Here is a 120159-nt window from a genome sequence, read left to right as displayed (position 1 = left end):
TCATTAACCCTCCATTGTTGTTAGCTATAGAACAGAGCAGTGGCTGGCTTTGAGTCTGTACCTGTGTAACACGAGCCGCCTCAGTGAAAAAACACCGGTGCTGTAGGGATGATGTGATACTTTGTCGCTGTAACTAGATTTTCAAGTTTTGAAATATGGCTATAGTGGAAAGGTTGATAACACAGTGCTATATGTTATTGTTCTCTTGTTTCACTTTTCAGAAAGACCGGTTATAGAGACTTTCACGCTTGGTTAGCTGCAGGTGGAGTTCAAAAGGTTTCTGAAGTGCTAAAAAAAAAACAACACTTAAAATTCATGTGAATGCAGATGATACCGGTCAGGAAAACAAATACATGTTACATTTACAAGGTGGGCGGTTAGGATGACATCTACCTGGTGTTTTGACAGAGTGCCTGTAATAAGGGGACCGGTGCAGGGGAACGATCGTTCACCTGTCATGGGGGTTCCTGTGAATTTGTGGGTTAGCTTCTCCTGCAGACTGAGAGACCTCTGAACACGCTATATGAGGAGCCTGGGCAAGACCTGCGATTCCATACGTGTCCCGTTTATTATTAACAGAACACACACACACACACGCTTACCATACTGACTCCATCATTAAGTGCTTTCAAGTGTGTGTTGCCAAACGTCAACCCAGGTATTCATTGTCAGCATTTGCTGACGTTTTTTTTTTTTCCGTTTTTTTATTTTTTATTTTTTTCCTTCTTCTTCTCTTGTTCCCCCTCCCCTCCTTCTCTGTGTGTGTTTGAGTGAGAGAGAGGGCCGGTAAAGAAGGCGTGGAAGTGATATGAGAATAAGGGAGGGTTCAGTAGGTCAATATTTGTTTAGGAAATAGACCTTTATGTACACTTCAGTAACTGTAACATCTGTGAGTGCAGTGTGCTTGTTGTACGTCTGTACCTCAACGGTATAGTAAGATACCATGACTATCACTTCTGTAATCTTTAACTGGAGGTTTAAAAGCTGTATACTCCTTAAAGCCATAGGCAATGAAAGTTTTCAGAATTTGGTGGATATTGTAACAACATGCTGTGCCAAAGCAAGAACCATGTGTGTATGAAATTGTCTGTTACATTCTGAATGTTACATACTTAGCTTGAATTTTCTGAGACTTTGGCGCAAGGCCATTTCTGTTCTTGTACATGCTTGTTTTCTTTCTCTTTAGATGCATGGACAGCAGTTAAATGTGGCACAAATGAGTACAATACTTATCTGTGGTAGTATTTAAAGGAATTTCCTGGTGGAAATTAAGTTAAACGGTCGATTGAACAGCTGATCATCTCTTTGACAATTTGTTGTGAACTGCAACGGATAGTTACTGTAACCTTCCTTCTTCCTATGTCTGCAGAACTTGGTGGCTCCGTGAGGGGGAGGGATGTTTGACACACTGTATGAGTGGTTCTGGTGGGACAGAATCTGGCTGCCCGAGGATCTGTCGTGGGCTGACCTGGAAGACAAGGATGGTCGAGTCTATGCCAAAGCCTCACATCTTTACGTCACTGTCCCGTACGCCTTCGCCTTTTTACTCGTCAGATACCTGTTTGAGAGGTACCGTTCACACTCACATGTGCACCTACTCTCCCATATGATTTGAACTGTGACAGTTTAAATGCTATGTTGCAGACCTGTGCCTGAGCAGACACTGCTGAGAGTGCACTGACTCTATATTGTCATAACTAGCAGCTGTCCACTACACAAAGCATAATACTGTATCTTTACTCTACTGTACTCTGTGGGTTGGAGGAAAACGTAAATGGAATTGCAAAGTAACTCAAAGATGGTCTAGAAAGTGGTCATTCGGCAAGAGGCCAGAAGATATTCATGGACAGACGCACACACACTAAGACATAACCAACGCATTACTTGGTTCTTGTGATATGATTTGTTCCGACTTCGATTTTGAGTCTTCACCGATGCCTGATTAGACCTGTGTGACTATTTTGGACACTGTTTCCAGAAAACACAGTCACACCTCAACCCCAGATAAATAATGACATCAGGACTGAAGTGATGGTCCCTGTGCAGTCTGAGACAAACCCGAAGGGATCTGCCACAGTATCTAAGATACCGTTAATTTTAACACACGCTAGTCTAATTTCAAAACTCTGCATCTTGTTCTTATTGAACCTTCACCTGAAAGTAAATTTGGATCATTTTTCTTTGGCAAAATCCAAAACAGCAGCAATAAGCTCTCTCTGTAGCCATGACAATGAAGTCACTGAATATTCTCCATGTTCCAACTGTACTCTGACTTCTTTTAGAATAAACCTTAATAAGCTGTCAGTTTCTGGTAGATGTGTTCATCTTGATCTCATTTTGACCTTGTGTCTAATTCTTCATAACAGACCCAGATAGTCTTAAACATTTCTGATCAGTCTCAAACTGCTATTTCTTTAAAGTGTCATACGGACAAATTCTAACAGAGGAGAGTCTATGGTGAGGCTCTCAGATTTAATCAAGGTTTGGCAGGTCATAGCGTAAACACTGCACCTTTATTTTCTAACTGATATTCTTTTAGCAGTTGGTGTGGTTAACACACGATGCCTTATAAACTGTGATTTTTATTTCATCTTTTGGGAAAATCATTCTGTGTTTAAACTGGGAACATATAGTGTATTCAGGGGACAGGGTTGCTCACATATCTAGCTCAGCAAAAGACAAGAGACCCAAGGACATAGCTATTATCCAGGGGAAAAAAGTCCTTTCCATAACACCTTGTATTGTCTCATGTAAGACAGAAAAACTAGAGACTTTCTCAAAATAATTGTTTCATCAAAAGTCCCTGTCAGATAACGTATAGAGCAGCAGTGTACAGCTTTAGAGTAGTTGTGCCACTGGTGAAATGTTAGGGCTTATATTCCAACTCTTTCATTTTAGAATTCGTGGGAGGCTATAGAAATGAGCAGATCTTCCTGAAATCTTGTATATTTGAATACTTTATCACAAACTGGGCTGCTGCTGCTATCTCCCTCAAAACTGCAAAACCAAAAAGACAAGACCATGTCGTTTTCCATCAATCAGCAGCTTTGAGTTCTTTCTGTGTGTTCGTTTGTTTTTCTCCTCATGTTGATGATGCCTTGGTTGCTGATCTGTGCATGCAGGGAAAAAAAATAGGAAAGCACCAGATTTGCATGAAAGAAATTATTTATTAATTTATTTATTGCGTGGGCGTGGGTGTGAGCGGGTCAGCCATCTTCTTGTCCTAATGATTCCTTATTTCAGCTTGCAAGCAGATTGCTTTAGATTGACACCATTGATCACCACAATAAATCCATGGTTGACTGGGACGGGGAAAAAAATCTAGATTTCTAAAACTTGAGAGCATTAGCAAGATGGTAATTTGCGGTGTAAATAATTTGGAAGGAATTATTTGTGCTAAATCCTTTTACAACATCCAAAACATTGTATAATACTACTACTATATATCACATGGATATGGACAGTAGTAATAATAAGCATAAATAATGAACACATATTTCAGATGTATTGTACTGTATTTGTATTTGTGCTCTCTGAAGTGACATCTTGTCAGTCATGTGGTGCGAGTATCCTCTGTTGCCATTGTTATCGTTGGAATTGAACCCTGTATGTTTACTGTTTTCCAGGTGGATAGCAACACCCCTTGCAGCATCAGCTGGAATCAAGCAGCAAGTCCATCTGAAAGCACAGGAAGTCCCCATCCTGGAGCTTTACTACACTACGCGGTGTAGAAATCCTGCTCAGGTATGCAAAGTGACACTCAGATCAGTCCTGTCGATAATGTTACAGCTTAAATGTCGACATGAGTGGTGATCTTGCACACGGTCATGTTTCCACAGCTGACCACAAATAATGATTTGAACGAGAACGCGTCAGTTCTCAGCCAATCTACGTTAAACACCGTCAGTTTGCAAACCTAACAGAGCCCGTCTCCACTGCATGGTCTGCACAGAGACGACTCCTGCTGCTTTCATGTTTAGAAATCTTCCCAGTAAGACGTCCAAAAACCTGTTTAACGTGCTTTGCACAAGGTCACTGCTGCTCTGTTCTTAGAAAGCAATGCTAATGACTATGAACAAATAATGACAACAGAACTTGGGAAATCAATATCCAGTCAAACTGAGTGAGGAAACAGGCCATCGTAACACACGGCATCAGATTTGTTCCCCAGCTTTTACTTCCAAAAGTCTTTTGGCTTGCATGTTGTTTTGCTACGCTTGGGGAACTTAACATTGTGGAATACTGATAAATGATAGCACTAACACTGGATTTTTATATATTTTTTTTATCGTATCTCATTAATTGGCCCTGAATGATTTTGATTTATATGTTTTTGATATCACTAAAACACACTTCCAAATAGGACTCAAAATGATCCATCACTGCTATTCACTCAAAATTATTATTAACTTTGTGAGAACATTGTGCATATCTCACTTCCAGATATGGACACAGGCAAGCCGTTAGCTTGTATGACTGTTAACAAATCATTGTTTGTTTTATATCCTGGATCTTATTTTCATCGTTTTTCCCCATCATTATGATAACATTATATGCTACACTGTATCATTAGCTTTATTGCTTGCAGCTGTGAACCTGACGTCTTTGCAGCACACAGTTTTATCACACAGACGGAAACCAAATGAGCCGTAAGATAGGTTCAACTGTAGGACCCACGTGCGGTTCGCTGGAAACAAATGTGATATTAATGTCACTACACATATTTTCTGCTGTAGAGCTCCAAGTATTCAAACTTCAAACCTGAGTTTAATCAGTTGTCCAGTGCTGTGGACGCTTTGGGTTTAACTTCTCACTAAGTGGATTCAGCTGTCGTTGTTATGTTAGGTTGTAAAACTGACTGGTTTCATTGGTTTACATTTGTTTTGTGTTTCATGCTTTTTATGTTTTCAAGGTTTCTTCCAGTTAAAGGGGGTATCTTTCCCTGTCACCAGGCACCAGAGCTTGTTCTCATTATTTCAGGTTTTATAAGAGTTCTGTAAAACACCTCGAGACAATTGTTATTGCAACCAAAACCTATTCATCATTGTTACTCCGCTGTCATAAATGTTGCAGTAATGTTTCTTAGAAGTCCATCGTAACAAAACGCCCTAAAATAACACCCACAATGGATTACTGCATCGTGTTTTTCTCTGGTCTGCCCGTGACCAGCAGCCAGAACACAGCCACCACAGTTCTGACATCCGTTGAAGAAAAAAGTTTGATCATACACTGATCAGCCATAACATTATGACAGGTGACAGAAGTAAATAACATTGACTATCTTGTGACAATACAATGTTCTGCTGGTGTTGACCTGGCCTCCGAATTCACTAGATCCCAAACTGATCAACTATCTGTGGGTTATCTGTGTTATGAGTGATCGGTGTATGACCTGATGACTTTGGATGTTTTTCATAATTCTCCTTTCATGGATCATTGGGTTCTCTTCCTTCCTATGCATCCCCAGTCTGTTGCTAAGTGCAATCCATTATACTTTCTCGATGTTGCTTATTTAATGATTTCTGTGTGCGTGTGTGTTCAGTCTGACATTGACGGGCTGTCTAAGAAGAGCAGTTTGTCAGTGAGACAAGTTGAACGATGGTTCAGAAGAAGACGCAGACAGGACCGTCCTGGTGTCCTGAAGAAATTCAGAGAAGCTAGGTATTATTCTGAGTGTGTTTGCATATGTTGATGGAATACCTCCAATAGCCAAGGTCTTGTATATGTATACAGGATATATATACATGTCTCCTCTCTGTTTCCTACAGTTGGAGGTTTGTCTTCTACCTGTTTGCTTTCATCGGAGGAATACTAGCACTGTATGATGTGAGTAGCTCATGTAAATGGAGCCTAAGCTCATTCCAACTAGAAATGTATTCTTGTATTGTGAGAAGCAGCTGAAGGCAGCTGTGGACATTTTAGAACCACTAAACCCACAAGTGGCTACAGCTGCATATCTTTAGAAAAGCTTTAATCTTCAGTACTGTTCTACTACATTTTAAATATGTGTACTAACCTAAAAATATTCTCTCTGTTGTTTTTTCAGAAAGAATGGCTTTATGACACACGGGAAGTATGGACAGATTTTCCAAAGCAGGTTTGATTGCATAATTTCTTCTAACAACCCATAATTATCCTATTAATGTCCGGAAATCGTTTCAGTACCACTGAGGATTTCTTAATGAGTTTATTAAACTGGATGATTCATTTGGGGCTACCACATGGAGCCTGTATTCATTTAATATAATGTAATATAATATAATAATCCTTCAGCGGATATACGTTTTTATGCAAAGACACCTGTTAGGAGAACATATTTTATGATACTACTTGTTGCGAACATTTTCATTACAAGACATCATGGAGTTGTCAATCAGCGAGGACGATACCGGCTGAGAAAATGTCAAGAACAAGTATAAAAAAAGCTGTCAATTATTCTGAACATTTCCAGATTGGTTTCAGTAGGTCAGTGCTCCAGTTTGATATGTAGCTTGCGATACTGGAATCACACCCTCCAAACAAGAGTACAAAGGCAGGATGTCTGAAGTAGGGGGACACAGTTTTCCAGATACATTTTGGGCGTTTGCATGTACAGTGCCTCTGAGTGGTTACATATGCTTTTGATGGATTTGACAAATGCAGAAAGAAAAACTGACATACAAAGGGTTTGGAGTAGGTCTGCAAACCATTACTAATATAAACCCAAAAGCTTTGATAGTCTTGTGCGGCATGTGTTCAAATCAGTATTTCCCTGGCAAGACCCTGTGAATAATGTGACAGTGTAAATATCAACATGGTGCACCAGTCGTGTTTTTGGGCCTGAAAAAAAAACCTTTTAAAAACATACACAAAGAAAGTGCACAATATGATATAATGCACATCAATCATAATGATTTGAATGAAAACGTACCAGTTCTCTGCCGATCAATGTCACACACTGTCAGTTTGTTACCAATGACAGGTGTATTTGTATAAAGCCAAACAGGTGGAGATGCAAGTAAAAGATGAAGGGATAGAGGCAACACAGACATCCTGTCCTCTGAACGTCATCTTACAGTACGTTTCTTATAATGACGGCACTTCTAAATCAGCTGTCAGTGAATGATACGATATATTTCTGTCTTTCTCGTGAATGAAGGCCAATCTCTGTGGATCTTTTTAATCACACCCACAGCAAACAAAATAATTGAGACAGAAAAGTGTTTCTGATGTCTAAAACTGCAAAATAATACACTTGAGTTGGTTTTGTTTCTTGTCTTTCTATAAACTCAATCAAATTCAAGCACAAGCAAGGTCCAGTCACTATAAAATGTCCTGTAAAAGGGAGGATTGATCTAACAAAAGACTTCTCATAGAATGAAGAACACAATGTACCTGTCGGAATGACTAAATGAGTCTTGAGAAGCAATATCAATTTGGTATTAGGGAACATCTGCATGATTTATCTCAATAAATGACATCTAACAGGCCTTCTTTTCAACAAAACCTGATCTGAGTACACATTATGTAATCCCATAGCTTTACTATCAGCCTGTGCTTGCCTTTAAAAAGATGCACCTCTGTAGGACATAGAGTGAGCAGATTTTTCCTATTCCAGCTAATGTGCTTAGGACAAAGATCACAGCCTTAGGGGACAAATATTTTGTCTGTACGAACTGAGACTGACTGTAGCTTCATGTTACCTATTTTCCAACCTCTTCTTGACTCACTTGCTTTTTCTGTGTCTCTTTCTGGCTGCAGTCCATGCTGGAGTCTCAGTATTGGTATTATATCTTGGAGATGAGCTTCTATGGGTGCCTTCTCTTCAGTGTTGCGTTTGATGTCAAGAGAAAGGTGAGTAGTGCCGCAGGCTAAGAATAAGTAGTGGAGATTGTTTGCGTTGTAAGTATTTTAAACTTAAATGCAAATGCAAAAGTTTGTGTAATAACTTAACATTTAACTACTACACTATTCTTTAGTGACATGGGCTGCTCCCACCAAGATATTGACACTTTAAACTTTGATTTATGGTAATCAAGATTATTCAGGGCATTCATTGACCTGATTTGGCAAAGCAATAATATCTGAGAGTCACAACTGCCAACATGGTCACAGGAGAATCCATATTGCCAAGCATCAAGCTATGCACTTGGCTCAGAGCAATCAGCTTTCTTTGTATAACTAATGGAAACTACATGTGTGTTTTTGGTTACTCTGGTCTTCTTTGTGAGGAAGAAGAGATCTAAACTTAGATGATTTTTGACAAGGCTAGTGAATCCAACGTGGAGTGTTCTCCAGGTCTACTGATTGATGTGATTCTATTTTTTTCCCTCCTCAGGATTTTAAGGAGCAAATCATCCACCACTTGGCCACACTAGTCCTCCTGTCATTTTCCTGGTGTGTTAACTATATTCGTATAGGGACACTGGTCATGCTTGTCCATGATGCCTCTGATGTTTTACTGGAGGTCAGTAACAGTCACATGATATCACCTGATGGCACAACACAACACAACACCTGTGAGCGTGCGAGAGGGAGTGGGAGGGAGATGGCCACTGTGAGGGGAACCTGAGAGAAATTCTTGAGAACGACAGCAATATATTTTCCTGGTTTCGACGCTTGTCTAGATTTTAAGGCTTTGTCAGTTGAGATGTTGCCTAGCAATGCAAACAATAGAAATGCTAAGGCTCAGTAGCAACGGTTTATGTTGATTTTTAAAACAGGTCAACTAGATAAATGAGGAGGGACAAGATGACATACAAGCCCCAGTGTGTTATACTGGTATGCAACAAGACATAAGTTTGAATTTTCCGCAGGCATACATAGACTGTGGCCAATTATTCTATTATTTTATATTCTGTTATTTTTTATTAACTACATGGTACACTGCTTTTAGTACTATTTTATGTCAGTGTTTGAATTCTTGGATTACTCTGTTATCCCAGTAGTCAACATAACCTAATGCCCTCTGCTGGCACTGAATGCTGGCACTGGGCTGTAATAGTGGTGTCCAGTGTGAATGAAATTCCAATGATTACCTAGCTGTTTTAGATTATAGCATGATTCCATTCGGGCTTCACACTTAACGGTGAGTCGGGTATGCTAAATCATATACTCTGTGATGTGACTGTGGTTGATTAACAATGAAACTCCTTTTTCTTTTAGTCTGCCAAATTATTCAACTATGCCAAATGGGAGAAAACCTGCCAAACCCTTTTTGTTTTGTTTGCCATAGTGTTCATGGTAACACGACTGATCATCTTTCCATTTTGGTAAGCCGATAATGTGTGTGTGCGTGTGTGTGAGCGTATGTACGTGTCCGTGTCTGCCACTGTATTTATGTGTAAGCACAAGTATGACAAATGAGAGCTCTAAGGTCCGTTTCATCTTCTTTCCATTTGGAGATTTAAATCTTAGTTTATTTATTCTTAATATATTATTTATCACACGTGAAGCAGGGGTATTATAAAACTCAGCGCAGCACTTCTCAGATTCATTTCTTTATTATGCAGGTAAACATTTCAACATAATCTTCAACATTTCTAAATAGTTAGTCACGTATATGTTTTATTGGGGACAGCTACAAGGCCACCACAGAACAGAATAACGATATATTTGCATACACATTAGGTTGTACACCATTTGCACTTGCTGTTGCTGGAATGACTAATTACACTGGCAGTAATACTATGTGTTCAGCTATTTTTGTTCTTTGGTGGCAATACATAAATGTTGGTCAGTTTATTATGTCTGCATACCCAAAACAAATTCAGTGTACTCCCTGGCAGTGGCAAATATCATTGTATGACCAAGTGAGCACCAGTCTCTGTATATTTGCTGCTTACTTCAGCCGTGCCGCGGTTGGGCGGGCCTTATCAGAAACAATGGAAGCTAGTCCTCTTGCAAGTACTTAAGGAGTAGATTCCTGTAATGTCCTGGTTGCCAAGTCACGCTAACTCTTTATTACATAATAAAACACAATGCAGTTCAATAATACCTTCCAGTAATATTACATAATACAGATGACTGCAGTTTAATTAACACCTTCCTCTAACCTTCACTGGGGACAAGGAAATGATCCAATTAAGTATATATGAGAAGTGATGGATATCTTGACAATGTTTTAGCCAAAGAAAATATGTTAAAACCAAGACCATATTATTATTTTTCTTTGTTATCTTATATCTAGAAACTCTTTTTGGGTCAGTACATAACCCATGCTTAGTACATGTTCTAAAAGTGTTTGCTTGGTGCCAGTGAAGCATCCCAGAATAATCAAATCAAACAGGTTCTGAATATTAGAGATGTTTACTTGTTTCTGTTTTATCTGTGTTTCAGGCTGATCCACTGTACCTGGGTTTACCCTGTTCTCTACTACCCAGCCTTCTTTGGCTACTACTTCTTCAACTTGATGCTCGTGGTCCTTCTCTGTCTTCACATATTCTGGGCCTACCTCATTCTCCGCATGGTCCGAAAATTTATTTTTGGCACCGTAAGTCTGCTCAATAACAATTATCATTTATTAATGTATGTGGTTTGGTAATGCCAGTTAGGCTATGTGGCAAATCCTAAACACAGTCCTCATGCCTCACAATCTACAGTTGTATCAGTCTCTCCCTAACTGCCTGTTTACACAATGCAGAAAGCTTGGAGCATCTAGGAACCTTCTCTGCATTGTAAATCATATCAAAAACCATTGTCATTTTAGTATTTCCACAATAAAATTCTGTTTGTCTTAACAAAGATGGTGCCACACAGGCTACAACCAACAACTCCACTTCGGCCACGCTTTTTGCTGTATATTTGTTTCTTGTGTTCATTCACCTTACCACTTAGTGGAACTATTGCTTCTAAAGCTTTACTGCCTGGTACTGAAACTGCAGAGAGAGATTCCTCAAAACATAAGAAGGAATACTGGGGAAGGTGTGCAAATGTTCAGTCCTTGGACGACAAGCTGGACAACAACATCAGGGCCTGGGTCCGCTTCCACAGAGACATAAGGGTGGCAACGTTTTCTATTTCACGGAGACATGGTTCTTGCCAGAGGTACCAGACAATGCCATCCTACTCTCTGAACCATTCTCGATTTCCTAATCAGATAGAACAGATGAAGCAGCAGATGGTGGCGTCTGTTTCATGGCCAGCATGAAATGGTGCAACCCCACACATGTCTCCATTATGTCATGCTCCCGTTCAGCAAATCTGAGCAGCCGTGATTGGCCACATTCAGACCTTGCATCAACATCTGTCCTGGGGAATCCGATTGCAAGTGGCCAGTAGAGGGGTTCTGGATGATTTTCTGCTGGGATTGAAGTTATAAGTGTGCATAGCCCAGACACTTAAGTAAAATGTTGATAAACTGGCAGGACCAGACTTGGCCAAACTCAATATAACCAAAGATAAGTAACTCTTGGGACACAGCCTAACTCAATTTTGCTTTTTCTCAGACATGTTGTTCCAATCATAGAACAGGGATTGTCCAACTGTAGGAAAAACAACGGAGAGCTGTGATAAGCTTTCCACCAAGGTGCTAACCACCTAAACAAAACTGAATGATAGCAATGTCATGGAGGTGTGGCCAACTACATAGCCTATAGTTTGTATTAAAAACCAAAAAAAAAAAAAAATAAATGGCATAGAAATGTGCATGTTTTTGATTATTCAATAGGAGTGTAATTATGATGAAGGCCTTACAGTCCCTCTGTGATCACGCAAGACGGGAACCATGGGAATAACCTGCAGCAACGACGAACAACATGGATTAACACTGGTCTGCCGTGTCTCTCTGAAAGAAGAGAAGGGAGCAAGTGTGGACATACGTCATTGTTTTTGTGATTGTGTAATTACTCAAACTGCCAAAGGGACAGAGATAAGTTCTGCTGTGTAGCAACAACACAAATATAGTAACATGCAATCACACGGATATATAGATTGCTGCTGAGAACAATAAATACTGTTAGTGATAGTACAGCAGTGCGACTTTAAAGAGGGAAAGTACTAAACTTAAGTGTTGTTCAACCAAGGAACTGCAGCTTATTGTTCTCTAGTGCAGCTCAGGTTCCAAATCTGCTTTCAGGTAGTCGTTTTGTTCTCTTTGCCTCCGCCTGCGGGCTCCGCCAGCTGCTTTTTGCATTTGCTTGCAAAACCCCCGGTTCCCCGTCACGTCTGCTTTTGTTATTTACATTCACAGAACATCTTTTTTTTTTTTCTTGTGCCACAGCTAACCAGAGATGAGAGAAGTGACCACGAAGAAGAAGACGAGGAAGAGAGCAGCCTGACAGAGGACGAAGGTGAACAGCAGCATCGACACAAGCCTGCCAATGGACTGGCAGTTGACGAGAAGGATGAGAAGAATGGCTGCTTTGGATCCTTGTCTCCACCTGAGAACATCTGCTGGTCAAAGACTGTGTACTGAGTCATGCTCAGTGTAATCAGCGGCGCACAAGATGGGAGATTCAGAACAATGCTAAATACATTTCATCTATTATTTATTCTTCAGTCACACACTGAAACACAAACTAACCCAAACAAACCTTGCTGTTCTCACATCCCTTGAAAGGGCTCCCATGTGCAGGGAGAAGGACTTGGAGATGTTCTTGGCTCTTCGTCTGTTTTTATGCACAGTGTTGTCCATGGCAGCGCTTCACTCAACGGCCCTGCTGCTCAAAAGAGTCCAAACAAGCAATCAAAGCAATCGTGACTGTGCACTGGGGTGGATCTATGCATTGGGCGGGAGTTGTGTGTGCAAGACTAGGTTTGTGTTTTAAAAGACACCATCCAACTGTGGCCAACCATGACAAATCATACAGTTTAGGGAAGAAATGTTCCTTGCGAAATGTAAGAATAATTAGAACACTTTCATATTCCCATTTACAATATCTTCAGCTGGTGTACAGATAAGAATTTAATGAAACAAAACTAGAGCCTGACACAGGTCATTTCTGCAAGAGTGGGCCAAAATATTAAGTTAAAAATGCAGGACGTGTCTCTGATGATTTATTTTTTTCTTATTTTTTCTATTTTAACCTTCAGACCTAATTTATTACAAAATCCAAGTGACTTCCGATGATTCTGGAACAATCAGAGCTCCTCTGGAATTTTGGGGTTGGGTTTACCCTAATTAGTCAGCACAGTAATCTGTAATCACTGTCATCTGAGTAGTACCTTAACAACATGGTTGAGTGTGGATGGAAACACATAGCATCTACAGTGTTGTTGTTTTTTTGTGCAGGTTTCTAAATCAGTTTCTGAAAAAGTAATCAGCTTTTAGAGCATCCATCAACGTTTTGGAAGCTGTGACTCCTTTGGAAGTATGGTGGCAGAGAAGCTGCAGCAGCACCTCCAGTTTTCTTTATGTAACTACATAGGAGGCGTTAGAACTGAGCTGTACACTTCTGTTTTGGCAATGCTTGTGTAGGAGTTTCCTCAGAGACAGATGAGACAGATTCTGTGTAGACATAGGACACACAGGTGCTGCGTTATTATATTTCCATGACATTAATCTAATTTGATTTGTCTGCATTTATTAATGGTAACAGTGAGACAATGAAGTGTGATTTCATTATGCTGAGTTGCTCCTCCAGTGCCTGTAGGAGAGGAGAGGACAGGGCAGAGGTGTGAGCACTGTAAGCATTTTAGCCAGCAGAGATTTCCAGTAAAATGCAAAACAATTATCAAAAGCCTTGGGGCATTTGAATATGGACACATTTTATGGATATTGACAAAACCAAGTAATGGTGGACTACCCAAACCACAACATCTCCATAATCACGTTGGTTACATCAAAACGTTGCCATAATACGGTCACATTACAAAGCAGATATGTTCAACATTAATTCTTAATGGTTCTCGATTGTAAATTTCAGTTTCAGACAAATTACAAAAAGCGTCTGAGACCAAAAACTGTTTTATGTGTTGTTCAAGAGGGCATAGGCAAACAGGTTACACCTTTTTGTCATCTAACAGAGGACTTGTTGGAGATAACCGCCACAGATCTACATATGTGTCGGAGGTCTAATAGCAAAAATCGTAAATTGACATTGCTGTAGAATCCCTAGAGGAAAAGATCTTTCCAAGTACAAAACTTAAGCTTCTCTTGCCTGATACTATGAATGAAGTGCCAAATCATTACTTGAAGTATTTGTTCACCAGAACGTGAGCATGGAAAATAAATGATTATTGAGGTGGGTGGTATGCGTCATAAAGTGATTGATGGTCAGTCTCTGGGAAGTATGGGTAAACATTTGAGCAGCGTTTAAAAGACGGTTATGGATGAGTGAGTGTAGAGCAATATGAAGTTAATGTGTTATGGGAAATTAATCTTTTATGTTTTTTAACCTTTAATAGGTCCCGGATGTTGCATTATGTGTCACAGTTTTGACATGCAGCAAATGGTCTTGAACACTGAATTGTTTGTGTTATGTTGTTGCAGCAGCAATAAAATGCTGAGAACATTCCTGCTGGATTAAGCCTTCGTTGATGGTCCATCTCACGGCGACGTGGAAAGAAATAAAAATATAAAATACATCAGATAATATGCTTATTACGAGCGTGTAATTACCCTTTTTAAAAACAGTCAACTATTTTACTATAACGTCACGCGAATACAGCATGTACTCATTGATGCACACTCACTTTTTTTTTTGCTTGTAATTCCACGGTTACCCACAAGATGGTGCTCTCCAACCTGTTCCTCCTCTAGTGACAACTCTCAGGACGCTCACAGCATATGGAGGAGAAAAATGGAGGGAATTTCTAGCTGGAATAAATGCAGATGCCCTCTTTATGTATGTGGCTATATATACATGTTGTCACTTTAACATGGATAATGGTTAATTATTTATGTATGTGTAGTGAAATAACTGCAAAAGTGAGGTCAAACCTGCAATAGATTCGACGGCAAAGCAGAGAAAAGACCCTCTCATTATCAGCTCATATATTATAACTGTTCTGGGCATTTAATTATAATGATTATAAAAATTAAGGTAAATTGTGCATGTAATAAGTGAATTTAATGAGCTATAAAAATGGATGTCTGACAACTGTAGATCGAAACTAAATATTGCTGAGGGCTGCAATTCAATGAAGTTGGCAGACACCGGGAAGACACATCATGTTTCAAATTTAATCTGCATGCCATTATTTTCACAGACCAACTATAATCATTGTATATTCCTTTCTTCCTTCTTTCCATGAAGACGGATTTGCACACTACTGACGACGCCTTAACCAAATTCATGTGGTTGCCACCTGGGATACTCTTCACTTAACAGGTCAGGCTTGTTAGAAGTTAAGTGCTGCAATTTCTTGCCTTCCTAATGCTTTGAGACCAACGGTTGCATTGTGAAGAGGTAGTCTTTGTGTGTTGCAAAGGGACAGTCTGACACTAAGACATGATCAGTCAGTACAAAAAAAACTTACGAAGGTTGAAACGACAAACTACAGTATAAATTTATCCCAAAACGTTAAAGAAAAGCCAACTGGACTTGTAGAGTTTCTTGAAGAAGTTTCTCCACTCGTTCAAGTAGCTTCTTCAGTTCTAAAGGACTGGTCTCGTCTTCAGGAAACTCTACAAGTCCAGTTGGCTTTCTTTAATGTTTTTGGATATACTATGACCTGGATGACTGAGAACCTTCACATACAGTACAAATTAACCTTACCAGTACTGATATATTACTACTGTTTTGTTGTAAATTATTTAAAACAAGCAGTCTCTCCTCAACTCTCAGGTCTTAGGTGACTAATATTTCTACGTGGCTCTACTCTTCAAATGATATACTCTTTGTCTCACACTCACCTGTGGGGGCATTAGAGTAAACTACAAATGTCATCAACTTATCAGTCTCATGGATTAACAAGAAGTAAAGTTACTCAGAGCTGGTGGAATTTGCATGTGTGCCTGATCCTACACAGGGAGACCCTGTCTGCTGGAAGAGACCAGCTGCTGGCTGAGACCAGGGTTCATCTGGTATGGGTCAACTGGTATGGGACTTTGAAACTGGGCACCATGCAATCCAAATAAGGCAGATTTCCTCAAGTATGTTGAAGTGGTCTGAAACAGAGTTCACAGGCTGAGCATATATATCCAGTGTAAGCTGAGCCGCCTGACAGTATGGTGATTATAAAGCTCAAAGCAGATCAGCGCCCTGCTCTATCAGCTTGGAAAATCACTTCCCCCTGCCTCCATAAAGGGCCATCTGTGGTCAGTTCAGCAGAAATTCCCCATGAGCTCTGTGCTCTGCTCTGACAGGGACAATCACATCAAAATACAGATTTTCCAGAGGAAAAACATGCAACACTGACCACATGGACATGCCCAGTGTGACTGCTGCATTATCAGTTGAAGCTGTCGGCCAGACTGTCACATCAGTACGGAGCAGATGTTGACCTTTTCTGACATATCAAATCGGGCAGTGATTGTTATCTATCTGATATGATGGACTCCCTGGCAGTTCCCTGGAAAATAGCTTTTTGTGCATTTGAGTTTTATTGTTGTTGCTGCAGTAATTTTGAGGGAGCAATGTTAGAGTATCCCACAGAATCTCAACCTCAAAGTATGGTCAGTCCGCCAGCCTTCAACAACTGCTCAATTTTACTTGTATGAACGTAGAAAAATATACAAAAATTATGGACACACAACTGTGCACACTGTTTACAGCAGCAAACATATATTTTTTTTTTCAGTGCGTATGTAACATACGTGCATGAGAATACCGTTATGAATGAAAATCAGGAAAAAAAAGGGTGCTGAAGATAGTGAATATGCTGAATTTCAATTTCCAAATATGTAGCTTAACACATACAATATGTTAACATAAAACAATCTCAGTGCTCACACATTTAAGATGATTTGAATAGTGGTGATTCATTTTACTATTTCATCCATCAGAAAAGGAGAGTATGCTCTCGTAGTAGAGATGAAGAAAGTCTTATTCTCACAGTGCATGGTATACAGTATATATGTATACTATATAAAAAAAACTGCATTTCAGTATTGTTTATTACTAACACACTATTTAAAATGAAAGTTTAGAAATTTCTTATGTGCACACGGCTAGAAAGAACATATAGAAATAAAATATAGAATAATATAACTTAATTGGAGGAAGTGGACAGCTCATGCAAAACACAGTAACACTTCAGAAGTGCCCCTAATTTTGTATTAGAAGGCAATATAAGTGTAAAGATATAAGTATACACACGTCTCAAACCATACATGTATATTTGCACAATTAAAAATACACGTCATTTCGCACATCTATCAATCTTTCTACAGATCTATTTCCACAAGAGTTTGTGTTTGCATAAGGTGGAAATGGTTTAGATAAAAGTACAGTATATAAAGATAGAATTTTAATATTTACAGTAGGAACAATACAACTTCCTGAGCTAATGGCTGATAAGAGGTGTTGGACAGCCTCAAAATGTCCAATGTGTCCTATGTAAGTGCATAGCAAGCAAGCAACATAGCAACAGGCTAACACAGACTAACGCTGCATAATATCCTATTTCATTATTACATGCAGAATATCATCATCATTACACTCATGAATAGATGACAGCAGCATACCTTTATCTCTTGCCTGTTTCCCCCCTCTTCTTTTCTCTTTCTTCTAAACTGGGCACCTGATGATTTTGACCTCTTCCTCTTCATGGGGTTAATTTGGCAGTGAAGAATCTGCCCTTATATCTGCAGCAGGTGGTCAAAAGTGCATGGACAGCAAACATTCCATTCCACTGTTTGTGTGTCTCTCTATGATGGAAAGATAAAGTGTTTACCTGTTCAAAAAAGCCACAGCACACGTTTTCTCTCACACACTATCTCCTGGAAGGTATTGCACTTGGCGGTTTCACATGAAAATAGAGAGTGATGATTGGGTCAGGAGAAACTATAGCAAAAAGAGAAATATAGATTCTGGCTTTGTTCTCACTTTTACACACCTGCACAAAATGGATGTAAATATGGAATAGAAGTGGACAGACAGAAGTCTGTGTGGTAGGCTGAGGCTATTCAACAGTCAAAGCATTTCTCAAAAAAAGCACAGTGGAAGATTAACAGGCTTCCCATTTCTTATATCAGTCTTTTCATCAGATTTTGGGAAGTGGCTGCTCTCATTCAGACAAACAGCACAAGACTCAGCACAGATGTTCTTGCTGGCTTGAATTTGGCACTCCAGTTGATCCCAAAGGTGTTTGGTGGGTCTGAGGTCAGAGCACTGTCAAGTCAAGTTCTTCCATTCAATCATTCTCCACAAGGCAGTGCCTTGTTGAAATTTGAAACGGCTCTATTGTTTTAAATATCACGACATTCTCGACAATCAAAATCGTCCTTCATTGGAGCTAAGTAGCCATGACCAGGACAGGCAGACACAGATCCTGTTTAGACTTGTATGTTGCCTGGGCCATTTGATATGCAGTGTATATCAAACAAATATACGTATAAATACTCGTTCACAGAATCACAGAACATTTGCTGCCACCACTCTATTTTGCATCAAGGCTTCGTAAGTTCTGGGAAAATGGTTTGGTTCACAGATGTACTATGCTTACACGGGCACAGACCTCAAAAACAAACACAGCAAATACATCAACATGTCGAGATATGAAGCTAACTCTCAGCTTGACTGGAGAAGTCCAGTTTCCAGTCCCGTATCCACCGTAAAGAATGACATTTGAATGACAGTGTGAACTTTCAAGTCAGCTTGGGCGGTGAGTCATCAAAATGCTAAACCCACATCCACTAAACCAGACAAACCACATCAGCTGATGAAGCTTGTCGTACAGTCGGTAACAGTGTTAGGTAGGTCTTCTTCTGCAAGAGTCTGCAGAAGGTAGTCTCAAAGACCGTAACTCTCTGTGGAACAAAATTGACTAAAGACTCAGTTTAATTTAATACCTTGTATTTATTCATTCGTGTTTATTGTCTGTTCCACGACATGCTAATAAAAGCATATAGACGTGTGAAATACAGTTTCTCCTGGCCCCACAGTGGAACGTACACACTGACAAGACACGCACAACAACTACTATAAGTGCAACTACTGCTGCTCTACTCTATCTACTACACTACAGATATAAAAAAGAAAAAAAATGAGATCTGAACAGAAGATATACACAATCTACAAGTAGAACTCTTATTACACAGTGAATGTACGCTGCTATTGATAGATACAACTATACAGGTTAGCTATAAGAACAAAAGCTGTCTATGCAATGAATGAATGAATGAATGAATGAATGCTGCTACTGATAGATGCAACAGTACAGGCTAACTGTAGGTGCACACACACACACACCACACATGCACACAGGCTTAAAAAGCTAATTATCTGCACTCCTTTTCTCTCCATTTGAAACCACGTGTAGGGTTTCAACCCCGACAGCGACAGACAGCTGGCCCGACCAATGAGAGGTCAACGCTTTGTCGGTATTTGTGGGGTCAGGGTTTAATGTGACCAATCCGACAGCCCCAGGGGCCGGCCCGGGCTGCGTAGGCGTGTCCTGGGCTACAAAGTCGCTCCAGCCTAAGTTAACTGCAACTTCTCCTACTTTAGGTAAAGTTGCGCTGGGCCGATCAGTCCGCAGCAAAGAGCTTCATTTTTTCCCCTTAAACTCCAGTCACCCACCTCTTCTACTTCTTCTGACGAGCTTTGCTTTATCATGCGTAACAGCCATGTTACCCATCTGCTCCTCTCTCTTCTTTGCATCGGACTGACTGGTAAGTAGGCTGCTGGAGCTCTCTATGAGCGCCGTGTTGTGCACGTCTGTTTCTCTTAGATATAGGTCAGCTAAAGAAATCTGGAGTGTGCTAATAATGAATAGTTGGAGGAAGTCGGCTGTGATTCCCACTGACAGCGATTGCAATAAGTGATTACTACTGCCTGGCGCTGTGGGTCTAATAGTCGCTGTCTGTAGAGTTTTGCAAACCACAAGTTGAGCTGTGAAGTTGAACGTGGCTGTAAAGAGTCATGGAGCTCTGGAGCAGACGGCCAGCTCACAGTCAGGATAGGAGTTTTATTTTTGCCCAGCGTGGTCGCTGTTTGATGGAAACTGTCTCTACCCACAGCCCAGTCTGAGCTGGAGACAGATGAAGTGGTTCCCAGGCTGCTGTCCGGCCAAGAGGCACACCTGTCCTCCGACCAGACTGTCCGCACGCCGCGGCGCCGCGGTCAGCGCTCCCTGGACGCCCCGACGGATGCGCCTTCTGACCCTGGGAACATCATTCTGTCACTGCCCGCATTCGGCAGCAACCTGTATTTAAATCTAACCCGGGACAGCACGTTTCTCTCGAGGGACTTTGTAGTGGAGGAGAGGCACGGGGACCAGAGCGCAGCGGTCAGCCGCCTGCCCATGAAGCAGCTCTGCTTTTACTCCGGCTCCATCATCAACCACACGGACTCTCTGGCATCGCTGAGCACCTGTGGCGGTCTGGTAAATCCATCTTCATTTTTGGACTTGTTGATAGGTATCATGTCATTCAGTTCAAGCAGCTGAACTCCAGAACATTCAATTTCATATACTTGGGTTACAGCAGCTGCAGCCACCCTGCTGGAGTGCCTCTGAGCAGGATTCCCTCTCAGTAGTAATCGTTAACCTCTAAAACCACAGTGACCTAACATGGCTATTTAAATCAAAGTGGTTTAATTCACTAATGTTTTTGGTTTGAAGGCATGGAGCGCCATAAAACATTCATTTTAACAATCTTAAGGTTTAAGAGGAAAAGACTGAAAATGCATTTTAACTTTTATCTATGAGTCTCAGTGAATCAAAAGGAGCTATTTCCACAGTGAGATGAGTTCATCTTGTAAACTAACTGTGGGTTACGAATTTCATCTTCTATTTCCAAGGTAAAGAAGAATCTTTCATAGCTTCACGCAGTTCAAGTATTTGTTTGCTTGTGAGAGAGGAATAAGATGATTGCCCCATTCCACTCCAACCTCGACTTACTTAGAACACTTAGAAATAAAAGGTGGGCCCTGGATATTAAGAGATCAGAATGAACTTAATGACTGTAAACGTTGGCCAAGATTCATCTTAAACATAAAGCTTCATGTGCTGAGATCCAGACTTTTACCACCTGTAGCATACGCTGACATCTGAACTGACTGACGGGGGTTTGAAGAAAATATGAATTTCCAAACTGTGAGCAGTGAAGTTCCACATTAGCGGAGGCATTTTGATAATGCTCTTATGTAAAAGTGAGCGTGCAGGTAGGGGTTCTGGCTCGGCCTCTGACTCTTCTGCAGAAACTGGCGCGAAGCCAGCTCTCAAAGTAGGCTGCTCCTTTATTTCCTCTATATATCCTCAGTGACAGTTTAAGCATTCAGCTGACCTACAATGAATGAGCGGATCATTGTCCAGCTGTGTACGGACACTGTTAGACACATGGTAGGGTTTATATGGAAAAAAAATACTTTGGCAGCTGCAGCAGTTTGAACCTGCAGCCTCTCTCAGGCTTTCCACACCAGTACTTGTCTGAGTGAGGGAGTCCAGGACGATCAAGTGTTCCTGTTTAAAAAAAATAAATAAAATAAAATAAAAAATCACAAATACTATGAGAATTTAGCAGCCCCATATTTGCATGGTATGAGCCAAATCATATAGTAGATGAAGTAACATAATGTGAAGAAGTGCATTTTGACAGCAGTTGCACACAATATATGAAACAATAAATGCCAGTAGAAGAAATACTTCCATACTTTACTTGATGTTTACGGTCATTTAAGAGCAGTGTTTATTTGACAGCATTTGACCACTAGAGAGCACTGATATGTCCCCACATTTTCACATCACACTGTAAAATGTCATTACATTTAAGTTAAAAGTCACAAATCTGGCATTGGTTGAGCTATACTTCATAGAAGTTCTGGTCCAAATTAAAGTCCAAGTTGTAACATACCAGCATTATTGTGACACCTCAGTGTACAATAACTATACTCATACTACTAATACAAATGCCAGACATCATTAGAAGAACTGGAACACTTCAACAATCAGAGAAACACAGAGATCTATAAGAATGACACAGCCATAGGATTCACCAGAATACATGTTGCACTGTAGACAGTTGGGAGCTCTTGTCTCCCCTCGGATTATTTCCTTGCATGCAGTCTGAAACGAGAGGTGGGCTGTGGGCAGTGATTTGTTCTCATACATTTTTATTAGCAACTCGGAGTGTGTTTCTAAGCCAACTGCTCTTTGAAGCAGTCAGAAGAAGTAAAGCTGGCAGACACGCACGCAGTCAATACCCAGGTTCCCTTGAAACCCGGAGTAAAGCTCTGACTGGCTGCCAGCCAGGGGAGACTTTCTGACCTTTTTTTCCCCAGATAGCTGCTGGATGTTATTATGCTGAAAAGAGAATGCTTTTTATTGTGACAGACATTCAGTGGTGCGAACCATGTCAGGGTCAGTGACGCCTTAAGCCTCTCCCAAACACAAATACACCTCACCTAAAATGTATGACGACGTCCCGTGTTATACTTAACTTCATATGGTCCAGACTTCATGTAACGCTGTCCAGTGACAACCGCTCTGTTTGCCAGGCTGCCTCAGCACAGAGACTCACACATACCCACAATTGTCCAGCCAGTTGCACTGGTAGTTGATATAAAAGGTGATCAAATTAATCATGATGAACGAAGTGTATTGTATTGGTTCTTCCAAAAGGGCAAAAAAGACAGGCAGTGAGACTACCTATCACCATAATGATAATAATAATGCGAAAAAATAGAACCATAAGTCCCTTCCATTAGTTTGCATATTTTTCAATTTCCACTCATTCCTCTTTGTTTCACTGAAAGTGTGAGGAGCCACTGGCATTTCAATAAAATGTGGCAAGGGCTAACAAGATAATCTCCTCTGCAGAAGGGACTGTCTGATGTCGTCAGACAGTGTACTGTTGTTTATCGGAGATCTGTGTGTCTTTTCTCTCTCGATTTACTTATAAGCTAATTCAGAGACAGTGTTGCCGTTAGGTCTGCAGCTTCATATTATTTTCATGATAACTGAATGTGGTCATTGATTTAATTTGTTTACACCCTTGCAATGGCGTTAAATGTGCAAAATGTATGAGCAAATCAAAAACATTTTGAGAAGCAGGAAATGGTTAATGTTGCTTTTGGCTTGATTTGGCTCACTGTCCCTCAGGGACCAATCTGTGTTTCTCAACAGTATTATACACTGATCAGGCATAACATTACGCCTCTGCGGATCAGGCTTGTTCTAGTGCATCCCACAGACACTTGATCAGTTTGGGATCTAGTGAATTTGTAGGCCAGGTCAACACCTTATGCTGTTCTTCATGTTTTTTTTAGTTGTTCCTAAAGCGTTTTTGTGTGTGTGTCTGTGTCAGGCTGCATCCTCCTGTGGATGGCTGCTGCCATCAAGGAGTGTCATTGCTATGGGGTGGGGATGCCGGGTCTGGTCTAGGTGGGTGCTACATGTCCAAGTAACATCCACATGAATGCCAGGTCCAAAAGTTTCCCAGCAGAACATTGAACTGTCACAAGATGGTCAATGTTATTCACTTCTTCTATCAGTGGTTTTAATGTGGTGGCTGATTGGTGGATATAGAATTTATGAAAATATTTGGCAAGGATTATGTTATCAGAGTCATTAAATAATGACAAAGTGATATTTGTATCAGTCTCCCAATTCAGTATTGATTATGTTGTGGTGTGACTTTTGAGATATATTGTTCAATCAGAGTCAGAGACCCCTACCATCTGGTACCTCCATAGTCTTGTGTTGTTGTGTTTTGTGTTGCCTAGTCCAGAGTAATATATTTGATTTACAGGAACATGGTATGTGTGATCCTGACTTTTTAATTTTGTTACTATAATAAAATGTATTTAGCAGTTGTTGAAGCATTAAATAACCAGGTAGAAGTTTCTGTTTTACGTTGAACCAACAAGTTAACAAAAAAGAATTATTCAAGAATAAGAGCTACCCAATGATTTCCATTGTTGAAAGAGATATTAAAGGATAGCTACCTGATTATAACAGTAAAGACTTACCTAACCTCACCAGTGCTCTGATATTTGGATGCCCAAGAAAAATGATGGAATCAGTCATTTGTTTCAATGCCAGCTTAATGTTTAGGTGACAGTTGTTAAGCCAAATCCTGGAAAAACTAGGTAGTTAGTTTTTTTTTGTTTTTGTCGGCAATGTATAAGGATTTCGGAGGGCACTGATAAAAATTGTTGACCCGCTGAAAGGAGAATGAGATCAGAATGGGTCAATATGGGTCACTATAAAGTCATTAAGGAACTCAGTGCAAAGATTGCTTGTAATTACGCAAAATGTTCAGTTAAATCTGAAGGCTCAGGTCTTCTTCTCTGGTGTTGTTTCACCCAGCAAGCCAATCACTAACGGACTTTTGTTAGCCTTAAACTGAGGAAAGTCTGCACCAGTGTGCACTAGTTGGGGACACTTGATGTGAGTGGTTGGCACAAAAATCTGCTAATGTGTGAGGGGGTGAAGATGCAAAGGTGAACCTGACCCGACATCAGTCGCAGTCAATCAAACATGTTTGGGTAGTATGGACTGATTACCTACCCAACTGCAAATACATGTTGCAAACAGCCAATGAAAAAAAGAGGATGGGACGCATGAAGTAGTATCAGAAGACGGGAAGTAGTGGGAATATCAAAACGACGAGTTGCGAGGGTTGCGACAAAGCAAACCTGGACCACAGAAATGGAGGAGAGATTAATCGAGTTGTGACAGAAGGACGAGTGTCCCTTTGCGAGAGTTTGCACAAGAGTTAGATGTGTTCATTTGGCTCTAGCCGGTTTTATATATCATGTAGTCTGTGATCCCTCATCAGGCACAGTTGTTAAGTGTATGATCTGCAGTCTTTCAGTTGTCATACAAAAATCTGCTAAAGCCAGTCTGTTAGTGTGTACTCTTAGTCTTTCCAAAATCTGTAAAGACTGTGAAAGTTGTGTAGTGTGTCCTCAGCTTTGGTGGAGTGAAAACCTTGTAACAGCTGTACATAAGAGCGGTTTCACATTTTTGAAGTCATCTTGTAGATATGGATAGTTGCTGTCCATCTTTCTCCAATGTGCACTTTCTATTTATAGTATCTTAAAGCCATGTTTGTTAAACCTCCCCCGTGGCATCAGATAACCCTAACCCCTGCAGCGGCGGTTGAAACTTGGCCTAACACCAGACTTAAACATAAGCCGAGATGGAGGTTTATTGAATCTGCGTGGATAAACTGGGTTATCCCAGCAACAGAAATATTCTAGAGGAGGACAACATGATCTTATATAAATAAATGGGAACTAAACAAAATAATAGACAAAGTATGGGAAAGAGCTGCAGTTCTAACATTTGGATTTCCTCAGAGTAATGATATTGCAGAACAGAACAGATTTCTCACTGAAACGCTTTAATCCATCCTCCGGTCCACATCATGCTGGCTAATGGCATTTGTTGGTGGTGGGGTTCAGCTGCGAGCGGAATGTCTGCACAAACGTTGAAGCAGACTGAATTGTTGCTCTTTTTAATGGCATACCACGCTGCTCTAGTCAGGGCAGGCCTGTTTATAGTGGCTGCACTGTGACTGCTGCTGGTGCATTGTGTTGTTTACACAACCCAAACCCTTATGCATGGTGTGTATTAAATGTTGTGTGTTTTATAACCAGGAGATGTCGCCAACAGACATTTGACTACCGTAGTGACGCTAAAATCTTTGCAGCATTGTGATGCTAGTTATATATATCGTTAAAGCACTACATTTTGTTACCTAAAAGGCTTATTCAGCATACCATCGTTAATGTTACTGAAGTTTCTGTGTGCTGTGTCTTGAAGCATCTCCATTCAGGATTATTCTCCAAAGCTATTTTGTTCCTGTATGGCTTCTGCTCTGCTTGTAATATTGTTAGACAATTTGCTTAAATATGTTAGAAGTGGTTCCAAGTATTGACCGTTATTTGTTTTCCTCTGACTAGGGCCCCCATTGCTATCATATGCTTTTTCCGTCATGGTCCCACACTGGCTGAGCCCCTACAGCTGTAGGGTGCAGCCAGTTCATTCTAAAGTCCTGCCAGTGGTGGTGTGCTGCAGTATTTGATTCTACTCCAATCAACCGTTTCACATCTAAAGAAACCTTCAAAATCCAATGGTCTCTATGACATTTCCAATTTACTGCCCTCTTGATTTAGACTTCAATCACTCAGTAAATCAATTACTTGATGTCCCTTTCTTTATCAGTTTTTTGCTTTACCTAACCTTACGCTAAACCCGGTCTCTGCTGCAGCCTTAGCCTGCCATATGAAGTGACAAGCTGACATGAGGCACTTGTTTCTACGTATCGGACAAGACCCGCGCCCTGACACTTCATGTGGCTTCACTGACGTTGCTATGTCAACCAATCATATGTGTTTGCTTCACACAATCTGACAGTCAGTCAACAGTTTGACTCACTGCCATCATATGTAATAATTAGACTGATTGTCAAATTGTTGACCGTAAGAATTGCATCCATATGTGTAAAACTAGCTGTATTCTTTTTGGCTTCACATTACGATCATTTAACTCAATGAGGGAAAGTGTTGATACATTGATGCATTGTGGAATACTGGTAGTTAACGCTTGTACAATGAACTTTAAAAGGAGGGATTTTCAGAGATATAGATTATTTCTTTTATACTTGCATGCTGTTGTAACCTTCTGGGTTGTGCGCCTGGAGACCTTTCTTCTTGCCATCTTTAAGTTGCCGTTCTTGTCTTCTAGTCAGTTGCCTTGACAACTGTTGGATGGCCTGCCCTGAAATGTGGCATTGAAGTGGCGAGATTATGAACCCTATTACCTTTGGCAATCTCTTTTTTTTTTTTCTTTGTCACCACCAGCATAACTTGTCACACAAAATATGTAAAGATTTTGTTGGATTGCCTCACAATTTGGCCCAAATGTTCCTGCCAGATAGTTAATCCTAATTACTTTAGTGATAATGACATTTGCAATTTTGAGTGAAATCTCTCTACAAATGTTTTATACATTGAGGTGAAATTTGGTGGTTCATTTACCATTGCCAGATGATAACTCAGCAAAGTCTGGTTTGTTGACACCACTCAATATGATGTGGAAATTTGGAGGTATGTGCCTAAGCTACTCCCTGTGACCTACAGTTACCCATAAAACCCTTCTCTCTAAAAGCGTAGATGTTTATGCATATGTGATGCATTATTCCAACTTCTTTCTCAACAAGACACTAAAACTAGCACCATATGTGTACAGTGCAGGAAATGCGTGTGCAGGAAACAGTTGCATGACTTAACTTCACGAAATAGTGGTATTCAGAGAAAGGAAGCACTCTGCTTTACAAAAATTAAAGAACTGTCATGTTTGTTAGACAAGAGGTGTTAAATACAGTAGTTGTTCTCTCAGTCAGCTTCATGAGGTAGCCACATGGAATGGTTTTCAGTGAACAGGTCAACCTTGCCAAGAGTCAATTTGTGGAATTTCTTTTCTTTTAATGTGTTTGACACCATCAGTTGTGTTACCCATTGATACAGTTCTCTACAGTCAGTAGCCCTATCCGACTGCTCTTCTATTCCGCATTACAGAAATAACCACTCAGCTAAGAGATACAGTCCATCATTACTTTAAGACATTAAAGGTAAGTGAAATATATCAAGAACTTTGAATGTATCCTCATATGCAGTTGCAAAAACCATCAAACGCTGCGATGAAACTGACTTTCACAGGGAAAGAAACACCAAGATTTACCTCTGCTGCAGAAGATAAATTCATTTCAGCCAGCCTCATAAACCACACATTAACAAGATCTGAGATTAGAACCCACATGAATGCTTCACAGAGTTCAGGCGGCAGACACATCTCAACATTAACTGGTCAGAGGATACTGTGTGAATCAGGCCTTCATGGTAGAATTGGTGCAAAGAAACCGCTACTCAGGAAGGACAACAAGAAAAAAGAGTTGCTTGGACCAAGAAACACAAGGAATGGACATTAGAAAAGTGGAATTCTGGACTTTGGTCTGATGAGATCTTTGGCTTCACAATCCTTGTCTTTGTGAGACAGAAAAGTCGAGCGGATGGTTTCTACATGTGTGGTTCCCACCATGAAGTATGGAGGAGGGGGAATTATGGTGCGGGGGTGCTTTGTTGGTGACACTGTTGGTGATTTACTCCAAATTCAAGGCACACTTAACCAGCATGGCTACCACAGCATTCTGCAGTGACACGCCATCCCATCTGTTTTTGCGCAGCCTCGTCTCTGCACAACACAACTGATGGTGTTCAACACATTAAGAACAAATTGACTCTTGAGAAGGCTCTCCTGTTCACTGAAAACCATTGCAGGTAACTACCTCATGAAGATGAATGAGAGAATTCCAACAGTGAGCAAAGCTGTCGTGAAAAACAAAAGGTGGCTATTTGAAGAATCTAAGCCAAAATAGGTGTCCACATTTTGACTTGTGCTATATGTAGTATTCTTTTTGAATTCTCTGTTAAGCAGTTTATGCTGATTTACAAGTAGGACAAATAGCACAAAACTATTTTTACTCTTTTACAAAACTTTTTTCCCCCTGCCTTTTACAGGCATAGGGATTTTACTTAAGACATTGCTAAAATGAACACACAAAGGCTAATTCAAAATGCTTCATGCATTCCGGTGAAACACACCAATTTTAGTGTTTCTGAAAGGATGACTTTTAATAGCACTAAAATTACATAGTGATCTGTGGCTCGTTCCTGGCGGTGTATCAATGTGCTAAAGTGGAGGTCTGACCACAAAGCTTCTCCATTCAACATCCACATAGCATTCCACTCAGAAGCAGTCCTGACAGCTGACTTGGCACGCTGTCAGTACACACAGGTTTTAGGATTTTGACAGCTGAGTGTATTCAATTGGTTATGAAAGTTAATTTGGTACTAATTAGAAACTTCAGACATTCAGCTGACATGAGTGACCAGAGCTGTTTGAAAGAGTTTGCTCAGTATTATTCACCTAACCTTCTCCAGGTTTCATTGGGGCACTGTAGAATGCTAATGTGCATGTGGCGTGTTAATTACTGAATGTCGTAGGTCGCCCGGAGTGTAATTTCTCAAAAGTATAGACAGCTCTTTCAATCATTATTCACTATATTCAGGTTCTGTTCTATACAGCATGGATGACTGCTGATGCGACTATTCCATGGGTTGTAAGGAGCACCGTAGTGCTGGCTGCCAACTTCCAGACACATTCCCCCCCCCCCCCCATGTGATCCATGTGATCATGTGTGGACTGTGTTAAACAGACCAGGCACCCAAACAGTACAAAATAATTGTATGGCATAATTACAGACTTTTTTTATGACACACCAGTGTGTATAGTTGACTACCCAGCTTCCTACACCCTGCATGGATTTACTAAGACAGCTCTATTAGACTGTGATTGTTACACAAGTGTTAAGCTCTACCTAAGTGGCTACAAGCATGGATTCTGTGTTCATAGCATAGCTTGCGATAATTTGTCCTTGGTTTTGAAGCGTATACATCCCGCCCTTCCCCCTTTCGCTTTCATGGCTAAATACAGCATTACAGGAGTCTGCTGATCTGCTGGGTTTTAAAAAAAAGTACTTGGAATTTCTGTCTTTTTGTGCATGTCCTTAATTAACAAAATTACATTTGTATTTAAGATGATAAAATTAGGTGAAATTAAAATTAGATAAGGTGCTCAAGACACTGGCTGTGTTAAAAAAAAAATGCTGATACAGTATTGCATAAAAGGATAAAATAAAAGCTGTTACATTGTTAAACTGTTACAATTATGGAAAGATGACTGGAGCATTACAGGGCCTGTTCAGACCTTGCATTAAGCTCCGTTCTGGGCAATCCGATCGCAAGTGACAAGTTTTAGGTACATGTGCGTCCCCAGATCCAATCTCTGTTTCATGCTCTGTATGCAAATAAACCCTAACATCATCTGGGGCGCAATAGAATATTGTAACCGCTACTGTCTCTAATGGATCTCTACCGCTGCTCCGGAACTGAGAACAGCGCTGTTTCATGTGTGTGCGTCATGACTGTGGCACACATGTTGAGTTATTATTTACTGATCTGACATTCGTTAAACCTGCACAAAACTCAGATTATAACTCCAACTCTGGAAGTCTCCATACGCAACGTAATCTCCGGTAATAAAGGTAAATAAAGACATGGTGATTAAGGAAATACTTAACCACACACGGCACCTCATACATCAACATTCAGATGATCATTTATAATAGTGATCGTATCTTTTTTTTTCTTTTTCTGAATGAATGAGGCAGAACTCCGCTGAAGCAGGAGCACCCCTGTTGAGTAGGAGGTCTTTAATGTGACCCAGGACGCATTGCGTTCACACTACCAAAGGATTGCGGACATGTGCGGTCCAGGCCACCTCCAAATGTGGTCGGAGATTTGATCTCTCAAATGCGATCTCAGGGGATGTTCATACCTGTCTTTTACATGATCGGATCACCCAGATCGGACCCTAATGCAAGATCTGAACAGGCCCACAGTCATCTACAGTTAAAGTCTGGCCCTCTTTATTCTTTCTGTCAATGTGTGTTGTTGCTGAGTAGATAACTTTCATAAATGACATTTTTGACAATGGATCAGTTTATATGTTTATAACCTTGGCTATCAGGATGTTTTTGTTGGAACTATCTACTGTCCCAGATAACTGCAGGGATTCTTGTTGAGGTGACGAGGGGATTTTCATCCCAGCAGCCATGAACATGCCATAAATGCAGAGCATATCTTCTCTGCCTTCGGAGATGATGGTGAATCATGTCTTTACACACGTGTCCAAGAGTTACACGCACACATCGTTATAGTTTCATATTGCACGTTTCTCTGCTTGTCCCTGCACAGACTGGACTCGTCCAGATTGGGGAGGACAGCTTGTTCATCCAGCCGGTGGGTGAACACGACCCGTCACGGTCGTTCTCTGGACTTAAACACCAGCTGCTGCGACACAGACGCTCAGCCAACACCAACTCGGCTCCAGATGTTGATCAGCCCAACTACTGTGGGACTGTACAAGGTGAGTGTTACAGTAAGAACGATTGGATAGGGAGGACACGGTATTGTGATCACACTGATAGTAAGGTTTGCTGAGACATTTAAAAATGACAGACTCAGTCCTGTGTTTCAGGATATGATATGGGGAGCTTAAAGTGCAGTTGGAATACATAAAAAACGTTCCTATGTTCACTTGTAGGCTAATTTATATTCCATGCGTGCAGACTTTTGTGCAGAATTCAAACATACCCTCTGCTGGGACATTAAACAGCAGCCACAATCCTAACTTTTCCCTACGTTTCAGTGTTGACTTTGTTTGAAACAGTTCTGATGAATAAAGACCTGGCGAGTGTGTGTGCCAGTAACCAGAGAGCAAAGAAAAATGTCAGTCCCAAAATACCTGAAAACATAAGAGTCATTCTAAGATCTCCATTATATGTTATCATTCAGTGTGCACTTTCAGCAGTTCAAGGATAATTGTGGTTTATTAAAACTTATCACTCTTTTTCTCTGTTTTATTTCACATCATTTCAGGGGAAATGGTCTTATCACTAATTGACTGCATGTGTTTTGTCGCACATTCCTCCTTTTAGAGATCTCAGTGATCACTTATGTGACTACAGTGTTATGAAAACTGATCAAATGTTTATTCAGTGACGATAAGAGGTTCACTGTTGATGGGTTCCTATGCTTTTTTAGCACCCTCCATTGAATTGTTTCCCACTTATCAGCCAGCAAAAAATGGATTTATTGATCTAACATAGGAACAGCTGCCATGCTCTTGGTTTTTGAGTTGACAACTCAATTATATTTATCTAAATCCTGATTTTGAAAACACACATGCTGGCTTGTTAAACTCCAGAAAAGTGTTAAACGTTTAGAAATGGTACACTTGCAGATACAAATCGGATTTTTCTACTTTTTTTTTTTTTGGCAAAACCACGACTTCATACATATGGGTCAAATTACAGTAGATGGGATTGGTGTGATCAGAATCTGGGGAATGTTTGTTACACTCACCTCAAAAACCCTGAAACATCATCCAAATCCCTCTGCAGTGATGCGAGCTGTGTGAATGAACTACTGTCTGCCTCTCCGCCCTCCCGGCTGAAACGGGCCAGTTGAACATCCCAGGGAAGCAGCGCTAATAAATCATAGGTTTCAGAGCAGCATTTACTGCTATAAGCCGTGCTTTGATGTTCATTCAGCTCCAGTGTGCTGTAAGAGAGGCAGTGTGGAATGCAGATGTTTCCTTATTTAATGTGTATCTCCTTTCTGCAAAGTTCTTGTTGGAACCTGCTGAGCCTCTCACTATTAACACTTACAAACACAGAGCGAAGCCTCCTTCTGCTCTTCTACTTAATAATGTGCATATTTTCCCAACCCTTGGCGTCTCTGCGCCAAGATTATAGATTTTTCTAGTGAGAGGAATTTACAGTGTGGATTTCTTTTCAAAGCAGAGGCAAAAAGGCAGTCTCATGTTTTTGAAACAGTAAGTGGCAGTGTTTGTAGTGTGGAAGTCATCCGATCAAAAGCGCTAACAGTCAAATCAAGGTGTCTGGGGAATGTTGTTGCAGTGCTCTAAAAGAAGAACTGATGTGTGAAGCCAAAAACGCCACACCAGTCAGCCAGAAAGGGGAATTAAAAAGTTGCAGCAGGTTTGATTGATTTATTAACTTAACAGAATAAGGGACTAGTAGTTGTGTGGAAAATAAGAGGGCTTGATACATTTGCAGTAACGTCCTTCTGAAAAGTACCTTACAAACACCTTCACCTCTTTGGCTCTCTGAGTCTCTGCCATGTAACTTTGAGTTGGTTTCCTCCACATGCAGGGACACAAACTTGTCACCATTTCTAGTGTGGTTAGTCTAACCAGACTCAATTCTTGAATATGACTTTGGTAACACGCCATTGGGATTTCATTATGGGCAGTGTTCTCAACCGAAAAAAAACTTTGCATGCTGGTTAGACCTACAACCAATCAGAGTAAACAGATTAAAGTCCACTGTGCTTACATGACGTTTATGACTACGTCGCTCTCCGGTCCATCCCTGCGTAAAGCCCGTCCATTCGATTTGATTGTCCTTGCAGATTTTTACCGGAAAAATGTGTGGCAGGGTGAAGCCTGGCTTCCGGGCTAGGTCACCTTGTGTGGTTTGTGTATGTCTGGTGAGTTTGTGAAAAAGTACTGGGTTTCTGGGCCTGCAAGGACAGCTTTCAGGAACGAAATGAGAACCAGGTCATTTTTTACTGCCTGGATGCTAGGAATTTCTTCTCGCAGTGCCGTTTAAATCTTAACTGGCTTGTATGACGTGTCAAGCTTGGGACTGTTTCCAGAAACAGAAACAAAGCTAGTTTATGTCTGCATGAAGTTAACGCGAGACTTTTTGCTGTAGATTCTGTGGTAAAAATGTGACATTATGGGCAAAAGTAAGCGAGGAGCTGGCTAGTCCTTTAAAAGAGCAGCATGCTGTAGCTGGTGGACTAACGCCAAATCACTGTCAGACCTTTTCACTAAGCAGGAAGGCGCAAAGACGTGCTGCTCGGCTGCTGAGACGGCGACCATGCTGTTGCTAATCTGTCATTCTGTTAGCCATCAGACGATTACAACTTCGTCCAGACATTCTCCGCGACGTTTCCCCGGTGCACCGTCATTAACCAGAGCAGCCTGACCTTGAGAACTGCGCTGCACCCCCAAAGTTACATAACATCACCCGAGCTACAGACCACCGGTACTTTTGACAACCTGTATAAATAAATTCTTTCCATATGTTCATAACTGGGGCATACACAAACTGGGACCTCCTCTTTAGAAGGAAAGAAGAAAAACCTGTAGACGTGTGTGCTGGGCTGCAGCTCCTCTCTCTACTTGTTTTCAGCCATTGTAGAATAATGGAGCAGGGATTTTCACATGTTTTCATGAGTATAATAAATATCCAAAATTATACATGCCCATTGTGCTGCATAAGTAGTTACTATCCTAATTCCTGTGAGCAGAAACATAATGTATTTCAATTGCTCCTTTATTCAGCTGAGGGAATCTGGAAAGCCATCATGAATATCTTCCTATTTTTATGCTCGGGTGGCACCATGACCCACCTCTGAGTGGAGGCAGTATGGTGCATAGGGTGGAGTCATCCAGCTCTAGAGATTCAGATGTAATAAGATGCTTTGGATGTGGGTTTGGGTGTCCTAAGGTGGGAAGGCGGAGGAGTACGGAAGTGCCATACTGATTATATTCTGATTATTCTCATCTGCATTCATGTCTGCCTGGACTCACCGACTCACCTATCCTTTCTTGTACTTCTCTTCTCTTCTCTTCTCTTCTCTTCTCTTCTCACCAAAGCTTCCATTTCCTCCCTAAAACCACATGGTCTCTGGAGAGAGATGCAGGCTGAAGCAGACTTTTTATCCATTAACAATCAACTCCATGTCCAGAGGTATTCACAACATGACAATCTCTCTCTCATATTGGAGAGAAGCCTGGAGGACGGTGAACAGTGACTGGGAAATGATTGTTTTATAGCTGTTGATACATCGATCGCCAAGAGAGTAAACTTTGATGTTCCCTGTTTCATTGGGTTGGGCCGTGTCACCTAAAATATAAGTTAACTTACAAATTTTGTCTAAATGTGACCTCATAGTGGAATTCCTAATTAACTGCAGTGCACAACAAAGGGTATTTGCTATGGACCCCAGTAACAGTTGTTAAACTATTATTGGGTTAATTTTGCACTTGCTACTATTTGCATTTCTGGTTAGATACCAGACTCCATTTCATTTTGTATGAACCCGTCCTACGTATATGCAATGACAATAGAGCTGAATCTAATTGAATCTAAAGGGTGTCCCATCAGTCTGGACCCATTTTTGTTATTATTTTTTCCACTGGGTCCAGACTGATGGGACGCCCAGTATAGAGTAAATCAATAAGATAAGACAGTTTGTAAGAACAGCATATCTTGAAACATGTCATTCATGTTTCCCTGCAGTTTTTTTTTCTTGCAATACTTGGCATTTAGCTTTTCTCTGTTCTGTGTTCTCTGTTCCAAAATTGGGTTGACTAAGTCACACGTAGTTTTTATTTTTTCTGTAAACATGTCCACAAGGACTCACACACACACAAATATTCATATAAAGCCGTATGGTTCCACAGTATTTCGTAATCGACAGATGTCAAGATATGCAACACGGAATAACCAAGGCAGGAAAGAGGAAGACTGAAAGTGGGTTAACATGTACAGTAAAAATGTGAAAAATGTGAAATGGGGTTTAAAAACATGTTACGTGTCTACAGGGCCAGGAAATGTGGATTCAAATGTCCAATTCAAGCTCTTGCACCTTTAAAAGGTTGATAATCCCTGCTCCTCAGGTTTCCAAGCCTATAATGGTGGTAGCAGTGAGGTATGTGCTATCATACACAGTGTGAAAAACACCCTTAACACATTTTCAGATTTACTGTATAAACAGACATTCAGTATTTATGTTGTTTAGTTCAGTTGAATTGTTGAAGCAGCATGATGATGGTTTCAGTTTGTCTTTTACAAAAGAATATATTCCATACTTGCAGCCACTGACAACTAAACTAGGACAGTTTTGATTATAATTTTTACTACAGTGCCCGTTCTGTAGCGCTTCATGAAGCAGATCTAAACCTAAAAGTGAACAAATTCTGCAATCTAAAAATATTTTCTTTGTGAAAGTTACAAATCTGTTTATCAGCTTGCATAGGGCGTAGTTCTTCACAAGCTATGTACACTTCTACGTCACTATAGCAAAGCAAGAAGGTCACTGTGAAACCCAAAAGGCTTGAGCACTGTATGCAAACAGAGCAGAGACATTTAACGGCAGTAGAACGACATACAGAAGCAATGGAAATTAGATCACTACTGTTAGACCTGCAGTGATTACACAGTTTATTCACTGGTCAGATTGAGCAATGAACAATTATTGTAGGATTTATTCTGTACACTAACTGTTAAGCGTCAATGAGAGAGGACTGTTGTGTACTACATACAAATGAACTGCAGCTTCAAATCAACCATATGCTACTCAGTGCAAACCTCTAACAACTGTCCTTAAGGGCATCAGTGATGTACAATGGAATTATAATAAGGATTCTGTTTTAGTGAACCTGAATTAGAGTGCAACAGCTGGCATCCTGCTTACTGAAATACTCGTCCGATACAATATGTGGGATTCCTTACTGCTGATGAGGTGCTGTTTATTGCCTCTGGGCTTCATAATACATGAAGATGAATACATGCGATTATAATTAATTACAATTAATGGCACCTCAAAGGACAATTACTACTCTGGGTCTAAAAGTGTCTTGACTGTTGCAGTGGCTAGCTCATTATCTTCACAAGTACAACAAGAGTATTCACAAGAAAGAACAAACCTGATGACATTAAACTTATTCTCAGATCTCTCCACTGGCTTCTTAATTTCAGAGTTGATGAAATTTTTGATCTAAATGCTAGCACATTACTTAACCTGAAAAAACAACCTCATTACTCTCACTACTTTCCTTCTGGAATTCCCCTTTTTGGGATTGCTAACAAAGAAAAATGCATCCTTCCTTATTGGGCATATTCATAGAGTCATACATAATAAATGAGGCAAAAATGTAATGCAATTTAAGGCATGAATATTTATGCTGAATGACAATTTGCACAATACTGTATATACAGTATATATGTATCATAGCCATTTTCTATACATTCTGACTTAGATTTCAATTATAGATTTTTGAATACTGTTTTTCTTTTCTTAAATACTGCTTTTACTGTAAACAAAATCTCGTTGTACTGTACAACCTGTATTCTGCAATGACAATAAAAACTATTCTATTCTCTAAAAATATCCTAGTATGCAATGTAATGGCAGTATTTTTAGATTTTATCTTAAAATGAATGAAACAATGCTCATTGATTATGATGATGATCATTTGTTTCTCAAGGCTGATTTATTTTTGTTAAATACATTGCAGTGTTGTGGGTCGAAGTTCACCCGTGGCCCCAGATACACACAATTCAGCCTAACTTTACCAGGCGTAACGCTTTTTTAAAATTATCCATCCAAATAATAAAGATACTTCCTGAATATTTTTTTGTTACCTGTTGCATTTAAAGCCTCCAGTCTGTCAGAATGGACTGGCTCTAGAAGCAACTCAAGCGCAGAGGATCAAGTGTGAGATGTCTTTTATATAGTACATATGCAACGATACATGAATTATTCTGGCTGTTTGGCTTCCAATGCATTGGGGCCCCCCTTGGTTCTTGGTTGGGAGTTAGTTCCTTGGGCAAGTCTGTGATGCAGTGTTACTGGGAGCCCTCACTCTTGTGCTGCATTGTCAGCGTTCCATCGGAGCTTCCCAGAGAACAAAGCATCTATCAGTCACATTTGTACACTCCAGGAAGCAAGCTAAACAGACACCATATGGGACAGAGCTAAACAGGACAGAGCTCATTCCAAGCAACATCCTTGGCTTTGCAGAAGTGGCTGCTGAGTTCTTTGAGTAAGCAGTCCAGTGCTGATGCCGGAGCCCCGATCTTGCTAAATACATGGTGGAATGTTAAAACCACTTAATAGTCTTACCAAGCCGACTTAATGTCAACAGTAATAATCATGATGAGGATAAAGATTTCGATATATCCACTAGAAGACCTGAATTCAGTCGAAGCCAAGTATTTCAGGAGCTCATTGATGTAACCAGTGGAATATTGGTTGATTTAAATAATGGCAACAGACATACTGTCACATTTTGTATTATGTCTTCTTATTACAAATGTTTTGATATTTGTCCCAATGTAATACAAGTATCCAAATACTGAATGCCACAGTGAACACTCTCACCTTATCCAAGGGAACAAAGTCTAAAATCGAGGCATCTGACCGCATCTAAAGCATGGGCCCCAAATTCATGGTAGTGCTTTGGGAGAGTGATCGTTGCCGCATGCACTGTAACCAAGGGTAGCCACGTTGTGTGTTAGCAAACTGTTGCTACTAGGACTGCTGCAAAGCTAGCATGTAAACGGATGACAAAATTCCCCATAACCCTTAACTGTCCTGCTACTGCAGCTAACACTTCAACAACAGTATTTTGGTTCTGCATAATATAGCAAAACTGAAGTTACCTACCAACCAAGGTTAAATTGAGCAACCTCTGCATGCAGCTTTAGGCTTTTCAACTTCACCACCGTTGGAAAGCCTCACCAGCATGGCTCCTAACCCAAGCCTGATCCTAGCCCTTAATTTTCAGTTTGTATTCATCAGATCTTTTCTTCTTGGCTTGCTCTTTAACCGTCTCACCTTCTTGGAGTTCACCATGTTGGCATCAGTCAGATTTTCCTTCAGCTCCTTCTTTTGGATTTCCATTTCCCTACCCACTATACTGTGCTTGGGCATGGATGATGTTGTGTTGAGTTGATTGCTTCACGCCAGTGTGTACAAACACTAGCCTATTTTTCAGCACACCCACAGCTGGTGGACATCTGATAAAAATGAACTAACTGTACCTTTAAGGCAAAAAGCTGCTATTATAGAGAGGGGTGAGTTTTAATCAACTTTGACACAGTGTATCGTTTGCCCAGATCTGAGCTTTGCAGAAAAGCAAGTATGCTATCCTTTCTATCAAAAAAGAAAATAGCGATGTCAGATTAATAGGCCTACCGTGGCCTGAATTTTAGTATGCAAATATTTTCACACATTTTCACTGCTTACATATAGACATGATCTCCCCTTTTCTAAATCTGAACAGTACTTCTTTGACCAAAGGGTTCACTTTCCCAAACCTTATATCTCCTATGATGATTAATTCCTGTAAGAATCAATGATTTTAAAGGCACAGAAGTGTGCAAAGACTTATTTTTTAAATGTAGGTACTAAACATTATCATTTTCTTATAGCTCATGGTAAATGGTCTTGTATGTACAGTATATAGTGCTTTTCTACCTATTGGTACTCGCTTTACAGTCTCAGCGACACATCTACTCATTTGCTCACACAAGCACAATCACATTCACACAACTGCAATATGCAACTGCGGGTTCAGTGTCTTGCTTAAGGACACTTCGACACGTAGCATGTGCAGGGGATCAAGCTGCTAACCCTGCAGCTCAGGGACAACCCATTCCACCTACTGAGCCACCCAATCATATTTCAATACTGTTAGCGATAAACTGGCAACCTCTTCCTGGGTGTACCCCGCCTCTCGCCCAATGACAGCTGGGATAGGCTCCGGCCCCCCCGCGACCCTTCACAGGACAAGCGGTTACAGAAAATGAACGAATGAATGAATATAGGGACGAGGCTATAGGGTTGAAATTCATGTTTGACTAATCGTTGCTGAAATTGTTGTCTGAAACTTATAAATGCTATCCTCAGTACTGAGTATCAGACACTTTTAGGAGCTGTGGCAGGCACATTGTTTAAAGCATACTGAAATGTTGCTGTTTCTGATCAAGCTTTTCTCTACATGATTGGGGGTTGTTTGAGCTTTTGTGTCATTTCATCTACCCGCGCGGGGGGCCTGCACGGCACAGATATATTAGTAACAAAGCTGCCTATTGGAGTCAAGCTTAGTCCCCTTTTCTGTTAATCACTTAAGATATACAGTTGCCTAATTGTCATGGCTATTACAATCCTTTGGCAGTTTGATGCTTTTTTGTTAAAATGCACAACATCTGGTCTTTACTGGAGTCTGCAGGACCACGAAAACACTCAGAGACAGGCCCTTCAGAGCTACCAAAACACTTCTCAGTCCAGATAGAACATTGTGAAATGGTTAGACCCCCTTTGAGTTTTAGCTTCCAGTCCTTACAGAGTAGTAGCATTTTGGAATGAGCCGGATTGTGTTATTAGGCAAGAGGGGGCAAGATTGTTTAATGTAAAACTAGACTTGGAGCAACAGACCAAGCCAGGAGAGATGGAAACAGACATGTAGTGTAGACACAAGCTATTCCTAGTCCCCGGGCCTTTTCCTTGCAGAAGTTTGGAATCAAACAAAGCTTCATGTCTCTAGGTTTATGTAATATTTTAAAGTGTCAGAATGTATAACAAGATATTATACAGATTTTTTATTTTCCACATCCTAAGCTAAATATTTTAGCTTACAGTGTGCTGTGCTTCACATACATCACATGCAGTTCCTCTCTGACCAGAATAACATAGTTGGGGAAGTTGTAGTTAAGTACGCCTACGTGTACTTCAGGAGCAAACAAAGCGTTTGAAGCTTTACTCTTACAACAGAAGACTTAAGATGGCTCATGTTGACCGTCATGTTGCTACATGGTGACGCCCTCAGTGTTGGAAGCCTGAGTACATCGCCACAGTGGTCTTGGAATGAACAGGGGAAATGACTTGTATGTGATCCCATGAGGGATCAGGCCCCTAACATACAACCTGCCTCATAATTCACTAATGCTCTTCAAAGTGGTGACTCTGTTTTAGTGTCGGAAAACATTTTGAAAGATTGTTTTATAGCGGCAACTATATTCATAACAAGCTGAAATGAAACGTGTCCTAATGGACTTGGCACAGTAACAGCGAAGGTTGTTGGTTGCCATTCTGCTCAACTTCACCAGAATGTCATTTTATGTGCTCGAAATCAAAACATGCATGCACACTTGTCGGTGAAAAGGCTACCCAGTCACAGTAATGTGAGTGACTGTGTCACTTCTGCAGTCACACCTTAAAAGCATATGATTAGAATTAAGGGTCCCACAGTATGTGCCAGTAATTAGAACATCTTATTGGTCATCTAGGGTGAGCTAACATCTGATTTTCTCTTTCCTATTGAATGTATTGAGTGATATGCAAAGATCTGTCAAGCTCTGTAAGACATACAGTGGTTGATTCCAGTGAGTCTGGAAAAGAAATTAGAAATACTAAAAATAATCAAATGAAAGAATTTATTGCACTACTACAGTAAAATTAACTTAAAGTGGCACGGATTTTTAAATGACTGACCATATTTCCAAGACTGACTGCCGTAGCAAATTCAGCCCAGGAGCAGACTCTTTTTTTTCCAAGTTGTATTTTATTTTATTTTACCAACAGTCTAGAACAGACCTCTCAGTCAGTACAAAGGACAAGTGTGGTCAGACCATGTTTTAATAGATGTGGGCAAAGATGACGAATGCAACGTAAAGAAAATTACAGTGAACGATTATATTCTTGTAACTCAGAGAGGGATATAAAATGACTTTTGTGACTCAAAATGACTCATTTCAGTTTAGTCCTGATTATCATTCATGGCCATTTTATTTTTGTATATTAGCCATTTCCCCCAGTCCTTTTTGAAGCATCCTTCCTTCATTTTTAGCTTATCAACAGTTTCCGTTCAATATACCTATTTTTTTACACTTAACTGTCATATCTGGCATCGTGTTTCTAACCTCCGTCTTCCTGTCTCTCTGTCCGTCCGTCTGTCTGTCTGTGGTAGGGAAGAAGAAGGACAAGAGGCCAAAAGTGGGTGAGGAGGGTCGTGGGAAAAGAAATGCCATTCGCCTGCATGAAACATACACTGTAGAGACGGTGGTGGTGGCTGACTCGGACATGGTGCAGTACCATGGTGCCGAGGCGGCGCAGAGGTTCCTGCTGACTGTTATGAATATGGTAAGAATTACAAACACATTTTCTGATGATATAAAACAAGAGCAACAGGACTTGTTTGAGTTTTTTTTAAAACCTTGTCACCACATTTCCAAGTTGTTCCTTCAGTTTTAAATGACTGCTTGGGAGTTTAAGGTTTATTTGTAACATCTGTGGGAGGTGCTTATGACAAACTCACACAACTATGATCTGTTAACAGCCAAATACTCTCCATAAATTACAATGTGTTGTTCGGATTCTTCCAACTTGTTTTCCATGATTTTTGTTTTTCAAATGACCCATTAACAGCCAGAAACTTTCCAGACTCAAGATGTGAATGGGGTGGAAACGTCTTGGGCAGAGTTGTTAAGACTGTATTGCAAGTGGCTGATAAGTGACGTCTAGGGTGACCTAGCCTCTTGACTGGTGGTTTTATATATAACATGACCACATTTTCACAGACACACCGAAAAAATTGCTGCGAGAGAAGTATTCCAGTGTTGGTACTGCATGCTTTTACAATACAGAAGAAGACTGAAAAAATGAATATTTCAACTCTCACTAGAAGATTGTACGGAATCTGAACATTAATTTCTTCTGATGTGAACAGAACTGAAACCAGTTTTTGCTAAATAAAAGTTTAAATGAATATTGTCCCCATTAGGAGGACACTTTTGCTGGTTATGTAAAACTGCATCTTCTCTATCTGTCTTTCCTTTACACCTCCTTATATCTATAGTTGCAATCTGTAGTGCTGTTGTTCTACCTCTTGCAGGTCTACAACATGTTCCACCACCAGAGTCTGGGAATTAGGATCAACATCAGAGTCACCAAGCTGGTGTTGCTTCACAGCCGCCCAGTAAGCCTCGCTTTTCACTTTCTTCAATACCGTCAACCCAAAATGTCATCACCTCTTTTTTTTTTTTGTACCTTCGGTATGCTTAAATAATTGATATACTGTATCTGTTCTTCAGGAAAAGCTGAAGGTTGGCCATCACGGAGAGAGGGCTCTGGAGAGCTTCTGTAATTGGCAGTATCAGGAGTTTGGGGGGCCTCGGTACCTTGGTACCAACCATGTGCCTGGTGGAAGGGATGATATCCCACCACTGGATACTGCTGTGCTGGTCACCAGGTATGTACATTTGGCGGATAATTGAATGATAAATGTGTTAAATGTGTTCTTGTCTTTCTTGCTTGGAAAGCTGTTCTTTACAGACAGACACAGAATGGCAGTGAGTAATATATATAAGTAAGATAGAACATTATGTACAGATGATGATAGGGCAGTAATGTGCTCACCTGTCGCAGAGAAGAGCTGTTGTACAGTGATATGGTGAAAGGAAAGAATGATTTTCTTTATAACAGCAGAGCAGATAGTCTGTTGCTGTCTCTTTAGTGTGTCATATAGGAGGATGTCCTTGATGCAAAACAGGTTGTTAGCAACCTTTAGCTCCTCACTGTCTCCAGGCTTTAAGTAGTGATTGATTAATAAAAGGTCTGGGCTCAGATGGATGGATTTTATTCTTCCACCCTCTAGTATGCAGTGTCGTGTTGGTCCTCCAGTCTTGTATGTTTTTCAAGTGGACATCCAAGTATTTGTTGTTCTCAACAATTCCAACACGCTCACCCAGGATGTTTACAGGCTTGGCTGCACTTCTCGTACGCCTAAAACAAATCACCATCTCCTTGGTCTTGTATTTAGAAGCAAACATTGCATCATACTCACCAGACAACATTCATAGGTGGCATGATTCAGAGTTATACTGGACGCAATGAGTAGAAATTGTGACTCCCATGATATTAATAACCACATCCAACAGGGAGCTCCCCTATGATCTATGGCTTATTGGTAATCTAGGAGAAAGTAACCAGGCTGATGCCCATTCTGAGAAGCTTCTCACTCAATACAATAAAAAATTTCATCTGATGAGTGAATTGAAGAGGGTCTAGAATGTTTTAATCTGTGGTCCAAGGTGGGCCAATTTAGTCTTTCCACTACCTTCATGACATCTGACATTAGGTTAACTGGTCTAAGTCAGTAATGCCAGGTGGGGTGGCTTTGGCACCAAACAAGATGTTTTCCATGGCACCAATATCCGTCCCTGCAATAGAACAAAGTTAAAAATGTGTCCCATGTTACTGGACAGCAATGGTAACACAGGACTTAAAGAACCTGGGACTAATAGAACACAACCTGCAGCCTTGCCATGGTGCAGTCTTGCCAGTTTTCTCCTAATCTGGTTAATCACCACAGTCTTGCAGGGGAGAGTACTCATCCTCAAGACAGCCTGCATTAAGGATTCGTGATCAAGGGTGGTGGCTTGCCTTTTAATATCAGTAAAATATTGAGGTACCAACAAGACCAGTCTGTGGTCTGATATAGTGGGGGAGGTCAGTGGCTCCGGATGCATCTTTAGTATTTAAATATAAAAGGCCCAATGTTTTATTTTCCTAAGTATGGCACTCAGCAAACGGGTGGAGGATCGAGAGGAGCGGTGTCCATATTAACATGGTTGGTGGGGGTAGAGTTTACATGGATGGGACTATTAAAGCTTTGTCACCATGGGATATTTTCACTTGGCATAGCAGAAAAAGAACAGGTACTAATTCAATAGTATTTCACATATTGTAGTCATTCTTTATTCCTCTGTGCTGCTAACAGCCGTGGCCTGTCTGTCTGTCCATCGCATTCTGCTGAATGCAGTATGTCAGGAGTGCCTTTAGAGAATTTCTTCAAATTTGGCATAAACATTCTTTTGACGCAATTATGAACTGATTAGAATTTGTTGAGCAAAGATCAATGTAACCTCTTAAAACACATTTGTATCCATAACTCAAGTAGTCATATGCTAATGATCATATTATGTTACACAAATATTTCATTTCCACCCTCTTTACTTCATCTCCCTGGATGACAACCAGGACAGGGGCTTTCTGTTCCTCCTCTAGCCCACGACAAACTCATTGGTTTCACTGTTATTGAGTCTCATCTGATTGTAATTGCAGAAGAAGCTCTCCATCAGTGGTCAATGGTCAAGGACACTATTGACTGGAATCATACACGTCAATGTAGTGATATTGTTCACAGAAAAAAAAGAATACTTAACACATTTTATTGAATTTACTCACATCATACAGGATATTATATTCACTAATCACGCATAACATTATGACCTATTATTGTTGTCCTATTATTTTGTAGGCCTCCCTTCTGAGGGTGTCCTGTGGTGTCTGGCAACACAATGTTGTTAGTGGGGGCCTTTGGGTCCTATGGGTTGAGGGGAGGGGCCTCTTTGGATCATCCCACAGATACTTGATCAGTTTGGGATCTAGTGAATTTGGAGGCCAGGTCAACACCTTGTGCTGTTCTTTGTGTTTTTTGAGTTGTTCCTAAATCGTTTTTGTGTGTGTGTCTGTGTCAGACTGCATCCTGCTGGGGATGGCTGCTGCGATCAAGGAGTGTCATTGCTATGGGGTGGGGGTGTCTGGTTTGGTCTAGGTGGGTGGTACAGGTCTAAGTAACATTCACATGAATGCCAGGTCCAAAAGTTTCCAGCAGAACACTGAATGGTCACAAGATGGTCAATGTTTCCTGTCAGTGGTTATAATGTTATGCCTGATCGGTGTCTTAACTGAAACTGGTGGAAACAGGCTCTAGTTGTTACTGTGTTGAGAGCTGAACTTTTTGTCTTGCCTTATTATCAATTTTTTAGTTGCTTGGAGGTGAAATGCTACCAACTGCCTCCCAGATTCACTCTTCAGTGTGTGATCAATAGTTTTGTCAAAAATAGGTTTGTTTATTCCTTTTCATTATTGCCTCTTATTTCTTCTCCAGGCTTTCCATATTTTTGTTCCATTTTTCTTCTGGTTTGATGGTAGGTCAAAGAAGGCTTCCTTTCTCTGCCATAGTTTTCAGAGCTTTGGAAATGTGACAGGAGTTACTTCAAAGGAAGCGGCCCCTGAACTGGGAGCCAGCTACTAACCTGTAATCTCTGCCCTGCTCCTGACTTGGTGGAGTCTCATGCCTAATCACTTCTTCCTCGGTCTGTCAGCAGTACTGATTTGTTCTCTGTCTTCATGCTTCAGTCCCAGCAAGGCAGCGTCTGGTGCAACATGACACATTTCTAATTTAGGATTAGCTATTATTACCTGCTGTATCTCCCCTGAGGGGGGTGGGGGTGAAAGGAATCCTTTTGTTTAAATGAGTACTCATGTCTGCTGTCAGATTCTATCCTGTCTCCTCTTGCTACAGGGAAAGATTACAGGGCATGTATACAGTGGCCTTTTGTTCTTGGGGTGGTTTGTTATAAACCTGATCTCCCCCCACCACCGCCACTGTCATAAGGCTTCCCCTGTGAGGACGGGAGCAGGCAGAATCAGTCTGCTCTGTGAGATCGAGGCAGCATGCAGGCAGTTTAGCTTGTATCACAGAGCTCTCAGGTTTCATATTGCACATGGCCACTCAGCAGCTCATATGGATGACACACCTTAGCAGCCTCTTAGAAGGAGATAACAGGATATTAGATCCTGGCCTCTGCATGATTTCATGTCACTCACATTTAATAGAGTGTGTAGATACCAGGCTACACAATATTAGAGCCGTGTTACATGAATGGGCCTTTAGAAGAAAATACCTTCTTTGTTGAAAGGTTGACATTTAAGACAGTATAATTGTTTCATCCATGAAATGTTTTAATTGCAGCAACGCTTGCCCAGCACAGCTTCCTTATTTGGACATAATTCCATTGTCTTGGTAACTAAATATCATTTAAGTAATTTGTACACAAATGGTTTTATATGTCAAATGTGAGAGGTTACATTTTTCACCCAATAATACATAGAAAATGTTTTTTTTTTAATCTATTACTGGACAAAACTGAATTTTGTTGATTGCATTTTGGGCAGTGTGATATATTTTGGGCATTTCCTCACAGTTTTTTAGACAGATTCATAATGAAAACAACAGTTGCAACCATAAACGTAAACTTTACAATGCTCTGTAGTGCTTTAGAAGGAAGCATTTAAAGGACTCCAGTTCAAGGGTTTCTAGTTTAAAATTTCTAACTTAAAACTTTAACATTGGTCTATTCCACCTTTCAGATTAGCAACGCTTTCACTTAACCTCACGACAGTTTAGTGTGTAGGTCTCCTGTCTGCATAAGCACAATGGTCATTTATTTGTAAAAGTCACAATGGCAACGTTTCTGTAGTACGTTGGATGTCTGTCCATCGATCTGATGGAAGGTTGCCGCTTGACCAGCACCAATGAACAGACAGACACAGTTAGAGGCTTGCTGGTGTCAGTGGTGTATTTACAGCTCATTCCCTCTTCTCTCTGTTTAAATAACATTACTTTATTTTATATAATACAATGGCTGCGTGGTAAGTAATCATAATCTGTTATACATAGGTAACAATGTGAAAAGTCACAGAATATTAAGCGTGATGTACTATTAAGAAAACACCTCTCTGTATTCATGTGGATATTTCAATCAGCTGCTGTCATTAAGGTGGAAACATAAATGTGACGGCTTTCAATGACTGCTGAACATGCTGTACACTTGTTGTATATGATGGCAGTTTTGTTATTTTTCTCCTGAAATGACATTCAGATATTTTCTTATTGTTCAGGCCCTTTAATTATCCTGTTTCTCAAAGTAAGTTCTTCCTGGCCAAACAGAGCAAGAAAAGCAGGCTGCCCATTCACAGAGATCCACTTAACTCAGCAGTAATGATTTGGGTCTGTCACAGCCAACTAGTTTTGCAATACCAATTTATACTTACATCACACTATATGCTGAAGTTGTCTTCAGCTGTTAGTCACTACGACGCCTCTACCTGAGCTAGACCGGGTGTAATACCAGTGATGACACTAGCTCAACTATGTGCCATTGACCCTGTAAGTGCCCAGGTCACTAGTGGAAATGCATCTCACAAATGTGGTGCAGAATGAAGCAATAGTTACATTCAGTGTTTCCCCTACCATTATATTAGGGGGCGCCTTTTTTGTCTCTACATGATTGTACGTTTACACGTGTTGAATGTACTGAGAAAAAAAATGTTCCGATGTTTACCTCAGTGAAACACTGACATTTATACGTCAAGGAGGCTTGTAATGTACACACTTTGGCGTGTTTGTGGTGAGGTAATTGTAGCATTGGATGATGCTTTTTAATGAGGGAAATAAGGGAAGAGTGAACATTTAGTAGACAGGGGGTGTAATTAAAGAACATTATCTGTCATTTTTATACATACAGTAACAGTGGATATTTGAATACCATGTGTACATATAGACCATATGAAGTGATGGTTTGAAAAAGTGTACAGCAAAGCCTAAGATTGTTATATATTACCCAGAAACAACATTTTGGTGCTATTTTGCATAAAAACATCATGTTTGTTTAATTTTTTTTGTAACTTATCACCTGTCTTTTCAGCTTGTGTCCATCAACCAGCTGACAAGTGATTAAACTGAAAAAAAAAAAAAAACATTCTGTAATAGCTATGAGCGTAAGACTTAACCGTAAAAGAACATGTAATTTAGAAAAGCTGGTAGCCTAATTATGACCTTTTTACACCAGCGACTCTTGTTTAGTCACAAGGTTAACTATCAGACTGATGCAAAATAACCACAGAAATCTCCCTCTCTGTGTCCTTGCCAAAACATTAGCAATTCAATGACTAACTATTTTATCCAGTTCCAAATACGATTCAGCACAAAACATGTGCTGCATACATAGAGTCTGTGTTTTCCTGAGACTCTCTTCTTCTGGTATCCCTATCAAAAATAACAAGGAAGATACACAACACTTGGTATTCAGCAAATTTGCATGCCTTAAACAAATAATACATTTCTATTTAGGGAGCTCACTACAAAACATTTTTTTTTTCCTGCAGGATTTGATCTGTGTCACTGAGTTCATGAAAATTGAGCCCCTCAATTAGTAACCGTGGCTTTGGAATTTAGTTTAATTGCTGCTATTTTCTTTACTTTTATTTTTATAATGTGTGGTTCCTGGTCCAGGGTAATTTTACGTAGAGGAGCATAATTTATTCCTTTTAATACTGACTGGTATATTTATTTATAGTGCTAGTGCAGGGTTGTTAGGTGTTCATTGTGCAGTGCTTGTGAGGCTTCCTGTATCAGATCTTTGCAAAAATAAGAAACAAACTGGTGGAAATACAAGATAGTTTCCTTTCTTACAGTATATTCTTGAAAGCAACATCAGTAAAAACTGGTGGGACTTGATTGAAAAAATGAATCTAATTAATTAGAGGCGCTGTGATTAATTAATCTCGATTAATCACATTTTAATCGCATGACAATATTTGCCCCAAAAAGCAACATTTTTGAATTTAAATGGATTTTAGTGGACGACTGAATCAAATAATAGACACAGACATGAATATTGTAAACTCAAGCTCTTTTAATGTCTGGAAAATTGCATTTAATTGCATTTCAATTCAAAACAGTAGAAAAAGAAAGAAAATATCCCTGGCCCAAACTGAACAGACCTAAAGGTAAAGTGCCATTTTAAGTACTTTAAGTAAGTCAAAACAGTATTTGAAAAATACAGGTTTCTGTGCTCACTGCAACATGCTTTGCATTTAGATGGCACCGTGGGGTTGAAGTGCTTCAGTGGTACGTAATTTGCACAAAACCCCGCTTTCATCAAGGCTTCCATCAGGTAGTTTTTTTTTAAAATAAAATATTCCTTCCATTGGTCCTAGCAACGTGCTTTCATCCAATTCCTCCATTTTGGTAGCCGTCAGTCGAGCTCTGACGTGTGTATCAATGTAATCGGTGTACCAGGAAATCGTACACTGACAAAAGTTCTGCGCTGATTGGAATGCAAACTGTGATTCAATGCGTTAATTAATTAATCGTAATTAACACGTTAAAGTCCCAACCCTAGTAAAAACAATACATATATTTTTGAGGAACATTTCATCAGACAGACACAATGACAACAAAGTCTTCTTGAAGTCTGGTTACCAGATGCTGACATGCAGCTGTTCACACCTAACTGAGTACTCCCACGTGTCAATGGGAACCCGTCTTCCTCCACTGTTGTCACAGTAGTGCTAAAAAAACTCAGCACCCAGAGTCATAAAAACTTGCTGCTTTAAATGTTTAGGACTCTAAAGTTTTCCCTCCACACCTGCCTTTCCAAGATCACTGACCCCATTTAAAACCCTACATTAACATCTGACCTGGGCAGTCTGAATGGAAGTGGCCAGCCTCAAGTACCTGTGGTCACGCGTTGCACTGAAATGAGTCTGCCCCAACAAGAAACTGAGAAATTATCTGTTTTGTCTGCAATTAAACACAGTCATCAATTGGGATGCAGCATTATATTTGAGCAGCTTCTGTCTCTAATAATTTGCTACAGAAACACAAATAGCTTTTTGTTGTGTGTACATCACGATGTCATGATGGGGAGATAATACATATTTTGTAACAAGCTGTGAAGTCTCCCTCACATACTGATATCACACAGTTATTATTTATTTCTCAATTGCTGCCTTGACATTTGTTAATTTAGATTATAACTCAAACTCTGGTAGCATCAATACACGGAGTGATTTATCTGCTGTGCTGTTGGAAACTATTGGAAAGATGCTTCTAATTCATATTTGGTTTCATAACAAGTAGCAATATCTGTTTAACAATTTAAGTGAGACGTTGCATTTATGAAAAATATGATGGACAGCATTGATGGAGCTGGTTTGGACCTCAGAATGCTTGGTTAGTTCACTGTGAGGGAAAGTCCATGACAGTCAGCACCGGTTGGCCTTTTTTGATCTTCAGTTAGTTCTTTGGCAATTTGAAATGTGTTTGAAGCTAGTATCTTGATGCAAAATGAACCCGCCTCAGAGGTGGAAGGTACATACACTACTCAGAGAATTTAAAGGAGCACATTGAAAACGCGTCAGATCTCAATGGGGAAAAAAAACATGCTGGATATCTATACTGATATGATCTGAGTTATGTGTTAGGAACGAAAGGATGCCACATCATTTGATGGAAATGAAAATGATCAACCTACAGAGGGCTGAATTCAAAGACACTCAAAGTGAAACAAATATGTGGCAGGCTAGTTCATTTTGCTGAAATTTCAAAGTGGCACTCAGTAATATGTGCTTATACATAAGCACATATTACTGAGTGCCACTCTGTCAAGATGACAGATGGGTATGCTACTTAAAGTGTTACCTAATTTCAATAAATCAGTGCAGTGAACTCTCTCATTTCTCTTGCAGGACAGATTTCTGCGTTCATAAAGACGAACCCTGTGATACCGTCGGTGAGTATATGTGCCTCACTTTCCTCTCTCTAACTATCACAGCTACTGTAAATACCACAGTCCAGTGCATGTCCTAAACGGATAAAAACTCAAACCTGATTCTACTTACAAACCTGTAGTCTTAACACTCAGCCTTTTCAAAAAATGTGGGTTGGTCTAAACGTCACCTAAATATTGTCACTCTTAAGGTTTATCGTATTATAATCGTATCACAAATAAAAAACACACTGAAATATGGAAGACATTTTTGGACATGTAGTCATGTGCATGGAATGGCATTCACAGAATGCGGCATTGACATGATCCTACTTTGCTGGCTGACCTCATTGGGGGATGTCTTGGTTTCTCTGCAACCTTACAACCTTTTCATAGTTGCGGATTAAAACTAGAATAGCACTGAGTTTAAAAGGGTGCGCATTGATGATGGTGTGTAGCTTTTGTTTCTTGAGACAAAGAATACAGTCAGGGAGGTACTTTGACAACTGACCCATGAGTTTTAAAGATGAAGACAAGACAACACAGCACAGTGGGTTAAAATCCTGTCATTTATGGTTTGTCTTCAACCTCAGTGGCCATCAGTTACCTTGTTCACACTACAAATATTACAAATCCTCCTAGAAGGTTCACTAGGATATTTAATTAAACAACGCTATAGGCTTTTGGATGTTTGGGAACATATGAAGCCTCCTTCTTATTGGTTCAGAGCAAAGCTTTCTTTATACTCACGGAGTAGAGTGCATATAGTGGGTGTAGAAGATTAACTTTCATTATGATGTGCCATGCAATGATGTACACATATTTGCTTTTTAAAAACTGACTTAAAGTGTACTGAAAGTTTTAAGATTTCGTATACCAGATAATCTGGGCCAAACATCTGTACTGACCAAGGTCCCAGACCTCATCTGATTGTTTGGAGGACCATATACTCCTGTAGTGTCCCCCTTGGTTTTTATTGCAGGCCACAACTTAACACTTTTCTCTGTACAATGGCAGAATTAAATGGAAGCAGAATCATCTGATGGGGATTATAAGACAGTGAATGTTGAGGTTTGTGGTGCAGTTGAACGTAATGGCCTTTTTTCTGATTTTGTCTTGAAAGACACCACGTTGTATTCCAGTCAGGACTGAGTGAAGTGTAATACAAGGGACACACTTGGACAATCTGGACAAGTTGATCTGGCTATAGAACACCAGCAGTATTAATGGAAAAGGTCCACACAAAGTTTTTTTTTTTTCTTTTGAGGGACGTGTAGATATTTACCATGTGTATCTTGACAGTTACATAGTTGTGTCTATGTACTGTGTTGGTTGTTTACAGAAATGTAACCATCAAGGGGATGCTCTTTTCTCATTTCTTAACCCTAAAGACTGGGTCTGCCTATGTGCTGCTTTGCTTGATTTCTCTTCTGTACAGTGTTGAGCCAAGTCAGATAACCATGGATTCTCTTTTGGAGCCCTCTGCTTTGCATCTGTGTGGTGCATCTGGAAAACAGTGACCCAGCTGAACCCTGAGCTTTGAGTTGCTAACCACCCACCAACCAGACAACAATTATGTTTCCTCTAAGTAGAATATGCAGTATGTGGCAAAATAATTAGTTGTACACTCAGATAACACATACAGTGTTTGAATTATTTAATTCATTTAGGTCAACACGTCTCACAGTGTTTGGTTGTGAGGTCTCTGCCTTTAATGTGGTGTAGTGCATGTCTAATCTTATTGTGAACAGCAGATCCTAAATCATTGAGGTCTTGGATCCTCTAAGTGACATACTATTCATGATTCAGGGCAGGGCCTTTGATCAAAATGATGCACAATCCCAGGCTCTCCACAAATGTCTGACATCTGTGAGCTGCTGGTTTGTGAATGTTTCTGACACCTACACATACCTACGTTTATGCGATCATTAAATAGAAGTTGCTTTTGAGGATACCCACTATACATCCAGGATGTTCCAGTTAGGAACATCTAAAAATCTCAATCTGAAAACTGAATTTAAAGTCTGCATATCCTCGACCTCTGCAAGAAGTGTTTTTTTCCCGTTAAATCAATGCTGAGTGCCAACAAAACTATAGCGGTACTCCAACCAGATGGTCGCAACAAGTCCTCCAAATGAAATTGCAAACCAAGTTGTTTGCTGGTCCTGCAGAATGACGTACAGAAACATCTGCTGAAAATTCCTGGCACCAGGACAAACTCATTTATCCAAGCCTTGTAAAACCATTTTATGACAGACAAAACATTGACACAAGTTGATGAGATCGTGGTTTGGGTTAAACCAGGTCCTAATAAGTAAGACATACAAGATTAGATATACACTACATGTTGGTTTTGTAGGAATGCAACACATTTTAGCAATATTGCTACATACCCAATTGCCCGATTGACTCAACACCTCCCTACGAAAAACCCAGTACGAAAAACCTAAAAAACATTTGTACCATTTTTTTACCCATGAGTTAATATGGATAGTATTTTACACTATACAAATGTATTGTATATGTGAATAACACCACATAAATACAATTGAACAGATTTTTTTAATTAGAGAGTCTATTATGACAGCCGGTCTTTTTTTTTCACATTTGAATTTACATTACTGTGTTTATTTTACTCTGGTGTGTGTGCAGCTAAACACTGCCAGTGCATCATTAACGGACTATATGAGAAGATTTCACAAATCTCTGGTAGATCTACTAGGGTCCTAGTGTTGTATGGTGTATTGGTCAGACACACAACAGAGGGTGGTGGAGAATTGGATGAAACTTACTGCTCTTATTGGCTCCACATCTTAGTCTTACCCTAAATAGCACTACTTCCTGCACATTATCACATATTATCAGCACGCACATAGCTATGAGGTAATGGAAGTACTTTACATGTAGACAGAGGCAGTGCAGTGTTGCGGGGCATTGTGGTAGCTCCTGGCCATGCCTGCCCCTGCACAGCTCTACCCTACCATAATACTCTCAATCTGCTAATCTTCCTGCACAATGAGAACACTCCTGCTCTTTGTTCAAGCAAGCCCAAAGTGTGTAACACACGTTGAGCCACGCTATAATCACAGCACTCATAAAAGGTCCTGCTTCAAATACCCTTGCCACCCGTGTTTCCTCTCTCCACGTCATAAGGCCTACAAATACATAACAAATGAGGCCATGGAACATTGGCCTCCAGGTGGACTTGTCCATAGGTTGCTCATGGGGTGTCTTCCAACCAATCTAGTCTGTGTTACCATGCCCCGTCAAGTTTTTTACACCTAGTTCATTATATTAATCATATTCCCTTTTTAGAAGCCCTACAGGTCGGTGTTTTTTTATTTCTCCTGTTGCTTGAAAAGGTAGCTAAAAGACTTTGCTAAGTAAAATGACTTTACTCTGGGTTAGTGGTGTGTCCATCACTGTCAACCACACGCTTAAAGAGACAGGATATGCCTTTGTATATTTAAGTTCTAAATAATATAACATAAAATGTGCACAAGATAGCGTACTGTAAGAGAAAAGTAAATCCTGACTGACCTTTCTTCACTTAAATGTTCTTATAAGTAAACAGACTCGCATTCCTTCATGTTCTATTATACATATATGATATCTGACTGTATGTGTTTAGAGGAAATTGCAGCTTTTTGTGAAATTTGACATGGATCCATGTCCACAGTACGGTCAAGGTAATTATGAGGTTCCTGAATCTGTCCTTTTAGATGCAAAATGCTAATTGGGTGTATTTTGTTCTCTGCCACAGACTGCTCGTTCTCTGATGCATGCTTTATACATGCTGTTATTCATGAATGACCCAAAAATGTGTAGTGTCATTTGTAGAGCAAAGAGTAGTGTCATTTGCAGAGCTGTTGGCATCTCAACCCTGCAATATCTAAGAAAAATGCCACTCTGAACCAAACACAGCTACAGTGTCATTATATAGTTAGGACAACTAGCCAAACAACTTCCTTATCAGCATGCATGTTGGTAGATGTTTTAAATGTGACAACACCTTGTCCAAAAGGCCAAACTGAAAATTGTACTGACTTTTCATATAGGATTTGCAAAACTTAGTTACAACATTATAACAGCAAACATGAAAATTAAGTTAATTGTTAATGAAAAGTGACCAAAAATTGCTGCAGCTCCAGTTCAGTCAAATATACTGATAAGCCACCAGGGTCTGAGACCAAAGGATTATTTCCCACTCTGCTGTCAGCCAAATGTGTCACCCTTTGGTCAAGTTTGTTTATGTCCAATTATTCCACAAAACTAATCTTGGTAGCTAAAAATACTGTTTTAAAAACAAATGAGGGGAAATATTCTTCACCTAGCTCTCCTCAAAATATATTGTTTTATTTGGGCCAGCATACAGATGGGTGACAATTAAAAGAAAATCCCATTATAAAATATCTTGGTCCAGAACGCCTAATGGCATAAGCCTGGCATAGTCACACTGAATTCTCATCAGAATATGAATCTGGTAACACAACATTTAGATTTCATTATGGGGCATGTTTCAACCGATAAAGAGAAAAAATATCTCAACACGCAAATGGATAGTACTACAACCAATCAGAGCTATTTTGTTGAGAACAGATTCAGTTGTGCTCAGGTGATTTGTATGACTACATTGGTGTTATTCTTTTGTCCATCACCACATAAATCCCACCCAAATTATTTAATTACCCTAGCAGATCTTAGTTGGAGCCTAATCAGTTCCTAAAGGAGTGACTTCCGACCAGCTTTCCCCAGCAAAACTGTTGTGTGGCTAAGGGAAGTCGGACTGGCTACCAGGCTAGGTGAATGCAGCAACCATCCAGTTGCCCAATGTACCCTGTTTTTTAAGATTCTGTCATCTGGCTTATTAAATGAAATGTACATTTTTAACTGACAGATGAACATTTAAAGTCCAGCATAGAAGTGACCCTCTTCACTGCAACTATTTCTGACTTCATGACGGAAGACTGAATGCTGAAAGCTTTCACGTTTTAAGATGTAGTTGATTCCACCTCTCTAACAGATTCAACAATAACATTTGAAGCTGTAAGGAGCAGTTTGTACCAGAGCTGCTGAATTTGTTTATATCAGTGCATGTGGCTTTGTGTATCTCTGTCTTTTTGCGTTTTTATTCGTGCCTAGTTGTTAGTGTCAGTCTCTGGGCTAAGTTATAAATAGTTTAGTCTATGCCACTGCACGTGCATTCATCTGTGTACAGTGTATGTGTGTAAAGTTTTGTTTCGCTGGGGGAGGTTAGTGTGACATAAAGGCCCTTGGGGTCAGTTTAGGGTGAACAAGTATTTGTATGTTTTATGTGCAAGTGTGTGTGCGTGTTTGTGTGTATGTGTGTGTGTGTGTGTGTGTGTGTGAGAGGGTGAACAAAGCGTCTCTTCCAGGCTGACTCAGGTCTGGGTTGTCAGCATTGGGAGCTTTGACTGCCCAGGATTCAGTGGCTCAATGAAAGGCCCTTCATGTTGTAACGGCTAATTAGCGCAAAATAAATGACTGGCCGAAGCTGCTTGTGGGCAACCCAGTGCTGTGAGTCCAGAGGCCTGGTGAGGCTTAGTGGCTTTTTGAGGCTGTCTGGCTCGATATGCCGCCAGCTATGTGAGCCAACACATAGCTGTTTGATCAGCCAGCTAGACCCTAACACCAAGTCAAAACCTAACACAGCGCTGTGGATCACAGGTCTTTGTCCCGGGGCTTTAGCCTCAGAAGTGCTGGCTTCAACGGATCTTTGATAATGCAGAAAATCTCGGCCACACCTCTGACCTCACTGTGGAGCCTCGACAATCAGCTTTGTTTTATTCACACGGGCTTTATTGGGTCAGTGCGGTAAGGGTTTGCTCAGGCCTAGCATCCAGTCTCATTTAAAGGGAATCTGACCAGCAAATGAGGACCTAGCTCCATGGACCAAACATGATGGGTCATTCATTCCAATGAAAGCTGCTCACTCAGCAGACTCAACCAGAGGTTCTGTTTGTGTCCTATTTCTGTGCCTGTAACACGTGTGCATTAGTGTCTGATTGCTTGTAGTCAAAAATAACATTAAAATAAGATTATTTTTTAAAATGAACCCTTTAAAATGTAACCATTTTATTACAAAATTAAAAACATCATATGTAGTTCCTGATTACCGGGTAAATTCTTTTTCTTTTTTGCTTATAACCGTGTGTTATTACTTTTACTGGCTGAATTAATCAAAATTTGCAAGCAAAAATGTCCCTGTATTAGGGCTGTTAATAATGCGTAATTCCGTTTAAACTGCACTTTTTTAAGGCACTTAACACATTCTGTTATTATTGCCTCGGCCTGACCATACTTTGGGAAACTAGTAAGTGATCAAAGCAGCAATGACGCTATGGAAAGCAAGCAGAACCTGAAGTGCAGCTGTAGTAAATAATTTTATCTTGCGGAAGGCAGAATAGAGTCTAAACTGACAAAAATTCCAAAAGAAGCAGAAGAAGAAGAATATAAGCAGAAAAAAATAGCAGCGGTGGATGAAGAAATGGGCCTTTTGAAGTTTAGCTCAAAGACCTGTCAGATCAGAAAGTTTCTCGGTCGATGTGAACTGAATAACAGCAGATTAAGCGGCTGGGTTAACTGCAATGGAGACGCCTGGGCGTTGTTTTGGTTTGTTGAAACACGACTAACATACATATGCATAAAGCAAGTATAATTTGTTGATATTTTAATAAGAGTAATACAATCCTGAAAAATATCCCTTCAAAGTACGTTTGAAACAGATTTAAAAAGGGTGGGATTAACCTAGGAAATCATGCGATTAATCGCAAATAAATATTTTAATCTACTGAAAGCCCTTGTGTACACTGTATATGTATAGGCCTGTTTGCAAGGGTGTTAACATATACTAGAAAAAAGAAACTAAACTCAGATGTTAAGATGTGCACACAGAGTTGGCAAGAGGCCAAAATACATTGAAAGCAGTACAGCCAACTTTGAAGTAGTAAGACAAACATATGGTTTATTGTCAAGGGACTCTGGTTTACGAAAAGCATCTTGTACATTTTAAGATGAGTCAGTCACGAAGCAAAGTCAGCACATGTTCCTTGACACAGTCTCTGTCTCACAAATCTGTTACTACCACTTTCTTCTGCCAAACAATTAAGCAGTCCTGTAAATACACAGCCAGGAAAAATATGCTTTCTTATAATTACATCTGATCATAGACATTATACACACATAAATGAGATGGCTGGCTAGTCATGCATGGTTGTAAACAGCAACTCACTGAAGGGGAAAGAAAACAAATGTCCAGCCCAACATCTGTTTTCCTCAGCCAGAAATGCCTAAAGCCTGAGTCGGGGCCAGTCCAAAATTTACTAAACGGTCCATTCTATACATCATTTTCAGAAGCCAAGAGCCATTACGTCATGTCATTTCATTACCAAAAGCCAAACGACTGATCAAAACATAATAAAATATGGGGTACCTGAAAAAGTATATATGAAAATGCAAACAATATGCATCAGTTTTCACTCTACAAGCCAGATGGAAACAAAAAAACTGAAACCTAAAGACCAAAACTCCATTTTTTAAGTCAAATTCATAAAGGCGCATGTACCAGTCATCCTGGAACTAGGCGTAGAGGCATGCACATTTCCCCAATTCAACATGAAGTGATGTAGAAATGTCCTTCATTATCTTCTATCTTACTTGCTCCAGACATGCTAAGACATAAACAAAAATAATTATAGAGTTAACCATTTATAAATAATTACGATTATATCTAAAACTTAATTGTGTTAGGTGCTGTGTAGCAGGCAAAAATAAAATAAATACAGAAATTGGCAAACACCTTATTATCATATTGTACCTCTCACCTCATATAAAACATCACATTAAATCTCCTACTTATCCTATATATAGAAAGCTGTATGAATTCACTTCTTTAAGAAATGCCAGTGCGTGTTTTAAAAGACGTGTCTACATATTTATGCATCTGTGCCATTTATCCATCAGTTATACTTGTGTGTGTTGACTGAAATATGATAAGTAAAGTGTTTTAACTGATAGAATTATCCAGTAAATCCAGTAAATCTGTCACCAGTGATGATGTAATGCCAGTTTTGATTCGATTGAAAGCAAACGGAGTATCCAAAAACAAGCGGAAACAAGGGCAACTGACCCGCACTGACCTGTGCGATTTCTTGAAGACGTTTCTTAACTCATCCTTTGTTCAGTTCTAAAGGACTGGTGGGTGGTTGGGATTTTAATAGGAACATCTGTGGGTGTTGCCCACCTGGCGCTCACATCACTAGGGTCAGTAACAACCGTATACTCACCTGCACTTGGAGGAGTCTGTTTTGATCTATATACCATGACCTGGATGACTGTAAACCTTCACAGACACAGCAAAGAGTCATATCACTGTACATTTTTTATGTTAGGGCTTGTAGGACATCATTCATCTCGGTAAATAAGTCGTTTGAGCACAATTGCCCAAGATTCAATCATCAAGAGATTGGAGGAACTCACTGGTTCATAGTCACTGTTATTCAGTTCACATTAGCAACCATTGTCTACTTACTGGCTAGAACAGGTTATGATATATTAGAACTTCTCATTTCAAACTGAAGGTTTATCCCTTTATTCAATAATAAAAAGTAAGTCCATAATGCGAAGTAGATCCCTGACTCTGTTGTTCACAATTATTGGACTACATTCTCAAGTCTGATTAACTGCTGGGATGGGCTCTTTGGAGGAGGTTAGAATAAACATGCAGAGATAATAGACTGATGGATTTGGAATTCTTGTTTTCACAAGGCATTCATTTTTCTCAAAGCAAATATTTTAGAAGAATCGGTATTAATTAAATCAGCGAAAGGTAAAATCAATATGTGCTGACACCCGTTTTTATCTTCCAAAAAAAATAAAACCCAATTTATAGATGAAATTCATCCATAGTCCATTTAGAATAATAATAAAAAAAAAAAATAGCAACAAAACAGCTGGAACACGTTACATAAACGTGTAGGCCAGCACGCTGACGTAAGTCTTACTTTTAGTTGTCTATTTTGTTTTTCTTTTGCTATTGGAAGGAATTCTGGGCTTATGTCACCAGTTAACCATCAAAATATTCCTCAAGATTTATGCTAAAGAAGTATTACCTCCGTCTGACAGGTAAGTATTTTAATGAAGATGTAGGTGAATCAAGATTCAGAAAGCGTTACCGTTCTGGGTAATGCAAGTTGAACAGAATAGAGTCTTTTGCGTTCGATTGTAGATTTAAATGGACACTTTGTGTATATACAGTGATGACTCATAGATTGGTGTGTTGCAATAAATCAGTGGATGGAAATTGACCCTTAACCAGTATTGAACTGACAAACAGAAAGACATTCCATGTCAAACTGTTTCAGCTGACACCCTGCTTGTTTTATATGTAGACAGACTGCAGTCATCTGAGCTTGAAAATAGACTGCAACAGAATTTGAGACAACAGGAAAACTCACCTCACCTAATAGGCTAATGGCCTTAACTTCTCCACCTCTGTATTTCTTGTGACCACCTAGTATGTCTATTCACATAGACATGATCTTGAAGCCTCTTCACGTCTTGCACCAGTGACGGAATACATGTGATTGCGTTGCTGGCAAATAAGGCCACAACTTGATCTTGTTTTCTTTCTGGCTCTCTGTCCGCCTTTTTCTCTCTGCCAATCTCTTCTTCTTTAGAGATCATCTGGCTTTGATTGTCTTATCCGTGTCAGTGATTTAATTTATGCCTGTCTGGACTCAAATGACCCTCCATGGCCTGTCTTCACTTGCAGAAAGAAAGCGTGTGTGACTTACTTGACTCCAGTCATTCATGTTCAGAACCTCTGGTTTTGAACAACAGACCTTCCACATGTTGTTCCAAATTATTGTGCAGTTGTTTCCCTACAGTTTGAATAAGGACTTTTTACAATGTGGCTATTGTCACAAACAAAAACATGTTGTCAACAAATTAGAAATACAGATGATATTCTAGCTGTATGTGGCCCTTGCAGAAATTACTTGAACCCATAATATAGAAGCTTATGTGAAGTGGAACAGATCTGTACATTGGTCTAGTTACTGACACTAGTGCATCGCACTGCCAGGTTAAAAGTGTGGACAATAAACTCTGACAATGGCAGTTTGAGGGAGCAGAACATCCCAGTTAGACAGCAGACATTGCAAACTTAAACTGATCAGGCATAACATTATGACCAGCTTTCTAATATTGTGTAGGTCTTCCTTGTGCCTGCAAAACTTTGTGACTCATCAGAGAATGGACATGGGCCTTCTGAGGGCGTCCTGCGATGTCTGGCAACAGAATGTTGTTAGTGGGGGCCTTTGGGTCCTATGGGTTGAGGGGAGGGGCCTCTGTGGATCATCCCACAGATACTTGATCGGTTTGGGATCGAGTGAATTTGGAGGCCAGGTCAACACCTTGTGCTGTTCTTCATGTTTTTTTGAGTTGTTCCTAAATCGTTTTTGCATGCAGCCTGTCAGGCTGCATCCCACATGTCTAAGTAACATCCACATGAATACCAGGTCCAAAAGCAGAACATTGAATTGTCACAAGATGGTCAATGTTATTTTCTTCTCCTGTCAGTGGTCCTAAAGTTATGCCTGATCGGTGTGTACTGGACTATGGATTATTATTCTTGACTTATCTTATTGACTTATATTTATGTACTTTTCATTACTTCTTAGTTGCTAAACCTTTAATAGATGTAGTTTTGCTAATACATTTGTCTTTACAAATGTTATTTAATAGGCTTTAATCAGAAAAAAAAAAAATGTACAGTTCATTGAGTATTGCAGCACTTCACACTTTTTATATTCAGAAGCATGATTCTTTCATACTGTGGAACTTAGTGTGGAAATTTAACGTTTATTTACTTTTTATTAATATCACCTACTGTAGGAAATGAATTAACATGAAAATGTTTCTTGCCTAATGATTTAAGTTGTCAGGTATGATGTAGTTTGTTTGAATACACCTTTCTTTTCTAACTGATCAATTCTATACCTGTTTTCTATACAAAGGGACAATTTAATCATTGTTGATATTGTTACAGAGCATCCTAATCAGGACTACAAGACTTGTGACCTCAGGCTGTTCTACTTTCTTCTAGTCTCTGAAACCACTGGTTGAAATAGTTCAGAATTAAGACAGTATTGTTGAGATCTGGAAAATCTTGGATTCTTCATAAACATATACAGTGCTGCTTAAAAGCATTGGCACTTCTCAAAATTTCCTATATTTCTGCATAAAAATTACTCAAGACATCAGCAGATTTTCCTTAAAGTGGACAAAGCGAACACAATCAAACAAATAAAACCGAAATACTACTGTATACTTGGGTGTTTTTTTAGTCAGCAAAATAAGCCAATATTACATATCTGTGAGTTGCAAAAGTAAGTGCATCTCTATGATTACAAGTTAATTTCAAGGCCAAATTAGAGTCCATCTGTTGAGAAGTGTTCCCAATTAATGTAATGAGACTCTGATGTTGTCCGTTGCTCTGTTTTGTTTAAAGAAATCTGTGATTTTTCACAGTCTGATCTTCACAACACATGTTTGTGGAAGTGTATGATTGCACGGACAAAGAACTAAGATCAAAGAGAGTTGTTGTTGATCATCAGGCTGGAAAAGCTTGCAAAACCTTCTCTAAAGAGTTTGGAATCCACTGTCAGACAGAACAAATGGAGGAGATTTAAGACGACTGTTACCCTCCACAGAAGTGGTCGACCAACAAAGATCACCCCAAAAACAAGATGCGTAATAGTCTGAGAGCTCAGAAAAAGGAACCCAGGGTAACTTCGAAGCAACTAAAGACCTCTCTCACATTGACTAATGTTAATGTTCATGAATTCACCATCAGGAGAAAACTGAACAACCATGGTGTTCATGACAGAGTGGCAAGGACAAAGATACTGGTCTCCAGAAAGAACATTTCTGTCTGTCTGCAGTTTACTAAACATCATGTGGGCAAGTGTACAAGAAAATGTTTTGTGGACAGATGAGATAAAGTAGAATAGTTTGTCTTAAATGAGAGGTGTAATGTCTGAAGACGAAAAAACAACACTGCTTCCAGCATCAGAACCTCATTGTGTCCATGAAACATGGGGGTGGACCCTTGTTTGGGTCTGCTTGGCTTCATCTGTGCCAGGACAGCTTGTAATCATTGATGGACTAATGACTTCTGAATTATACCAAAAAATTCTGAAAGAAAATCTAAGGACATCTGTCCATGAGCTGAATCTTAAGAGAAACTGGGTCATGCTGCAAGACAAGGACCGCAAGCACACAAGTCATTCTACAAACGAATGGTTAAAGAAGAACAAAATGAATGTTTTGAAATGGCCATGTCAAAGTCTTGATCTTAATACAGAAATGTTATGGACGGACCTGAAGTAAGCCGTTCATGTCAGGAAACCCACCAACATCTCAGAGCTGAAGTAGTTCTGAGGAAAGGGCTCAAAGCAGCTGTAGATGACTGATCAGCAGTTACTGAAACATTTAGTTGGTGTTCTTGCTGCACAAGGAGGTCACACCAGATACTGAAAACAAGGGTTCAGTTAATTCTCTTCAATAAACAAACACGAAAGCATAATATTTCTGTTTCATTTGTTTGACTGGGTCCTCTTTTATTTTATGTAGAAATGTAGAAATGTAGAAAATTCTGAGGGGAGCAATATTTTGAGTTAAAAAGGGACACTCAGCCTAGAAATGCAAGTGTGTTAATGTTTATGTATGTGTGTTGGATTCAATCATTACAACACAACTGTGCCTGTTATTTTATGTATACTATAGTCATTGTCATGCCACTGTGTTACAGGTATTGCTTATCTTGGTGGGGTCTGCAGTGCCAAGAGGAAGTGTGTGTTAGCAGAAGACAATGGACTCAATTTGGCCTTTACAGTTGCTCATGAGCTGGGGCACAAGTAAGTTGCATAAGTTTTTAACTTTTGAATTTCAGCGCTGTACTGCATTGTGTTATTTAAATTGTGTTATTTAAACTAATAACCTCATCATTCAAGTACCTCAAAAAAGGAATATTAACATGCCTCATGTAGTCAAGCTGGAGACAATGCCTTACATGGAGCTTGGTATGGACCTTGTTTCCCCTCCATTTGGTGAGGGCTGACGTTTTCAAAATGAAGAAAGCAATAGTTACCAAACAAAACTATTAATGTGAAAGTTAGCACTCTTTACAAGCACTGTACTCACATGCCTGGAGTCTACACTCCCAATGTTTTACATTTTAATATTTTATTTATTGATATGTATGTGTCCTGTACTTGCGGATGAGTGCAAAAATAACCATGACTATCCAGCTCAGGTTATTATTTCTTCACTTGTCTGGCACTAAGATGCTTGTTAAATCTGGGAACATGCAGTCTGGACATAAAGCCCTCATTGACAGTGCAGTTATGCAGAGCTAATGCCACATTCACCTGGAAATCATGCCAGTGTGTGAGCCTTTGTAGAAGCTTTGTGGTTGTTCCAGACTCCATAGGAGTTATCACCATTTTCATCGAGCAGCCCTGTTCCAGCTCTGGGGGCCAGCAAAGGTAACAAGCTGGCACACATTCTATCTGACGGCTGCCCATGCACATAAACATTAAGGCAGTAGTGTTACATAAGCACAGACTGGCTCATCCACACACACTTTAAGGTTTTTTTTTTTCTTGTGTGTCAAGTAGCCATTAAAGCTTGAAGGTGCTTGTATAAACTCTGAGCTAAGGCTGTCGCTGTATGGACGTTTTAATGGAACTATGTTTTATAGGTTGTGCATACTAGATTATATGGGATGGAAACTGACAATACACAGTGTATACGCTTCATGTATACATATACACATTTGGCAGTTAATGGCATAATGTCATGACAATTCTCTGAGGTCAGTGTGCAAATGCAAACACTGACCGTGAACACACACTACAGCAGAGGCTGATGAGAATTTCCTTAGTTTTGAAAGTATTTATTCATAAACCAAAGTCATTACAATCCATTTTGTGGGTATTGTGAATATCCATACCAAATGTTATGGCAATCCAAAAGTAGTTGTAGTATTTAAGACTTAACCAAAGTTATGATCATCAAGAGAAATCCAGCACTCAAAACATAATAAAACGTATGAAACCCTTGGAAAACAAGAGAAGTTTCTGTCTTTAACACTGCTGAAACACATCTTTTTACCAGTATTACAGCAGATGGGACTACAAGTTGCTTCACTGACTATTGTTTTAACTCCCTAAACAATTTGAAGGCCTGACAAAATGACCTAAGAATTCAGAGTCATTTATATTGAGTGAATAAGTCAAAGAGATAATGGAGGAAGGTCATTTGAGCCTTTATAGACAAGAAATACCATTCTGAAACTCTGAAAAGACCTAGCAGCCAGTTCAGGGATCCGAGAATGTGTGTAACAAAAACCAGTTACTTCTTTCTTGTTTGGACTGGTGGAAGTATTATGGATTAGCTGCATTCTGGTCATTTTCGTGGTAGGCTAGTGAGGATAGCTTTGCACTAGTCCAAGAATTTCTGCATCTGTTTAAGACAAGAAGCCAATTCAACATGTGGAATTGGTGGTGGAATGAGTCTGTCAAAGAGATCTTCTTGTTCAGCTTAGTGAACCAGTGTAACAGAGGAGAAGAACATAATGATGGAATGCAAAGGGCTCACAGAAGGCTCTTCTTGTTTTCCATCTCATCTGAACATTCTTATATACAAATATTTTAACTATGACATGATCATCTGGAATGAATGAACTGCAGACCAACTGATCAACATGATTCAGGAGAGACCAGCGTGCTATGACCAAACAGATGTGGTCATTTTTACGCCTATTTGGTGTGGACCATAGACTGTATATAAATATGGACAATGTGTCCCCACTTCCTTGTATTGGGCAAGCTGATGCTAGTTTCCTGGGGATACGGACGGCACCATCTTGCGAATTTGGAGCCAGAGCCTGCACAGTACAGTCTGAGAATGGAGCCACGTGGACCTGCGTTATCGATGACCCGCCCACACTTCCTCTAGACTCACTCGCATTTTCGTTTAATAATACTGCGCTCTGCTCCAGTACAAAGAAACGTTGGAGTATACGCCGTTCTTTTTTATTCATTTTTTCCTACTCTCACGATACTGCTGCTTCATGGAGTCACATCTGTTTCTATAGCGTCAAATAACTAACTGAAACAAAACATATCAGAAGACACTTCAGTATGCATCAGCATTCTATTAACTACTTAAAATGACAGAAACCGTCATTGGGAAAAAAATGATTTGAGGTGTACTTTAGTGTTTTGGTTTGGCCCATGTCCTATCCACTAACATGGAGGGGGTGGAGCTTATGACCTATACTGCAGCCAGACACCAGGGGGGGCTCTACTTGCTTTGGCTTCACTTTTGAGGAACTGTTCCGCCCTCGGCGTGGTGGTTAGCACTGATGCCTCACAGCAAGAAGGTTCCGGGTTGGAATCTATGGGCCGACTGGGCCTTTCTGTGTGGAGTTTGCATGTTCTCCCCGTGTCTGCGTAGGTTCTCTCCGGGTACTCCTCCCACTGTCCAAAGACATGCTCATTATGTTCATTGGTGATTCTAAATTGGCCGTAGGTGTGTATGTGAGCGTGAATGGTTGTCTGTCTCTCTGTGTTAGCCCTGTAATAGAGTGGAGACCTGTCCAGGGTGTACCCCGCCTCTCGCCCAATGACAGCTGGCATAGGCTCCAGCCCCCCTGCGACCCTTCACAGGACAAGTGGTTACAGAAGATGAATGAATGAATGAATGATTGTTCTGCCATCCACCTTTATACAGTCAATGGTTTGAACCGCAGGAAAAAAATTGTTTACGTAGACTTTCAAAAACTAACCAACCAACCAACTATAAATTCATGCTCAGGCCTAATCCTCTCCACACAGACATGATGTTCTTTAGTAGATGTGTTGTGATTTATGTGCTCTTTTAATAATAATAAATATCCATAAATTACATTACTGTGATTAGTTAGAATATACAGTTGGACAATTTTCAGACCCTTATGTATTCCGTCTGCTTTGAAGTCAGTGTCAAATATAATTATATATTGTTTTCATTTCAGCTAGGAAAAAGAGTCTGCACTTGTAATTTATTAGTTTCTGAGTCTGTGCCCGGGGTTCAGACTAGGTTGTTGTTTTTAATTTGTAAATGTAGGTCACGGCTTTTGGCACTGGAGACACATTCACACCTGCGTGCATGCACATACACACACACACACACACACACGCTATTGCTCTTTATTTGTGTCTGTAGCACAGACATGCATTGTGTGTGTGTGTGTGTGTGTGCACAAGTGAACAGACAGAAGTCCTGTTGGACTATTGACCATCATTACAGTATGCTGCAGGTGTGTTTCTGTAGGGTGTGCTGCTGGTCAAAGGGGATTCACTTCTCTGTACTAGTTTTCTATTGTGGTGTGAGTAAAAGTATTTATGTTTTTATTAAAAAAAAGTTCTGTTTATTTATTCAATGGTTTTAATTTCTTCGTTGTTTTACTTCATACACCCCTTGTGGCTTTTGCACATTTGGAAGTAAAGAGCAACATTTATTGAAGTAATAAGAGCTTGTCCCAGATGATGTTAGCAGATGGGGACAGGATACAGCAGAGTCTACTCTGAGGAGTAGATAAGCTGATGGAGGCTTTAGTTGAGACCTTCTGGATGACCAGGGTGATGTGGAGACTGGAAGAAAGAGGGTTGCACGACAGGCGTGTGAAATATTTGGAATAAATTTAAAGAATGAGAACTTTGGACTGGTTGGCCCAGAGTACACAGGCAAACATATCATTGGACAGGAGTAGTCCAATGAATTTGAGCATGTGCAAGTGATTTCGACAGCCTGGGAAAGCAGAGGTGATAACAAGAATGGACCAGCAGAGATTAAACAAATCAACCACGGAACAAAAGAGAAAGAATGAACAGATCTTCCTTATTGAAATTTCACTTATGGAATTTGAAATGGGCAGTACATGCAAGGAAATGGTCAAATATATTTAAACTGAAGGAATTTTGCATGGAAGACTGCTAAGTTTCAGAGACTGGTGGACAAATAGAGTCTCATCTACCCTAATGGTATTCAAATAATGTATGATGTGTACAATAAAAACTCCTTCCTCTTCCCCGTAGGCAACTTTTCAAAGTGTCTCAAATGCTTTCTTGTCCAAATACGTCCTAAAAACCAACATGGTATGTACTACCGTGGCACATGGCTGTATATGCAGAACATTCAAGCTAAGCTTCATGTCCTTCCAAACATTAAAGACTTGTATTGCTGTTTAACCACAGACAAATGACGGCACAGCTAAATAAAAATTATCATCTCAGTCAGAACTATTCTGATCTGGCTGTCCTCTTAGCTCAGTGACAATGGAAAGGACTTTAGTTAGTTTTTAGTTCCCAAGATAATCAGTATACCGGGCACATGCCAAAAACATCACATACATCTCACTGACTCACTGTCTATGTATTGCTGTCTCGTTGTCAGCATGGGGATGAGCCACGACGACGACCATGCCACCTGCACTGGCCACTCCCATATCATGTCTGGTGAATGGGTGAAAGGAAGAAACCCCAGCGACCTGTCCTGGTCCTCCTGCAGCCGCGATGACCTGGAGAACTTCCTCAGGTGAGAAGCAGTTGGATGCAACTGATGTCAATCTTGAAGGTGTTTTCTCCTACTCTGTAAGATGATCAGGGCTTTTACTATTAGTCTCTGCTTTGCCTCTTTGATGTGTGTTAGCTCAAGATGTTTTTTTGTTTGTTTCTCCTGAATAACAAGGTGTTTCTCCTGTCTTTGTAGTACGACTAAAATGGATGCAACTTTAGTTGTGCTTTGTTGCAGTGTTCAGTGGTCTTTTTATGTAGCTCTTTTCTACCCATTGATACTGAAAGCACTTTACTGTCACAGTGACACATCTACCCATTCATTCACACAAGCACACACCACTGGAAGCAAGCGGGGGTTCAGTGTCTTGCTCAACTACACTTTGGCATGTGGCATGTCCTGTGGATCAAACTGCTAACCCTCCGGTTTGTGGACAACCTGCTCCACCTTCCAAGTCACAGCCACCCTTACAGTGATAATTAGATATTTACCGTTTTGATTTGGTGAAAGTGAAAAGTAAATTTTAGATTTTTTTGATTTTCAAATGTCAGTGTGGCTTGGTGATACATTTTCCCTAGTGTCTCTTATCGCTTTGCACTCTCCTCTCATAGCAAGTAAGTTCAGGTTAGAATCTGCTATGTTCTCTCTTGAATACAAAAGATTTTCTATTGGGTAAGTTGGTCTGCAGTCACTCTGCTTTGAGTGGGCTTTATAGCGGTCAGAAAAGTACCAGCGACATAGTCATAAACATCGTCTGAGCACAGTGGAGTTTAATTTGTTTACGACAAAGTGGTTGCTGTTGGAGAAGTTTGCTTCATGGCAAACACCTCTTTTGATTGGTTGTAGGACTATCCAATTGAATGCAGAGGTGCTGTATTTTTTCCTACTACACTAGACTTTGATCTCCCCGTGCATACGTCGACTTTCTCCCACGTTCCAAAGACATGCTTGCTGCGTGCATTGGTGATTCTAAAATGGCCATAGGTTTTCATGTGTGTGACTGTTGTTTGTCTCTGTGATAGACCCTGCTGTTTAGTGGGTACCACTGTGATGGTCTATACCCACCCCCTGTGACTCTCTGAAATAGGTATTGGATGGTTCACTTTGGCCTACCAGTTGTGGAGATGTTACTGGCTAAATAGGTCTGCTTTTCCAAGTGAAATTTTCTAAAAACGTCCCAGGACATAATTAAAACAATTACATTAAGAAATAAATAATCACATGAACTGTAATATATGTAGATGAACCAGCCAGGGATTCATTAATAGGAAAAATTATTAAAAGCCCTCCAGTCACAACACTCACAGCCATATATACCTCCTAAACGTCATTGCTGTTGTAGCACCATGACTGTGATATATTCCACAATTCTTTGCTTCTTCTCACCCTATTAAAGTTGTCATTTTAGGGTCACTCACTGTGTATAAAACTAATGAATAAACAGACATAAATTCATTACACTACACCACAAGCAGGGCTATTTCCAAATACAAAATATGTGTAAGCTTGTTCTCTCATTGGATGCGGGCACAACATCAACATTTTAATATTGCTTATTTTTTTAAAACGCACACACTCACAGTTGTTCATCCCCTCCCAGGTTACATTAAACATAATTATCATGTCTGCTCTAATATGTGTTGTTACAGAGGCGTCTTGTTCAGGGTTGTATTTTTCACCAGCACGGACACTGCTGAATGTTCATAGACATATTCAAGGAATATTTATAGGAAAACTGACACCTGTGTGTTTTTACTGTGTTTTCACTGACAGTGCTACTCCTTTATTGAGTATATAGGCTGCAATATAATACTTAAATGAGTATTTATGGTATATCATTTTGTGATTATTATATCAGAAGGACAGGACCCAGAGAAAACAAATATGTAATTGCAAATGTGTCTGCTACTTCAGCACCAGGGACAGCGTCAAGGATTCATCAGTGCACAATTAGCTATGTTTGCTGCCACTGATTCCATTTAACACAATCCTCTGTCAGATGAAGGATCAATGAATCACACTAACATGTTTGTATTTTCATTTCAGAAGACCATATTTATTTCATAATTGACAGTGATTCAGAATGCAGTTTATTCCATAATGACATTTTTTCCAGTAACACTATTTTATTTTATTTTTTTTTGTTAAATTTGATCTCATAATGCCACATGTCATGACTGTGATGTTGTCAGCAGTCCTCTGAGACACAACATCAGACATCAAACAAACCGAGGACTTGTCTGATGTGTATTGAGTTCTCAGGGCCAAAGAACAAACAGAAGTACTTTATGTTTTATTATTTCATGACAATGGCACTGTTTTTGGATTGAATCATCAGAGTGCTTGTGGTTCTTTGACTCTTTGTCTCTGTCTGAGTGTAGCTGTCAGCAGTCTGCTAAACAACGGATTCACACATGCTTTACTAAAGTTCCTTTCATAACTTGCAAACAGACCCCTCGCACCTTAGCTTATTCAGAGGCCTATTAGCAGACCTTTCTGTGGAAATGTGCACGGGTAACCTAAGAGTGAGGGCTAAATAGTTGACAGGGTGGTCGGGCGCTGCATATTAGACAGCATGTAAAGGCACCTGTAAATGTCAGTGTTCTTACTCGCCAATAGGGGCTGTACCAAATAGTCGACTAGTCGACTTTACTGCTGGACTCGACTTTAAAAAATCCAAAGTCGTTCAACCCCTACTCACTACAATAGCACACCTAACAATTCACTGTCTGACCATGCCTCACAGTCTACAGCATAGTAGGTCGGCTTTGAATCCAATTCAGTTCACTTCTGTTCCATGGCATTTGATTTAATTCCTTTCAATTCTGATTCATATAGTGTCAATAACTATACAAATTGTCTCAAAACATTCACAGGACCGAGAGCCTGAAATCCCCAGAGCAAGCACATTCTTTTGCTATGTCACTGAGGTGATGGTGGCAAGGAAAAAACTCCATTTTCACAGGAAGAAACCTTGAGCAGAACCCAGCTTATATGGAGGGACCCGGCTGGCCGGGTAGAACAGAAAGAGAGAGAGAAGAGACAAGACAAGTACATTTGACATTTCATTCATGAACAGGTTACCATGGATAACAAAATAAATACTAAATTGTAAAAGTTAAGTTATTCACCATTTCATCTGGACATAATAAATAATTAATACAGTGTATGTTCTCAGTTACATTCCATCAGTGGCTTACTGTTCGTAGGTCATTTTCTGAATATCATTTAGCTTTAAGTTTTCTTGTCTACTTCAGAGGAGTTGAGAGCGAACACTTAATCAAACCAGCAAATGGAGCATGAAGCTTAAAGGCTTGTATGACTTCTAGCATTGTGCTCCTCACTATTACTGCCTTGTGTTGGCAGCAGTGCATGCCAATGCATCAAGAAGTGTGTCCTTTCAGAAGAATAAAGATGAAATGTAAACATGAATCCTGTCATTCATGATGGATTTGGTGGTGTTTTGGCCCGCAGAGAGTGTGTGATGAATGATGTCTGAAAAAGTTGTCAGAAGGCAGACAGCAGCATGGTTCTACTTTGCACTTCTGTCACAGAACTTAATTGTGTTGATGGTTTCTCAGACTTAATTCATTTTTCATAGTGTCTTCTAATGACACCAGCCAGCTTTTGCTCATTTAGCCAAAGGGGCTTAGATTAATACTTTAAGGAAGCAAGGACACTTTGATATTTGCAAGTAAACCATTTTGTCCTGCATTTTATTTTAGCTGCACACTTACCAAAGTTTGTTTAAAGGAATATTGATGCTTTCTCTCAAGAGCGGATTTATTAGCAATCCCAGTCATTTGACAACCATTATTCTTACTTTCTGAGGAAATTGAGAATTCAAAATTAAGGAAGCTGCTATAGAGGAGATTAGTGACTGCCATGTATATCATACATGGCAGTCACTAATCTGCAGTCCAACTGGAGTTGGAAGATAAATAAGTACAGAGTCACTCAAGTACTTGACCTGTGCACAAAATGAAAACACATTACAACAGAAAGTGAAATTCACTTTCTGTTGTATTCTAATGCGCTTCCCTTTTATGCCAGTCAGTCAATTAAACCATCAATGGGGACTCTTTGTACATTATAATCTACTACATTTTAAGTTTAAACATATGAGTTGTTAATAATTTATGATGCTGTGTTGTAGTGAACACAGTGAAAACCACTAGCAGTAATAACAGACTCAATGGAAGGGACTGTTCTTCATCATAGGGGTTATATTTTTCCTATGGTGTCACTGAAGTCAAAGAACAACTAGTTCATTGCTATGTTTTACTTTTATCTGCATTTATTTATTTTACTTGCTCAAATGCTGTAAACTGGTCTCTCTCTCTGCTTTCCTGTTTGGATTATCCTCACTGTCTTTGTCACAACTAACAAACTGAGCAACATTCGTGACTTGGCTGCTGCTAGTATTGTTAGGGTGCACCATAAAGGATCCTTTTAGCAGTTTTACAATGAATGCGTTACTTTTTCCACTTGTTTTCTCTTGTTTTGCTCTCTCTGCCCACAAGCACAGCTTTGTTTCAGTGTCTGATGCAGTGTATACTCTAAGACTTGACTTCTGGGCAGCCACAAATGTGTTTAGAGGCACAGTTCAGCTCATTCAGACTATAGCTGAATTTTCTTAAATGCATTTTTTTTTGCATACTGGTTATTATTTGATGTAGCTGTCAATGCTCATATACATCTGCTGTCAGAATAACAGCTAACATTAGCCAACAAGATATCCCTGCTCTAAAGGCCAAGTCTGTTTTGGATTCAGATTTAACAAATAAAAGAAGACTCCCAGAAATAAAGGAGTGCACTGGCAACTACACACTGTGAATCCTCCTTTTTTTTTCTTTCTCTCTCCTTTGAACAGAACCAAAGCCAGCGCCTGCCTTCTGCACACGGACCCCAGGAGCCGGTACCAGGTCCGGCTGCCTCCTAAGCTGCCAGGCATGCACTACAGTGTGGATGAACAGTGTCAGATCCTTTTTGGTACCAATGCTACTTTCTGCAATGACATGGAGGTACGACACAATCCATTGTTCCAGTATGAAATATGTGGCATATTGTGTGTGTGTGTGTGCTTTCATAACATATTCATCGTAGCTCCCCTTAATCCAGAGGTCAGTGTAGATTTTCAGTCATGTAAGAGTAGAGGTAAGCTTGGTTTATAGTAACACAACCAGTCTAAATGGAGCTTACTACTAGTCAGCTGTGTTGGGTTTCACTCTGAGCAGCTGGATCAACAGTTAGTTTCACTGGAATCACTGCGGCACAGAACGTAGAGAAGACGTCTCAGTAGATGTGTGTAGAAGGCTCAACAAGGGCGATTTTTCTGTGCTTGTCTGGCCACTGAGACACGTGAACCGGGAACTGTGCTTCAAAGACTAATTCCAAGAAAGCGTCTTTGAGAAAGATTGTGATTGAACTGTAGTCAGAAAACCTTCCAGTAACACCAAACACTGTTTCTTATTCTAAAATGAGGATCCATTTGTTACCAGAGATCAGACAGCTGAAGCTTGCACTTTCAGTCTCTCCTCTTTACTTTACTGATGAAGTGTTCTTCACTGCTGTCACGTGTGATATCCTGATGATGTTGCACACCACCAGTCTTAACACTTTATAAGGCAAGGAACCATATTTGGTAACTTTGTGTCACGGTGCCTCTCAGTGAGGTTTAGTAGCATGTGGTTTTCGTCCAGCCAATCAGCAAAGATCAAGGCAACATGCTCAGGTCAAATCAAGGTCAAATGTGGTCTACAAGGTCCACCTTTGCATGAACACTGAGGGTAACTGCTTTATTCTTAGTGGCCCAGTGTTGTCTGTTGTGATAATGTGTATGTTGACAAGTGCCTGAATCAGAACTTGTGTTTTAGTGGTCTAAATACACGTTTACATTTGTTTACATTTGTTTACTACTTAAGGGTCGTCAGCTCCTTTGTCCAGAGTATCCTGTGGACCTGACTTGCCTGGTCTTGCACTCTCAGTCGCACACAAGACAATAAACTGACACGCAAAAGTTAAAAATAACTGTATTTAAATTAACGTATATGGGTTTTATATCATATCATTGCAGCTATTGAGACTGTATTACTTTATTTTGTATTATTTTGCATGTCATTTATTTATTTATTTATTTATTTTGATGCCTGTTGATCACACTGGTCATGGATATTGCCAGTCTTGGAAAAAGCAATGGACAGAAGTTTTGCTTGTTTGTTTTTTCTTTAGCAGTTGCTTAAGAAGTTTTGTTGTTCTACCTTCCACTTCAAATCATTCCAGATGCTTTTATTGGATTTTGACTTTTCCCCTCTTTAAAAACTCATGTGGGCTTGTTCTAATTATCATGTTTAAGACCGGTTATACACCCTTACATTCATTTTACCATTCATAAATGTCCTCTCCCTTGCACATTTTTCACTCATGACACTCCATATCACCACGCAACAACAACAACAACAACACAGGGGAAAGACTGAGGATACAAGAAGTGAGAAAGGATGAAAAGACAACTAGAGAACTACAGCATGCATTTGTTTCTCAACTCACTTTGAATGAATTACGTCAAAGATGACCGGAAGAGGAATAAGCGCTCTATAGGAGGCGGTCAAGCTCAAGTAATTATAGCTGACAATTTAAAGAGGGAAGCAGTGTAAAAGTCCTTTGTGTTGTCACCCGCAATGATAAATCCAGATGAAAGACCAGATCACAGTTCATTTTGGTCTGCTCTTTGTGGTTGATATAGCTATGTACATGCATTCTGTATGTATACACACATCTACACGTAATGCTCAATCAGCTTTTTTGATTAAGGCTTGCTGTGGTAGAAGAGCAAGAATTCTGGCAATTCAGAAGCCTAAAGTCCTGTATCTATGGTCGGACAGGAGTAATGTGTTAAGGGAGGGAACTTACACTCCAACTACCACGCTCAAGACTGGAGACGATCACATGTGAAAGCTTTCTGACAGCAAGGCTCCTAGAGTAAACTAGACTAAACACACTCAGTGCAGGCTAAAAGTCGTTGTAAAATTAGATTTACGTGCAGCATGTATGTTGCTGCAAACTGTAGCAGCATGTAAACAGTAGTAGCCAGTCAAGGCATGAAGGGTTGAGGTAACCCATTCATCTTTGCATGTTATGCCTTTCTCAGTTTTTAGTTATTAAAATAGTTGAGATTCCAGCAGGAGGACTGTTGCAACTAAAAGCTGATATTAAGTAGGTTGCTTCAGTGTGAGTCCACCTGGTAGTGGTGTAATGCACAACCTCAGCAAAGGAAACTAGAGGATTATGAGCTTCAGGCCTGTCATTTGATTTGGAAACTTGTAAGTAATGTGTAGACTTAAAAGAAGAGCTTCTGTCCATTTTTGTTGCCGACCTGCAGACCTGTATTTTAGTCCGGTTTCTCTGGGTTTAACCCATGCAATACCTGACATGCCATTGTTTATTTATTTTTTCTGCAGAGAAAATAAGGTTTTTATTTGACAGGATTGTATCGGAGGCAGGGCATTTTTCATTTTCCCCTTATTTAATAAGTAAATTATATCATTTTATCATGGTGTTGGAGCACGGGTGTACTTTAAAAGGCTCAGACAGCCTAATTGTTTCCTTTCTTTGTAGGCAATTAATGTTCTGGTTGTGAGTTTATAAAAAGACAACAAAGAAGAAGTGGTTTGGAATTAATTAGTACATTTGAATGTTTTATTGACTTAAAAGGGAAAAGTGGTGAGTGTTACACTGTTACACTGTTATATTGTTGAAGGGAGTAGCTGATCTAATGCTGAACTGACCTTATAAATGCCAGTGTTTATGTGATAATATATGGTGTCTTCTCTGTGTCTCTGTGGCTGCATCAGCACCTTATGTGTGCTGGCCTGTGGTGTTTAGTAGAGGGAGATGCATCCTGCAAGACAAAACTGGATCCTCCTCTGGATGGAACCGAGTGTGGAGCGGACAAGGTAGATCTGCCTCACTCACACAATGTGCTTCCATTCATGGATGTTCAGATCTTAACCCCTGGCAGTGCATAGATGACATCTGCTATCTTGCCTAAATGATGAGTGTGAATTTCATTTCATTTGTGTGCGTCTGTGTGTGTGTCAGTGGTGCAGGGCAGGCGAGTGCGTCAGTAAGACTCCCATCCCTCAGCATGTTGACGGCGACTGGAGTCCATGGAGCCAGTGGAGCATGTGCAGCAGGACCTGTGGCACTGGAGTCCAGTTCAGACAGAGGAAATGTGACAACCCTCCGTAGGTCACCTGTCTGTCTGTCTGTCTGTCTGTCTGTCTGTGTCTGTGTGTGTTTGTGTCTTAGAGACAGATATTTCCCACATTATGTTGTTCTTACATGTAACTAAGAGTTTAAACAACATGAGTATGATTTATGTCTTAAGAGTGTATTGTAAGGTAAAGAATCTGTGCAGTTGAACCATGACCTGTTTGCAGTATATGATCAGACCTGCTCAGAAAAGTGATTCATTTACACTCACAGACATAAAAAACACTGAGTTTGTTCCCTTAACCAAGTCTTCATGCTGTGTCTTTGTGTGTGTCTGTGTGTATGCATGCATGCGCGTTTGCTTGCGTGGTGCATACGCAGGCCTGGCCCAGGTGGTCGACACTGCCCAAAGACCAGCGTGGAGCACAAGGCCTGTGAAGGTACTCCATGCCCTAAGGGGTCACCCAGCTTCAGAGACCTGCAGTGCCTGTCCTATGACCGACATTCCAGCAAGAAGAAGGGCACCATGCTGACTGCTATTATTAATGATGGTGAGGCGTGAGGCACAAACACACACTGCCCTCCTAACTAAGCAAATGTACCTTCTTTGTCAGCATGATGAATGGGAAGTCATAAAAAAGTACTACACAAAACAATACAGAAATGACAACAAATCTGGATCCCAGTGGGAGTCCATTACAGAGTTTAGGAGGCACAGTCTCAAAGGTGAAGTCACATTTACAAATGTTTAAAACATGATCTACGATAGTACAAAGATGAGTGTAATGTGACGCCTTAACCCCGCCGTGTCGGAACGCTGGTATTAGCATCCTGACTCCTGAGGCAAAGAGAAGGAGACGTGCTGTATGCCCCTAAACGCAAGCCAAAACACATACGTGTATGTACGTATAAGTTGTGCTTAGTAATTACATTACAGTGATTGTGTATTGGGCTCTGAGTGCTGCTAAAATGTGAGTGGCCCACAGTTGAATACTATGCCAGAACACATCTGGTGTAGGCACAATTAGCGATGCAGCACAGGCGATGCCGTTGCTGCTCCGCTAACCTGCTTCCCATACTGTGCCTCCTGTTTAAACATGTCTCATAGTGAGACATACATTTCCACATTTGTTCCAGGTTTAAGCAGGGCGTGTAACTCTGAGAAAAGCAATAACACGTTCTTCCTACAAATGAAAGGTGAATTCATAAGCAAACACAGTCTATTAAAGTTAATACACAAGGCAGTTGTCATTCAGTCACGAAAGAGAGTGTGTAGAGCCAAATAACGTATCATCACAACATAATTTTTCAGAAGGAAAATAGTTCTATTCTCAGTTCTAATGTGCTCATATGTACAAACTGGTGTCTAGAATATGATTTAGAATATAACCATGTTGATGGAATGTAGAATTTCGAAGTTTCTTAACATATCTTTTGAAAACCCCTATTCAAGAAATTCCTAGGACCTTAAGACCCCCAACCTTAAAATTTAAATTGGGCTGAAGCAAAAGACTCCTTCCTGGCTCATGGTCCTGGTATCATGTATGTTGTAATAACTGACAGACAGACATAATGCAACTAAATAAACTGAGGTTCATAAAACTGATTGTGACAAATCTGTGTATTTATAAGTTAAAATCGACATAAGGGCAAATAATGGAACAATATAGTCATCATGTAGTACTGAAATTAAGTATTTACCTGATTTTGCCAACAACCCAGTGTAATTTCTGAGCTGTGTTATTTAGGTGAAATTTACTTACAGGTTACAGATCAGAAACGTTGGCCATATTCCAGATTCTTTTCACTCTTAATGGTTATTGTGAGCAAACCACAGCCCCACAGGGATGTATCTACTGCAGTGGTCTTGTGGGTTTTATTTCCAATATTAGTCATATTCTTAACTCCCTGAGAGGTATCATGGTGGCTTTAAACCCATTAGTCATCAGAGAAGATAGTCATCATACCTGTGACCTAAAAAGGTTCATTGTTTTATTATGAGAATGTAAATAGAAAAATCTAGGGTGTGTATTTAGCTAAGTTAAAATCGACATGAGGGCAAATAATGGAACAATATAGTCATCATGTAGTACTGAGATTAAGTATTTACCTCATTTTGCCAACAAGGCAGTGTAATTTCTGAGTAAGTTTGCTGATTTTATGGCGCAGGAGCTGGGGTGGAGGTGGGTTGCAAAGCGGCTTGCTGAGATACAGCAAGGAAAGGCAGGCTAACTTAAATATAATGCGCCTATAATGATATGAGTTGATATGGGTTGGCTTATAGATAAAACAGCAGCTGATGAGCTTGGCTTGTGAGCTAAGCTGGTGCCCGTGGCCTGCCTGAACTCTATTCACAAAAAAGAACATATTTATTGTTTTCAACAATTTATGGTGTCATTTTTACTCAGCAGATGGAAGATTTTCTTCATGCAAGAAATATATATCCCATAATCATTGCTCCAATTGATATAATTTAATGCATCCATGAGCTTGGCAATGTCCTAGCTTTCAATTTCCCAACTGTGTTTGCATGTGTGTGTGTCCTTTACTCCCTGTGATCTTTCAAATATCTTCTTAAAGTGGACTGATATGGATCCAGACAGACGGTCCTTTATTCTCTTTCACAGCCTGCACAGCCGACTCAAGAAGTTTTCACCATGTTCTGTCCTTCAGTCAGCATATCTATTACAGATGTAAAAGAAGAGAACTAACAAGCTGTGCTGCTTTTGATTGATTATGGGAGCTTAAGTAAATGAAAAGCTGCCATTATTCCTCCAGTCTTCTTCATTAGCCTGCTTCATTTTATGTATCCATTATATTGGCAATCCTGGCAGTCCTTTTGTTTTTATTTAAACAGTATGTGAACGTGTTCCTGTGAAGGCAGACAAAATTTTACGCCTCATCCTTCATTCCTCCCTCCCTTCCACTGGTGTCTTTGGAATCAATTTAACATCATTTTTCCAGGATAGTGAATAATAGATGACAACTTTTATTCATTTGATGTTGGCTTTTATTCTGGAATGGATACAACTTAGAATGAGACAAAATTAAATACTTTACTAAATTAGCAGATTTTCAAAAATACACTATAGGGGTTCATAGAATCCATAAAGTTTGTACAAGTAGTACTTGCCAGCCCCCAAGGTTCAATCATAGCGTAGACTTTGTCTTAGTCATCAAAGACTTGGGTGATGCTTAAAACAATTGCTTGTAGAGACATTCAGTCAAAATCAAGCAAAAAAATAGCATAATGTCCAAAATTATAATTAAGAAGTAGATTTTATAAGGTTTAATACATATTATTATAGTATATAGGTATTTTTGATGTGTATCTACATGCACTGAGAATTATGTGCTTCAGGGTTAATCATATTTATACATTGAAGACTGAGACAGATACATTGAGCTAACCCAGATGATGCTAGTTACTAATCAAGCATATTATTGGCTTGATGTTTTGTAGTTTGGGCTGTTTGAGCTGTGTTATTGAGGTGAAGTGTACTTACTTCAGATGGTTAAAGAACTGAATCTATAAAGCAGGTTACAGATCAGAAACGTTGGCCATATTCCAGATGCCTTTCACTCTTAATGGTTATTGTGAGCAAACTACGGTCCCACAGGGATGTATCTACTATAGTGGTCTTGTTGTTGTTTAGTTCCAATATTAGTCATATTCCTAACTTCTTAATTAAAAATACTTCGTATATAACTTCTTAACCCTGAGAGGTTTCATGATGCTTTTAAACCCATTAGTCCCAAGAGAAGATGGTCACCATACCTGTGACCTAAGTTCATTGTTTTATTGTGAAAATCTAAATATAGAAATCAGTTCAGGAATTAAATAAATGATGTTTACTTGCGTGATAAATGCTCCCATTTTTCCAGGGAAGAGCTGCCTTCATTTTATTTTCTGCATCATAACTCAACCAGAATCAGCTGCCACAGCCGGTAATGAGCGAGCCTAATAGAAAACACATTTTACTCATCACTACTGAACAATACCCGATCACTGCACTCCACATTTAGGAATATGGCTATAATTCTTCTCATCTGTTTTCATTCATTGTCATTTTTCCGCTGTAATCTGTTTGTATATTAGTCATAAATATTTATGAATTGGATTAAAACATGTTTAAAGCATTTCATTTTTTTCTGTCATACTAACAAATGGATTTTGTGTCCCTCTGTGTGTGCGTGTCCCCGTGTGTATCAACAGAGAAGCCATGTGTGTTGTTCTGCAGCCCAGTGGGCCGCGATGTCCCAGTCCTGATGGCTGACAGAGTGATGGATGGGACTCCCTGTGGGCCATATGAGGCCGACCTGTGTGTTAACGGGAGGTGTCAGGTACACGAGCATGCACCACCAAAATCATGGAGTGAAATGGTACACATCAAACGCAATCAGACTTCCTTTTTGCCCACTCTTATCAAATAGGACCAAAGACAGCTAGCTTCTAGCTTCAGTAAACCTACCAACTTATCCTTCTTCTTAGGTTCACTCAGCTGTAATCCTCTGGCAATGAACTGAGCTTATGGCTAATAAGGTCATTGCGATGTAGGGTACAATGGGCCAGCGCTGTGCATCGCTCAGGTCAAGCATAGGAACCTCTTTGTCTTGAAACAGCTCAAGCAGCGTAAGCCTTGACGGTCCTGCAGCTGAATGATGGGCAGCTAAAGAGGCTTTCACCTACTCATGCAGCCTCCCTAAAGGGTCAAACGGGGCAACAGGTATCACTGACTTGCCGCCTTCCTCCTCTTCTGAGCGGATCAAAACACACTCATGTATAGCACTAAAACTGTGCCTAAACCTCCTGCTGATTGTAACCTGACAATTGTTCAGCTTACAAGACACATCAGAGATGAGGGCAATGTATTCACATAGAGCAGTGCAAGGTTTTGTGCCATATGACAGTATATTGGTTCTTACTGACTGTTACTGTGAATTGTGGTGCTATACAAGGTGCTATTACTGATACTGTAGATACTACACTGATGTGGTATGGATTTCAGTAGTCATTGTACTGCAGCCAGCTTGCAGTGCCTTGGCTGCAAGGCAAGCTGGTGGGTCGAGAGATAGGACTATAAACATTGTAAATTCCAATGTGTTTTCAGCAGCCAATAAGGTGGGAAGGGGGAAAAAAATGGGGAAAAAAAGAAAATAAATAAATCTGCATCCCAGTGCAGAACTGTGAAAGGAGAGTTTCCCTAAAAGCATCGATAAGTGCCTCATTCATTTTCTGTTATAACAGTGGTGGAGTGGATCCATAGCCTCCTTCCCTGGGGAGGGTTGAGGAGTTTATTTGGATCCTGTGTCCCGACTACAGTCAGTCTTTTGTGTTTATTTGCAAATGTTTGATGCTAGTGCATTTGGTAGGAATTCCCCTTCCTTCTGGCCAAGGCAGAGAGAGAAGGAGAAGGAGAATGTGTGTGTGTGAGAGGGAGAAACTAGCCCAGAAAGTCAAATATGGATGCAATTATGACGCACATGTGCTCGCAGAATACTTACTTCTTACATCTCTGCAATGACGCATGTGCCATTAACTATGCAGGAACACTAAGAATGAGTGCAGCTGAAGAATAAATTACATATTTGTTTGTTTTTAGATCAGTTCTCAGCTGAGTTGCTTTATAGGCGTCACCGTACAGCATTGCCAATGCACCGTGCAGTACTGACATTAATTTCCTAAAACTTCCAACCACTGTTGTAGAAGGAAACCCTGGACTGCACATAACCTTTTGTATGTTTATAAGTGGTGTGCACACATTGTATTTCAAACGTGAATGCAACAGAAGTATTTTAAAAATTTGAATTCTGCTAAAATTTGCTAATGAAATTGTTAAGAAAAAGAAGAAATATTTGCAATGATGAGGATATCTATCTGTCTCACTCAGTGGTTGTCTTTAAGAAGGATTAGACTAATAGAATGTACTGTAGGTCTCCCTTGTGCCTCCAAAACAGTTGTGAATGGACATGGGCCTTCTGAGGGTGTCCTGTGGTGTCTGGCAGCAGAATGTTGTTAGAGGGTGCCTTTGGGTCCTATGGGTTGAGGGGAGGGGCCTCTGTGGATCATCCCACAGATACTTGATCAGTTTGGGATCTAGTGAATTTGGAGGCCAGGTCAACGCCTTGTCCTGTTTTTCCTTTTTTTTTTTAGCTGTTCCTAAACTGTTTTTGTGTGTGTGTCTGTGTCAGGCTGCATCCTGCTGGGGATGGCTGCTGCCATCAAGGAGTGTCATTGCTATGGGGTGGGGGTGTCTGGTCTGGTCTAGGTGGGTGGTATACGTCTAAGTAACATCCACATGAATTCCAGGTCCAAAAGTTTCCCAGCAGAACAAGATGGTTAATGTTATTTACTATCAGTGGTTTTAATGTTGTGGCTGATCGTTGTATAGAATAATATGTGAGAGCTTAAATTGGCATTTTACTGAAAAAAATCAGATAGAACTATTGTATCATCAGTAACCGGTGTCATCATCACATGTATGGCTCTCTGATGCACAGCTTGGACTGTTGCATTACTGTCATATACATACAGAAACAAACCCACCATGCAATTCATGTGTATATTTTACTGCAGAGAGTTTTACAGTGACTTTGTTTCAAGTGCATGAAATGATACTGAATGAGTCCAGCCCTCTTAGATCTGATCTCTTGTCAGCTGATGTAGACGACACCCAGAAGGACTGTGGCTCATTGACACTCTCCGCAACATTGCTGGAGGAGTCTCTTGTGGAATGTAACGAAAGTGATCATTAATATCTCACACAGAAATATCATTTCTGAACTAAGCAGCCTAATTTCTGGGGTTTCTGAGGGTTTGGATACAGGTTGGAATTGAGGATTAGGATAATGTTAAGATGCACATCTAGACAGGAGTCTTGGCTTTGGTTTGTTCACCTCAGCCTTTGTTCGCTATGAGCATTCATGTCTTGTATTTGTTTGACTTTGCCAGAACATTTCAACCTGATTTTTATCTTTCATCTGAGACACTGAAGCCGTGGAGAAGGCGGAAGATTGAGAATCAACTGCAGACAAAAGAAAGAGGCAGATACTGAGGCTACAGAGGCAGGAGGAGGAGGAGGAGGAGGAGGAGGAGGAGGAGGCATGGATGTTTTTTGAAGCCTGGCATGTGAGACTTAGGCATGCTATGAAAACACTTGCAAGCTGAACAAAAAGAAAGAGAGGAAGCAGACAGGAAAAGGGGAGAGGAATATATTCAGTGGAGCTATGAAAATAGACTGGGCCTGGCTGAAGGAGTACCCTGGAAATCGGACTGAGATGAAGAGAGGCCCCATATGGCCCTTTGATTCAGCAACCTGTGCCTCATGCGTTGCTTTCTCTTGGCCCTTGTGTGTCTGTGTGTATTTATCTGGCTTGAAGTTTAAATTCCTCGTGTTGTGAGCCTCGGGAATCTGGGCCACAAGCAAGTAGCTGATTTAGACTCCCAATCACATGTACAGTCCTGACACATGGTGCCCCTCAAGGATCATCTTAATCGCCATGGCTGTATCTGTACGTAGGGACCTCGGTAGAAAGGTTTGCTAATGACACACTGATCTCTGCCTCAACATCTGACCCTAACCTCTGCCTTCTGGACCAACCTATTGGTCTCTGTTGGATGTCTCAAAACTTGTTGCAGCTCAGGGTGAAGGTTATTTTATTTAGTCCTCTCTAAGATAAACCAGGAGTCCAAGATGACTGTCAAAGCCCAACAGTATGTTAAGAAAGCAGCTAAAACGTGGGTTGTACTCTTCTGCTCTAACCATACTGTCAGCAGGTAAGGAGTTGTAAAATTGTGCTTCCTCCAAATGAGTTATGTTGTAATCATGTGAGATGTCTAAACTCATTTTGCATTTTATTGTAATAGAATAATTACCTCATGTAGTTGTGTGGAATACAAACTGTTCCATAGGTGATTGGTTGACTTTATCCTTAACTGAAGTTTTTAGCATGGTTTAGCACCTTTTCAGTTGGGGTCTTCAAATGGCATGCCAGAAGATCTTAGCCAGGTCTGTATCTAGTTTAATCAAAACATTGGATGTGTAGATCTCAGAGGCATTTTTTCCAAATCAAAAGACTAAAGCTCACCTTATCTTTAGTGGAAGGTGTGGTTGTGATATCTACAGCGTAGGTGTTTCTCTCTGCCCATTGTTCCATTGTTGCATTGTTGCGCTGTTGCACTGCAACATTGAACATATATTGTGATCAGGATCAGTCTGAGCTGTGCTTCGCTGTTACACTTGACAATTTGCATATGAAACACACAGAGTGTCACAGAGTAACTGTATTTCGATTCTTTCTTTTTAGTTTATAATAAGTTTATAATAAAAAAAAAACTGTACTGGGTTACCCACATATAAACTACAGGTACTGTACAGGAAGCTTATGTTTTGACTTGTCTCATCTTTGAACGGGAGACTAGTGTGGCTGTGAAATCATGTTTACTTTCTTTCCTTCACGCTTTTGCGATTGAAATGTGTTCCTGAAAAGGCGCAGATTGCAGAGCGTTATAGAATAGAAAGCAGAATAGAAATGTTTAAGGCTCAGTGACTCTGGGGCTGTGTGCACATGCCCTGTTTGCAGCAAGCTACTCTTTGAACTACTGGGAGGGTACGTGTAAACTCACAGTCTCAGGGGCCAGAAATAGTTTCCAGCCATTGAACAACTCATTATGAATGACTTCATGGCTCATTTATAGCCTATTGTTATCAGAAAACCTGACCTGTTCATGAGTGAAGGTATCAGAAAGTCACTTATTATATACTTTCAGAAGTAGGTCAGCTTCTATGTGAAAGTAGAGGCTGCTACATCCATTTCCTTACGTGTTAACTCCACCTTCTGATGGGTGCCTGAACTACATGTAACACAAGGACAAGCTTTTACCTCTTATGCAACTTTTTTTCTTTTCTAATTGAATTACACTTGTACACAAACCCGTGTTTGAATCCATGTCTTAAAACAGATGGCCGTAATCACAAAAAGAAACACAAACACTCACTTTAATGTCAGAATGCGCTGACCTGGCACCTCATCAGCCTTCCATTTTATAGCTGTTTTTTACTGATTTGTTTTGGACAGAAAATCGGCTGTGATGGCATCATCGGCTCTTCAGCCAAGGAGGACCGCTGTGGTGTTTGTAACGGAGATGGGCGCTCCTGCAAAATAGTGAGAGGAGACTTAAATCACACCAAGGGAATGGGTACGTGTGCTTATTTTGGTATTCTGCTTGTTTGCTCCGTGTCTTTGCTGGCTTATGCAAATCATAATGACTTTGTGTAGAACACAAGTAACCAGTCATTGCCATTCATTGCAGATGCAATGCAGTTTGTTTGATTTATTATGTTTATTTAAGCAATGGTGATAAATTACCAATTCTAATGACGTGCTGTCAAGGTGGAATGCACTCACACAAATATTCGATAGATTCATTGTTTTATATTTAGTAGAACTCTCTAGAACACTCTAGAATGGTCAAATTTAGTTGAACCAGTTTTTGCCTAAACATCCTATAGTCTGCAAGTACTTGTTAAACCATAATGCTTTATTTAGAGGTGCCACCACAATCAGAAGCAATTCCATTTAAATTAAATGTATTTATCCTGTTTGAGTATGGATTTGACACTACCACTGTATAATCTACAATACAATAGAGGCTTTAAGAGAGGATATCACAATATTGGACTTATTGCAAGTGTATGCTTTTGCTTCTTTTGTAAGAAATGATCCTTGTTTTTCAATGTTAAATTACCAAATGGAATCCATGCTACCCTGCACACTAATTCATTTAACATTTAAACATGGATTTATTTGTACACCCAACAAGAGGACATCCACACCTGAAATGCAATGTCAGTTTCTTATCAGGGTTTCCATTTGTCAATGATGATTCAGTATTAATATGGCATTTCATAATTCATAGTATTGGGGGAATAAGAGGTTTAGTTGGAAAAGTTGCCACTGCATGAGCTAACCTTACCATGGCAGTCTGCAAGTACCTTTGATTTCACGTATCTCTACTGTAATGTAGAAGATGCGTCTTTTTTAGTTTTAGCCTCTGCAGGTTGCTTATTACCCTAGTTTCTCAACTAATTCTAAACAAATATGAAATTTGTTACACATTGCTTCCTGCGTTCCACTGTGTGTTTATAGGAGAAACATACCTGGGACTCAAGCCCATACTATATACATGCGACTACAGATAGTCTTTCCTGAGCTTAACTTTAGATGGTTCTTTGCTCTGCAACAGGCTAAAATAATATGACATTAGCATTAGTAACGTTATCTCCCATTCTACAGCCATTGTTCTAGATAACGGAATGTAGTGTTAACTGCTGGTAAGACAAGTACACACGACATAAAGTGTCTGGTTGGGCTGGATATCGAGCAGAATTAAAGCCCACCCAACTGCATCATTACCCTAATTATCACTGGTGATCTGTGTGGCCAACAATGATCATGGATGTTTGGGAACTGGACCGGAAGATAGTGTGTGTGTATATTGCACACCACATGCTTGGTGTGGTCCACAGGACATATGACCTCCATTCCATTTCCTTGTCTCGTTCTCCAGTAACCACTAGGCAGTGTAAGAGGGTATCTACCTGTGTGATGGCTAAACCCAGAGCTGTTCCCAAGTGTTTCTCATGTAAGGTGCATGCAGTGTGTGTGTGTGTGTGTGTATGGGTGTGTGAGCGCACAAGCCTGTTTCCTGCACTGCCTGGAGTGTTTCACTGTAAGTAGATGGGAGAAGCATATTTGTGGGCTCCCCTGGAGGGTGTAGTCTGAATCTGAGAAAAAAAAAAAAAAAAAAAAAAAAAAAGCTCGGTTACAGTTGCATAACCAGATGTTTGACCTCGTTACCCCATAACCCAGCCATTAGGTATGCCAGGGATGCATTCCTTTCATCCAAACTGTTTCCCTCTCCCCATTGCTCCTGCCAAATGGAGGAGTAGCAGTGGAGGGGGAGGAAACAGTCGTGTGTAATAAAATGCTGGCTTCACACTGCTGGATCTCCACCCTGAACACACATCTGGATCTGCTGCCAGCAGACAGGGTCGACATTTACAATACTGTCTGAAACATCACACTTTCAAATTTGGCATTTTTCTCCTTCTTCTTTATGATCAAATATGCAGCTCTAGATCCAGGTGAGCCCATGGCAGTCTGTGTCTAACAAAGGTGGACTGGCAAGGTGGTGGAGGGTTGGTGGATAAAATTGGTTGGCTTTGAGGAGGGGGTGGTGTGTTTGTTCATCGTTGATACAAGCTGCCCATACCATCAGAAAAGATCTGTACACGATCAGTTTCAGCCTGGGCTCACAAAATTTTGTGTCATGAACGCAAGGTCTTGAAATGCAAAATACCACATCTCCACATGAAGAGATACACAAAAAAGACATGGCATGTAGTTGGATGTAGGCCACTAGAATTTAAAAACTTGCACACTATTCTTCAAACCTTAACTTAACTCAAAACTCATATATTTACATATTTTTACACTAGAAAATGAATTTAACAGTTACTGTATTTGTGTTTCTCAAACTATTTTTTTTACAATCGAATGACCATTGACGTTCTTTTTTGGTAAGGACTGATGTTTTGATTATGTATTGTGTTGACCATAGCTAAGGCTTTTCAAATAGGCAGAGGAGGAGCAAATCCCTGCTGTTAAAATATATTCATTAGTTTCTATTTATAATGTGTGTCGGTCCACAGAGGATTCCACATAACAAATGTAAAAATAAAGTACATAAAACGTTTTAATATCCTGTCTATGTATAAGGTTTCAATCAGTAAACCAATTACACAAAGGCTAAATCACATATCCAGGCAGATGGAAGACTGTGATGGGAAATCCAGGCCAGAAAATCCACTTTCAAATATTGCAACTCATATTAATGGCAGGACTTGCAATCCTTTGGATCATATTCTAGCAAAGGATGATAGTATTGACATTTACGAATTCACCCACTGCATTGTATTTGCATTTCATCATTTGGGTTCATTTCACAAAGTTTTTGCTGCTGTCTTTTCAGTGTGTCTGTGTTTGATGTCACTTTGCTGGGCTGTCAGTCACTGTCACAGGCAACTGTGTCCTCATAGTGTGAACCTGTGTGCTGTGTGTTTGAAGGATTATATAGTTCTAAGGATGATCTGGTAAGTATGGTGTCATGTTGGTGCCTGAAACGTTTAAATAATTAAATCATGTTGGGCATGATTGTGTACTGGGTACAAAGCAGCTCATTCAAATCCCATTTTATGCCAAAGTTTATTTGAACGTTTGCCCTATATGACCATCAAACACTACATGTAAGGACATTACATGTAGTATTTGATGTTCTCAATGGCTTAAAAGCAGCCATCACAGTTATAACTGTCTGTCTGACGTAGAAATAGGATGAAGTTGTTATAGACGGTCAGAACCTTGTGGATGGAGGGGTAATCTATGACTTTGACCACTGACTCTAACACATATGGTCCAATTAGACCCATAATAAAGAGTTTAAAGACAAGTTCACACACTCTGGTATTCTGGATTATTAGATGAAGGGGTGAGTTTTTTTCCACTGCAGCGGGTTGGCATTAATGATGTCAGTAGTCTGTAGGGGTGGTACCGACTAGTCAACCAGTTGATTTTTAGTCGCTGATCACGTGACAATAACAACACGGACCCCTCCTAGAAGACAGGTGAGGAGCCCAGTCAGTCATTGCAGCAAACTAGCAGCAGTTCATCAAGTGTGTGGAAATAGTTCACTAAAGATGAAGCCCATTCTACCGTGACATGCAGAATATGTAAATCAGTCCTGAATACAACAAATGTACTTCCAAATCCACTCAGCGGCAGTCTCTTAACAACTTCACTTGCAGTAACAGAGATAAGGAGGCTACACATCAACAAATTGCTGGTGAATTTCATTGTCTAAAGTTATTCGACCTTTAGCTGCTATACACGGAAAGGCTTCGGAGATATGCCGCTTTTTTTATGGAGTTGACGTGGACTATTGTGGACAGTAGTTTGTGTTCCACCTTAAATTACCTTGCCTCCGTAGCTTCTTTTGTGTGAGACACTACAATATGTATTCAGGTCAAGAATATAGATTTCACTGTTGCAAAGCATTACTTTCTACTATGTTTTTATGTGTGACTTCATCCACTAATCCACATCGACTCAACTTTCGCCACATATTAGTCGACTTGAAAAAATCTGAAGTTGTTCAGCACCTAGCAGTCTGTACACACAGTCTATTGAAGAGCTCTAAGCTGGTGAATGTGAACAAAGACTACCCATATTTTGCCATATTATCTGGAAGTGAAGATAAAGGTAGACATTATGGTAACTATCCAAATTGTCTACTGTCCTTCATGGTTCCTTTGCAATCAGTTTTATTCGTGTATCATTTACAATGCAATGGAGGTTTAGAAAGGATATTTCAGGTGTGTTCAATTTCTTGTTCACTACTGCAGTTTTGTGATGCACCTGTATTGCAGTGACTGGCAGAGGCTCAGAGTTCCTAGAAGATGGCCACTAAAATGTTTTCATAACCAATTTGACAAATGGTCAAGATGACAATCAAAAATTACAAACAAAAAGAAAAGTTACTGAGATCCTCTACAGTATATTCTTCTTTGTAACTGTTTTTGAGTTCATCTGGCTTTATCCTCCTTGTATTTACAGGCTTGGTGGAATAACTGGCAGCTGTCACCAGTTATACCTACGGAGCTGCTTTGTATTGAAATAATGCCCAACAAGTATAAAAGAAGTATGCTGAGTATACGGAGCAAGGCTGGTGACTGGTTGCGTGACAGAGATGACACAGTTAGAAAGTTTGGAGTCTGTATTGTACTGAGCAAATGTTAATGTGGCTGATAAAGGCAATCTGGACAAAAACCTACAAAACAATGCTACAACTGTTCTGGAGGCACAAGGGAGACCTACACAATATTAGGAAGGTGGTCATAATGTTATGCCTGATTGGTGTATGTATTTCCCAAAGTCATGTATATCAGGAGTAGATTTTCCCTCAAGCTTACATCATGGAGTCATCGCTACCAGCAGAACTATATAGGTAGTATATCAGACTATGCTATGTTTTTGAAGCCCACTGTCTAGTTTGGGACAGTTGAAGACTGCCTCAGAAATCTAAACTTGACTGACATGAGTAGAATCTGCTGTTGTAGGCCGTCTGCCTTGAGGTTCAACATGCATTTTGAGAAGATGTTCTGCTCACCACAGCTGTAAAGAGTAAACACTGTATCTGAATGACTATACAGACAAGCTCTGACCTGTATTGTTTGTTTTGTTGTTTTTTCTTCACAAAATTATCTATTTTATAGAAGGGTTAACACAAAGATGCCATTCTGGTCATTTTTAATAAAAGGGCAAAAACTGGTATGGTCCTTTAATGACTCCACTACACTAACACATGGACTCTTATATACAGTATGAGATAGTAGTTTCAATGTATTTGATATAAAGAAGTGAATTCAATTGTTCACTGAACAGAGCATCTCTGATACAGTCAGCAGTCACCAGCCCGTCTCTTTCTGTTCACCTTTGTATGCCTCTGACTTTGTTTTCACCTCATGTTTCTGTCTTTCTCTCAGGCTACATCGAGGCTGTGGTTATCCCCGCAGGAGCAAGGAGGATTAAAGTAGTAGAGGACAAACCTTCACATAGCTTTCTGGGTAATGACGCTTGTGTTTTATAGGGTGTCCTTCAGGTTCTTGATAGAAATCACTGCTAATGCCAAATACCCCTATTCTTTGTGAATATTTAATAGCTGCTACAAACATGCTACTGTAGGCCTGTAATCTAAAATACATTACTGCTACTACACCCATATGATTCCATGATTATTTGTATCTTTTGGGGATGGATGGATGGAATGGTTGAAGATGGTGGATTTTCAGGAAATTGTATTTTTACATCCTTTTACAAATAAGCCTGTCTACACCACCAGCATAACAACTCATGTATCACAAGTGCCTTGTGTACAGTATATAGGTGCAACCTTATGCATATCTTAGGCTTCAAGCCTGTTTGTGTTTTATGTCTGTATTGTATAATCTCTCACAAGGGCCATAGGTACATTGTTTTTGTGCTTCAATCATTCACTGTCGTAAAATGATATCAGTAAACAAAGCACAGTCAAGTGGCTCTGACATTGCTTGCAGCCAACAGGGAGAAAAAATGAATAAGACATGAGGTGGCTGTCCTCGAGAATGTTGGACTCTTGCAGAAGAGCTGTACTCTGCAATAATTAAGACTGACCCATAATGGAAGGGTGGAACAGAGTTTAATATTGAATCCTGGTGGAGCTGAAAACATACAGCTCAAGAAGCTGAAGAAGATAAGCATCTGTATCTCTCACACACTGATCAGCCACAACATTAAAACCACTGACAGGAGATGTAATTAACATTGACCATCTTGTGACAATACATATGTTCTGCTGGGAAACGTTTGGACCTGGCATTTATGTGGATGTTACTTAGACATGTACCACCCACCTAGACCAGACCAGACACCCCCACCCCATAGCAATGACACTCCTTGATGGCAGCAGCCATCCCCAGCAGGATACAGTCTGACACAGACACACACAAAAACGGTTTAGGAACAACTAAAAAAAACATGAAGAACAGCACAAGGTGTTGACCTGGCCTCCAAATTCACTAGATCCAAACTGATCAAGTATCTGTGGGATGATCCACAGAGGCCCCTCCCCTCAACCCATAGGACCCAAAGGCCCCCACTAACAACATTCTGTTACCAGACACCACAGGACACCCTCAGAAGGCCCATGTCCATTCTCTGATGAGTCACAACTGATTTGGAGGCACAAGGGAGACCTACACATTATTAGGATGGTGGTCACAATGTTATGGCCAGTGATTGGTGTATATATACTAGTCAGGGAAAGCCAAAAGGTTTAGGCAGTCTCTTAATAAGAAACCCTCTCACTATCTGCAGGAATGGCGATGCCTTTTCCCAAGAGAATGGATTGGTCAATAGATGTTTTTATTCATGTGGATCTTAATATGTGCTCCGGTGCAGGTCAGATTTACAGTGTCACAGTCACTATGCTAGTAAGAAGTGAGTCACCTGTGTTAATGGTGTGTAATGGTGCATTTTGTTAGACCCTCTGTGATGGTTCTGTTGAAGTCTTCTCTTCATGGTCAGCTTGGATAATGTCATGAGCGTTCTTCACTTGGCTGAGCAAAGTAATTTTTGCTTCACCATGTAAAGGATCTTGCAATCATCCACCACTGGTGCCTTGGATTTCGAAGCGTTAAGTTGCAGTGCTCACCAGTGTGTGTTTTTTGTCAGCCTGTTGATCTGGCCACTCCTAATGTTCCCGCTATCTCTCTGATGGGTTTGTTTTGTTCTTGTCTCCTGGGGATGACTTTCACTTACACTGAGAGCTCCTTTGAACACATGTTTTGTGTTAACAGCAGCTGTTCCCAAATGCAAATGTCACACTTGGAATCAACTCCAGACCTTTTACCTGTTTATTTGTTGAAGACAAAACAAAGGAATAGCCCACACCTAACCACAGCCAATTGTCCAGTCACCTTCCCCCTCAGAAAAGAGGAGGCTGCATAATTAAGAGATGTGATTCCTAAATCCTAAATGTGATTCCTTCCTCCAGTTTGGATATGATGTCCAATTAAAAAGGACAACCAGAAATGTGACGTCTGTTTAGTAACAATATGTCTGACATAGGCGGAATGGGTGCCAAAATCTGTATTATGTGAAAGTGCTACCTCTAACTTTCCATGCTTTTCTTACAGCCCTGAAAGACTCCAGTAAGAGGTCAATCAACAGTGACTGGAAGATTGAACTTCCAGGAGAGTTTGAGCTGGCTGGGACAACGGTGCGCTACGTTAGAAGGGGACTATGGGAGAAGATGTCTGCCAAGGGACCAACTAAGTCCCCCTTACACCTGATGGTAACAGATGAGTCAGCGGGTTGTCTTATCAACTGTTGCTAATTAATGTTCATTTAATGAATGACAGGCCAAAATAAAACTTGGCTGTGCTGTCTGTATCTGTGCTCGTCCAAGGATTATTTGGCCGTAAAGTTGGGGCTGTATCATTTTTGGTTTATTAACTTTTGGTATTCATAAATATCCTGTGATAATGAAAAGCACATGAAGAGGAAAATCCCTTTTTCTGATCAAATACGGTATCTCTAGTCTGTATGAAAGAACACACGCAGCCACCCCATGTAGATGTGGAGACATGAGCAGAACAGATGAACAGCTCATTACACTATTGGGCATAGCTGTCATTCAGTGGTTTGGACTGTAATTAAAACTAATGAATTCATGTCAGGGATATCCATTTGCAACAGTATTTTCAGTGTACTGAATGTCTGTGGGGTAGACAGCTTACGAAGCTCAAGTGTGAGAATGTGTCATACAGTCCCAAACTGGATGTACGTACATTAACACACTGCCTCATGATATGAGGTCTTATGAGTTCTGTAAAAGCCAAAGACATTACTTGGCATTGAAATGTTAGTAGAAGTAACACAAAATGTTGTAGATACTAGTAAAACCTAAAACAAGAAAAGGGACATTAGGTAAAGTGACAAGGTTGTTCCTTGTTCAGTACACAGTGAAATAAAACATGCAGCAGAGAATGGTGAATTTTGCTTGGCCAGAAGAACAATGATAGAGGTTAATGGTAGAGAGTATTAACACAGCTGAGACTGAATTTGAATGATGTACATGAAACATTGTTGTTACTTTTCCCCACCAATGCAGTCTGTACTGTCTGACAGCATGTTGAAGGAAAACCAGTTTAGTCTTTAGACATTTCTGCTTCAATACGATGCTTACATGGCATATACTGTAGCTACAGAGGAGCTATTGATCCTTTCTCCAGTCTAAGATAAAATCTACAGTCCTCATTCAGCCATTTCCAGTTTAGCCTAAGGAAGACTTTCGAATTCTTAGAAGTATGAAATTCCAATTTTCATGGGCCCTGATATGCAGTGTTCCAAAATGAAAACAAATACACTCAGCCCTTTATAAACTAGGGCTTGGTATTGTTACTGATATCCTGAATTGACGTGATTCTGATTTATTCTAATTTGATTCATCACTTCATTTAAAGATATTTCAGGTCCAAAACAATTTTACTTGATTCTGGAACCAATTGTCATTGGTTCCAGATTTTTCTGGTGTTTCCACAATATTTTACCTCTAGTTGGCACATCTTGCATAGGGCTTTGCTTTCGTCCAGCTCTTCTCTGTCATACTTTTTAAATTCGATCAGCTTTCAGGGCCAACGGTCCTCTCTGGGTTAATGCTCCTGTGATGTTTTGGATCTTTCTCACACATTCGTTGTGCAAACCCGGTCTTGCAAAACCACAGCTAGATGTCTAAGGAGAGGATGCAGGAAATCGCACGTATTTAAAGAATCAATCGGAGGATTTTATGACACAATACTGGATCTTTCAAATCAAGCTTGATTTGAATTGGATCATTTTTTTTTAAACCTTATTGTGAACAATTTTTCCGCCGTCAATTTTGGGCGTGCACAGTCAGTCTCATATAATCCAATACAACAGCTCGTCCACATATACTACCCTTTCCCAGTTGTAATGGTTTGAGCAGAATCCATGTCATCACCACTGCTTCCTCAATAATAAACATATTGCACACGTCTGACAGTATGAATCAGAACTGAGCATCATTGTCTCTGTAAAAACTGAGACAGTCCAGAGTTCTGTAAAGCTTGAAGCTATACAAATACAATAGAACAGAACTGAATGAGCTGCTCTATTTTATTACATTAGATTTACTGGTGTGCCTCTTTAAAAGGCCACTGCATGTGCAGCTTCTCCATTCACTGTGGTCATCAGATAAAAGGCAGATAAACCCAATGAACGCTGGTAAGCTTCCTGTTCGAGTAGCTCTGTTTTTAAAACACCACTATGTTGTGTACCCAGGTGCTGCTCTTTCATGACCAGAGCTATGGAATCCACTATGAGTATACAGTGTCTCTGAACACAACTCAAGACAGGAGCAGTGAGGAACAGAGGGAGCCAGAGTATCTCTACATCTGGACACACAGCAGCTGGCAGGACTGTACTGTCCAGTGTGGTGGAGGTAAGAGAGCTTTATTATTTGGTTCATAACCATCATGTAAAACAAAGCAGAGTCATTAAAAAACAATATGCCGTTATGCCCGTGGAGATAAAAATGGAACATTATGAACCTAATTTTTAACTATAGCACAGCTGAAACAACAATAAAACCTTGCTCTGGCTGGTGAATCACTTGTAACGAAATACCCAGTATAACATTGTTAAAAGCCTGAACAATCAGATATGCTGTTATAATAGCAGTGCTGTTTTGGGGTGTTACGTTGTTATGTGTTATCACCCAGTGGTGGTGTTGAAGTGCTTTCGCGTAATGAGTGTGCATAGAGAGCTGCTCAAGTGCCGACATGTGAATAAAGCGGTTGTACATAAACTATTTGTCTCAGTTTTTCTACTGCCTGTCGTTTTCACCAGAGATTTGTTGGGTCTTTATTTCAAAAGCTCGGTACCACATATTTAGTATTTGCAGTGTGTCTGAATATTCCCAATTTTTAGATGCCTAAGAAGCCTATTAGTCAGGCTAAATTGCGTTTTTGCTGTATGTTAAATTCTCACATTTTACTCACACACAGATGACTGTTAACTACATCTACCTGACCTATCAATTAAGAGCAAAAGCTTGTAATCTCGTCTCAAAACCTCTTGGAATAAAATAATGACTCAAATACAAGACGCATTTTTAAATAAAAAATAAACTTCTGTTTTCGAATCGAGGCACACTCTCGTTGTCAAACATCTTCATAGGATCTCAAACAGAAACAGACAGACAGAATTTAATCCATCATTAAAAAGAGATAAGCTTAGCTGTGGTGGGCTCGATGCAGCTGCTTCACTGACTGCTAATCCAGAGGCGCCTGACTTCCTCGCCTGGATAAAGAATGATATCGGGGCTTTTTTTTGATAAGCAGAATCACACAAAAACCTGAGGGTTTTTTTTGTTTGTTTGTATTTGCATGGAACTGTACTATATGGCATTCTTACATCAGGTTCTAACACATGATCTAAAGAGGGGGGATGTTCCTTGTGGTATAGCAAGACAAATTTAGTTGCTATTCTTCCTGAAATAAAATAAAAAAGCTGTGATAATGCTGAGTTAATGCTATATACATTTTGTTATTGCACTTCCAATCATTATGGATTCACTGGCCTCATGAAACATAGTGGAAACATGCTTTAGCAAGTTTAAAAACGTCAGTCTCAGTAACAAAAGTATTCAGAACATTTGTATTTGGACCTGTTTGATTTAATCATCTCTGAGATGTGACGGGAGTCTTGACTGGAATGGAACAAATATTGGCATGGGTTCTGCCTCAGTAATTGTAAAATGGAGTGATCACCAGGACCTATAAGAGTTGGTCAACCTGCCAAGCTGAGAAGCTCAGACCCGATGGCAACTGAACCAAAGATCCATAAGTCCTCTACAGTGATGGGAGAACCTGCCCAAAAATCTCAGCAGCACTCCCATGAGTCAGGCCTTTAGGGTAGCTAGACAGAAGTCACTCCGCAGTAGGGACAGGGAGACTGATCAGAATTGAAGGAAGGATGAATGCAGCTGAATACAGAGCGGACCTTGAAGATACCCTACTCCAAATTCAAGTGACCTAAGACTGGGTCAACACAGTGGTGTCTACCTTGAAGTGGACAGGCTCAGTCAGCAGAAAACCACAGCATAGTTTTAGTCTGCACAGGCTCACCAAAAGCAGACATTATTAGATTAGAAAAACATGGCCTGGCCTGTCAAATCACTGGTTCGGCTAATCCAAGCCAGTGTTCTACAGCATATTAGCAGGCTCTCCTCTGCGGAACACACACACACACATACACACAACACAGTGCAGTCCTAATTGTCAGACTCCCCACTGCTGCTCTCCTGAGCAAGTCCTCTTATCCTCTTACTGCTTTGTAATATCAGTAAGCTCTCAAAATATTTCAGATTACACTATGTGAGAAGAATACTTTGAAGTTGCAGTCTGCTGCATTTATCCAGGAGACAAGGTCAGGTGCTTCTAGATTAGCAGTTAGTAAAGCAGCAGGGGGTAAGTCCACTACTGTTCAACCTTTCTCTTTTTTAATGATGGCTTTGAGTTTATCTGCTTAGAGTCCCTGGTTCAGCAAACACATAACTGATAATGCTGCTGTTTCCCTTAAGGTTAGTCTGAGTATGTCCTTGTAGAGGTTAACCTAAAGAGAAACAGCAGCAAACACATAACTTACCATGCTGCTGTTTCCCTTTAGGTTAGCCTCTACAAGGATATACGCGGGCACATAGCTGCCCTCCATTCTCTCAAGCAGAGCCCTACTGAACGTTTAACAATCCAAAACCAAAACAATTCACAATCCATGACGGCACACTGTTCAGAATCTGTTTTCAGTTTGCATTTTGTACGTGTCTTGTAAGTCTCTGTCACACATTTCACTCAATTCTTACATCAGCAGAAGCAAACGGTGTTACAGTTCTTGTTAAAACCCTTTACAGACTGAATTTAACCTGAAAATGAATGTCAACAGTCTAAAGTGGTTTGTGTTCGTTGAAGCTCTGAACGTTATGCTGTAAAATGTGGAGAATCTTTGGCAAGCCTCTGTCTTCAGAGTATGAGACCAAACAGGCGTGTACAGAGGTAGATTAAGTATGAAATAAGGTTGTATAACAGTAAAGTCACACATGCATTCCCCTCTGGAAATGTCTACGCTCTGTGAGCTAGTTCAGTCCTCCAGTGAACCATGTTAGCACATGTAGTACTTTCATATAATGTGTTTATATGTGTGTGTGTGCACAGGTGAGAGGAGAACAGTGGTTTCCTGCATGAGGATAGCCAATAAAACCATGGAGGTGGTCAATGATAGCTACTGTCAACCTGAGAACCGACCACATCCCCAAGTACGAGTCTGCAACTCTCACCCCTGCCAGTATCGGTGAGTATCTGACACACACACAGCAGGAGCTTTCATAACTTCATTTGGAGTAGCAGATTTCAAGACAGATGACAACAATGTGAAAATTGTGGAGCAAATCCATTTTTCGCAACTTAAGGGAAGAAGCAATTGTGTCAGTCAGCATCCTTTAAAAGTCGAATGTGTGATGCAGTCTGATTTCTGTTTTTCCTCTTCTGTTTTGTGTATGTTTGGAAGGTTAATTTGTCCAGTCACTAGCTGTCACAGCTGTGTTTTTTATATATATAGTTGGTATCATGCAGCGGGAACACTTCGGGAAAAAAATAAAAATAAATCCAACCCGAGACTTTGAATCAAAGGAGCATATATCCTTGACATCACTGTAAAGGTTTTGGGCTTGTGACATATTTAATTGTCGATATGTCTAAATACTCTTAACACTTGTTTGACTAAGTGATTTCATCATCACAGCAGTGAAGCCACTAGGAAATCCTGATTTACTGCAAGTATTAAGAGTCATTATAAATCTGTGTTTCACGTTCATTCCTTTGCCTAAAAACACAATCTCGGAGGGCTTGAGGAGGCAGAAGTGGAATTTAATTAATTCTCTGACCTCAGACAAACTGCTCTGCTGTGTGCCAGCACAGTCTGAGCACTCATTTTAAATGCCAATGTTAAATATATTCGTCCATACAGCTGTGAACTTTTACATTAACTTCTACTTATGTGGAGTTTGTCAGACAGTGTTGTGACCATTAAAATAATTATTTGGTGCTTTGGGCACATTAACGATTCCAGCCACTGTCCAAAAATGTAGCACATATAGATTAGTGACGTCATTTCTAACCAGAGTCTACTCCTCGTGCTTGGTGAATAATTCACAACTGTAATGGATAGTTTTACTAGCTAGTTTAATGAACTACTTTTATCCAATAGCTTGTGCACTTATCTTGCAAGCTGTAACATTAGTATTAACCTAATGAATCAGAATCAGCTTTAATGGCCAAGTATGTACACATACAAGGAATTTGAAATTTCAATCTGTACACATAAAATATAGGATAATATATACACCAAACCAGGGTTTTGTACAGTGAGTACAAAATGCATTACATTATCCTTCAAAACACAAAATTAATTCACCAAAAATTGGTAAATTGGTTAACATACAGTATATTGACAATAAATAACACAGATAAGGAAAGGAGCTGTTCTTCTTTGTGTGTCTTTATTATTGCCGCAAGAAACCACATTTTGGAAAAATGAATTTGACATAGCTGAGGAAATGCCCATTTGTAAGTTTCATCTCAACCTTTATGAAGTACACAGTATGTGGTCCCACTTCTTGCAAGATACAGACTGTGATTCAGTTACTTGTTTGCCAACTGAAAATAGGAGTAGTTTGGACTGTCTGAAACTGTCAGCACTTGCTGTTGTTCACAGGTGGGTGACGGGTGAGTGGGGATCCTGTTCTGTCACATGTGGCAAAGGTCTTCAGCAGAGGGAAGTGGTTTGTGTTTACCACCTACAGAACGGCTCGCTCATCCACACCCGGGACCTGTACTGCCAGGGAGGAAAGCCTCCCGTCCTGCAGGGCTGTGAGGGCCGACTCTGCCTCACGGTGTGGGAGGCTTCCGAGTGGTCAAAGGTACATACACGAGTCAGGGATCGAAAGAGTACTGGATCAGTACTTGTACTGCATATGATTATCAGTATATTTAAAAAAAAAAAAAAAAGACAATTTTATTGTTTGCCTTTGCATTCATCTAAATCTCAATTATGTATAATAACTGCCTTCTTGAATGTAGTATTATAGAGGTAACTAAAAAAGAGAATAAGAAGAGCTATGACACATTAACATACAGAACATGTACCATTATCTTAAATTGCAGTGTTTTTCTGAATTTTGAGTCTGAGGAACATTTCTTTAGGGAAACGCAGATATATTTTCCTGTAGCATTCAGGCAAATTCTTCTTATTTACACATTTTTTCACTGTTAAGAAAGCATGAAGTAGTATAGTAGTCAAAATAAAACATAAATTTCCCTGTTTTATTTTATTTCTTTTTCGTTTTCTGTCACTTTCTCCAGTGTTCTTCAAACTGCGGCCATGGTGTTCGAAGACGGGCAGTGTCCTGTACAAACCCTCAGGGTCTGTGTGATCCTCTGTCCCAGCCAACTCAAGAGGAATCCTGTGAAGATCACTCCAAATGTTATGAATGGAAAACCGGAGAGTGGTCCAAGGTACGACTGTCTCAAACCCTACGAATCATGTATAGTTACGACTTAATTAAAGAGGGGCCACTGACACACTTGGCTAGAAGATAAGGCTAACATTATGTACATGATTAATATTCAGTCCTATGGTCATTCCCCGTATTAATTCTTAGCAACATACTCAGCATTCACTCACCAAAAGACGATAGCACACCCTCTTGAAAAAGGAAAAAAACATCATCTTGCTTCATTTGTTTGCAGCAATCAGGCAGTGTATAATTTCCACTGTTTCCACTGTTTATCATTCTGTCAGTTAAAGTATGATAACACTGTACTCACCCAAGTAATTGCCGAAATGTGAGAATATGGAGATATCACACCCACAGTAAGAACCACAAGCAGTCACATGATCAGGGCCACCCTCCTTGGTTCTGTACAGCCCTGTCCTGTTATCTTAGATGGATGAGTTATCAGAGCACCTACAATAGATTGCCTCCAGAGGTGGGAGGTTGGCATGGATACAAAGGCTCTGTACTCCCTAGGCCACTCTCTCTGGGCAGCCAAAACGTTCTCCCATTTAGCTTTCTTTCTGTTTGCACCTTAGATAACACACTCCAATGTACATAATTGGAGTAGTGGTTAGAGAAGCAGCCTTGGGACCAAAGGGTCATATGTTCACTTCTCCCTGTGTCCACGGCTGAGGGGCCTTGAGCAAGCACTGCTCAGAGTGTACACACTACTGTGTGTGAACTAATGGATGGGTCAAATGCAGGAAAATAATTTCCCAATGTGGAATCAATACAGTTTAAACTAAATTAGTCTAATGAGTTTTCAATCAGTGATTTCTGCCATATTTCCGTACTTACATTTCCATGTTTGGTCAAAAATGTTATTCTATTTTATTTTAACTATTTATGTGTGTGGACCTCCTTTCAGCATATTTAGGATCATACAAGCTTGTGTCCTTCCCTTTAAGTTATTCCACCATTTTTTCAGTGTACTTTTCTAGTTTTATGGAAACTTAAGGGTCCTGCACAGTATCTTAGCGCAAGCACTCTTCTGGATCTTGGCCACTGTTGCCTTCTCCGTCCACTTCTTTTCCAGTTCTTCGTTCAGTCCTTGGTATTTCTCAAGCTTTTCATGTTCCTTCCTCCAGATGTTGGCATCACTCAGAATCTCTACTTCTGTTGCTGCCTACCACTACTACTGTATGTCTGGTTGGTTAGACCTTCTCCACCACCTTCGGACACGTCTCCATTTTTGACGTGAGGACTTCCAGCCCATACTTAGTGTACAGCCATAGGGGGCTAGATTTGGATCTTTGTGCATCATGGGGAGCTTGTTTTTCTTGGTATCACCGATGTCTTGTGCAATTGGCTTGAACTGAGCCTCCGGGGTTGTATTCCAAACCACACTGAGTTCTTGATGTTGAGGCTGTACAGCTTCAAGCATTCCAGGATCCATGTGTGAGTCGTAGCCTTTCTTCTAATCAGTTCAGGCAGTGCACAGGTTGTCTGTCTGGTCTTACTGTCTCAAGTGACTGCTCATCTGGTGTTCTTACCAAGTCCTTCTGGGTCCAGCTTTTCTGAAGGAATTCTGGAAGTAGCAGTGTTACACAAACAAGATCCATATTCTCACTGTTAAAGTATTGAAGCAATTCCTGGGTATTGAGGTGTCTTTGTACACTTTACACGGTACATGGATGTTTTGGGTACCCCAAGCCACCATATTACTTAATAGATTGGAGGGCATCAAACAACCCCTAACTACACAACACCCAAGCACTGGTCATTGATCTTAACTCAAAGCTCAAAATGGTTCCAGTGGTTGTCAACTGGCTGTGGATGAGCAGATTATCCCTTTCAAGGGAAGAAGTAAACCGAACCAAAACAAGCATAAGACCTAGAAGCTCTTCTGGACAATTGATTTCTACGTGTCCTTTGGCTCTTGTTAATGCCAGAGTTGTCACAATCACAATCTCTATGGTACAGCAGCCGGTGGGTCAAGAAGGTCATATCCAGGAAGTTTAACATCTGCCTGTTACAGTATACCTTTCAGTCATACATTGCTGAAGGTCTATACGCACATAGAGTCCGGAGCACTGAGGTAGTGTAGTCAGTACTACTTTATTTGTGAAATGTTTTGGCATTGAATATGCTCATATTTGTAAAAGAAATTACAGCATCTATTGCTTGTTTTTTTTTCTAAATGGATCTCGATGAATAAAGAAATTCCATACACGTTAATTGAGGTCCTTTTAGTATTTAACACACAGTACAATTTAATCAGCAGATTTAGACATGATTATCAGTCCCAGGTTCTTTGACTTCCAGGCTCCTACTGTCCATGACAGCCGTAGTTTCTGTTTGTTCTTTACTTCTCTCTTTTGATTGCTTCTTTGTCAGTGGGCAAATGGCTAAATTCATTTTAGAGTATAATGGTGCTTGGCAAATGAGTTGTAAGATGCCCTATGAGCTCCACTGCACTGCTGGCATCACAGTATTATTAACTTTTAATGATACTTCGGGATCTGAAAAGTTGTGTCTGGCAGTGTTGTTTCACTATGCAATGTTGCCAAGTAGGGCTTGAACAATTCTATGATTACTTCAGTGCATGGATCATGAATTATGAAAATTCACCAGTGTCAATTTGCTAATAGAGATAGTTGGATTGACTGATAGGGGCAATACTTAAATCCTGTCTGATAATATTAAGCGGTAAACAACTTTGAACTTTTCAAAAAGCTTAGACAGTGGTTATGAAAAAAACAAAAACAAAAAAAAATAACGTGTTGTAGAAAGCTCTACCTATAGTAACGAATTTGTAAATCTTCATCATTATGACTAGGATGTATGCAGCCAGCAGTCATAAAACATTTGATGCAACTGCAAAATATAATTGCACAATGGCAGTTAATGCAACAACACAATTTGTCCAGATTGAAACATAATGTGGCATATCATAAAAAAGGAAACAGAAAACAGTGTGCTTGATCACTTATTATTTTCATCCACTTTTTGTTTGTTTGTTGTTAATAGTTGATTCAAAGTGAGTTTAGAACAAACCTAAAATTACTCATTAGTTTGGTCGCAGTAAATGACCATAGGCAAAAATAATGCGTTCCTTCCTGGATGCCCTTGCGGCTCGTAATAAGAAACAGTATTTCCTGAATGAGGGGACGGTGTCACTTAATTAACTATAGAAGATTGAGGGTTTATGTGTCAAAGTGTATTAAAACTGAATTACATGCAAAATGAAAGAAGCAATTCACTTCATAACCAGAGGTTATGTTTTGTCCAATTCGACACAGATATGAATGTTAATTTAGATAGCAGGATGAGACAAATACCGTAGGCAAATTAGGCCACATAATAATCACGATAACAATGAAATTCAGATATTGATTGCATTTACACCTACATTCAATTGGACACAAATACAAACTGTAGGTTAATAATGGTTGGAGGTGGGGTATACATATCATGGAGCTGTGGTTGATTAATAAGCCACAAATTTTAAATAGTCCTTTTGCAGCTTAACAAATACAATAAAGCTAAAAAGTCTAATCCAGTTGATGTGTACAGTACTATGCCATTATTCAATATGAATAACATCCAGAGAACAAGGGGAGTAATTACCAGACTTGTTAAGTAAATGAAGCATTGTGTTTTTGTCTTTCTATGTTTGGAGGCAGGTTGGGGTTCAGCCTCAGCTGACTGCACCATTTAACAGCATTAATGAGGCTTGGGGACATGAGGCTTAGTTCCATTCACGCAGTGTCTGGCTCTGTCACTTCTGTTACTGCTCTGTGCCACATCTGTACGGCTAATTAATGTCTGAGGTCTGGAGCAGCATACAACTATACATCACTGTTCACTGTAAGCTTTGACACATGAGTACCTGTATTCAATACTCTGGTTGCTAGAGGCATGAATGACAACGTGGGTTGAGCACATTGTTTTCTCAACCCCTGATCTGACTCGTCTGAGCAGAGGCCCTGCAGACTTCACTAAACTCCACTTCATCTGTTACTGAAGTCCTCTGTTGACCTAAATTAGCATGCAGCAAAGAAATAGCAGCATTATGTTGTATTTATTGCTATATCTCCTGGAAGGGTTTCACAGTGGTTCACATGGTTATAGCTATGAAACTACAAGCAATGTCCCAGGTTAAACCTAATTATCGATATAGGACCCATCCAGCCTTAGTTTATTGGTATGGTATCCAGATAAAACAGTCCAAATCAAAATCCATTACATTTTTGCAGAACAGTACTCTGAGGTAGGGTTTTAACGTTGCTCTCCTTTACAATGTACAACGAACACTGCGAGAATATCACTGTGTATATGAATGCAGTGCTTCCTACAGCCATGCACAATGCAACTCACATAAAATTAAATATTTTTTATGATGCACAGTACAGTAATCAAAGAAGGAGCAGTAATAAGACAGCACTCCACAAAACCACATGGCTTCCCCACAAGGCACAAACTCATTTTATTTTTTAATTTGGTACTGGGAGTACTAACTGCTCCATGCACCTAATAAAAATGATTAAAGATACAGCAAACAATGTAATGCTCCAGCATACTGTGTAATGACATCTCTGCATAAAGAGTTGTGTGATAACAAACCATTTTGCAGGAAAATTATATCGTGCTTTCAACACCATTTTTAGTAGCAGCAAACCTGGTAAGCTACTTTTTATAATATGTTGTCTGCAGTAGAAATGCCAGAATGTGTAATCGTCACAAAGCCCTCAGAGCAGCACTGGACTGTGTGTCTGATTTAGTAGCCTCAGAACATAAACATGACATTTATAGTTGGAAGTTACAGTACATTTTTATATCGGTACATAATTTCTATGTCATTTGTATGGTAGCAGTCAGCCAGAGGACGATAAACATGGTAGCCATTAGACCATACTGCCTGTTTTCTGACTGGGAAAAGAGAAATAATACGAAGGTTAGGAGATCATTTATGCTTGTTTACACTCTGTACTTTCATTGGACTAGGTGACCTTCCATTTTTTACTACTTATTGCATAACAAGGTCAATTTTCAACTCTCTGTTTAAAATAGTCACTCTTGCATCTTGCCACTGTTTACCGAAATGGGTCTTTTAAATTCCACCTCTCCCATCCACTTGGGCATTTGTACCTTGTGGTAGATGTAGCCGTCCAAAGTTAAAAGAAAAAAGCCTATTAACACTGCTATCAATTCATAAAATGAATATCTTTCATTGGCTTTTTTCAGTGCTCGTCATCCTGTGGGAAGGGCCTGCAGTCACGAGTGGTCCAGTGCATGCACAAAGTGACTGGTCGTCATGGCAACGACTGCCCTGTGACTCAGAGACCACCAACGTACCGGCCCTGTCACCAAGGAACCTGCAATGAGAAAATTAATGTGAATACCATCACCTCCCCGAGGCTAGGTGAGAAACGCATCACAACTGCTACTTGGAGTTTTAAATGATCAAAACGCCTTTGCCTCATTTCACAAGAATACATATCATAGAGTATTCACTTAAAGCCTTGGAGAGCTAATGGGCCTACAAGATTTTACTGATGGGCCTTTTGGATGCTAATAAAACTACTGTTGTTGCTTTACCTCATTTAAGATTAACTTGTACAGTACAGTTTGTTTTTAAATGGTATGCACAGTGTTGAGTTGAAGAAAGTCTTCCGTATGGCATTCAATTGTTTAAAGTGTTCCATGAAACACAAACAAAATTAGGATCAGTGGGGACCTATTGTGCTCATTTCCAGCATTATATGGTAGGTTTGGGACTCCGCAATAGTAGCTTTACATGATTCACTCAGTTTCTGTCTTTTTACACAGCAGTTGTAGCCCACTATAGCAGGAATTACTTTGGCAAAATTGTCCACTAATGTTGGGTTGCTGAAATGCTTACCTCTTTACAGTGCAACATTTCTTCAGTTGCAAGATGTTTGAAGGTTTTTCTTCTTTTTGAACTATTCCTTGGTGAATTTGCTAGTGTCTTTCGGAAGGTCAACTTCTGGTCAAGCTTCTATGTTCAGACATCTAGTCTGAGATTATCTTCAAGCACTCTTTGATATGATCCAGAGAATCAAATTTGCACATCAAGTTTGTGCAATGTCTTCCTGATTGGAAACGCATGTAATCTGACACATTAACAGTTGAAAGAATTACCATAAGGGCCCCTTATTATATTCTGGGCTTCCTGAATTTTTGAAGAACTCATTTTGTATCCCAGGGCCAACTGTTGTTGACCTTCCCCAAAGTGGAATGATTTATGTCCAATCATTTGGGCTGGAGAGCAGCTGAGGAGGCAGCAAGGAGTGATTGAACCGGTAACCAGTCTGGTGGAGAATGGATTCTGGGAATGGGGCTTGAAAGTGGACATGCCGACAGGAGTTTAGAGCTGAATGTGACCAGTGGAGAGGATGAGCAAGACTGCAAAGGGGTTGAACAAAGGGTGGCTGATGATGAGAATGGCAGGCTGGCAGATGGCAGTTGAGGGCAGCAAGCTGGCTGGCGCGCAAGGGAGAATTTAAGGGACAGGGAAACGCAATTAGCACATGAATTAACTCATAGCTACCACTATGCTTGACCAATTGATCTACCCAAGACTGTTTTGTTATACTGTAAAACATGTGAGGCCGGAGGGCAAATACGCAGGATCATGACAGATGTGACAGATTAAATGTTTGCTTGGTCAACATTTCCAGTGGATGTACTTTATATAGTTTTACTATGGATTGACTTTAATCTGGGAACATGGGATCGGGAGTTTAAGAAGGAAACTCATCAACTCCTCTACCTTCCAACTCTGCTGGTAATCTGGTGGTCCTGCTGCACTTTCTGCTCAAGCCAGGAAGACTGGCTCAGTTCCACGTCTGCTCCTGCTGTCAGCACTCCTGTTCCACCCAGGCCTCGGTCTGCTGCTGCGTCAAACACAGTTGAACGATTTCTCACTCCTAGGGTTAATTAAATGCTGCTCAACGACACCGAGAAAAGTAGGCACTCAGTTGCTTAATTTTACTCTTTCTGGTTGACATTTTCCTCTCAGCTTCCTACTTGAATATAGTATTAATATATAAAGAATGTAGAGCATAGCATCTATGTTCTACATTCTATAGATTGATGACTTTTAATGGGGTCAAAATAGAGGTCGGGCTGAATTATCTTTCCAGATTATACTGCTCTGCCTTTCAGCGTAAAAGGAAAGGAATTACATATTCCAGTTTTAGATGTGAGACAGGTATTACAATCCATTGCTGGAGTTGGCCACAGGGTGTAGCCACAGGCAAAATAACTACAAATGAATTTAGTATATTCACTAAAACAAATGAGGTGAAGGCAACACAGTTTAACAATAAGTTATAATACTGTTAAATACAAAGAAAACAAGCGCAGTGAGGAAGGAGTTGCAATGCTACGTTGTGAGTAAGAACAAATGTTCTCGCCCACTTTGTCACACAATCGCAAAATACAGGAAGTGGTTTGTTTCAGAGGCACTTAACAAAGATGAACACTGTTGTTTAACACGTTTCATGAGGATTTGCTGCACATCACCTATCAACACTGACTCACTGTCTCTTTATCACCCCCAAAACCCTCCCCACCCTCCCCCAAACCACAGCTGCTTTGACCTACAAGTGTATGGGGGACCAGTGGACGGTGTACTGCCGTGTGATCAGAGAGAAGAACCTCTGTCAGGACATGAGGTGGTACCAGCGCTGCTGTGAAACCTGTAGGGACTTTTATGCCAAGAAAATACTGCACAAGAGCTAATGACCAAATGCACCTACTTTTCCTCCTTTGTAAATGTTTTTAATGTTGTTAAATGTTGTAAAGAAAACAAACTATTTCTAATATTGATGGAACTTTTTGTATTTAAAAGAGAAAATGGCAAGTACACCTGAGTGTACATTTGAGCTCATTAAGCTTCTAGTTTTGATGAAGACTTGAAAATTTCCAAGATTTCTTTTGCTGTACACCAAAACAAAAACCAAACAAAACATCTGTGGGGGAGCTTTATTGCACAAAATGATTGACTAATATGAGCTTGATTTTGAAATAGACTTCCATGGCAGGTCTATCAGACAAAATGGGATTATGAGTTAGCCAGAGCCCCCCACTCTCCTGTCACCCTTGATTATGCTTTCTTTTGTACCGTTTACTCCATTGTATTGTATTATAGGTAATTGTTGCAATTTCAAATAATTGATAAAAGTTGTGTATGTAAGAAAATGATAATGTATTAACTATACTGTAATAATGTTTGCGTACGATCAGGAGCCATGGTAAAATACTGTAGGATTACAGTGAATCAACTGAGCTAATGCTAACGACAGGAGACCCACTGGTACACAGACACCTGTTTGAGGTGCATGGATCGCAGAAAATGGCGCAAATGCTTGATGCCAGCAATATCACTTTCTGTATGATTTACCACTTTAACAGGTAAAATGGTGTTATGATGTTGTAGTTGATAGGCCTGTAAGGAACTGGGAGTCAGTATGAGCAGAGAGTCTTACGGTGGGAGCAGTAATCAGTAATACATGACTCCCTTCACTGGCTGTTTTGGTGTTTGTCATCCTGAACATGTGCAGAGTTTGACGGACTTAAATCATGCCGCGACAAGCGTGACATAGCCATGAGCATGAGCGTGCTTTTTATTTTCATCCAGAAAACGTGAGTTGGAGATGAATTTTACGAACAAGCTACTGTGCAGAAACAAATGTTCAGTTTGTCAAAATGATATAGAGAAATGACTGGATTTTTACAGCACTTAAGCATTTAATGTTGACACAAAACACTAACAGTTGAGCTAGTTAACACCAACACCAGCATGTCTCAAATCACATGCACTGGATACCTTCTTATACCTTCACATATGTTTGTAAGGCACAGGAGAAGGATGCTAAAATAAGTTCATATAAACTAAGTCCACAGAGCATACTGTGGACTAATAACATACCTTAAAATCTGATTGGGGTGTTTCTGCTTCTCTGCCTTTGTCTCTCTGCTCAGCTGAGCTGAGAAACCAGCTTGCTCTCACACTTTACATTGGTTCTCATATAATTCCATCTTCAGTTCACACTCCTACCAAGCTTAAGGACCACTGTCCTGGAGACACAGTGATCCTTACAGCACATATACTATTTACATATATATGTTTTTCCAGGATAAAGTAATGAGATTGCTATCAGACTGACCAGACCGCGTCTGGAGGTGGACAGACATTGTGGTCAGATATCAGGCATGTGTACCTTAAATGACATCTGTACAGTGTGACCAATTTACTTGAATAGCAACTTATCACTAGCTGTTAAGCTTATTTTTTAACCTCCAGTTAATGTTTCACCTAATCATAATGTCTTGTTGGCTGAGCCACCCGACCTTCATTTGGATAGGAAGATTTTACAGCTCTCTATTAGCCAACTAGCCGTAACAATGAGTTGCAGGAGTCGGCTCATTGCACCTGCAGTTACTTATTTGATTCTTCAAGATCTAATGCCAGTTGACCTTCTGTGCTTTTGTGACCAGGGTGTAACACAGGTCAGAACAAGCACTTGTCACAAATGCAACTTGGACACTGCTGTTCGTTGGGATTAATAAATTAAATCTACTTTTGAAAACATTTTAATGGCTGCTCTCACCAACGGCTGTCCTACTCCTGCTGTTCTAAGCTAGCTGTCAAAAAGCAATAGATAAATGCTTCCCAACATCTCACAACCAAAAGGCCAAACTGTCCCTGCTGTCAGACCAACTGCATCATGAACATAGCCAAATGTGATTATTTGTCAAACAATGAATAACTAATCAGTAATAATGATGTAAATCTGTCAGCCCTTTTATACAAAGTCATAGTGCGCACGCACATGCAACTGTATCTGTGTGTGTGTGAGTGTGTATGCGTGTGTGTTAAAAGCCTCATTGTTGAATGGTGCTATATTATGACATGTTTCACTATTGTGGAATTCATCTTATTGTCAGTAACGGCCTTTTTGTCATCGTAACAGTTATCTGTTCTGGTTTTTTGTAGAATTATTTAATAACATTGTCTGATGTAGTGAAATATTCTTAATTATTCCTGTACTGTACTTTTTTTAGTTGCACATACACCATGTTTGGTACATAAACTGCCACTATACGTATATATCTCATGGTGCTGATTTGGAGCTGAGTAAATAATCTGTTTTTACAGGGATTTAACCATTTGTCTGTTTGTGTTTTGTCACAGTATTTGTACAGTCATCCTTTTTGTGTCCATTCTCAAACCATCAAACCATTCTGAGCAAGAACATGAGTGATTGGATCAAATTCTGTTTTACATCTACTGTATATTGATCTTTGTTTATTTTTTAATAATGTGATTTTACAAGAACAAAACCCCTGTATGACCCTGTATGTGGATTTACCATTAAAGCAGAATGCAGACTGCTCTCCTCTTCCTGTCCTTTGCAGCACACTGGCATTCACTGTGCAATGACTTCCATATATTACACGTCTTTATTATAGCCATATTTCCTGTGAAGCATGTGTAAATAGTTAAAATCTTTCACATCCTTGCACATACCTGTAAACCTTAAAGCTTTCTGCTTTATGGGTTTGCTGCAAACAAAGTGTCTAATTAAGTGGCGAGGAGGTCGTACCTAAATACAGACACAAAGGCAGGCACGAACATGAAAAGAAAAAACTTTAAGAAAACTTCCAAAAATCTGGAGCAAAATGTGCTGCAGGGTAATCCAAAAAAAGTAAAGCAAAGACTCAGGATCAGGAACTGACACGTCACAGATGACTTGACAAGGGACAAAGAGACAGACAGCACTATATATACACACATGGGCTGAGGGGTTGACTAGACACTTGTGAAACTAATGAGGGAGGAACAGACAAGGAGAATCCGATCATGATCAGAAGGAAAACACAGATGGGAAGTGAAGCAGGATATGAAACACCAAGGAAGAGTTTACACAATAAAAACAGAGAACACAAGGAAAAACAAAAAAAGGTCATAGAAAATATTCAAAATGTGAATATCATAACATCTAAGACTGATTTATACATTCTATGTGCTGAAGGATATGTATCTTAGCCATACACTGTAATGGTCATTTGTCATCCATATTCACACACATACTGTAACAGGGACTGCCACTGAACAAACATTGCTTACTATATGTGGTATATATCTATACAATGTACCTTCATTCACAATGAATAATTACAGAATAAGATGAATAAATAATGGAAACTGACTTGCTTAACTTGGCTCAGTTATGTTTTAAAGACCGACTGGTAAAAGCTGTAAAGATAAGTAATGAGTAAAATTAATATTACCAGTAAGTTATACGCTTTAACTGTAGCTACCTTGTTGGGTATAGCTGTGATGGATAAGGGGACAAAAGAGTTCTTCCTTTCAGCCCTTGAGTTTAAAATAGCTTTACAATAAACCAGGGATTTAGTCGTGTGTATTTATCTCACAAAATGGGACTATAGCATTGATTATACAGCACATCCTTAGATTCTGTTCAATCATGTTATTAAATATGTGCTATAAAATATATGATATAAAAGAAGGGAAAGTTTTAAAAGAATATTTAAAGCCCGGTTCTCGCCATCTTTGTTTTTTTGGAACCAGTAGGAGACTGAATAGTTACTCATGAGGACACAGGTTACCATACACATCAGTTTTATATTAACTACCTAAGTTCCATCCACTAACACGGAGGGGGTGGGGCTTATGACCTATACTGCAGCCAGACACCAGGGGGAGCTCTACTTGCTTTGGCTTCACTTTAGAGGAGCTGTTCCACCATCCATCTGTATACAGTCTATGGTCGGTACCAGGAAACATTAGTATAGCAAATGCAAAGTTGTCAGCAAACGTCAGTGCTTGGTTAGCAAGGTAAATTCAAAATTCAGTACAGTTCAGTTTTATTTATATAGCATCAACAACAATCCAAATTATCTGAAGATGCCTAGTGCCTGAAATCCCCAGAGTAAACTCTAAGGTGACTGTGGCAAGGATGATGGCCTTTTGGTGTCCAAGTTAAGCAATTGAGTTAATTAAGGCAGGGCGATCCACGACATAGAGCTCTGTGGTGTGCTAAGACTCTGGCTACACAGAGTGCTCATAAAGTCACTGTAAAAGGAATAAACAAGAGTACAAGGGCCTAAAACTGTAGTTCTATTACAGGTGAGTTATCTGCTATTATGACTGAATATAAGAGGTGTCTTAAGCAGGTTGGAAAATGATGCATTCAGGTAAGAATGGAAAACTATAAGCCGTGAACACTGGGCAGGTTGATGAGGCCAGGACCACAGATGAGTAGTATGGAGCTCTGCAGATCAGAATCGCATACCTCCAGGCTGGAGACACTAATTAGAATGGCGACACTCATTAGAAGACAGATGGGGAGAGGGGCACACAGTTAATACCATGCTACACAGTGGTAGCACACTAATGCGTAGATAACGAGAGAGAAGAAATTAGAGGATATGTGCTCAGGGCATCATGGGAAGTCCAGCAGCCTAGGCCTATAGCAACATAACTAAGGGATGGTTCAAGGTCATCTGAGCCATTCCTAACTATAAGCTTTATCAAAAAGGAAAGTCTTAAACCCAACCTTAAACACCTTAAAAGTTGAGAGGGTGTCTGTCTCCTGAACCCAATCTGGGAGCTGGTTCCACAGAAGAGGGGCCTGCAACCTGAGAGTGAAGTGATCTGTTGGGATGATATGGTACAATGAGGTCTTTAAGATATGATGGAGCTAGGCCTTTAAGGACCTTGTATTTAAGAAGGAGGATTTTAAAACCTAATGTGAATTTTACAGGGAGTCAATGAGAAGAAGCTGACATTGGGGTAATATAATCTCTCTTGCTAATTATCACCAATGCTCTCCCTGCAGCATTTTGAATCAATTGGCTTTTTAAAGAGCTATTTGAATAATCTGACAGTAATGAATTACAGTAATCCAGGTGTGCAGGTGAAAACAGTCCTGGCTACTTGCTTGATATACGATTTAAAGGACATATCCCGGTCAAATATAACACCAAGGTTTCTCACAGTAGTACTGGAGGCAAAGGTAATGCCATCCAGAGAAGTGATTACTGTAGATAGTGAATCTCTGATCTGATGACTATTATTACTATCTATTTGAAGTAGAAAGTTAAAGGTCATCCAACCCTTAATGTTTTTAAAGCATACTGGGCGTTTAACTTGCAGATCATCTGGTTTTCGTAAAAAAACAAAACAAAAAAAAACTAAACTATGAGGCTAACATTGACAGTTGTGTTTCACTATATTGCATGGTAAAGCTAAATGAAAGCAAATTTGATGCAGACATAGTACAAAGCATTCACACAAGCCTATTGCACCACCAGCTAACAGCCCACATGTTAATCTGTACAGCCAAAGGTCAAAGAGGTTTTTATTGCCATTTCAACCATGTGTAGCAGGTGCCATGGAGGGGCCAGGGGCCATGGAGCTATATGAACACATAGGACTAAGTACAATACAAGGGACTGAGCATAAAGGTTTGTGCAAGCTTATACAGACAGTACCAAACAGTGGAAACAGTGCAGACAGTGTAGACAAACAGTGCCAACAGTGCAAGAATGAGAAACAGTGCAATTAATAACACTACAATACAGACAGTGCAAAACACTTGGGAGACAAAAAGACATTACACAGAACAGAGAGCAGCGCCAACTAATGAGCAGAGTAAGAGTATGAGTTCGAGTGGCTGGAAACATTTGACTCATTAGCAGCATAGTGTCTGCAAAGGATACGAAGATGTGTAGAAGGGCTGACAGGTTTGTATATAGGTTATGATATTATTGTGGTTGTGGGTGAGTGTGTCTATTTGTGTATTTTTAGTCCAGTTTCAGCGAGTTCAAGGCTCTGATGGCTTGAGGGAAGAAACTATTACACAGTCTGGTTGTGTGGGTCCAAATTCTCCGGTACCTTTTTCCAGATGGAGGGAGGTTGAAGAGTGTGTGTGAGCGATGTGTGGCTTTCCTCACTATCCGCTGCAGGGTCTTGTGATCCGAGATGCTGGAGTTCCCAAACCAGACAGTGATGCAGCTGCTCAGGATGCTCTCTATGGTCCCTCTCAGCTTCATCTGAAAGTAGAGACACTGCTGGGCTTTCTTGGTGATGGGGCTTGGTGTTGAGGGACCAGGTGAAGTTCTACGGAGGATCCATTGAGAATCAGTGGAGAGTGGTGACTCTGTGCTCTCCTGAAGTCAACAACCACCCCCTTGTTTCTGTCAACGTTCAGAGACAGGCTGTTGGCTCTGCACCAGTCAGTAAGATGTTGCACCTCCACTCTGTATGCTGACTCATTGTTCCTGCTGATGAGACCCACCACAGTCGTGTCATCATTCATTGCTGCACAGTCGTGAGCTCAACAGGATGAACAACAGAGGACTGAGCACACAGCCCTGAGGGACCCCAGTGATCAGTGTGGTGGTGTTGGAGATGCTGTTCCTGATCTGGACTGACTGAAGAGTCCAGTCAAGAAGTCCAGGATCCAGTTGCTGAGGAAGGTGTTCACATTCAGCAGGCTCAGTTTTCCAGTGAGGTGTTGAGAAATGGTATTGTTGAATGCTGAGTAGAAGTCTATGAACAGCATTCTTAGTGTGTTCTTAGGTTTCGAGGATGTTTTTCTCCCCTTTATGTGCTAACTTACAAACAATAGTGCACCGTTCATAGTACACAAATGCTTTCTGATCACCTAAATATGGCGCACACACTACTTTTTCTGAGAAATGTAATCGTCTGAACATTTATTCTTTGTTTTTATTTAAGAATCAACGTTTGCAAACATTCAATACTATTGGTTTCATGTTTCTTCGTTATTCATTTGTGAATGTATGAAAAACAGGTTTTGTATGCGTCTTGTGATTTATTTATTTATTTTTTTAATCTAACAGCTCATTACAAGCCTGTCAACATTGAGCATTTGAAAAGATTGCTTATTTTTTCATTGGCCAAAGACCGTCTTCCATCAGGATACGCTGTTGTGTTGTGCTGTGTGGTTTCTTTGCATGAATGTTTTGGCTGAGGTTCTAACTGCTATCATCTCCGTGCTATCTGTTCCTCATTAGGCAAACTGCCCTGTGGCTAGTCTCCATACCACATTCCATTCCTTTTATTGTAATGTCTCTCTTTGTCTGCACACACATCACATCTCCTCTTCCATCGGGGCCTGAGCTTGCTAGTAGTCTACAGTGTGAGACTAATAGCTCTCTATGGCTGTGATTTATGCAATTGTGTATTTATTTTATGTTTCACATATGCAACTCTGACTGTGGATGCAAAACGGTCTCTTTGTTGCAAATTGATGTGATCTGTGGTTAATGTGTAGAGAGTTTTTTGGAGAAATGATTTGTTGTTATGTCAGGGGAAATTAATAAAACTTTATGTTTATACAAGTTAATTCTCCTCTCCCAGAATTTTGGAACACATCAAACAGTTTCAGTTAAATTAGGCCTATAAATGAACACAGATAGAAACTAAAGCAAACAGTTTAAGGAACCAAGGCCTTTATTCATTGACCATCATTTCCCTCTCTCCTCTCTGGCATCTGTCTTCTGACAGGCCCATACGAGATTAGACTGAGGTGCCTTTTCTTCCTCAGGAATAATTTGTTATGACAAATGGCCATGAGATACACGCCTGTGGCCAATAAACACTACTCTAAAAGATATCCTCCCTGTGAGTCACCTGAAGGTTTGCTGCTGCCTTGTCTTCTACTGGATCTATTAGATCCCATTAGATATAAAATGTGTTTCTTTATGAGCTGTGATATGTGTTATTTCTGTGAACTGCATTCCATTACACAACACAGAGAGTGATTTGGGTGGACATTTAGGGATTTTGGGTTGATATTGGAAACTAGGACTTAAACAAGGAAGGAATCTTGAAGCTCAAAACTCTGGAGCTTGAGTAACAGCTGAGGTTATCTGTAGGGCAAGAAAACTGACTGACACTGAGCCCGACTGAGTAATAGACCTGTCTCCGTGTCATCAGTGAGTGTGTGTATCTGTGAGTGCGTGAGTGTGTGCACACGCACTTGACAGAAGGGGAGATAGGAAGGGAGATGTTATGATAGCACAAGCTCGATTAATGAATATTTGTTTTTCCTCCTGCAGAAAATTGGTGTGCTGTGTTGTCTTCTAGAGCTGCTTTAACTGGGGAGGACAATTAATCATTCCAGCCAAATGGTGCAGGAAAGAATCATGAGTACTATCACAGGGTGAGCTCACTCCCCAGATGGCACCGTCTCACAAAATGTGTGTGCGTTGTCAGCCATGCTTGTGTCAACATGCATCAGTGTGTGTCTTTGTGCAAGATGTAAGGAGCAAGGGGAATGCTTCCTCTCCGTTTCAAAGGAGTGAAGGAGTGTTAATTATCACATTTTCACCAGTTTGTTCACCTCTATCTTTTTAATATCACTGACCACATAATTCAATTGGACTGCAATTGCTTTGCCCTCTTGTGGTCATTTTTAAAAATGCAGCAAATAAAAAAAAAAGTGATGCGCTGCTGTGCAAAAACTGCAATCAAAAGATGGAGCCAATTTGGCATATATGCCTTTAGAATTACATTTCCTTATACTAGCATTCCTTACAATTTATGTTTAAACGTCAACCATTGTTTAATATTTTGTCAAGTTAAATTGGAAGGATTACAATTACCTACTTTGACAAAGTGGAAACGAGTTTATCACGAATAAGAACAAGTAAAGTCAAGTTTGACAAAAAAATAATAAATAAAAATCTCACATCAAGGCCTGCTTACTTGCGCCGTGGTGGCCATAAAGAAAAAAAGTGGACCTCAAACAGCTTTTTACCAAGATCAACATTAACCCACACATTTCTTTCAAATACATTGTTGACAGAGCTTTGTATTCTCATTCCATGTGGTAAAGATGGTTTATGTGCTTACTGAGGTCAGTGTGGCTGTGTTTACTCTTTTTAATTATACATCAAGGAACAGTCTCCTTAAAACAGCTGATCAGCTAAATTCATGTTCCTTTCAATCTCCCAATTCCCACACCCCCAGCCCGCTCCCTGTGGTGAATCAGCACATTTCTGTCTGGAGACACAGACAAAAACGCGTTATTGCTTTGCGAGCAGCTCCAAGCGTGTTCAATGTGACCTTCAAACCTTCAACAGAACACACAGCTTTTGCTTCTTCGCTTCTTCGTGACCAGAGGCTGAGGACAGATGTTTCTCTATAAAAGGACTTTTGAGAGCATACTTCAAAGTAGACTGTTTCCATGTATTTTTTTTTTTCACTGAGGGCTGCACATTGCTTCGAAATGTCAGAGATGGAGAAGCAAGGAACTGTTAAGTGCAGAGATGCATGTCTCTTGTGCATAGTATTTGTCTGAAAGGGTGTCTATCTTTACAATTTTTTCAGCACTTCTGTAACAAAGTACAGCAGAAAGCCCTGTCACCATGATCCAGATTAGCAGATAGTGAATAAATGAATGAATGAATGGATATTTTTTTAAATTTGTTAGGTAATACGGAATAAGCACATACTCTTTCTTTTGTGCACTCTGTGAAGAACACAGTTGTGTTCAGGAACTGTGAGATGCCATGATACAAAGCATTTGACAGCCTTTGGTGCTGTAAGTTATTGTGTGTGCCACACCTTCCTCTCGATCAATATCCCTGTGAGACGGGGCATAATTAGAGACGTGTGTGTGTGTGTGTGTGTGTGTGTGTGTGTGAACAGCATATGAGGGAAAATTTGTGAGGTGTCATGCCTCCTGTGCAGAAAGAACACAGAGAAGGAATGCTGTTCATCAGCCTGATAGAGGTTTGGTCAGCAGTTTGTGGCAGGCTGGCAGTTATACTGAGGCGTCTATGCTGATTGTGTCTTTACTCACTGATGGCCTGATGGCTCTTCCCTGCATTTTCATTCCATCAGTGTTACTGCTTCATCTTCAGTTCCATCAACACCAGAGTCACATTTAAAGACATGTCGAAAATATTTGCAACATTACCACTGGAAGAGTTCAGCTTGCAGTTCCGCCTGGGAGGGTGAATTAATTTGAGAGAGCGACTCCGTGTGAATCTGTATATGTTGGCATTCATTCAGCACGACAGGAGACCAAGAATCCATCTGGCAAGTTTAACGTCCTATCTTTGGCTGCCATTACAGTACATCTACATGCACCATGATGTCTAGCAAGAACATAGATACATATGCATACAGGCATGAAAATATACACTAGTTCATACATGTGTACTATACAGAAATACACACATGCAGATACTGTATACACATCAGCAGTGTATCTCCCACCAAAAAAAATAAAAACCTGACAGCTAACCCCTATGATAATTTGTCATTAGCTTGTCATTGCAAGGTATTTTGCAACATACAGGCAATGCAACACACAGCACATTACTTGCAGCCAAGCATAATAGGTAATTATGCTTGGTGGCAAGCCCATGTAGCACACATTCACAGTCAACCAAACCAAGAGAGAGAAAGAATGCTGTAGGTCATGGGCTTTGACTCTCTTGTTTTTATCTCAGATATGTCTTTTTAATGAGACTTTGCAGATAGTTTTTAGTATACTGACATAGATAACCACTGTTGACAAGGAAGGCACCAACAGCAGAAGACCTCTCTAGGTTCCAGTCTTGTCAACCAAGAACAGAATTTTGAAGCTGTAGGGCTAGGGTTAGATTTAGGTTAGGTAGTAGATATCCTCCCAAAAACGGCAGATGGCCAACAGCCTAAATGACTACAGACTCTACACCGATCAGGCATAACATTATTACCACCTTCATAATATTGTGTAGGTCTCCCTTGGGCCTCCAAAACAGTGTTGTTAGGGGACCTTTGGGTCCGATGGGTTGAGGGGAGGGGCCTCTGTGGATCATCCCACAGATACTTGATCAGTTTGGGATCTAGTGAATTTGGAGGCCAGGTCAACACCTTGTGCTGTTGGGGTGAGGGTGCCTGGTCTTGTCTAGGTGAGTGGTACATGTCTAAGTAACATCCACATGAATGCCAGGTCCAAAAGTTTCCCAGCAGAACACTGAATTGTGACAAGATGGTCAATGTTTGGAACACCTAGAGGAAATTTCGTCAGAATTGGCTTGGACAGTCTTCCATCAGAATAGGATTAGAATTTGGTCGTCTGTGTCAAGGTCACTGTGATCATCTGTACTA

The 120159-nt window shown here is 40.1% G+C and overlaps 2 protein-coding genes across 2 annotated transcripts; both read left to right on the top strand.

The window, feature by feature from the left end:
* Positions 1-1396: 1396 nt before the first annotated feature.
* On the top strand, positions 1397-15143 carry cers3a (ceramide synthase 3a; the record flags this gene model as incomplete). Its single annotated transcript, XM_084541160.1, has 10 exons — positions 1397-1569; positions 3627-3744; positions 5543-5661; positions 5769-5826; positions 6047-6097; positions 7741-7833; positions 8318-8446; positions 9145-9251; positions 10318-10471; positions 12200-15143. The coding sequence occupies 10 exons, from the start codon at positions 1397-1399 to the stop codon at positions 12392-12394; spliced, it is 1197 nt and encodes a 398-aa protein (XP_084397286.1). The 3' UTR covers positions 12395-15143.
* Positions 15144-18415: 3272 nt separating this feature from the next.
* On the top strand, positions 18416-111392 carry adamts17 (ADAM metallopeptidase with thrombospondin type 1 motif, 17). The gene is made up of 23 exons (XM_084574984.1): positions 18416-19696; positions 20045-20409; positions 30849-31020; positions 41446-41618; positions 42370-42453; positions 42569-42726; positions 50859-50902; positions 63714-63819; positions 68405-68545; positions 73398-73548; positions 76378-76479; positions 76625-76770; positions 77120-77289; positions 80955-81082; positions 85817-85937; positions 91342-91422; positions 93532-93689; positions 95699-95858; positions 98629-98764; positions 100187-100391; positions 100834-100986; positions 106215-106392; positions 108586-111392. The coding sequence occupies exons 1-23, from the start codon at positions 19639-19641 to the stop codon at positions 108735-108737; spliced, it is 3342 nt and encodes a 1113-aa protein (XP_084431110.1). The 5' UTR covers positions 18416-19638; the 3' UTR covers positions 108738-111392.
* Positions 111393-120159: the final 8767 nt, after the last annotated feature.

Source organism: Chelon labrosus, assembly GCF_963514085.1.
Source record: "Chelon labrosus genome assembly, chromosome: 3".
Lineage (NCBI taxonomy): Eukaryota > Metazoa > Chordata > Actinopteri > Mugiliformes > Mugilidae > Chelon > Chelon labrosus.
Note: the sequence above shows the minus strand (reverse complement) of the source record. Positions and strands in the feature narration are given on the sequence as shown.

Excerpts from the sequence above, each read along its gene's own strand:
- adamts17 (XM_084574984.1), top strand. The coding sequence starts at position 19,639 with ATGCGTAACAGCCATGTTACCCATCTGCTCCTCTCTCTTCTTTGCATC. Across the intron at positions 42,727-50,858 it reads ACTGCTGTGCTGGTCACCAG|GACAGATTTCTGCGTTCATA; the intron begins GTATGTACATTT and ends TTTCTCTTGCAG. Across the intron at positions 106,393-108,585 it reads CATCACCTCCCCGAGGCTAG|CTGCTTTGACCTACAAGTGT; the intron begins GTGAGAAACGCA and ends CCCAAACCACAG.